The sequence below is a fragment of the Sus scrofa genome, chromosome 9 (genome assembly GCF_000003025.6).
Source record: "Sus scrofa isolate TJ Tabasco breed Duroc chromosome 9, Sscrofa11.1, whole genome shotgun sequence".
Classification (NCBI taxonomy): Eukaryota; Metazoa; Chordata; class Mammalia; order Artiodactyla; family Suidae; genus Sus; species Sus scrofa.
In genome coordinates, this window is record NC_010451.4 from 103964064 (window position 1) to 104077725 (window position 113662).

General features: G+C 38.4%; 1 long non-coding RNA gene across 1 annotated transcript; it reads right to left on the reverse strand.

Moving 5' to 3' along the window:
• LOC102161420 lies at positions 31291-80581 on the reverse strand. The gene is made up of 3 exons (XR_002335902.1): positions 80086-80581; positions 79882-79954; positions 31291-33456 (listed from the first exon to the last, which is right to left on the reverse strand). It is a non-coding gene; the product is annotated as an uncharacterized LOC102161420 (long non-coding RNA).

Consider the following 113662-nt stretch of genomic DNA (forward strand, 5'->3'; position numbering starts at 1 on the left):
CCGCGCGCCGCCTCGCGCGCGCCCGCCCGGCCCCCGCCCACTCGGGCTCGCACGCCTCACCCCGCGCGGCGCAGGGCGCACGCCTCCTGGGGACCGGGCTCAGGTGCCCAGTTCGCGCTCGGAAAGGCTGATGAGGGACGCTAGTCGGGCGCATTGGGGGGCTCGGGGGTGCTGTCGAGGGCCACGGGGTTCGCGAGTCTCCAGTGAGAGACTTAAAAGCCTGAGAGAGAGACCCTCCCTCCCAGATGTCTGGAGGAGCAAAAGGAGAGGACAGTCCTCCCTGGCCCTCACATTTCCCTTTTTCCTGAAAGGAGGTGCGGGGAAAGGAGAGGGGCGGTGGGGGCCTGAGCTTGCGTCGGCTTCTTTGTCTGCACTGGCTGCGCCCCGCGCCCCTCGGGGCTCGCCCGCCGCGGAGCCAGGGCGGCCCGCACTTGTTCTGGGGATCTGCCCGCGGCCCCGAACTGCGAGGGGCCCCTGCGCTCCCTTCCCACCCCAGCCTCGCGTCCCTCCCGCTGTCCCCCGCCTGGCTCCTCGCCGCTGCGACCGAGTCTCGTCTGTAGCCGGATTTAAAATGAGATTAAGCGAAAGTAGAATTGGCAGCCTCGAGTGGTGCCTGGAAATGGTCATTTGTGCTGCTCGGTGTGAGGAATTGTGTGGCAGCGAAGGCTGGCGGAGCTGAGCCCCGACAGGCGCTCTTCCCTGGACTATTCCGTTATTCATTGCTGCTGGGTTCTTCAAGCAGAGATGGTTGTAATTTTTTGAATCGGTGTTTTTGGGGGTTTTTTTCCTTTAAATGTCAGCTACGATCAATGCCCCTGAAATGGGGGGAGGGGAAAACGTTCTGGGGAAATGCTGGCAGCGGTGATTGAAGCGGGTGGTAATGAGCTGCTGCACAGGAGGCTGCGGGGAAAGAGAAATAAAAGCACGTTCTTAACCGAGGACGGCTGGCAGGAGCCCTGCGGCATCCGGAGATGGGGGAGCCAGGTTGCCAGGTTTTAATGCCTCTCCCCACCCACCCTTGGCTTACCACCAAGTACAGATAAACCTGCATGTACAGAAATGAGTAGATTATAAAATCGGAAGAGATGGTGACTTTGCATGCATTTGAGGGGGGCAGGGGTGGGGAGTGTGAAAGACAAGGAAAGTCCTTCCCAGGGGAGACCTCTATCGTCACTTCGTTGCAAAAAGAAGAAATTGGTTTGTTTTGTTGTTTCATTTTCCTCATAGCCAGGCCGAGTTCAGACAGGTAGAACGACCACTTCTAGCCGCCTTCTGGTTTTCCTTCGTTCAAAATCCCCGAGGGCTCAACTGCTGTATATATTTGATGTAATAATCGCGACCACTCAGCTATGTGCCAGTACAGGCTTTAGGCTGTAGGTAAGTTACCTCATTTAATCTTCGCCACCCAGAGAGGCAAAAATTATCCCCATTTCACAAGGGAGGAAGGAGACAGTCAGAAATGTTAATTTGCCCAATGTCAGTAGCAAAGACTGGATGCGAGGCAGCCTGCTGAGAGCCGGCTCTCACCCGGAACTGCCCTGCAGCCATCCACAGCAACCCTAGCTGGGGGGTAAAGCTACCAACACCTCTTGTTCCCCACAGGCAGGCAATGTTGCCTCAAACAGAATTACAAGATACTTGCCAGCAGCTGGCAAGACTGTTCCCACGTCTTCTTGTCCAGTTATGTGAATATAAGTTGAGACAAAATCACTTCTAGAAAGAATTCAAAACTGCGTTTTTAGCCACCACTTTTTAAATGTTTACTGTGTGCCAAACACCGTCCTAAGTACCTCACCTATAACTCCTTTAATCATCATAACCCTACGGCGAAAAAATTTTACATAGGAAGAAATTGAAGCACAGAGAGGTCAAGTAACTTGTCCAGGGTCACACAGCTATAATTGTGAAAGCAGTGATTTGAACAGTCTTATTCCATAGCCCCAGCTCTTAACCACTGCAAACCACTGTAAAGAATGAATGCTTGTTGATGCTATTAGAGAGAGGGGATGAAATTTATTCTTTATCCAATGTCAGATTTACTCATTTAATCCATACATTGGCCTGTGAGGTAGGTATAATTATCCTCATTTTTTAGAACATAAAGTTGAGATTCTTACAAATTAAATGATTTGTCATTGGTCCTAGTAGGAAGAGGAGCCTGTGATCAAATCTGGCCATGCTTGATCCCAAGGTTGCTACTTTTAAAAACTATCTTGGGAGTTCCCGTCATGGCGCAGTGGTTAACGAATCCGACTAGGAACCATGAGGTTGCGGGTTCCGTCCCTGCCCTTGCTCAGTGGGTTAACGATCCGGCGTTGCCGTGAGCTGTGGTTTAGGTGGCAAATGTGGCTCGGATCCCGCGTTGCTGTGGCTCTGGCGTAGGCCAGTGGCTACAGCTCTGATTCGACCCCTAGCCTGGGAACCTCCATATGCCGTGGGAGCGGCCCAAGAAATAGCAAAAAGACCAAAAATAAATAAATAAATAAATAAATAAATAAATAAATAAATAAATAAATAAATAAATAAAAACTATCTTGGAGCTGCCATCATGGCTCAGCAGAAAGGAATCTGACTAGTATCCATGAGGACACAAGTTCAATCCCTGGCTTCACTCACTGGGTTAAGGATCTGGTGTTGCTGTGAGCTGTGGTGTAGGTCACAGATGTGGCTCAGATCTGGTGTTGCTGTGGCTATGGTGTAGGCCAGCAGCTACAGTTCCAATTCAACCCCTAGCCTGGGAACCTCCATATGCCACAGGTGCAGCCCTAAAAAGACAAAAATTTAAATAAATAAATAAACAAACAAGCAAGCAAACAATCTTTAATAAAGCCCTGATACTTGGTCCAGGACACAATTGGCACTTAATTTCCTGAAGGTCCTCAGTTCTCAGGAGGGAACTCTTTTCACTCTCTAAGAATATTCTCTTGTGAATCTATCGTGGCTTTAACATTCAGTTTATGTGATCAAGTTTATTTTCCAATCTTCCCCTTTTTTGTGTGCTTTTGTAACTTTTACAGCATGACTTCAACATGTGCATTTGGATGACTTATACTCTTAACCACGTAGAAATCTGTGTCTACAGCCCCGTGGTTGTTCATTAACAGGCACAGAGACTGTTTAAATAATGCCTGAGTGGTGTTGAGCCGCTTAAGAAGGGGGCAGATGCCTGGACACTCCACTTAGCAGTCCTTTGGACTAGCATGTGTACCTCAGCCCTTGCAGTAATAGAGGCCCAAGTTTACACATCTCTGAGATCTTCTTCAGGGAATCCAGTTCAGCTAGTTGTTACTAATACTTTTTAATAATCTTTTTTCAAAAATCAGGAAAGTAACACGAGGTGGATATAGAATTACCTTGAACATTGGGAATAGCATCTTCCTAGTGAGCAGTTGACTAATTCACACAATAGAGTGGCAAACCAGGTTACAATTCAAAACTCCTAGTTTCCCAGCTTGTGTGCTAACCCTTAGATCCTACTTCTATTTAATGAGCCATAATAAACATCTTTAAGAATATTAATCTGGTCCACAAAACCTACAAACCTTCCAACTAATAGAAAAACAGAGAAGTGCTCTTCAAGAAAAATGGGTTTACATCCAAGAAATCTGCAAAAAATAAAAAGTGATATCAGGGGTGAAAATGAGTATATCTGTGGGAAAGGGAGTTTAAAATGGGGGAAATCCTATAAAATTGGATTGTGATGATCACTGTACAACTATAAATGTAATAAAGTCATTGAGTAATAAATAATAAAATAATAAAATAAAATGGGGATAGATTTCTTTTTAATTAAAATAACTTTGAAGAAGCAGTTAGTCTACTGAAAAATTATATTTAAGCATCCTTGGACCATAAATTCATTTATTGCTTCTAAGTGGAAATTATTGCCTAATATTTGAATAACATTAACACAGTGGAAAGTAAATTATATACATATGAGATCCCCAACTTTAGAATCACTGGAAGATGATGAATTTAAATGAAACACAAAAAAAGACATTAACTTACATTTTATAGTTGCAAGAGTTCATTCACTGTCTGCTCTTCATCAATTTTTTGGGTCAAAGAATCAAATGTTTTGGTATGTACCAGAAAGTGTATCTCTACTCTTATTTACTATGTAAAAGTCCAATAGAAGTTATATAAAAGCAAAAAAGTATATAATGTAAATATGGAGATGGGAAACAAACAAATCTGTCAACTCTATAGGCTCCAGAATGGGTAATAAAAGGTCAAATAGAAGAAAATCCTTCTTTACACAGCAGTTAATAAACTTAAAAAACCTACTACCCATAAAATGTACAGTCTGAAGAAATCAAGACTCAAGGTAAAAAAAAAGGTTAAGTCTTTAGGGAATGAAACTTCACTGGGAAAGGTGGATGTTTGAGGATTGGCTCTGATATTCATGTCCTGCCAGAACATGTTACTTAATGTACTTGCAAATTAAAATACTGAGATAGCTAAATCATGGGTCAATTAAAAAGTCATTCTGTCATAAAATTTCTGAAACAGAACACAACTGCTCAACATGAAAAATACCTTTTTTAAAGCTTCTCCACTTCCAGGGGTTCGCACATGCTGTTTCCCCTCTTCCTGAGAAATGTCCTTCCAATTTCTAGTGCCCTAACCACACACCCTCAGCCTTCCCCTCACCCACCTCACCTCCCACTTGGATGCTAACAAGTCATCCTCACCATTTACATGTTTTTTGCCCTTGAGAGACCTTTCCTGAGGCCCCCTTCTCCCCACCCTAAATTAGTTTCTCTAGAACTAGGTAGGTAGTAGCCCCTAACCACATGTGGCTGTTTAAATTGAAATTAAGTTCAAAATTAAGTTCCTCAGTCACACTAGTATTCAATACTCACATGTGGCTAGTATCTACTCCACTGGACAATATGGATTTATAGACTGTGATGGTTAATTTTCTTTGTCAACTTGACTGGGTTAAGGGATGCCCAGATAGATGATAAAATATTTCTGATTGTGTCTGTGAGGGTGTTTCTGAAAGAGATTAGTATTTCAATTGGTGAACTGAGTAAAGCAGATGGTCTTCCCCATTGATGGTGGGCATCATCCGATCCTTTGAGGGCTCCAAGAGAGCAACAACAACAACAACAACAAAACAGAGAAAGTACAAATTCACTCTCTTTCTGCTTAAGCTGAGACACTTGTCTTCAGACATCTGTGTTCCTGGTTCTCAAGTTTTGGGACTCAAATCAGGACTTATACCCTTAGGGCTCCAGACTCAGACTCAAATGACAACACTGGCTTTCCTGGTTCTCCACCTTGCAGGTGGTAGATCATGGGACACTTTGGCTTCCATAACCATGTGAACCAATTTTTATAAGAACTCTATACACACACACACACACACACACACACACACACACACACACACACACACACACTGATGGTTCTGTTTCTCTGGAGACCCCTGACTAATATATAGACTGTTTCCATCACTGTAGAAAATTCTACTGGATAGCACTGTTTCATATTTAAAGGATAAGTGTGCTAAGCCACTAACATATTCATTCAATCATTCAATCAACGTTTATCAGATGCCTCCTACATGCCAAAGTGCTAAATGCAGTGGAGACAGCAATGAATAAAGCTAATACAATGCCTGTCCTCATGGAGTTTACACTCTAGTATTGGGGATAGAACAGTAAACAAATATGATAACCAAGAAAACTTCTGACACTGGTAAATGCGATGAAGAAATAAAACAGGATGATGTGGGAGATTGTGTTAGGCAGGGAGGTTCCTTTACATTGAGGGGTCAGGGAAAACTCTGGAAGAGTGAGATTGTAGCTAAAATTTCATGAATATGGAAGAGCCCACCGTCTGAATGTGTAGGGAAAGAGCAGTCCCACCAGAGTGCACTACTAGTATGAAGGCCCTAAAGCAGGACCACACTTGGGATGTTCAAGGTTCAGAAAGGGCAGCATGAGAAGGACAGAGTGGTATGGGATAAGACCAGAGAAGCAGGCAAGGGAGAAGTCACATCAATGTGATGGGGAGGTTTGTGTCAGCAAGTGACATGGTCTGAGGCATCAGTTAATGAATGGAATATCTAGGAATGCCCAAAAAATTTTGTGAAAATAAGGTCTAAGTCTTCCCTAAGGTTTAAATAAATATCCAGCATTAATATTTTAATGTAATTGTGTATGGCAGTTTCTATTACAGTATAACAAAAAATACATCCATTCATTCCTTTTACTTGGCAAATAATAACTGAGACAACTGTTACATGTAACACACTGTCTTGGGCAGTGGGAAAACTGGTGAACAAGTCAGATACAGTTCCTGCTCCGTAGAACTTACAATTCAGTGGAGAGACAGACACCAACATCAATTACTATAATCAATGATAGAGTTAATAAAAGTGATACATTCTCTAAAGGGAATAAAGGATGGCAAGAAAAAAAGAATAATAGAGTCTTAACTGAGGAAGGGGTCAAAGCTAAGTTCTCTGAGTAATTAATTTGGTAAAAAAAAAAAAATTGTGGGGAGAAGGAGGGGAAGTATTTCCAGACAAAGCCTATGTGAAAAGGACTGGGCAGATTCAAGGTCTGAAAGAATGACAGTGTGATGGAGTAAAGAACATCCAGGGAGACTGACTTTGACAAGCTCCTAGTATGGCCAGTGGTCAGACTGGGCAGGGCCTTGTTGACCATAGCAAGAATTTTGGTCTTTTCCCTGAAAACAGTGGTGAGGCATGGGAGGGATTTTTGAGCAGGGACATTCCATGATCATATCTGACTGTCAAGTCATCTTGGTTTCAGAGGGGAGGATGGAGGGGAGAGCAGTGAGAGTAGAATCAGGGAGAGAATTAGATATGGTGCCAGGAACAGCCGGTGCTCTGGAGGGAAGACAGAGGGAAGAGGATGGAACTGAGAAGTGTTTAGAATGTAACTCCAGAACTAGGTGATGGACTGGGTTATTGACTGGATAGGGCTGCGGGAAGAGACAAGGGTTGACGATGAGTGATTTCCAGTATTCAGTCTTTTGAAGCTTGGTGATTATTGCTATGGGATCAACTATTCTTTTAATATTTGTATTATATTTATATTTGTTATACATTATTATATTTATAACGTTTATATTTTAAATATTTTATTAAGTAAGCCTTGTAATGAAGAATAACATATGTAGGGAAAAGTGAACAAATCTTACGTGTAGAGTTCAATGAGTTTTCACAAATGGACACAGCAGGTGAGCAGCATCCAGAGAAGAGGAAAAGAAGTGCCTGTGACCCCTCTGAGCCATCACGCTTCCCAAGGCATGGAAGCGATTTTAAGCAAAGACGTAATATGTCTTTAGGATGGTTAATATTGCCTGTTGTTAAACTTTATCTAAATGTAATTATTTATATATATAATCATATATATATGTGTGTGTATATATATATATATATATAATCATATATATATATAATTTTAGTATCTGGCTTCTTTGACTCAGCATCATGTTTATAAGAATCACCCACACTGCCGCATATAGCAGTAGTTTGTTACTTCCTATTATTACACAGTGTGTGGAGGGAGGGTGATCACAGTGTATATATCAATTGTTAATGGAACTTTTGACTCTTTGCCGTTTGGGGCAACTATGAAAAATGCAGTTAAAAATACTCTTGTACATGTCTACTGGTGAATATATGCACACATTTCAGTTAGGAAAGGGAGTGTTGGATCATGCGGGAACTTCTTTTAACACGTTGTCAAACTAGAGAGATACAAAGAGAAATCTTCAGTTCGAAAACGAAGTCAAAGCAGGAATCCAGAGATAAGCCACCGAGTGTCCAACTCACCCAGGACTCTGTAACAATCTCCCATTTCAGCAGACCTGGAACTTCCATTTTCATGGTCAAGTGGGGTGTGGAAACCAAAGATAAAACTCAGGACCTGCCCACGGTGGGAAGAATGATAAGATAATGCTGCTCAAAATGCAGTTTACAGATCGGTCTACAAATTATCTGTTGCCAGTCCATGTTGAGATGTGCACAGAAATTGAGAATAAGTATTTGGAAACTTTTCTAGTGGTTTTATAGTGCAGTAACATCTAAGTAGAATTCCATTTTTCTAGTCACTAATTTTGATTATATTTTATAAAAATATCTGTGATAGATCACAGTTTGTGAAGCATATGATAGGAAATTCATGCCTAAATCCTCAAAAAGCTGGACCCTCAGTGGAAAGGTGATTAGAAAAAATTTTTCCTCATTTGTTTCAATATTAGTGGAGAGTAATGACGACAGGCGATTCTCTCACCAAAATTTGAAACCACTATCTGGCTCTCAAATTTAAACTTCTGTTTTGATTTGAGAAACCTCAAGCCAAAAATTAAAGTGGTCCTGCACTGAAAATTTTCCAGGCAGCAAGAAGAAACAAATTCAAATTGTCTCTAGGGAGGAAAAAAAAAATGCCTTTAATTCAGGCTTCAAAGAATCATAACAGGTAAAGATACACTGATCAAATTGTTCATAATCAACAATCACCAATACTGTGGGAAATCATAATCCAGTGAGTCAATAGGAACAGTAAATAACCAGAATCAGACCCACGAAGACTTCAGATGTTGGAATTATCATCTACAGAATAAAGGATGTATATACTTAATAATATTTAAAAAATGTAACTAAGAATAAGAGACCCTCAAAGAATGACCAGGCATTCTCAAGGTGAAAAACATGATCACCAAAGTTTAGAACTTCCAAGGACAGAGATGCCTGCTTCTGACAGTATCAAATACTAGACATTTTGGGAGGCTTACTTTCTATAAAACAACTAGCATAAAACATAATTTACTTGCATTACTGGGCTTACAGAAAGTAAAGGGAATCACTAAAAGACCAGGAAACTTTAAAAAGGAACCAATAATGAGAAGAAACGAGAACCGTGTATAATGAGCACATATGAGTGTGAGTTCCCAATTATATGGAAACAATATATGGCAGCTGGGAATGTGAATCAAAAGAGGAAAAAAATGGACTTTTCAAAAAATGTGCTGAGATAGTTATCTATGTGGAAAATAATAAAATTGGGCCTCCACTTCCCATCTAGGGGCACAGGCTTAAGTATAGGGCCTTTCACTTGGTCATATGTTTTGGTAAAAAAATTTTTTTCTGCTTTTAAGGGCAGCACCCACGGCATATGGAATTTCCCATGCTAGGGGTCAAACTGGAGCTGTAGCAGCTGGCCTACACCACAGCCACACGGGATCTGAGCTGCATATGTGACCTACACCAGAGCTCACGGCAACGCCAGATCCTTAACCCACGGAGCAGGGCCAGGGATCAAACCCACATCCTCATGGATACCAGTCGGGTTCGTTTCTCCTGAGCCACGATGGTAACTGCCTTTGTAAAATTTGTAAAGTAAGATATTTTGACCACACTGGTTAAGATCACTGTCATTTTCTTTCTTTTTTTTGTTTTTTTTTGTCTTTTTGCTATTTCTTTGGGCCACTCCCGCGGCATATGGAGGTTCCCAGGCCAGGGGTCCAATTGGAGCTGTAGCCACCGGCCTACGCCAGAGCCACAGCAACGCGGGATCCGAGCCGCATCTGCAACCTACACCACAGCTCAAGGCAACGCCGGATCGTTAACCCACTGAGCAAGGGAAGGGACCGAACCCACAACCTCATGGTTCCTAGTCGGATTCGTTAACCACTGCGCCACGACGGGAACTCCAAGATCACTGTCATTTTCTATTCTAACTACCTCTCTGCCACATTTCTATTTGTGTAGACTGTCATTGGAGTGGCTGTGAGCATTTGGAGGGAATATGGCTAAAGGGAATTTGATTTGGAGATTCACTGCATTTGAGTTTATAGTTGGGTATTTTGTTGTTGTTTGCCGACCCCGTGGTATCAACACTGTTGTTAACACCGCCAGCTGCTTCCCCCAGTAAAGAATGACTTCCGGAAATATTTTTACTGTCCACTATACAGATCTCACTGGCATCATGATATGTAGGTGCAGATTTGAGATTATATCATAGACCATGTCCTATCATAGACTGTATCCTGACTCCTGGCACCAGAAATATGTGAATAGTGAAGGAGTAACGAGATGTGAAATGCATGGAGCCAGAAGCGAGTCTGTTGAAAATTCTTTCAATCATAAGATATTTCAAAATGTAAGTTCTCTTCTGTCAGAAATACATGAAGTATTGCAATGTTTATAGCCATAGCTCTATTATGTTTTTTGGTTGGATCCCCTGAAATGTAATTTAACCAGAATTCCTACATTCAGAAAGCATAAACCTATAGTATCACTACAAACAGCAAATATATCTGTAAGTCTGTGTTTCACCATTCCCAGTCTATTGAATCACATATTTCATGTGTCTGATGCTCCTTGCTCTGACAGCCTGCTGGTTCCAGAAAACAGTACACAAAACTGTCACTGGTGCAAGGGAATGGCCTGAAGAGACAAGTGTTCCAGTGATATGCCTAAAAATAATTATCAGTAGGACTAGATATGTAGTATTAATATGACTCATTTGATGTTAATTGCATTTGACAGCTTTTGGTCACCTTACATTTAAATTAATTTTATGTTTTTCATAATTGTTAATTATAGCAGAATTCAAATGTGATGAGGAAAATATTCTAAGGAACATCAAGAAACAAAACTAAATAAAGAAAATGAGGTAAGGTTTCAAAATGTCAAAGATTGTCTTAATACATCAGTAACAATGGAACAATAAACTCTGGTGGTCAATGATATGAAGACAAAGAAAAGAATTAAGATAAGCCAAGAAAATATAGATGATAAAAAATGGGAGTTCCTGGTGTGGTACAGCGGAAATGAATCCGACTAGTATCCATGAGGATGTGGGTTCAATCCCTGGGCTCACTCAGTGAGTCAGGGATCTGTCATTGCCACGAGCTCTGGTATAGGTCGAAGACGTGGCTCGGATCCTGCATTTCTCTGGCTCTGGCCTAGGCTAACAGCTGTAGCTTCGATTCAACCCCTAGCCTAGGAACTTCCATGTGCCATGGGTGTGGCCCTAGAAAGCAAAACAAACAAACAAAAAACAAAAAAACAAAAACAAAACACAATGCAAGAGTTAAGAAAACTGTGAAAATCAGTACCCTCCCAAAGATGAAATAAAGATGAGAAGGAAGGTGAAAATAATAAAGAAAAACATGTATATGATCAGTAGGACATAGATGAAGGTCTGAAGCAGCTTCAATTTGACAAATTTGTTGACTTGGATAAATACCATGATGTTTCATTTGTGTTCTGTTCAGATGGATAATTTCACTCCATACCATTTAATGAGTTTTGTAAAAGTTTATTCAAAATAGGGACCTCATTAATATTTTTTAAATATATATATATATATTCTTTCTTTTAACCATCTTCCATCATGTTCTATCCCAAGAGACTGGATATAGTTCCCTGTGCTGTACAGAATGAGCTCATTGCTCATCCACGCTAAGATCATACAATGAACATAAGACCTTCTCGGATAGATATTTTGAAAAAACAAGTCTTTAAATGGTCAAGCCACTATGAGATCTTGTCTGAGTCATTGCAAGATGAAAGGATTGCTTTTATAGTTTGTTTGTAAACTCTTTTAATAAGACATGTAGAATTTGTTCATACAAGATGAATGTTCTGAATGGATGAATTTATGAAGGTCCCTCAAAATTCATGAAGACTCCTCAAAAAATAAGAAGTCTATGACATATGAAGCAATTTACTAAAGAATATGCAGGAAAAAAATGTAGGAAAGGAAGTATTATAAAAGTGAATCAGGGAGTTCCTGTTGTGGCTTGGCAGGTTAAGAACTGAACTAGTACCCATGAGGATGCGGGTTAGTTCCCTGGCCTCACTCAGTGGCTTAAGGATCCAGCGTTGCCTGAGCTAAGACATAAGTCGCAGATGTGGCTTGGATCTGGCATTGCTGTGGCTATGGCATAGGCCCCGGCAGCTGCAGCTCCAATTTGACCTCTAGACTGGGAACTTCCATATGCTGCAGGTGCAGGCATTAAAAAAAAAAAAAAAAAAAGAAAAAAAAAAAAGTGAGTCAGGCAGTTCATTAATAAAAATACTATGCGATTTTTCTGGATTTTGTGATGTATGTGGTATTTACCAGCTTTTTAAAATTTTGTACTTTGTTTTAATTTTACTCATTCTTTAAAAGCATCCTCTTTTACACATAATTTACTATTTTTCTTAAACAGAACCCCCAAATTATATTTTAGTCTTATGCCCCATAAGGCCTGGACCCACTTGTGATGAGAAATAATATTTAGCCATTGTACATAATTATGGCCTTACCTGATGTGAATAGACAGCATCAGTTCTGACTATGGGGCATTGTTTCCAACTGATTGTGCCCATGTTATATCAGTTTTTACATATTTTGTGTTTTTATAATTTCATTTTTAATTGAGGTATAACTGACAAACTGTTTTAGGGCATAACATGAATGAATATTTGTATTATTGCAAAGTGATCATCTCGATAAGTCTAGTTAATAACCACCAACATACGGAATTACACATTTTTTTCTTGTGATGTTTTAAGATTTACTCTTTTAGCCACTTTCCAATATACAATATTGTACTATTAGCTATAGTAACCACACTGTACCTTACATTCCCATGACTTTTTATAACTGAAAGTTTGAGCATTTTGACTCCCTTCACCCGTTTCACCCATCCCCAACACCTCACCTCTGGCGACCACCAATCTGTTCTCTGTATCTATGAGCTTCTTGTTGTATTTTTTAAGCTTTCACATATAAAAGAAATCATTCAATATTTATCATTCTCTGACTTATTTCACTTAGCATATTGCCCTCGAGGTACATCCATGTTGTTGCGAATGGCAAGATTTCATTATTTTTTATGCCTGAATAATATTCCATTGTATATATACATATATATATGCCATGATTCCTTTATCCATTCATCCTTTGATGGACATGTAGGTTGTTTCCAAATCTTGGCTATTGCAAATAATGCTGCAATAAAGCATGGGGTGTATATATCTTTTTGAATTAGTGTTTTTATTTTCTTTGGATAAATACCCAGAAATGTAATAGCTGATAGTTTTATTTTTAATTTTTTGAGGAACCTCCATACTTTTTTCCATAGTGGCTGTACTACTATATACTACTATTGTTACATTTCCAATGACAGGGCACAAGGGCTCCATTTTCTCCACATTCTCTGCCAACACTTGTTATTTCTTGCCTTTTTTTAATAGCCATTGTACAAGTATGATATGGTATCTTATTGTGGTTTTAATTTGCATTTCCCTGGTGATTAGTGATATTGAGCATCTCTTCCTGTAATGGTTGGCCTTCTGTCTGTCTCTGTAAAAATGTCTGTTGAGATCCTCTGTCCATTTTTCAGTTTGTTTGTTTTTTTCTATTGAGTTTTATGAGTTCTTTATATATTTTGGATATATCAGATATATGATTTGCAAATATTTTCTCCAATTCAGTATGCTTTTTCATTTTGGTAAAGATTTTATATATTTTGAGTATTAAAGTCTACTCATCTTACAGACAAAAAATTAACTGCTGAAATAAAATTTAAATATGAAAAACAAAACTTACAAACTTTTAGATGAAAGTTTAGTGCTTTCCCCTAGATCTACTCTCCGCTCTTCACCACTAGAACTATTCCTGAGATGCTGACCTATGCAGATGGCATGAACAGAGTATCTGTGCTTTCTGTTTTCTGGGTGAGTCTGGCCAATAAGGAAGGAAATGAAGTAAGGGTCTTTATGAGGCTGGAATTAGGGTGAGAAGAGTGAGGTATTACTCTTTGAAATTTGCCTCTATCTGGTCTTGCCTTCTGGAACTCTGTTCAGATGTAAACTACTTTTCCTCACTCCATTTTCCAACATCTTTTAACTTGTTGTAGTTTCTGTCCATTTGTCTTTCTATGCTGCACTTGAAAGAAATTCTTCGTATTTGTCTTCTAGTTCATTAGTTTTCTCTTTCTACTTGTGTGTCTAAGCTTTCAATAAACTGCCCTTTGGGTTTTCATTTTTAATTTTTATTATGTAATATTTGATGTACATTGAAGGAAGGCCTGAGGCACAAGAAACAATACTGTATTGTACACTTACAAATTGCCAAGAGGGTATATCTCATGTGGTGTTCTTATCACACACACACACACCAAAAAAATAATAAATAATGAGGGCAGGAAGAAACTTGTAAAGGTTATGGATATATTTATGGCATAGATTGTATTGATGGTTTTATAGTTGTATACTTATCTCCAAACTCACCAAGTTGTATTTATTAATATATATAGCTTTTTCTATGTCAATCACACCTTTTAAAAATGGAGCAGAATAATGGTAATAATAATAAATAATGATAGTAATGAATAAATATTTCATGTATCAGAAATTTAAAAGTTAAGTTGTAGAATATATACATATATGTGCATATATTATATAATTTAATTTGAGGCTGGTGTAATCAGAATTAGAGTGCTCAGGAGGAATATACTGACTAACTTTAATCTTTTTTAAGTTTTATTGAAGTATAGTTAATTTACAAGGTTGTGATAACTGCTGCTGTATAACAAAGTGACCCAGTCATACATATACACATATGCATTCTCTCTCGGATTCTTTTCCCCCATAGATTATCACAGAATACTGGGTAGCAGGTCCCTATTGGCCAATCATTCCATATACCTCAGTGTGCAAATCCCATTCCCAAACCCCCAGTCCATCCTCAACCCCCGCAACCTGTCCCCTTTGGTAATCATGTTTTTCAAAGTCTGTGAGTCTGTTTCTGTTCTGCAAATAAGTTCATTTAAAGATTCCACATATAGGTGATATCATATGATGTTTGTCTTTCGCTGACTAACTCCACTTAGTATGATAGTTTCTAGGTCCATCCATGTTGCTGCAAATGGCATTATTTCATTCTTTTTTAATCTTTATTAATAAGAATTTAGGAGTTCCCAATGTGGCTTGATTATCAAGGACCTGGTGATTTCTCTGTGAGGATGTAGGTTCAATCCCTGGCCTCACTCCGTAGGTTAAGGATCTGGCATTACTGTAAGCTGCAGCGTAGGTTACAGATGAGGCCCAGATCTGGTGTTGCTGTGACTATGGTGTAGACCTCAGCTGCAGCTCTGATTTTACCCCAGCCCAGGAACTTCCATATGCCACAGGTGTGGCTGTAAAAAACCAGAATTTAGTTAAATGTCATGTTCAATATGTATGGGTGTGTATGGACTACACTGAAGAAGGGTGACCACTGAGGGGGGATGGAAGAATGAAATCAGTCTGTGCATCACTTGCCAAGCCCAGAAAGACAATAAGAGAATGGAAAATTATGGACCAATCTTAATCACTCATTTACCAAGATCCACAAATTCTATACAATCTACCAGTAAATGGCAACCAACAAACTATATAAAACAGAATACAGGATTACAAAGTTGATTCACTCCTTGACTGAAAGAATAATTTAATATTAGAAAAGCTCTTCATTATGTTAACAAAGAAAAAATTAAAGAATCATTTAGACATAAGAAATTCAGCATCCATTTATGAGGAATGCATAGAAAAATGAGAATTTGAGGAAGTACCTTAATCTAATAAAGGATATTTACAAAAAAATTCTACAAGAATTTAATTATTCTTGGTGAAACATTAAAAGTATTCCCTTTTAAGATCAAGGTTGAGACAAAAATGCCCTCCATCACTAATTTTATTTAACATTGGTACTGGAGGTCCTTGTTAGTGAAACAACAGAAAAAAAAGAAAGAAGCAAAATGTTTTAGGATTGGAAAGGACAAACTGAATTCTAAGTTGGCACTTAATTTCTTTCAGCATATTAATATTGTTCCATTGTCTCTCAGCTTTTATTGTTGCTATTGAGAAGTCAACTGTAATCTTAACTGCTGTATATTTGAAAGTAATCTGTATTTTTTTATGGCTCTTTTAAGAATTTTGCTTTATCTGTGGTGTTCTTCAGTTTAGCTATAATACATTTTTTTCTGAATAAAAATCCAACTGACTTTTGTAAAACATATTTATCCTAATAGTTTGTATAAGTCACAAGTGATTTCATTACTACATGGAAAATGGGAGAAATATAAAATGATACTACTCAGGGAAGAATAACATAACAAATACAAAATATGCTCTCTAGAAGTAAGTTAAAACAAAAATTTGAAGTTATATATCAATAAAAGTATAAAATAATTTTGTTACTTCACATCTAGTAGGTAGTAGAACCATAATTCAAACCTAGGCAGATTATCCCTCAGCATGTAACCACTACATATCCTGCTTTGCATCACAGAGAGGGAAACACCAGTGTCCCATATCAGATGAAAATAGAATGCTGCAAAGCAAATATTAAGGCAAGATAACATTTCATACTTACCAAACTGTCAAAAGTTAAAATCTGATAATATCAAGTGCTGGTGAAGCCACGAATTGGCAATAATTCTTATACACTGCTGCTGGGATATAAATTGTTATAACATCTGGAAAGCAATATTTCAATATCTAGTACAGTAAATATAGTAATTTTGCCCCTGGCTGTACACCATACAGATAAGCCCAGTGGGTTCCAGAGACATGTTCAAGAATACTCATAATATATTAGTGCTATTAATAGCAAAATCAAAAATTGGAAACCACCTAAATATCCATTAATAGAATAATTAGTAAATGATCAGGTCATACAGTGGAGCAAAGGTCCTTGCTTTTCTTTAACAGTTTCATTGAAGTTTAATTTAAATACCATACATATCTTCCATTTCAGGTGTACAATAAATGATTTTTTTAGTGAATCTACAGCGTTTTGCAACATCATCATGATCCAATTTTAGAATATTTCCCTTATGTCAAGAAAGACCCCTCATGACTATTTGCAGTTAATCCCATCTTCTCCAACCTCAGCTCCAAACAACCACTACTTTACTTTCTTTATATAGATTTGCATTTTCTGGACACTCTGTATAAATGAAATCATAAAATTTGTAGTCTTTTGCATCTGGCTTCCTTCACTTAGCATATTGTTTTTGAAGTTCATCCATGTTGTAGGATATATTGACAGCTAGTTCTCTTTACTCTATTGTTCTCCCTCCTACACTGTTGGTGGGAATGTAAATTGGTACAACCACTATGGACAAAGGTACAGAGGTTCCTCAGAAAACTAATATAGAACTACCATATGATCCAGCAATCCCACTCCTGGGCATATATCCAGACAAAACTACAATTCAAAAAGATACATGCACCCCTCTGTTCTTTGCAGCACTATTCACAATAGCTAAGACATGGAAACAACCTAAACGTCCTTTGACAGATGAATGGATTAAAAAGATGTGATACAGATACACAATGGAATACTACTCGGCCATAAAAAAGGACAAAATAGGGGTTCCCGTCGTGGCTCAGTGGTTAACAAATCTGACTAGGAACCATGAGGTTGCGGGTTCGATCCCTGGCCTTGCTCAATGGGTTAAGGATCCGGCGTTGCCCTAAGCCCTGGTGTAGGCTGCAGACAATCCAGCATTGCTGTGGCTGTGGTGTAGGCCAGTGGCTACAGCTCCGATTGGATCCCTAGCCTGGGGACCTCCATATGCTGTGAGAGCAGCCCTAGAAAATACAAGAAAAAAAAAAAAGGACAAAATAATGCCACTTGCAGCAACATGGATGCAAGTAGAGATTCTCATACTAAGTAAAGCAAGTCAGAAAGAGAGAAGATAAATACCATATATCACTTATATGTGAAATCTAAAGTGTGGAACAAATGAACCTATATACAGAACAGAAACATATTCAAACACATGAAGAACAGATTTGTGGTTGCCAAGGGGGAGGAGGGAAAAAATGGGATGGACCAGGAGTTTGGGGTCAGTAGATGCAAACTATTACATTTAGAATGGATGGGCTACTGCATAGCACAGAGAACTACATTCAATCTCCTAGGATAGGTCATGATGGAAGATAATATGATAATATTACTTTGGGTCACTTTGCTGTACAGCAGAAATGGACACAACATTATAAATCAACTATACTTTAATAAAAAAATTTAAATGAAAGAAAATAAAGTATTGTTCTCATGTATGAACAGACCATTCACCCTTTGGCTGTTATGAATAATGCTGCTATGAACATTCATGTACAAGTCATTGATTGGACATATATTTTCCTTTCTCTTGGGTAGATACCTAAGGGTAGAGCTGCTTGGGAACAAATGTCCTTAACCTTGTTTGTACCAAGGACCTCTTTGGAAGTCTGATGAAACCTATGGATCTTTTCTCAGAAAAATGTTTTTAAAAATTAATGCCTTTAATTAAAATATATTTATAAAGAACAATCTATATTGAAATATGATTATTATCAACATGCTAAAAAATTTATAGTAATATATGTATTTTATTAGCCCATTAAATAATTAGATATGGTAGTAAGATAAGCAACCAAAAATGTCAAAAATTAATGAGCTTAGTCTATATTTTAAGACCTCTATATTAAGCATAAATGTGATATGGATAATATCTGTAATTTTTAATCAAATGTTACTGTGATTGGTTGCCTGCTTCATAATTGAAGGGAATACTAAATTTCAATTAAAGGTTGATGAAAATTCTATTTCATAGATTTCCTCACCCCTACTGGGTCTTTAACCTGTTAGAGAGTTGAAGTACAATATTATACTGTAGCAAAAATGAATAAAGGAGAGATACTCTTTTCAACATGAATTAATTTCACAAATTTAATGTTTAATTTAAAATGTTGCTGGAGAAAATATACACTATTGTACCGCTTACATAAAGCTTAGTTACCTCTTAAATAACATTATTTGTTGTTTATGCATTCATATATATGTGGTAAAGTGTGAAGAAATGCATGGGAATGACAAAGAATTTAGAATGGTAATCACCTCTTGGAGGGAAAAAGAGGGATTTGCCCAGGGAGGCGATAAGGCAGGGAGGTTCAACTTTACCTGCAATGATATATTCCTTAGGCTGACAGGTACACAGGTGTTGGTTAAATCATTTTATATGTTTATATTTTGTTTTTAATGTAGTTGCATATGTTTGAAATATTTCATAATAAATTTCAAAAAATGAATTAACCCTTTTAAAAACACGTAATTGAAGAAAAATTAAAGCTTATACTCAAATATCAATTATGATATTAAAATATTAATGCCCAAAACATGACTAAAATACTATGCTTTACTCAAAATTGTGAATTTAAAAAATGGAAAGTAAAGGTATAACAGATTCTTTTCTTACATATCATTCCCAGGTGAGAATCTGTCTACTTTTAAAAACTAGCTTCAAAACGCTTTTAGGGATATTTAATATTCCTTCTCTTTATATTTTCTATTATTTGAACTCTTTGGACTTTCCCCAGAAATCTTTTCCAGATAACTTTTAAGTGTCATTACATCATTATTTGTAGATTGGAGTTGTAAGCAATGAAGACCCAACTCAACTTAGTTTAAGCCAAAAAAAAAAAAAAAAAAGCTACATATTGGTTGAGAAAACTGAAACATTCAAAGAAAGTCCTAACTTCAGGCACAGTTTAAATAATGTTGCCAGAAGTCCTCTCTCTCTCTCTGTCTCTCAGGCCTTTTTTTCCTGCAGTGGTATCACCCTAGGGCAGACCCTCTCAACATGGCAGTCTTTGACAAGCCCAGGCATACCTTATCACTACAGGATGGAGTCTCATTGGATTGCCTTAGAAATGTGTACCAATCCCTGAATAGTCACTGTGATGGAAATACTTGACTGATAGATCCAGTCAAGTAGTGTGGGTAGTCAGACCCACTGAAACCACACACACTATGAGAGAAGAAGAGGTGGGTTCCCAAAAGAAAATGTCCTCAAAGAAGGAAAGGTGAACTCTGAGGATAACAAACAACAAACTTCCACAGCATCAACCAAAGACTGAAATGCCTTCCACTGTCTGGCAATGGAAGTGGAGGTTCATTCTGATGTCATGTATTTCTCTAGTAATTGCAGGCTGTCTGACAATACATTTGAATGTATTCATCTGCTTAATGATAAGTTATCAGGTCTGGTTTTCATAAGTAGCATTCATGGTAAGATAAATTTGAACTTGGTCAAGGAAAATCTAGACCAGTATAAAACAGAGGCCAGGATCCCTATGTTCCATAAGACTTAATAATAATACAGAACTACCATATGACTCAGAAATCCCACTCCTGGGCATATATCCAGACGAAACTTTCATTGAAAAAGATACATGCTTCCCTATCTTCACTGCCACACTATTTGCAATAGCCAAGACATGGAAACAACTTAAATATCCATTGACAGATGAATGGATTAAGAAGATGTGGTACATATACACAATGGAATACTACTCGGCCATAAAAAAGAAGAAAATAATGCCATCTGCAGCAACATGGATGGAACTAGATATTCATACTAAGTGGTGAGTCAGAAAGAGAAAGACAAATACCTTATGATACACCTATATCTAGAATATAATATATGGCACAAATGAACCTATCTACATAAAAGAAACAAACTCATGGACACGGAGAACAGAATTCTGGTTGCCAAGGAGGAGGGGGAGGGAGTTGGATGGAGTGGGAGTTTGGGGTTAGTAGATGAAAACTATTGCATTTAGAGTGGATAAGCAATGAAATCCTGCTGTATAGCATAGTCACTTGTATGGAACATGATGGAGGACAATGTGAGAAAAAGAATGTGTATATATATATATGACTGGGTCACTTTGCTGTACACCAGAAATTGACAGAACAATGTAAATCAACCACAATAAGAGCAAAAATTTTTAGAAAGAAACTAATCAAAAAAGAAAAAAATTATAATGCCTGATCACTGTTATTCAATATGACAAAAACCGACAATCTGTACTCAGATCACAAGTATACATTTTAGCAATAAATTTAAATGGTCTGGTTTAGAAAAAAAAGACAATAATTATGATGGTGTTGGCTATTTGGGTCCTCAGTTTGCTGCTTCCATGATGAAGTCCTATATGAATAATATATAATTCTGTAAATCTTTCCAGTAAAGTTACATAAAGAAGATGGATTTGTTTAATACTATTGGATTCAATGCTAGATTCTGACGTAATGAGAAAATTATTCAGGAATATTTCATTCTTTTTTTTTTTCCCACTGTACAGCAAGGGGGTCAGGTTATCCTTACATGTATACATTACAATTATATTTTTTCCCCCACCCTTTCTTCTGTTGCAACATGAGTATCTAGACATAGTTCTCAATGCTATTCAGCAGGATCTCCTTGTAAATCTATTCTAAGTTGTGTCTGATAAGCCCAAGCTCCCCATCCCTCCCACTCCCTCCCCCTCCCATCAGGCAGCCACAAGTCTCTTCTCCAAGTCCATGATTTTCTTTTCTGAGGAGATGTTCATTTGTACTGGATATTAGATTCCAGTTATAAATGATATCATATGGTATTTGTCTTTGTCTTTCTGGCTCATTTCACTCAGGATGAGATTCTCTAGTTCCATCCATGTTGCTGCAAATGACATTATGTCATTCTTTTTTATGGCTGAGTAGTATTCCATTGTGTATATATACCACATCTTCTGAATCCAATCATCTGTCGATGGACATTTGGGTTGTTTCCATGTCCTGGCTATTGCGAATAGTGCTGCAATGAACATGCGGGTGCACGTGCCTCTTTTAAGTAGAGTTTTGTCCGGATAGATGCCCAAGAGTGGGATTGTGGGGTCATATGGAAATTCTATGTATAGATTTCTAAGGTATCTCCAAACTGTTCTCCATAGTGGCTGTACCAGTTTACATTCCCACCAACAGTGCAGGAGGGTTCCCTTTTCTCCACAGCCCCTCCAGCACTTGTTATTTGTGGATTTATTAATGATGGCCATTCTGACTGGTGTGAGGTGATATCTCATGGTAGTTTTGATTTGCATTTCTCTTATAACCAGCAATGTTGAGCATTTTTTCATGTGTTTGTTGGCCATCTGTATATCTTCTTTGGAGAACAGTCTATTCAGGTCTTTTGCCCATTTTTCCATTGATTGATTGGTTTTTTGCTGTTGGGTTGTATAAGTTGTTTATATATTCTAGAGATTAAGCCCGTGTCCGTTGCATCATTTGAAACTATTTTCTCCCATTCTGTAAGTTGTCTTTTTGTTTTCTTTTGGGTTTCCTTTGCTGTGCAAAAGCTTTTCAGTTTGATGAGGTCCCATGGGTTTATTTTTGCTCTAATTTCTATTGCTTTGGGAGACTGACCTGAGAAAATATTCATGATGTTGATGTCAGAGAGTGTTTTGCCTATGTTTTCTTCTAGGAGTTTGATGGTGTCCTGTCGTATATTTAAGTCTTTCAGCCATTTTAAGTTTATTTTTGTGCATGGTGTGAGGGTGTGTTCTAGTTTCATTGCTTTGCATGCAGCTGTCCAGGTTTCCCAGCAGGAATATTTCATTCTTGAGAAAATATTGCCCACATTATCAATACCTTGACATACCTGGGCTTATAAAAAACTATAATCTATATTTTCTGAGCATATGACCTTGTTGGCAAATTTCACCACATAAAAAATTTATCTTGAAATTCAACAGCTATTAGCAGTACTCAAAAAGTAAGTTTTCTCAACAGAGAGGGTACAACTGTAGATGATATCTACCTACTGTCTTTTCCTAGTATTCAAGGAAATTTTCGAAGGCAGTTCTCTACTTCTAAGCTTTCTTCCCAAGGAAACAGGTAATCAGAATTTTGCTTATCAGGGGTTAAATTTATGGAGATTAATAAACGTGGATTCAATAAATATTTTTCACCTATTGTATGCCAAGTACCATGCTAAGTTCTGGGGATATAAGACTCAAGAGAGAGAGTCTAAGTTCTCAAGGAGTTATGTTGTTTAATTCAAGAAACATACAAGCAAGTAATTATAATGTAGTATGATAAATACTTTGATAAAATGAATAATGTGATACCCAATATTCTGTGATTATCTATGTGGAAAAGACTCTAAATGAGGATGGATGTGCGTGTGTGTGTATAAGTGAATCACTTTGTTGTACGCAGAAATTATCACAACCTTGTTAATCAACTATACCTCAATAAAACTTTAAAAAATGAATAATGTGCATCTAGGTATTTAGAACTGAAAGTGAGCAAGAAAAATAATGGAATAGGATGACAGAGATGTTGGGAATGCTTCAGTGGGAAATAAATGTCTTGGGGCGATTTGGACTAAGTCTTAAGAAGCTGGAATTAATCCAGGTTCAAGGGGTAGAAGTAGAAAGGGCAACACAGAGTAAACAGAGAAATGAGTAAACAAGATGTAGGCGTTTCCTAGTAGGCCCTGAGGAGGGTACCAACTAGAGTATATGCCAAATACCCATTGAGATTTTACTCAAGTAATTGCAGTTAATTTTGTCTTAAAAACACTTAATAGGTGGGAGTTCCCTTTATGGCTCAAGGATTAACGAAACCGACTAGGACACATGAGGATGTGGGTTTGACCCCCGGCCTTGCTTAGTAGGTTAAGAATCCAGCATTGCTGTGAGCTGTGGTTTAGCTCGCAAACACAGCTCAGAGCCCGCGTTGCTGTGGCTGTGGTGTAAGCCAGCAGCTGTGGCTTTGATTTGACCCCTAGCCTGGGAACTTTCATATGCAGCAGGTGCAGCCCAAATAAATAAATAAATAAATAAATAAAAATAATAGGTTAATATTCCTAGGGGTGGTTGCGGGAGAGAGATTAGTCGACCACGTCTTAGTGTCAATTAGTCTAATCAGTTCACTGCCCTAACACTTGGTCTTGATCAAGGGTCAGCACACTGTGAAGGGCCAAATGGTAAATATTTTTGGCTTTTCAAGCCATATGATTTATTTTGTAACTACTCAACTGTACAGTTGTATTGTGAGAGCAGCCACAGGCAACACGGGATCAATGGACACAGCTTTATTCCAACAGAACTTAGTTAACCAAGTCAGGACACTTCTCGAAGTCTCTAAGTAATAGAACTGTGAGTTGAACAAGGACTTAGAATTCCCAAAATAGTTCCCTTCCTAGTCATGCTGACCCCAGCAACAAACTTTGAACTTGAATATCTGCCTGAACAGACAGCCCTTCCTCCTCTCTTAGCTTTCTCTCAAATAGCCACCCATCAGAGGTGGTACAAGAGGGTCTATCTCAGTCTGGAGAAAATGTTGTTGAAGAGAGAAGGGAGACCCTGCTCATCCCTCCTTGATTCATCTTTACCTCTACGCCTCATCACTGCCTTGGAGGGGCAGGAGGTAGGGATCCTATACAACAAAGTGGCATCTCTTGTTCCAGGGGTACACCTTCCTTTCAAGTTTATACTATAAAGTGTCAGACATTCCTCCCTTCCTTGCTGCCCTGGCCTGTGCATGGCACACAGGTGTGCACAGAGATCGTTTTGGCTATGTGCAGATCATAGCAAATATTCTATCCTAATTCTGAATTTATCTTCCTCCCCAACACTCTCCCCTAAATGTAGTAAATCATAGGGTTTAAGACTAAACATAAAGGCCTATTTAACACATTACGTAGCTGAAATACAGCACTATTCTACTGCTAAAGTCCTGTTATGTTTAGTGAATATGTGGGTCTTAGACCATTAAACTCAATCTGAAAAGAATAAAAATATTGAAGAACTAGGAATCCAAGCCTTTCAGGAGGGAAAAAAAAGAATAAAACTAGCTACCTTTAATCATTTATTTCTCTAACACTTTATCCTCTTTTGAATTTGAGAAAATCTTCAAGTATTAGACTTGTTTGTGCCAAACAATTTATCTCTATGAATTCCTTTTTTGTGTATTTCACATGTCAGAGACACACACAATAATGCCACCATTACTTGCCAGTTGCCTGAACTTTGATCTCAAATAGGTCATGGGTCAGTTTTAAACAAAGCACTAAATGTGAAATGATAAGCAACTTCCATGCCTATGATATTACGAGATCTTATTTTTCACACAGTGGACACAACAACATATTTCTGTCTTTTTTTTTTTTTTTTTTTCATTTAATGACAATAATGTGGATATTGCTCCAAGCCAGGAAAAGGTCTAAAATTTTGCTGGAGACAAACTTCTCAACATTACACAATCCACTATAACATATCTTATTTCCTAGTAGTTTAACGGACATTTCATTGTTCATCGACATTGGAGGATTTAATAAGAGAAAGACCATTGACAAACTTGTCTTATAATTGAAAATATTAACATTTTAAGAGTTATAAAACTGGTCCCTATTAAAACACTGTTTGACAAAGTTGCTGCTAAAGCTGCAGATACTTATGTGGAAAGTAATAATAATAATTTTAAAAGCCTTAACTTGGCCAAATTCTCTATCATGTATATAATTTTTACATGAAGTATGAAATTTCACACATTTTACAATAAAATGTGAGGCAAGGCTTGTATAGCAAGACCAGCCAGTGCTGTAGCTTCAGTATTAAGACATATAAATGACTGAACTCATAATTAAAAATGCTCAAATCCAGCCAATTTTGTAAAAAACTGAATGGCACAAATGGTGTAACCATAGCATTAGATCTGGAGATCATAACCAACCATCTCAAACAAAACCCCTAGTCCTTTTGCATGCACTACTAGCCCTCTGCAGTTCTGATCATTTCAGAGGGCTTATGGGTTTTTTTTAGGAGAATACACAAACTTAGAAATCTTATAATATGATTTTGACCCAATTTAATAAGTCTAGTGTAAGTCATATACTCATTTGAAAGAAATGGGAGTCATGATTATTTTTAAAACATTATTTTAGTACTTTATGAATCACAAATATATGAATAACTTGGCCAAATTAAAGCCTTTAAAATTTTTACTGTCATTATTATTTCACATCAGTATGGGAAGCATGAACATCAAATGCATGCAACCATGTCTTAATAGTGATGGGTTTGATAACATTTAAAGTTAGATCTCTCAATTATAAGACAGGGTTTTTTTTGTTGTTGTTTTTTGGCCTCACCCACCACATGTAGAAGTTCTCAGGCCATGGATTGAACCAGCATAGCAGTTGCGACCTGTACCACAGCTGGATGCTTCACCCCCTGCACCACAAGGAAACTTCCAAGATAAGTTTTAGCAATGGTTTTTCTCATATTAAATTCTTATTAATAAGACTCACAGAAATTTTAATAAGATATTGTCCCTCCTTTTTGGAAAAACTCCTACTTAGTTTACTAGAGTACTGCCGGCAAGGTGGGTTTACAACTTTTTAAATTCACTTGTAGATGTTTATTCTTTTTGTTTTGTTTTATTTATTTATTTACTTTTTGTCTTTTTGCCTTTTCTAGGGCCACTCCTGTGGCATATGGAGGTTCCCAGGCTAGGGGTCAAATCAGAGCTGTAGCTGCTGGCCTACTCCAGAGCCACAGCAACTTGGGATCCGAGCCAAGTCTGCAACCTGCACCACAGCTCATGGCAATGCTGGATCCTTAACCCACTGAGCAAGGCCAGGGATTGAACCTGCAACCTCATGGTTCCCAGTCGGATTCCTTAACCACTGAGCCACAACGGGAACTCCCGTAGATGTTTATTCTTATCATAGCCTTTACCTGAAGTGTTTTTCAAATACTTATGATAACAAAAATCTCCTTCCATTTTATGTTTAAGGCATCAAATAATGTAAACCACTAGCTGCTTGTTTTTTTTTTGTTTTGTTTTTTTCAGTAAAGGCAGAATTTAAGTCGAAGGTATTCAACAATTTATAACTTTTCTCTGTTTAGTATGATTAATTTTACACCTTTGTGATGTCACAGGCTGAGAAAGCTGGCAAAGAAAACAAAAAAACAAAAAACCTATATTTTATGCTCTTCTAATGCATGGCTCTCAGATATTACACTGAAATACTCCCAGTTAAAATATCCATATGCTTTAGATTGACCATAAATGTATTATATGTAATAAAGAAGATGTTGTCCTAACTCTCCTTTACTTTCATGAAAATATAATCTAGCTACCTTGCTTTATTTTGCAGAAGCTTCTCCAATGAATGAGCCAGGGTTCTCCCAGGAATTATTTAAAGGGTCTGAGAGAGGATTTTTCTTTAAGAATGGGCAATTGAGAGGCTCCATATGAGGGGAGGTCAGAAAAGCTTCCTAGTCAGAAGGCTCAGGGGCCAGACACTCATAGTGAGGACCACATGCCCCTCTGTTTAAGGAATCCATGCTCTCTGACCTGGGAGGACAAGCTGATCCATACACAGGGTGACAGAGGCTGGTGAGTTATTGGGATCAAGCAGCTTTGCCTCCTGATACGAAACCCTACACTTTGCATGTCAACAAGCAGCACTTTCTGGGAACTCAGTAATGGGCTTCCTCCACTGCTTTTCTCTCTGCCTCTGTTAATCATTGAACTCTCTTTTTCTGACTTTGAGAAAGCCATGGCTTTAAATCTAGGGTGGCCTGATAAAGGTCATCAATGGCCGGCCCTGGGATTTCCAGGTCAACAGAAAAGAAAAAAAGAGGGGAAAATGACAACCCCTGCCAACTTAAGAGAGGCCTGTAACCAAAGTTACTATTGAAAAATAATGCTGACCTCAAAATGACCTTCACTACAACTGTGCTCCCTGCTCAGAGATTAGCAGAGCTTACACTGAGATATAACACCTATACGTAGGATAGAGCTTTTTCTAATCCACCACACTTTGACTTTTGCTAATATCTGGTGTACATGGCTAGTCTAGATTGGGACAATTACTGTCCTGATCTCCACAGAAAATAGCAACTGGTTCCCTGAGCAACTGCTTAAAGTGAGCATGTGTGAATGTGACAGAAATCATATGTAAATCCTCAAAGATTTTAGAGGCCCTGGCTTAGGGACTGCACCTCCTAGTACTTACTACTCATTAAATTGGGCATGACTTTCTTGTCTTGGAGGTATTTATTTTCTTACAGTTATAGTCATTTTAGGCATCTGATAATTAGTATTCTTTGGAGAGCTTGAAGCCAAAATGTCATGGTTCTTTTCTTAGTCAAATTAGATACAAAGAAGGAAATCTGAAGTTAGGGAGGCAGAAAATCATATTTCAAAGATTCAATAATCAGAATCATTTTCCTAATTATCACGGCAGATTAAATTTTAAGACCTCAGATGAGAGCAGAATATGTAAATCAACATGTAGCTTTATCATCAAATACACTGTTTGGTTTAATTACTAAATAAAAAATGTGTATACACATGAGGTTCAGGGACTGAGGAGGCCCTCAGGTCACATCATATACTAGGCAAAGCCTATATCCTATCCCAAATTCCGATAAGCAGTCCATTGCTGCTGAAATGTATTTTTTAAGTTGCTTTTTATTGAGTGTTAAACTATTAAACAAAGGTCAGGGAAATAAAAATATAGCAAGTGTTCAGTAGATGGATTAGCATTCCAAAAGCATAATTTTAGTGAAATTAGTACTATAGTATGAACCATACATTTTACCTTTTTGTAATGGTCCATGATTGAGAAAACACTTGCCTGCACAAGCATTCATTTTATTTAATCCTCACACTAAACTTATTGAGGTTGGTGCTACCCTTTCATTCTCTAGATGCAGATGATGAGGCTTGGTGAGTTGAAGAGATTCATTCATTTAAACCATTATTATTGGTTGACTGCCTATAACATGCCAAGCATAGCTAGTAAATGCACTTAGACCCAAATCTAATAACTAAACCTACTGTCAGAAACAGAGTTTCAGTATCCTCCTCAATACAGAAAAGCAGGCAGCCACTTCCAGTCTATTCGAGTTGCCCCATTAGGTGATATCTCTTTGTCATCCCAGGACTGTGCTGAGCTATCACTGACAATCTGATAGCTAGAAAGCAATGGTTCTATCTAACCCCTGAAATGCCAGATATAGACAAAATACTGTGAAATTAAGATGAGAACTAGCTGCCCCCTTCCCACCACAGGACTTTCTCTGCACTTACTCTCCTTTCTACCCCTGTATGCTTGTGTCCTTCCTTTTCCAACTCAATTGACTCTTCTTTGAAAAATCTGAAAAAATTTAGGTTTTCTATAAAAAAAAGAGATACATCCAATTTTTAAAAAAATAAGGCAAAATATACATGGCTTAAAAAGAGAGATTTAAGGAGTTTCCATTGTGGCTCAGTGGTTAACGAACCCAACTAGTATCCATGAAGATGGATACTAGTTTGATCCCTGGCTTCACTGAGTGCGTTAAGGATCCGGATCCAGCATTGCTATGGCTGCGGCGTAGGCCAGCGGCTACAGCTCGAATTCAACCCCTAGCCTGGGAACATCCATATGCCGAGGGTGTGGCCCTGAAAAGACAAAAGCCAAAAAAAAACAAAAAGAGAGAGAGAGAGATTTAACCACAGATATGGAAGAATTATGGGAATTGTGGGGAAAACACACATAACCCTATGGAAATAAAACTGAAAATCTAGGAGTAAGTGGTAATTTTCCAGAAAAATATAAATTACCAAAGTTAGCCTAAACAAAGAAAGAAAATCTAGGAGTTCCCGTCATGGCACAGAGGAAACAAATCTGACTGGGAACGATGTGGTTGCAGGTTCAATCCCTGGCCTTGCTCAGTGAGTTAAGGATCTGGCGTTGCCATGAGCTGTGGTGTAGGTCGCAGGCATGGCTCAGATCCTGTGTTGCTGTGGCTGTTGTGTAGGCTGGCAGCTACAGCTCTGATGTGACCCCTAGCTTGGGAACCTCCATGTGCCACAGGTGCAGCCCTAAAAAGACAAAAGACAAAAAAAATGAAGAAAGAAAATCTGAACAGAGCTATAATCGTATGAGATAACTAGAGATATATCTTCAAGAAAAGCTACTGGCCCAGGTAGTTATATAGATATATTTAGTCTTATAAAACTAATGATTCATGTCACTTAATGTACTCTAGCTCATAGAAAAATGAATTAATATCCATTTTATGTTTGATAATAATCCCTTATTAAGCACAAACAAGAAACTTATAAATCACTTTTGCTTATGAACAAAATTCTTATAGATCCAAAATTATAAGTAAAATATTTTAATCTAATCTAGCATTGAGTATAAAGAGCAACAATTTGAGTTTATTCTAGTATGCAAGGATAGTTCAATAATAACCTTTCAAGATTATCCATTAAACTGACAAATTGAGTATAAAATAAATATCGTTATGAATGTAAAAGTAGTATACTAAAATGAGATTTATCCAAACTCACCATACAATCCTAATTTTAAAAACCTTCAAATAAAAAAGAAGTGGAAGGAAAATATGGTAGATACTGTTTGCTACAAACCAAACACCAGTATCAAACTAAACAGTAAAATGCTAAAGCTATTTCTATTAAAATCAGAGATAATCCATAATGTCCACATTAACATTACTGTTCAACATCATTTTACAGCTAATACACTAGATAAGAAAAAATAGTTCATATAAATATTGACCAATTTTTAAATTATCCTCATTTGAAGTACATGATTATAAACATGGAAACTCCAAGGAAATGGTTTAATAAGTTAATGATATAAAAAAGAATAGATTTAAGATAATATACAAAAATACTTATAAACAGTGGAATAATATAGTATAAAATAATGGATTCATATAGAAATATCATTCATGACAGCAATAATTATGACAAAAGATACATGAAGAAAAATATAAAATTTACTGAAGAACATATATCAAAACCTAAACAAAGTGAATGATATACCCTGATCCTGAGAGGAGTTTGAACATCATAAAATGTTACATTTCCAAAATTAATATGCAAATTTAATTCAATTCACATATACATATTATAGAGCTGAATAAAAATTTAAAGGTCAATTGAAAGACTCTGAATTGCCAGAAAGACTCTGAAAAAGAGAAGTGTGATATGGGACTTGCCTTGTCAGATATTAAATGAAATATAATGCTACTATAATAAAATTGAGAGTAAAAGAAAAATGACCAAATATAGATAAATGATAAATGTCAAAAGTAGCATTCCTTTCTAGGAGAAAGTAGAGCTTATTTAATATGTAGTGTAGGAATTCCCATCGTGGCTCAGTGGTTAAGGAATCCGACTAGGAACTATGAGGTTGTGGGTTCAATCCCTGGCCTTGCTCAGTGAGTTAAGGATCTGGCGTTGCCATGAGCTGTGGTGTAGGTCACAGACACGGCTCAGATCCTGCATTGCTGTGGCTCTGGCGTAGGGTGGCAGCTCCAGCTCTGATTCAACCCGTAGCCTGGGAATCTCCATATGCCATGGGAACAGTCCAAGAAATGGCAAAAAGACCAAAAAAAAAAAAAAAAAAAAAAAAAAGTACTGTAAATATAGTAGGCTAATTATCCAGGAAAAAATTCAATTATGAATTCTTTGTTTCACTCTATATACTAAATAAGTTACATATGGATTTAAGTTTAACTGAAAAAATCAGGCTATTAGTTTGCATAATCATGAAGCAGAGGAAATCTTCACAAGCAAGACAGGAAATTCAGGAACCATTAAGCAAACTAATAAACATAGATCCTATATAACAATTCAAAAGGTTTTTAGAACAAAATATATTAGATAAATATGCTAACAAATAAAAAGTACTCGCTTTCTGTGCACCAGGTGCTTTCTCATGTTCTACATTTATTCTTTCATTTATTCCTCATCCTATCTTATGAACTGAGTAATGTTATCTTCCCCATATTTCAGATGGTGAATTTATAGTCCAAGATAATATAATGGATAAATAATAAACCTAGACTTTGAACTCAAACAGTTTGGCTCCAGAAAATGAACACTATGTCAAATCACCTCTCTCATCACTGACTAGGAAAATATACTTGCAACATGTATTACCACCAATTATACCACCAATATACAACGAATTCTAGAAATTTAATTATAATAATATATAAGCAACTCAATAGAAACATTGACAAAAGATATGAATGGTTAATTCATAAAAGAGTAAACTCAATTGGCTAATACTCATTTTAAAATGTTCAACCTACTGGGCAAATACAAGTAAAAGCAGTAGACAAATTACAAAGAAGATAAAATCCAGTGCTGTCAAGGATGTGAAAGGACGGTAACACTCAGACATTGTTGATGGGAGTTAAAGGATGAATTGCTACACTTTTGAAATCTGACCATATCACTGAAAATGTAATATACACATACCCTTTTAATCACAGATTTCACTTTTGGTAATTCATATTATTGAAATACAACATGAGCATGTAAGACTACTATATACTTATTACAATATAGTAGTTGCAATTAGTTATGGTACATTCATGTTAAGCAGTATTGTGTAGCTGTTAAAAGGAAAAGTTTACATGTTACTCTTTAGGGGTGGGCATGTAATGTTATGTGAGAAGATAGTCACCAAACAATGGGTAGAGTATCCTTTTATTTTTCAAAATCAGACATTATATTTGCTTTTATCTGAGCACTGAGAAACGCTGTTAATATCAGTTTCCTCTAGGAGTGAAATAAAGGAGGCAGGTATAAGGGAAAAGACTATTATCTTTTAAATATATGGATTGTCCCATTTGAAAAAAAAAACTGGCAACTAAGTACTTACATATGCAAAGCAAATTTCTAGAAGATATCAAAGAGTGAAATTTGAATAGGGAAAGAAACTTTTCTCTTTGTAAACCTTTTGTACTATTTGAATTTGTTTTTTGAACAAGGAACATGCATTCATCTTTAAAAAATCTGATAAACTAATTCCAGTGATTGAAAGTAGCTTAATGTAACCCTTCAAGGAATACTTAAATTTTAATGGATGATTGAGAACTTTTTATGCAAGAAGCGTAAGTATTTCAAATAGGTCATCAGGGCCAATAAGAGAAAAGCTCATCAAAACATACCATACGGACCCATTAACTTGGTTTACCTACACACAACCCTTCTCAAATACTCTTGAACTTGAAGCTTTGCTATCAGTATTCCTAGGAAGCTGGGAGGGGCACATTTAGTATTAGACTAATAACCCATGAAATGTGCAGGAAAGAGGTTGGTAATATATACAACTATTAACTATATTCATTTCACCACCATTATATTGTTTTTTAATCAGGCTGATTCACAGATTGGAGAGAAACAGAAATCCCTTTGTACCAAAAGTATTTTTTGTTTCTGTGTCTCAATGAAACCTAAAACTCATAACTGCATTTTATGAGGACACTGTGAAAAGCCATTTGTAGCTATCTAACTTTATGTTACCAATAGTAGGTAGACCGTGATCACATAAAGAACAGATGGCAATACTGAAAGAATAAATACTCTGCTGTTGGGCAAGTCCAACAGGCAGAAATTATAATAATTAATAAAAGAAGTCAATTACTTTTATAAGTCATGCTATAATATCTGAACTGGTTGGGTGTGGGGAAGCACAAAGAAACACTTAAAAGTTATTTATTACCTGGAAGTCCTCAAGTTCAATCTTCCTCTTTACCTTGTCAATAAATCACACATCAAATAAATACCACTAAAAGAAAAAAAATAGTAAAATAAGAATTGAATGTCAAGTTGAGTAGAGAATTTTAATTGGAGAATAATGGTCCTTGTGGATATGGATGACACTTTAAGTAAAGTTATCACTTCCTTTCTCTCTCCCATCTCAGCCCCCAACACAAAGTGATAATTGCTTTAAAAGCAAAATGCTTCTGGATACACTGATAGGTATTTTTTCCCAAGAACTATAAGTAGGAAATTTCAACACCTGATGAATCGTTATTTCACATCTCACTTAACAAATTCTAATAGGTAGCTAAAAAATCTCACACAGGGTGTTCATTTATCTCAGCACAAAATGTTTAAAGTTGAAATCTGGCCCAGAAAATGGAGCAGAAAAATCAGGAAAGGGAAATTATATAACTGTCATCACAAATAGTATTCTGTCCTTCTGGACCCAAATCATAGCATTTTCACCATGAACACCTATATTTCTTTCTCAAGAAAATTAAGAAATCATCAAAAATTTAGAAATCTAAACAATATCTATATAGACATTGTACCTCATAAATGTGATCTTTGCGAAAGAGTTAAAAATGGAAAAAAAAAACTACATAAGCTTTTTTTTTTTTTTTTTTTTTTACAGAAAGGGAATAAACACTTGCAACATTCATACAACAGATAGAAGATAATTGTCAATTATATTACACTCCTATTCCTGAGAAAATATCTCACAGTCCAGGAAATGAGTTCTGAGATCCTTCCTGTATGTGGTAATACGTCCCAGTGAGCCTTTCTGTCTATTAAATGCCCTACTTTCACACAGTCTAAGAGTGGATATGCATTTTTATTGATTTTTATGTACTACACCTTCTGTTCCAGACAGACATAAGATAGCTTTAAAAGACATATAAAGTGCCATAAGACCTCATAAATTAAAAGTCTGAGCAAAGAAGAAAGGAAAATATGAATGGGCGCATAAATAGAACCAAAAAAAATAAGGCCAAAGAAAACATATTAAAATAACCTCCCTATTCACGGGACGCAGATTTGGTACTAAGCTCTCTAGCAGTGACTGAGAAAAGGAAGACATCAAATTCGAGCATGTTCTTGATTTAAAAAAGGAAAAATCCTGATGAAACTTCAGCATTGGCTTAAATTATTTTATTTGTAATAGTATTAAAAAATACAGTAGTAGGAAAGTAGATAGAACTCAGAATGCTTACTAGAATTTCAGACACACATCTCGATTCATTACACATAGTACTTTAACTAATTCTCATAGATTCTAATGAAGCAAATAATACTGTTAACCCCTTATTACAGATCTGAAACTGAGGAGAAAAGGGTTTTTTTTTCTCTTGCCCAAGACTATGTACCTACTAAGGGATAAAGTTAGATGTTACCTAATGTGTACTTAGATAACCAAGCTATGAATGCTATGGACTTATCATTTTTATATATTTATCTATATGAAGACAATTCAATTAGATATAAACAAAGCAACAAAAGCAAGCCACCTAACAACTTTATCTTTATGAGAAACAATATTGTTTGGAACTGAATTCTGTTTGCAACATTAATAAGGGAATGGAGTGCTAAGATGAAAGTTCATTTAAGTTTGGCATGCTACAAGTTGATGACTCAATTCTCTCTCCACTTTTCTCTAATTAGACTACTGAGAAACCTAGTTCACATGGCCTGTTGTGATGTCGTTTGGCCTTCCTTTGGTGAGAAGACATTCTCAATGTAGCAAGCACACCAGCATTTTTTCTCAATCCTGGCAACAATTCAAGAACTACCCCTTGGCATCAACTCTATTGGAAGCACAAACAGGAACTCAGGCGGTGAAACCATGGGGACAGTTTTCAATTACAAGATACAAATGATCCAAAATATGCTTATATTAATTTGTTTTCTAGCATGTCATTTAAATAAAAACAAAATTTTAAATATTCTTGTGAATATCTCTCCAGTCCACTTTTGGGAACCACCGTTTTTTTGGAGAAACATATTTGACTATGTTCCTAATTTTAAAAAGAAACAAATTGCTCAGGTATTACTAATCTTCATACTAGGACATTTATTTTTCATGCAAGGGGGGCAATATGGAATAAAATAATAACAGTTTTGGCACTTCTACCAAAAAAAGACAAAGATCTTCAAATTATAGTGATTTGATAAAAGAGGCAACTTGATAAAAATTAACTAAAATGCTCTGGTTTGATTTGAAGATTTTTTTTTTTTTTTTGGTTTGTTTTTTTAATGGCCACACCTGTGGCACATGGAAGTCCCCAAGCGAGGGGTCAAAACAGAGCTGCAGCTAAGGCCTACGCCACAACCACAACAGCACTGGATCCTTAACACACTGAGTGAGGCCAGAGATCAAACTCGCATCCTCACAGAAACAATGCTGGGTTCTTAACCCACTGAGCCACAATGGGAACTCCGAGGACATGTTTTTAAAAAGAGGGAAGCCAAGCTTTGGGGAAAGTTTATGGCAATGAACTCAAAGATGTCAAAACCTAAATTCAGCTATCCTATGTTGCTGGTTGAATATAGACCCATGGGCTTCAAAATCAAGAATCTCTTGTATATAAAGGTTAAAAAAAAAGTCTAATAATAAATTGAACATGACAAAGCACAGTATATATCTATTCAGAGATGGGCTGAGAAAATATTCCTTAGAAGTGTGCCATCCAAATGAAGATGTGATACATACATGCAGTGGAATACTACTAAGCCATAAGAAAGAATGAAATAATGCCATTTGCAGCAAAATGGTTGGACCTAGAAATGATCATACTAAGTGAAGTAAGTCAAGAAGAGAAAGCTAAATACCATATGATATCACATATGTGGAATCTAAACTATGATACAAATGAACCTATCTATACAACAGAAACAGACTGACGGACATAGAGAACAGATTATGGTTGCCAAGAAGGAGGAGGTTGGGGGAGGGATGGCGTACGAGGTTGGGGTTAGCAGATGTAAGCAATTATACACAGAATGGATAAACAACAAGGTCCTACTGTGTATCACAGGAACTATATTCAATATCCTATGATAAACCATAATAGAAAGGAATATCTTAAATAGGAATGAATAGATACATATAACTTTGCCATACAGCAGAAATTAACACAACATTGTAAATCAACTATACTTCAATTTAAAAAAAAAGAAGCACGCCATCCAAGACTGTATATTTGTCTAATGTCCTTAAGTTTGGAAATCAATGAAACCTTAAAGATTCATTATTATTTCACTTGTTTCCATTTTCAGTACTGTTAACAGTTAAGATGCTTTCAAGTTGACTTAAACAATTATAAAATGTATTACCTCAAGTCCAGCATAAAAAGGGCTTGAGGGTTAACTGATTTAGCAGCTCAAAGAAGTGCAGGCCCTGTATTCTTTCCATCTCATTGCTTTGCCTTCCAGAGTGTGTACCTCTTACAAAGGGTTTCCCAGGGATCAGAACATGGGTGTCAGTAGTACTAAGGGTGCATGACTCCTCATTTATATCCAGCAGAGAGCAAATGAGAGTTTCTCCCCCAATTATGCATTAAAAATTCCTTCCTTTCAGTCCGATCTGGACCAACATAGGGTCCATTACCAAAAGCAAGCCATGGGCTGACTGCTTAAGCCAGGTTATACTTAACCAATCCAGGTCAGAGACATGAGATCACTAAGATTGCTTTAGTCTGGTTAAAGTCCATCTCGTGGGTGGGCTGGGGTCATGTTCCCTTAAGTCACATGGGCTGCATTTTGTAGATGCCTCATAAAATCAGAGTCCCACTGCGCAGGGGGAAGTGGAACCACGATAAACTGGTAGGCAATCAACTGACTGATCTTTTTAGCAGTAAAACCTTTTCCTGAGATTGTCCAGGCAAAACATTTTGTACAGTGCCCTGATATATCTTGGTCAGGCTATAGGGGGCAGTAGTGGCTCAGTTCTCAATGAATTTCTATCATGTACTAAGGGACACCTCCAGAGAAGTGTTTTTCTTTAAGGGTCAAATATCACTTGCTATCAATATATCATAACTGGTATTATCAATTAAAATCACAGCTGCTTGGAGATGAATGCATAGGAATAATGACTTGTTCCTTTTATTAGTATCTCACTACAGGGCCTCTCTACACCGCTGACTTCACCTACAGAAAACTGTTAGTAAGAACCGTTTATGCATTTGATTAACATATTTTTCCTACCAATTATTTGCCAGCTATATATTACAAAATGAGTGAACAGGCAAAAGATACTTCTATGTACTTTTCCTATTCAAAGCAGTTAGAAAAATAAGCTAATAAACACACCAACTTCTGATTTAATCAGGGAGACCTCTTAGATGACTGGGACTCTGGAAGAGGAAGATAGAGAAGGAAGGTTTTCCAGATAAGCACGTTCAGTGGACAAAGAAAAAAGGGTACGGAGGGTGGTTACTGTTTGGGAAGATAGCAGTGGGTGGAAGGATAAAGGACGGGAACCGTGGGACTACCTCACTGATAACTCAGGTCAGTTTCTCAATTACTGGGTAATGAGAAACTTAATGAAAGAAACAAAAATAAAACTAACTTTGTTGATTGTCTAAAAGGTGCCAGACATTCTGTTAGGTGCTTAATATATTACAGCAAAGTTTTATTGTTATCCTCCTCTTTCTATGGGTGAGAATTCAAGATATTAAGTAAATTTAGATCACACGGCTAGTAACTGGCAGAAGAATTTTAAGCCAAACCTGTTTATTCCAAATCCTGCACTTTCCCACTGCCTGATGTTGTCTCTGAATCTTAGCATTCAGAATTACCACAGGCTTTTGGAGGAAGACCTGAGAGAGGCTGCCCCAATAATCTAAAAGAGGACGGCGGTGGCCAGCAGACAGGACTTGCATGAAGTTCTTGATGATGGAGATATAGATGAAATAATGTACAGGTTACTTGCACAATATATGAGGTTTAGGATTCTAAAATAACTCCAGGTTCCATGCTTGTTTTAATTGGTCAAATGATTCTACTTCCAACCAAAATACAGAAAACAAAATGTCAGGAGTTGATTGTCATTTCTGTCAAGGATAGTGATTGGGTCAGGTAACATTTGGAGCATATTTTTACATGTAGCCCTGTGGGTTCTATTCCCTTAGGAACAGAGCTAAACTTCAAATTAGTTAGTGGGTTGGTTAGTACCCAACCCACTTAGAATATGCTATAATTTGGAAAAAAAAATTGAGTTAAAGTTCCCTTTTTCTTTTATAGATTAATGGTATAAGAAAGATGTTTTAAAACCTAAATCATCTTAAAGTTTAGAGTCTAAACAGACTGAGTATTGGTTAAGGTCAATTGACAAAGAAAAAAAAAACTAGAGGGTGAATATTCACAAAACCATGTAGTACTCCACGAATTAGCAAGTTCTCCTTGTCAACTTTAAATGTATATTCAACTCACATTCTAAAGGGCTTTTTTGATTGCATAGGTTACAGCTGAAGTTGGTTTACAGGTTTGTTTTTCTCAATAGGGAATTTCAGGGCAGAGATTCTATTACTCTCCTTTTAAGAAAACTTCCTTAGTGACTTAATTTAAGAGGTGCATGGTAAATGCTTGGTGAAGGACAGCATGCTCGTTAAATGCAAATTTAACATTTTATAGTAGTACTATCAGAAAGGAAAGAGCTCCCAGCTCCTTTGATTTTTTTTGCTGCATGACTTCAAACAAGTACTTTAACATTCTGAGTGTTATCAATGATGCCTACTAACAGCATTGCTATGAAGACAAACAGCAATGAATGAAGAAACACCTTACACATATTATTTATTTTATTAAATAAAGTTACAACTGTGCAAATATTTTAGCATGCGGTCCTACACCTTAGTCATGTCAACCAGGCAAATTTTACTCTGAAGATTTGATGGCAAGTAAAAGACATATTCTATAGTCCAATTGTGCTATAAATTCAGGCTGGTAGCCCCCAGAAGATTCCTTCTTTCCACGGAAATGGAGTTTAATAATAATAAAACATGAAAAAGAGATCCAAAAAATGAATACATGCCTTCTAGAAGATCAGAGTTGTTTTTTCCCCTTTCTCTTATATGTTGACATTCCCTTGAGCAAAGACCATAACTATTTGATTTTTTCAGTACAGCCACTCTGTACAGCTCCAGTCAATGATCATATAACTCTCAAATGACTTAAGTTTTGGACTAAAGAAATGTCAATGTTAAGAGTATAAGGTATAAAAAAAGACTGCTTTGGGGGAAGAACTGGAGGACACAGAGAAAGAGAATGATGGAGGTGGCTGAAAACTATGGTTTCAATCTCAGCTTGGAGGTTTGGAAGGTAGGAGGGAATAGAAAACAATCAGAAAAGCTATAATTCTAGAGCATCCAGCAACAGTTCCTACATGAATTCTAAAAATGTGATCTCCTTGGAATTACCATTGTGGCTAAGCGGGTTAAGGATCTGACCTTGTCTCTGTAAGGATGAGAGTTTGATCCCTGGCCTCACTCAGTGGGTTAAGGATCAAGCATTGCTGCAAACTGCGATATAGGTCGCAGATGGGGCTCGGATCTGGTGTTGCTGGGGCTACGGCATAGGCCTTGGCTGCAGTTCTGATTTGACCCCTAGTCCAGGAACTTCCATACGCTGCAGGTGTGGCCATTAAAAAAAAAAAGAAAGAAAAAGAAAGTGATCTCCTCAGGCAAAAATGCTTCTTCAAACTCTCAGTTCCAATGAAAGAAAGTACTTCTTCAACATTGTCCGCAAGAGGTACTATGGTTCTGGGAAACCAGAAATAAATATAGAATTAACACTAAGGTCCATGATGTTTGCATACAGGTCTAGGCCACACTACAAAATCCCTGCCCATGACCTTGCCCTGAATCCTAACCAATGGAAACAGAACAAAATTTTTAAAGGGAGGACTGGGAATCAGAAATCTTTGGCTGCCGTGGTCCAGAAGTTGGCAGCTTTTCCACATTTACAAATAGGAAGTGGGCAACAAATTAAACTAGGCATTGAAACAATCAAGTTTAATTCAGGTAAAATAAAATGTTTCTCTAGAGATTTATTATTAAGCTTTAAAGGCTTTGCTGAGTGGCTCCCTCCTGTTCTCTGACTCCCTCCCCCCCCCACTCCTCCACCCCGCCCCACCCTGCCCCCATGGTTATTCTGCTCTCATTTCTTTGGGTAAGGAAATAAAATAGGCCAGCTATTCACAGCTCAAGTCCTGGAGTCCTACAATCATAGCACTGAATCTGGTGCATCTCCTTACTAGTTGAGGGGTGTTCAGGAAGTTATTCCACCTCTCCATGCCCCCATTTTCTCATATATAAATAGATATAAAAATAGTTCCTGCCTTCCAGAATTCTTGGGAGTGTTGCTGAGCTCAACATCTGACACGTCAAGATTTAATAAATGTGATCCATCCATATTAAACATATTCCATGTCAACAGAGGAAATCGAGGGGCTACTAGTTGAGGAATATATGCCTTGCCTCGAAATCATGCACCAGACTGTGGGGCACAAAATGAAGGTGTACGGTGCACCTTTCTCAGGAATAACTGGGTGGCTTGGGTCTGATATTGGAAGGGAACAGGAGAAAGAAACGACAGCCCCTGCATTTCCCGAGAACAGCAGAGAGGATGCAGTCTGCTTATTGCTGCACTTCTTTGAACAGATATTTGTCTGAGTAACAGATTAAGTTTAAAGTCTTTGCTTTTAACTTTTAGAGCTCTTGACAGACTGCTTCCAAGTGCTCTTTACAAACTCTGGGCCAGCGCTTGCCCTCAGGGAGGTTGAAGGGATGGAGCTTTGGACTTTGGGGCTTAGCAGAACATTAAAGGGATTGCACGCCTCTTTCCTTATGCAGCCCCCAGGCAGGGAGGATCATCTCTTATTTTTAAAAAGCTCTCATTTTTCAGGGCCCCTTGGTACCCAGATTCATTATATATCTGACTTTTATAGCTGTTATTTATTTATTTTGGTAGTCTACATTTATCTTTTTTATGTTTTCATTTAGCTCTCTCTTTTCAGGTACTGTTTTGTGGGAATGCACTTTGGGTTATAACCCAGCTAATATGCACTGATGACAAGAATGTCCACTGTGAGTTTTTGAAATTGATGGATTATAGATCAGTAGAACACATTTAAGTTTTTTAAAAGACTACTTTAAAAACTATTTTTAAAAGTCAAGGGTATTTCTTTGCAACATACACTTTAGTCATTTATTTGAACACATGTAATTTAAGACATACCAACATGTGCGATGTTTTTATATCCTTTTATCTGAGGCTCTCTGAATAAGTTTCTATTATGGTGAGCCCATGGGTCCAACTTATTATATCAAAAACAGAGTTTCCAAGAGGCTAACAGCATTATCCAGGTAAGGTCATTTAATTAGTTGGAGCCATTCTGAACTTGAAATCCAAAACCATTGTCCAGTGCAGGCTCCTGTATGTGCATCAAAATAACTGAAACTCTTCTCAGATGTGGACATTTTCCCATCCCCATGCTGTAAGAGTCTATTTCAGGAATGTGGGAAAGGGCCAAGAAATGTCCATTTTTATACCTCTTATTTTTAATAATCCTAAGGCTAGTCATTCATGGACCACACTTTAAAAAATTGTATCTTTAAATCCAATTGAGAGCTCTGAGACAATGATTCTCAAACTTTGGTTTCAGAAACCACCTAAATTTTTTTGAAAATATTGAAAATCCCCCAAAACTTTTGGTTTTGTAGGTCAAATCACGTGTTATACTAGAAATTTGAATGGAGACATTTTAATAATATTATATTTAAATTCATTTAAAAATACTAAATCCATTACACGTTAACAACATGTTAGTTATCAAAAATATATTTTTCAAGACAAAATAAAAATTAGTGGGAAGAGTGTAATAGTTTTATATTTTTGCAAGTCTCTATAATGACTGGCTTAATAGAAAGCAGCTAGATTCTTATCTGAGCTTGTGCATTCATTCTGCTATAAATGTTGCTTTGGGTTGAAGTATATGGAGAAATCTGGCCTCATACAGACACTTTGTTGGAAAAGGAAGGACTACTTCGGTAACCTCTTTATATAATTGTGGATATTCTTCTTCAATAGTACAACAAAACTGAACAAGTAGAAGTTTCAATCTCATGAAGGAGACAGGTATTGATATTATATTCAATTACGCTATAATGTGATGCATGTGTTCCTAAACATCACTGCTCTGTGCAAAACCATGCCATAAAACATAGGTTTTATGGGAAAGCATTGGGGTACAATACTCAAAAACTTTTCAGTGGTACATTTTTAAAAAGAGAGGAACCTAATAAATATGGTAGCACAGTTTTATAGATGTGAAATACTTAAGAAATACATAATTACAACCATAAATTCAGCTTTTTACCTTGAAAAAGCCCTGAAATTTGCTTGTGGGGTTGGGCACCTGAACTCCCAGCTAGCCACCCTGTATGTAGATAACTAAAGAAACACAGGAAAGGAGTGAGGGAAAGAATAAAGAGAGAAAAAGAATAGAGAACAGAGAGGAAAAATACAAAACAGGCTGAGAAGAGGAAAAATTAACAAGAGGGGAGGGTGTCCAACGGTGCAGCCAAGAGAGACTGCTTGGGTTACTATGACGTGATGGAAAGGAGGTTATCAGAAATCAGAGAGGATGTTAAAACACCAGATGTTGATGGCGTGGCTTCTTGTCCTCACCAGGTGTGTGCTAGTCTGTATATTCCATGGGGGCTCAGTTCAGCGGGGTTCAGTTTTATGCATTATCTAGTCTTTCTTGCATACACACTAGGGCACTGCACTCAACTGCTTGGTACATTATAAAAGGCATTTCAGCAGAACTGAGTACGTCTCCATCTTCTGTATGAGGAATCAAAGGCGCGGAAAGGTAAAGGAAACTGTTCAAGATTAGTCAACCCCAAAGAGGTAAAACCAGTCCTTGAACTTGGGCTATTAGCACCAAAGGCCACATTCCCACTCACTGTGTGGTGGTGCCCTCTTAAACTCAGGGAAGAAAGGACTGCACTTAGAGCCTATACTATTCAGTCCCCACAAGAGACCTCAAAGAGGGAAAGGAAACAAAGGAAGAAAGTGGCGCTGATAAATGGTTCAGAGAGAGAGAGAGAGAGAGCAAGAGATCATATATAACTTTGGCCACTATTCATCCACTGTACAGTGAGTATATTTATTCCCAATATTCTACTCAGAGACCAGTCCTGGGAAGTTAAGGTTTCCAAGTTTCACATTGCCAAATTTATTGTCAAAGACATTCTTATTCTCCTTTAGCCCACAACGACAACAAAAATTCTGTTGTGCTCCTTAAAACTTTATAAGAAGATAGGAAGGTCAAATATTTTCTCATCAGTATAGAGTATTTTTTAGCGTAGCTGAGGAAGAGGGCAGATATCCATCAATGCACCGGGGCTGTGATGTACTGAGAAGGGATGGGGGAGAGCCCTGATCTGTGGCATCTGCCAATTTTGTGGTGTCAATGCTCCCATCATGGCCAACTGCAAGCTGCTAAGATTTACAACGAACTTGGAAAAATCCTGAATATTTAATATTCGGCTCTTCCAAGCCAATAAGAGCAGGTTCTGGCATGAGCCTGGATATGCCCTGACTCCCAGTGTTAATGGAAATTAGGAGCAAGGCCATACTTCAAAACAATCAATAAGCCAACGGCTAGAGGTATAGCCAAGAGATTCAAAAAAGTAGGAATCTCAACTTCAATTTATAGACTAGTACACTGAAGCCCAGTAAGTTTATTTGATTTCCTACAACCACATAGTGTGAAGATTACATCTCTAGTGTCTGCTCCTATTCCAAGGAGTAGTCTAAAGCAGTAGTTTCTCAAGTGTTCATCTGCATTAGAATCACTTGGCAGACTTCTTAAATCACCGATCACTAATACCTTTGCCTAGAGTTTTTGATTCAATAAATCTGGGGTGGGGTTCCAGAAGATTCCCACTCTCATGCATATTATGTATAATCTCCCTTTGAATGTGGGTGAGACTAAGTATACAAAGGGATTTCAACCCTGTCATTAAGCTATGTTACAAGGCAAAGTGAAGCGATTTTGTAATTGTTGACTTTGAGTTTATGAGAAGGGATTTTATTCTAGGTGGGCCTGATCTTATCAGTGAGCCCATTTCAAGAGAGAGGAATGGAAAGAAGAGAACTGCCTTCCTCCAGGGAGAACTGGGGAAGCTTCTTGGAGGAGAGATTTGGTCTGGACCTCTAAGGTGAGGGAAGTCTCTAACGAGGGGCTCCCAAAGCAGAAAGAATATATTGAATGAAGGCCAGAAAGTATGACCGTGCAGAGGAATTTAGGAAAGAAAAGGCAGGCACAGGGAGTTCCCGTTGTGGCGCAGCGGAAATGAATCCGACTAGTATCCATGAAGATGAGGGTTTGATCCCTCTATCAGTGAGTGGGTCGGGGATCCAGCACTGTGGTGAGCTGGGAGGTAGGTCACTTGGATCTGGTGTGGCTATGGTATAGGCCAACAGCTGCACCTCTGATTTGACCCCTAGCCTGGGAATTCCCATATGACACAGATGCGGTCCTGAAAAAACAAAAAAACAAAACCAGCAGGCATGCACAATAGGTATAGAGGGAGACATATTCTGACACCCTAAATTTGAGGCTTAAGGCAGGGCTTGTTTCTGGAGAATCGTGGCCTAACAGTTAGGAGGAGGTCGGGGATAGTGTTAAGAATGTCAGAGCTAGACATACAGAAACAGTGGTCTCACAGGTGAAACAGTGAGTTGGTGAGATTACCAAATAAAAGAAGAAAAGGACTGAAGAAACTTGAAGAACCACATTAGAAGTCCAAGTCCTCTTTTCTCAGATGTAGATTAAAAACAGTATCAAAACAAGAATCATTGAGGAGTTCCCATCGTGGTTCAGCAGAAACGAATCTGATTAGCATCCGTGAGGACGCGGATTCAATCCCAGGCCTCACTCAGTGGGTTAAGGAAGGATCTGGTGTTGCTCTGAGCTGTGTGTAGGTCACAGACATGGCTCAGATCCTGCATTGCTATGTCTGTGGTGTAGGCCGGCAGCTGTAGTTCTGATTTGATCCCTAGCCTGGGAACCTCCATATACTGTGGGTATGGCCCTAAAAAGCAAAAAAAAAAAAAAAATCACTGAATCACTACAAAATAGTATAAATTCCACACCGATTTGCTCAAAGGAAGGAATTGAGACTACTTCCTACCTATGATGGGCTTTATTCATCATTGAATATCAATGCATTAAAACTTAAACTAAAATGTTCAGAGGATTACATTCTTATATCTGTGTTCCTTGGACAAAGAACATGAGCATCGCCTGAAAAAATCTTAGAAATCGAAATTCCTGGGACCCACTCCAGGCATAAAGTTTGCCAGCAACCTGTTTTAACAAGCCCTCAAAGATATTATGTACCACCCTAAAGTCTGAGGAGCAACACTGAGTTAAGAAAGGGATGATCATAATAGGTAGACAGAGAGACACTCAGTACTGGCTACAAAGAGTAAAAAGATTGCCTGACCCAAGGAATGCTGGCTATCAGATGATCAGAAAATAAATCAATTTAAACATAAGACTAAACATTAATTATGTTGATAAAATGTTCTCAGCACAGAGACAGAATAGTTGCATAAAAACGTGTTGGCTATTTGATAATCTACCATCAAAGCCAATGTTTAAATGAACATTAGAGAGCAATGATAATAATAAAAAAAAAACAAAGAGGGTGATTGAAAACCATTAGTTTACCCTTACTCTGTAGAAATCTGTAACTTGAAAGCCCCATCATTATCATAAGATGGCAAGAGTATACATAAGACACACCTCATAGATTGCAGTTATTTTCCAGCCTCATCCTCCAGCACATCCAGCTGAAATATAAAGCCCAGGAGACTCTGAAAACCAATTTGCCACACATAAACTTAGAATATGGCACCTTTAAATGGGTTATAAGGACTGGATTATCTCTTTTGTGAGTACTTCAATTACATAATTCATTTGTAGAACCTCTTTGAAAGTTCGCTATAGAGAAATGTAAAACCCCATCAGTCTTTCTCATATGTTGCTGCTGATTATTATCGTCATTAACATTTTGTATCAGAGAGTGTTTTGGGCTACAAGGGAGAGCAAACTCCAACCCAGAATAGCTTAAGCAGGAAGAAAACGTAACTAGGAGCACAGAGGTAGGGCAGCTCCAAGCTCAGCACCTTAGGGTTCCAGTCCCTCCTGCCCTCATTTGTACACTGGCTTCAGTCTCAGGCTGGCAGCAAGGTTGCTCCAGGTGTTCCTATTATCACATCCAGGCATGACAGTATCCAAAGGAAGAAGAGGGACCAGCTCTTTCTTGTAGCTTATTTTTAGGAGTTCCCCAGAAACTTCCCAGCAGACTTCCCCTCTTGTCTTACTGTCTATAATTGGATAACATGCCAATTGTGGGTCTTACTGACACAATTCCCATTAGATGGCTTCAGCAAATCTCTGGAGATTTATTCTATTAAGAAGAGAAGCTCTTGCCAGATTCATGGACCTTTAGCTTTCTAAGTTTGTCTGAGGTGTTTATCACATAAAGTTGGTACTTACTTTTTTATAAACTTTACATTTACACTTTGTATAAAACTATTGACTATTATTCCTCTTTCTACCACTAAAGGTATAGTCAGTTACAGTAGGGGTAAGTGTATAACCATGACTAGCTTAGATAACCTTATGAGGTGGAACAGATATTGGTCAAGTCAACCACTATTATCGCTACAAATGACCATCTCCACTAACATTTACTATGTATAATTTCTATTGTGCAAGGGACTATGCTAACTCTTTGCATGCATTATATCATTTAAAAATAAACCCAGAATGTATATACTTTTATTAATTTCATGCTATATATGAGGAAATATGGGCTGAGGTTGGTGAATCACACATTCAGTAGGTGCTGAGCTAAGACACAAACCTAAACACTACTCCAAAGCTCAACTCCAAAGACCACTCTACTATATGGAGAGAACACATCTAAAATTACTTTCAAAATTTAAATGTACTATTCAACATAAACCCTTGCACATTAACCCTTGGCAGGAAGGTAAATTGGTGCAGCCACTGTGGAAAACAGTGTGGAACTTTCTCAAAATACTAAAATAGAACTACCATATGATCCAGCAATTCTACCCTGGGTATATATCCAAAAAAAAAAAAAAAAAACACCCACCAAAACCACTAATTTGAAAAGACATGTACCACAATTTACCCAGCAGCATTATTTACAATTGCCAAGATATGGAAGCTCTTGGTGTATAATCCTTTTTATAAGTTGATGGATTGGTTTGCTAGTATTTTGTTAAGGATTTTTGCATCTATGTTCAAAAGAGATACTGATGTGAAATGTTATTTTCTTAAGATCTCTTTGCCTCCCTTTGAAATCAGATAACTATGGACTAATAAAATGAATTGGGAAATGCTGCCTTCTCTTCTGTTTTCTAAAAGAATTTGTGAAAGATTAAGTGTCCATCAACATATGAATGGATAAAAGATGTGATACACACACACATATACGCACACATGCACACATAATGGAATACTACTCAGCCATAGCAAAGAATGAAACTTTGCCATTTGCAACAACCTTGGTGGGTGTTATGCTAAATGAAATAAGTCAGAGAAGACAGACTGCATGATATCACTTACATGCACATACTTTCTAGTGACTATAACAAGAAAGAAACAGACTCACGGATATCAAGAACAAACTAGTGGTTACCAAATGGGGAGAAGGGAGGAGGAGGGGCACAACAAGGGACAGGATTAAGAGGTAAAAACTACTATGTATAACCTAAGCTATAAGGATATATTGTACAACACTGGGAATATAGTGAATGTTTTATAATAACTACAAATGGAGTATAGTCCTTAAAAACTGTGAATCAGGAGTTCCCGTGGTGGCGCAGTGGTTACCGAATCTGACTGGGAACCATGAGGTTGCAGGTTCGATCCCTGGCCTTGCTCAGTGGGTTAACGATCCAGCGTTGCTGTGAGCTGTGATGTAGGTCGCAGACGCGGCTCGGATCCTGCACTGCTGTGGCTCTGGTGTAGGCCAGCGGCTATAGCTGTGATTCGACCCCTAGCCTGGGAACCTCCATATGCTGCAAGAGCGGCCCAAGAAAAGGCAAAAAGACAAAAAAAAAATTGTGAATCACTATATTATACACCTGTAACATATAATATTCTACATCACCTATACTTCAATTTTTTTTAGAAAAGATTACAATATAATTATCAGGCAAAAGTGCAAAAAAAAAAAGGACTGCCATTAAGGAAAGCATGGCATAAACCTCAGCAAAAAAGGGATGGAAAGATGGGAGAGGAGAGTGGATACCAAGTAAGTGTGCTCTATTGCTTTAAATGCATCCCATCTTTCAAGATCTGAAAATGTTATCCATTTTTGGAAACATAGAAAGAATCTGTGTATATAACTTTTGCAATGTTGTGGAGATGAGAAAAAGGTCTCTGAAAACTGGAGAAAAGCAAATGCCTGAATTTTCAAAGAGTGAAAAAGAGTAGAGTAGATTGTGAGCTGAATGGAAGAGCTAACATTTATTGTGTGTTTCCACTATGCCAAGGGTTGTTCCAACAATTTTGTGATGTAGAATTATTATTCTCTGCATGTTATAGATGAAATACTGAACTCCTGGGGTTTCTAAAAGGATTAAATAAGTGGTTAAATAAGTATTCAGAATAATTTCTGGTACATAGTAAAATCCTCCATAAATGTAGTCTGTTATTGTTATGGAGAAATCGAAGTTTTCCTCTTTATGCCTGCAGTGTGTCATCTTTAATTTATATCTCCTTAATTTATAGCTGTCATTTGCTTTTCTAATAATTTCATTAGCAATATTTTATAGCAATAATGTGTACCAAAGGAGGGTACAAAGGTGGTAGATTCATTTTGCGGGTCAAGAAACAAAGGTAAGCAGATTAAGCGATGGATGTTGAGTCTGTGATTGGGTTAGTAGTTGAAGCTAGGTTAGCTCCAGTAAAGGTATTACACAAGGGTGCTTAAAGCTCCTCTCTATGACTCACCGGGGTCAACTATGCCTGAATCCAGCCTCTTCAGCAGCCTGGAGCCTGGGATCCGAATTCCTCAGCTGAGTGTAAACTGCTGACCTGTTTTTACTGATTTATGCTCTTTTTCTTCCCTGTTTCTGGCCTTTGTCTCAAGTACTCATAAAAGTTTCATATAATGACAGGTAAGGGACCAGGAAAAGATGCAAACATATGAAATCTGACACTCAAAAGATGTATCTGTCCTGCAATATGCTTCAAACAAAGCATTTTTCTGGACATTAAAACAGTAACAATGGAAGAAACCCAGCCTCTGCCAATGTTATATTTTGGCACAAGAGTCATTTTGCCCACCTCATAAAATAGGTGCGAGTTTGGTGATTAGACACATTTGAGCAGACTGAGAATGAAAAATTTTACAAATTCTAAGGTGTGAGGTTTTCTGAGGTTTTATTTATTTATTTATTTGGACAGGAATTTAGATCTCTTTCCCTGTGGGTCTTATTAGCACACAATTCCCACTAGATGGCTATAACAAATCTCTGGAGATTTATTAGGAGGCAAGGACCATACCGGATTCAAGGACTCCTAGATTTTGTAGGTTTTCCTGGGATGTTTTTCAAGTAGAAGTGGTATTTAAGCATTTTTGTAAAATTACTGAATATTTTTCTTTTCCTATTGGTTAAGGTATGAATTCTGAATTCAATTCCTTTCTCTTCCTCTAATTTGAAATCCACTCTCACTGTCCCTCCAAATATATTTGTTTACTTATATAATCAAGAATCATCTGACAAAGAAATCCATACAACTGATTGCCCAATAGGTGGAAATTATATGTGTGTAACCACGATCTCAACAACCTAAAATTAAATTTTCCTCTCTGTTATGAATTTCCATGATTGAAACCAAGAAAGTAGGTCCTTTAGCTGGGAAGAGAGAGTTGAATAATCCCACTCATGGCTCTCTTCACCTCCCAACCCTCAGACTAGAGGAATCAAGAGCTGACTGGTGATGGTAAGAGTGACATACCCACTCCTTCAACCAATCAAATACAGGGACAAAATCCCATTGAATATTATCTATTATTACATCTGAGTTAAGTAATACAGTATCGCAGTCCACTCAAGGGCCTTGGGGTGGTGAAGATTTCCAAATGACTTCCTTCACTTATTTGGGTGTCTCTGATTTCTACTTTGAGATACAGGGCCTTCCATCACTTGGGTAACACAGGTGACTTCAATTATCAGAAAGCGTTCGCCTGGGCCCTCTCCCTGTGTATTCTCTTATCTCCTTTAAAACTACCTCAGGCTCTACCCACCCCAAAGGGCAAACCTCATTTTATATCCTGCTTCTGCCTATGGTTGTAGTTACTCTATGTACCATCCACTTCCTCTATCACCCTAGGGGAGAAAGGGAGCTTCAAATTGACTGAATAGGAAGAAGGAAGAGATATCCAACTGAACTGGCCTGAGAGTGAAAACATCTAGCAAACATTCAGAAACAATTCACATCCCAAAAGGTACTTTGCTTTAGGATATCTTCTGCACACAGTGATGCAGGTGAACTTAAATTTGGCACTTGCCATCAGGCTCTGCATGGAGTAAAACATAAGCCACTGCAGCTACCAACCCGCAGCACCCCCTGAGGGGAGCTCAGGGTAGACACCAGGAGTGAGGCACTCTGTACTCTGGCAAAACTGGAAGAACGGGCCTTCAGATAGTCAGATATTTTTAGATTTTATGTGCCCAATGCTTGCATCTCCACCTATCTAGAAAAACACTAAAATCCTTCAAGGTGATGTCTGCTCCTTGTGACTGGTAGTAACCTTCAGAAGATCAGCAACAAACTTTTGTAAAATGTGTGTGTGCTGCATGCACCTCCCCCTCACATTTATCATATCCTGATATTCCCCCTTTTCATCCTTGGGTGGTCTTTCAGCCAGGTCTGTAGTTAAGGATGAAGAATGTCATGGTCATCTGTAAATGGAGTCATCTCCAAGAGTGAAAGCTGTGAGTCCTGCAGGCTGTGAAAACTCAGGATACTGGCCCTGATAGTGGAGGTGCATATGGAAGGAATGATTTCAGGGAGCCCAGACCTCTTTGGTTCCTGCTATCTGTCCTTTGTTACAAAGACTCCTATATATCTTGGTTCCTCCCTGCTTCGGAGGGGTTTCTCAGGGCTGCCTGAGATGCTGTCTCCAGGGCTTAAGTCCTAATTTCACCCCAAATAAATATTAACTCTCAACTTTCAGGTGGTGTATTTTTTAGTCGACAGTTATGGTGACTACACAAGGGACCCAGAGAAGACTTCTCTCCTTTGCCTGAACTCTATGAGGAAATGGAGCCTTGGTACCAGCAGAGGCCACTTGTGTCCATCCAGTCCTTGGGGAGTCCAGGCAAATTTGGGTGAGTCTCTCCTGGATTTCGGATCTCTCATATTGGTTGATGAACCTGAGTTTTATTTGGCTGTGTGTAACAGGTACATGCCCTGGTGAAAGAGACTGAGAGAGGAAAGAGATTGAGAGAGGAGCTGGTTAAAAGATACTAGGGGGATACCCCCTCAGCAGAGAAGCTGGGGGGAAGCTGGCCGGGCGATCAGTGGGAAATACTGGGGGGAGGGAATACCTCCTCAACGGAAACGCTGGAGGAAGCTGGCCAGGGGATACTCCCTCAATGGGGAATACTGAGAGAGGGAATGCCTCCACAGCAGAGAAGCTGGGGCAGGGGGGAAGCTGGCCAGGGGCTACCCCTTCAGTGGGAAATACTTGGGGGAAGAAATACCCCCTCAGTGGAGACGCTGGGCAGAAGCTCATTTGAGAGATACCAGGGACCATACCCCATCAGTGGAGACACTGGGGGGCTTGGTTGACCTCAGTGGAGTTACTGGTGGCGAGGGGGGTGGGGTTGGCTGAAAAATACTGGGAAATATATACCCTACCAGTAGAGACACTGGGGGCTTGATTGAAAGATACTGTGGTTGGCTCGGCTGAAAGAGACTGCGTGGTCTGGGCTGAATGTTTAGGTAAGAGACTGACCTGATGCTTTTCCTCAATTCAGCTGCATTGATAGAATTTGTCTGGATAACATAGGTGAAAAGTATTACATGAGAGCCTTTGCTCAGAAGAAAAGGGACAAGACTCTCCCTGCCCCCCCCACCCCCACTGGTTACGGTTTTCTCAGATGACTGAGAAATTTAACGGGGGTGGAGGCCCAGTGCAGTGGTCCCATAGGGAAACCCACTCATTAATTAAAACCTGCTTAACTGGGGATGCAAATAAGAACTAGCCATTCAGCAATCTGAGCACCTGTTGTGTCCTTATATGCCACTAGGAGACCCAAGACACATAAGAGGGGGCTAAAACATGTCTTCTATATACCATGTACAACTTCAGGCTCTAGGAATAAGGGGTACACAAAAGAGATACTCCTTGCCCATAGGAAGCATCCATTTTCTCATAAGAGAGGGAGACAAGAAGTAAAAAGAAAGTTATATAATACAAAATGTCAGGCAGACATTTGATTATCAAGTACAGTTTAAGAGATGGCAGCTTACTGACCCATTGGATATTATATTCCAATCATGTTAATAAGTTAATAAATGAACATAACATGTTGTTTGGGTGCCTATTAGGTTAAACAGATTCTCATAATGAATTTCTTTGCATGTATCAAACCCATATAAAGAACAAATTTGCATATTTATTTTATTTTAAAAATTAAAGTGTGTCCACAGAGATATTAATTGGTTAATTAAGTCAATTCATTGAAGAGAGGGACAAATAAAATCAAAACAGCTATTTTTTTAAGGGGCTTTGGACTTGGGGGCACTTAATCCCATCATAGTTTATGTGAAGCATTTTGTCAGTGGTCCCACTCTGATTTAGTCAAAATGATGCCCTACATAGACGTAGTCTTGCTGAATGGAAGGCCATCTATTTGACTGTATGCACTATATACCTGTATCATTATAATCATGATTCAGAACTTACCTCAGGACCTTGGACAGCACCTGGTTAAGTTCATGTTAGCACATGCAAAAATGTTAACTTTAGTTACTAAATTATGCTAAATTCTTTATGAACACAATGTCATTATTCATAATGACACCATAAGATAGATATTATTATTTTCCTCTTTTTACAGATAAAGAAACTGAGGCTCTGAGCACAAAGTCCTACAGCTAGTAGGTAGGACTAGGCTGAGATGGAATTTGAACCCAGGAAGTTTGATTCCAAGCCATATTTTACTACTGTATTATCCTCCCTATAAGTAACAAACTATGTAAAAAGTTCTTGCTTTGTCAGTTACTTGTGGCTACCCTCACCTCCTTCAAGATATACTCATTAATGAAGAACAACGGAGAGAACAAGCCAAAAGATCTATCGTCTATCTGAACCACTTCTTAAACATCCATATATCTTAATCTTGTTCCCATACTCAGAGGCAGCACTTTCACAGATTCCTGAGAAGACACATTATGCTCGAATTTGAGATAAAGTAGGATAACCCTAAAAGCTCAAACACATTAGCCATTCCTAGACCTGTAGATAATCCATGTTCACTTAATGGTACCCTAACCCTCTTCAACTAGTCCAGCATAAAATCATCAGCTTTTTTCCATTAAAACATTTAACAGAAATATTTGAAATACTGTACTTAATTATTTATTGCATACATAAAATGGAATAAAAGTCACTGAAGTTATGTGTTTCTGAGTGTAGACATATAGACAGTGAAGTGGTTCACTGCTAGTGTTTTGGTCCCTTTGAGTTTTTTAGAAAACAAAGATGGTGTGGCTAGAGTATTTCTAGAACAATTCAGCACAGCCTTGCTGCTCATTTATTGTTGTTCTTTATTTTTAACAAAGTCTTTTGTAACAGCAGAGAGGAGATCCTTTCCTAAAAATATGGAAAAACCCTCCGTACACATCCACCTTCAGATGATACTGGTAAGCAAATGAATACAACCTTAAACATGAGACTAAAACAAACTGAACAATCTGATGTCAGGCTGCTTCTTGGGATTTGTATGCTAGGAGGCTCACTTGTATCTTAAAGCAAATCAAACCCTGTGTTTCGGTCAAGTGTCCTGTGCGTCCACTGCCTGTGTAATTCACAATCACCATAATAGGGGCACTCGGTTCTCTGGCTGCATTAGGACAAACCCATCTGATGAGTTTGTGGGAAAATGTTCACAAGCACCATCAGTGATTGTCTGGAGATTTATGACCCGCAAGTAGGATCAACAGTCTGGTGCTCACTGATTATTTTACTGCTGAGCTGCACCATCTGTCTCCATCCAGGAATCTTAAAGATTTCTTAGACAGTGTTGCAGGATCATCTTTTAAGAGGCATTATCAATGGCCCTCCAAACCCTTTTGACTAAGGCAAAACTGATATGAGAGTGCTAGCCAGTGAGTCTCAGAAAGGACTTATTACAAATAAATACTCTATCCATAAAAATAAGGGTTTGCTAACAGGTTTAGCAAAGGGGGGAGGATTATATATATATTTGGAATATATATATTCCATAATATCTGAGGATTAAATTAGATATGCTAATACCTACTCTGTTTATAGACTTAAGGATATAAAATGTAGATACTTAGTGCAGTATGACTGTCTTGCTAAAAATCAACCACCAATTTAAAAGATAGCCTGAGAGTGCACAGTGAAAGAGACATGCTTACCAAATACCCATGTGTTCTCTCTATGCAGTGCCTTTAAAAATTATGCTGGGTATAGCCTTCTTGGGATACTTTTTTCTAAAGATCAGCCTATACTTTCATTATGTATTTAGAGCCCCTTGCAATTAGGTTAGGGACTTATTAAATTGGCCAGTGGGCTCTGTATGTATCCCTTCCAGGCTGAGGCATGTAGGAGCTGATATGCCTTTTCATCATTCTCTCCCCCAGTGGGGCCAACCTTGAAGAACATGCACAGGTGTCACAGAAGATGGAGATATCCCTGGCCAACACTGGGCTGTGATAAGAGTGAAAAATAAACTTTTATTGTGTTAACCCCCTGAGATTTTAAGGCTGTCTGCTGCAATTAATTATTCTGAATCATACAGCTGCAAATATCAGATGGCACTGAGAGTTCTCACCATTAACAACAAATCTTATTTTCATTACCAAATTGGAAGTAAATCAAGAAAGAAGTATTTCTGGAGTTCCCACTGTGGCACAATGGGATCACTGGCTTCTTGGGAGCGCTGGATGCAGGTTCTATCCCTGGCCCAGTACAATGGGTTAAGGTCCGGTGTTGTCACAGCTGTAGCTTAGGTCACAACTATGACCCGGATCTGATCCCTGGCTCAGGAACTCCATATGCCATGGAGTGGCCAAAAAAGAAAAAAAAAAAAAGAAAGAAAGAAAGAAAGAAAGAAAGAAAAGAAAGAAAGAAAGTATTTCACTTATCGATGGAGTCGAAGGGTTCTTGTCCCTCTTCTAGTTCTATGGTATTGCCTTTAAAAAATTTGCTGATCACAAGGTTCTTTGAGTACTTTTTTCTATAAAGATCAGCCTACACTTAATTACACTGAGAGACATGTAGAATAAAGATCCCTGCTCAGTTATTGTTATTCTGGTCTTTACTAGTAGGCTGGAAGACAACATCTAATTCCAGTTCCCTGGGCTATATGTCCCAGTGGCCTCCAAATTATGGTAAGGTATATCCCCTACAAGAGCTTTCATGTCAAATACTTCCTTGATCCATCTTTTTGGGCTGGCCCCATCATATTAACTGCCTGGGCTCAAATGCAGCATGGATGGGGTGCCAGGAGAGAAGGGCAGAAGCACACAAGCTTTTAACAAGCTGACATCTTGAGCTATCTGCCCATGAAGAATGACTTTTATGGAAAAATCTCATTGTCATTCCAGAAAGCATCTGTCACATTATCTCAGCCACAATGAGTGAAGTACAATGAAACAATTGTTTGCAAGAAGTCCTTGGTCATAAGCTACACTTGGTGACCCAGAATTGATTACAGTATTGTTAAGCGTTGTAAAAGACTGTGGTGTAAGTAAGAATATAGCCTGTAATTCATCAAAGGAAAAAATCACATTCTGTGAAATGTAACTAAGAAATCTTGATCAGAAATATATCTCAGCTTCATATAAATAACAACAAAAATCAACAAAGGAGACCTAATCAAACTTACAAGCTTTTGCACAGCAAGGGAAATCATAAATAGCAAAAAGACAATTTACAGAATGGGAGAATATATCTGCAAGTGAAGCGACCAACAAGGCCTTAATTTCCAAAATATACAAATACTTCATACAACTCAACAACAACAAAACCAACAACAAAACAAACAACCCAATGAAAAAGTGGGCAAAAAAGTAAATAGACATTTCTCCAAAGAAAAAATACAAATGGCTAATAAGCACGTGAAAAAATGCTCAACCGTGCTAATTATTAGAGAAATTAAAATCAAAACTACAATGAAGTAGCACCTCACCCTGGTCAGAGTGGCCATCATTAAAAAGTCTACAAATAACAAATGCTGGAGAGGATGTGGAAAAAAAGGAACCCTCCTACACTGTTGGTGGGAATGTAAAGCCACTAAGGAAAAGAGTATGGAGGTTCCTCAGAAAACTAGAATTACCAGATGATTCAGCAATTCCACACTGGACATATATCTAGACAAAACTATAATTCAATAAGATACATGCACCCCCATGTTCATGGCAGTACTATTCACAATAGCCAAGACATGGAAACAATCTAAATGTCCATCAACAAGTGAATGGATTAAGAAGATGTGATACATATATATACAGTGGAATACTACTCAACCATAAAAAAGAATGAAATAATGCCATGGTTGGACCTAGAGAAGATCATACTAAGTGAAGTAAGTCAGATAGAAAAAGACAAATACCATATGGTATCACTTACATATGGAATGCAAAATATGACACAAATGAACCTATCTATAAAACAGAAACAGACTCACAGACATAGAGAACTGACTTACAGTTGCCAAGAGGGAGGAGGTTGAGGGAGGGATGGAGTGGGAGGCTGGGGTTAGCAGATGTAAGCTATTATATACAGAGGGGATAAACAACAAGGTCCTACTGTTTAGCACAGAGAACTATATTCAATGTCCTATGATAAACCATAATGGGAAATTATATATATATATATATATATATATATATAAAACTGAATCACTTTGCTATAACATAAATTAACACTGTAAGTCAACTATACTTCAATTTAAAAATGGTAAATGTATGTTAACTTCCTAAACTTACTCTACATGAAGATATTCCTATTTTAAAAGACGTCCCACAAAACAGGAACAGATCATGGTTATGGAGAGAAGACTTGTGGTTGCCAGGGGGGAAGGGGGAGGAAGGAGGGAATGGGATGAATGGGGAGTGTGGAATTGGTGGATACAAACTGTAATATTTGGAATGGATGGGCAATGGAGTCCTACCATACAGTACGGGGAACTGTGTGTGATTGGGTCACTTTGCTGTACAATAGAAGTTGAAGAAACATTGCAAATCAACTATGCTTTAATAATAATAATAGGAAAAAGATGTCCCCAAATGTTTTCCCATTATTTGCTGAATTTTTGGGCATCTTCTTTGTTCCATAATGGCAACCTCATTGCTGCATTAGGGTAGACAAAAGGGTGATCCCTGACTCTGTGCATGAAGGAAACAATCAGGATGGATGTGACTAAGCATTTCCCCCTCCAGGGGTTTCTGTCCTTGTAGAGAGACATTCATTGCAAAACATGTCTAGACTCTCTGACCTCTACTTCATCCCTAGGAAAGGAGGAATTTCTTAGCTAGTGGGATTTTGGGAGCAGCTTAGTTTGTCCTTCCCTTCTTTTCTCTTTGGGGTTTGTCTGGTTGCAGAGTAAATGTGCCACAAGGTAAACTTAGTGGCAAAGCTCTGCTCCTGAAAGGGGAGGGCACAGTTTTCCTGTACTATCTGTGAAGGATGGCTAAGTTGGTCACATTCTGCGATTCAGCATTAGGAAATTCTTTCTTGTTACCTGTCTAAGTTACATCCTCCAACTCAACATTAATCAGCTATAAACCTAATACTTTTAATTTGCTTGACTCCTTTATCTCACATTTCAGGGCTTGGCGTGGGGGTAGTGGTGTGCCAACCATGACAGAAATCCACCATCTGAACTAGAGTGACTTGTCTAGAAGACAAGGTGCCAAATGGGCCATAAAGTATCCAGATTCTCTGTATTAGTCAACTGAAACCAACTCAAGCTAGAAAAGGGGCTGGAGAGGGAATGGAGTTTCACATGAGGATAGAGTGATATTCCACTGAACTCAGGGCAAAAAAGCTGTTGGATCTTAAAAGGGAACTAGAACCAAGAAATGTGAGTTCAGCCAGATTCTCTCACCTCTTGTCTTGACATCCCCATGTACTTGCTTTATCCTTCTCTTTCTCTGCAGATAGACTTTCTCTGCTTCTCCAGATCACAAGGGGTTGTGTGTGCACGTGTGTGTGTGTGTGTGTGTGTGTGTGTGTGTGTGAGGGATTTGTCCTCATGGATCTAATCAATCAGTTTCGAGGAAAAAATCATATAGAACAATATGTCTTCTGTGTCAATATCGATAATGTAGTTATCAACTAAGAGTTAAAAATGTATGAGGTTTGGGGACAAAGAAGATAGTGCAAAATGGCTGGATGGGAGAGAGGGAATGGAAATTAAGCACAACAGCACTGGTAGCCAGTACTGAGGGCATCTGTGAGATGTGTGGTCCTGTCATCCCAGCTGCAGTTGTTCCCCGTCCTGAACAGCTCCTGATGTGCAGACACAGGCTAGGCAGAGTTGAGTTGAAACTGCTTTTTTGGTCAGATGCATCAATCAGAGGAAAAGATATAATGATATTTTGTCTGATATAGGTAACAGCTTTAATACTGTTCCCTTTTGGCTACCACTAAATACATTCTTGTAGGAGCCCCTTCTAATTTAGGCCAATTGCTTTCCAGGCCTGCTACATAACTCTTCTCCTGGATTTCTTTTTAATGTGCACCCAAGATAATGCCACCATTTTTTGCACTCTACAATCCCACCCCCCATTTTTTTCTTTTTACAGCCGCACCTGTGGACAGCAGAAGTCCCGGCCTAGGCCTATACCACAACCACATCAACACTGGGTCCAAGCTGTATCTGCAACCTACAGTGCAGCTTGCAGACATGCCAGATCCTTAACCCACTGAGTGAGGCCAGGGATCAAACCCACATCCTCATGGATGCTAGTCAGGTTCTTAACTGCAGAGCCACAACAGGAACTCCTGTTATCTTTTAGAAAGAAAAGAGAAAAAGCTAATTTCAATCCAAAGATTCATGTCTTTTTAGCCCTGAGAAATTTTCTTCTCATTTCGTTGATAATATCTTTTTTCCTTGTTTTCTATTCACGAACCTCATACCTGCGAAATTTGCTGACCCTTTGTGTATTTACTCTTTATCCCAACTCTTCTATTATTTTGTCAGAAAGTTGTTTGCTTTCTAAGAGCTCCCTCTTATTCAGATTGCTCCTTTCCTATAGCACTTCGTTCTTAATTTATGGATACACTATTTTATTAATTTATTAATTTAAATAGTAACACATGGTTCTGGCACAAAACTCAAAATGCTAAAACAGTGCAGTGACCCAGTTCCCAGTTCCCAGCCCTTAAGACAACCTTGTTACTAATTTCTTATGAATCCTTCAGAGATATTTTGTAAATTAAAAAAAATATATAGGCCCTTTAAAATACATTTTGAATCTCTTTGAAAACATAATTTCAGTTTTGTTTTTCTTTTTCTATTCTCTTTCCTAAATTACATCATATTTATTAGGGATCTGATATTATCTTTATTTCTGACTTTTGGTTTCATGATTCTGGATTTCTTCATTTGATTTGTTGTCCATTCACATGTAAACATGGACTAGATTATTCTTTCTGGGTAGAAAATATGGATTTTCTCCTGTTGCAAATGTTAGCACATTTTCTTGCTCATTTTCTCTCATCCCTGAGTAGAAAAGCTGCCTAGGAGCGATGTTTGTGTGATAACGGTGGTAGAGATGGAGTAGAAGGCATCAACACAGAGGACTTAATTTAGAGCAAGTGGTTAAGAGGTGGTCCATGTGCTGATCAGGTGAACGAACAGAGAGGCCAGAATATACCAGTAGCCTTCTCTTAGGCACGTTTGCTCCATGGATTTGCAGAATGCCGGTTAATGCCATGTTTTGCAGCTCCCTTCTGACTCTCACATCTATCCCCGCCAACTCCAAGTTCAGAGACCCTCTGAGTTTGCTTGGCAGCTCAGTTCTTTCTATACTATTGTCCTTCTTCACATTTACACAGAACTGTTTAGGACTATAGCTCCCACCAATATGTAGTAGTCAGCAATGCCTTCCACCAGATGAAATCTCTCAACTGCTGGTGGTTCCCTCTAGTACACTGTCCTTGAGAAAAGTTCTGGGCATTAATAAATAATGCAGTTCAAATACTCCAGTGTAGCCTGTAATGACATTTGTCTAGTAATGTAAAAGGAGAGCCGATGGCAGGGACAGGTACTTCTCTCCAGAAGGATTTTTGTGTGTGTCTTTTCGTCTTTTTTTCAGGGCCACACCAGCGGCATATGGAGGTTCCCAGGCTAGGGATTGAATCAGAGCTACAGCTGCCGGCCTACGCCACAGGAACAGCAACACCAGACCAAGCCAGAGCTCACGTCAACACAGGATCCTTAACCCACTGAACAAGGCCAGGGATCGAACCTGCAACCTCACGATTCCTAGTCAGATTAGTTTCTGCTGCACCATGACAGAACTCCCAGAAGGATATTTTTTAATGTGAGGAGATTGTGTTTTCTTGTGAGTGTAGAGACATGGTTTTAGGGGAGACCTAAAACAGAGGAGGGGGGAGAAATGCTATTTTTATTCATTTGTTCCTCTATCTTTCTCCATTCCCCATCTGGAACACTGGTATTTTTCCAAGAGACATCTGGTAGCCTTGTTGGTTCCAGAGTTTCTCCTTAGTTTAAACAACAAGGAAAATGCACTGTAGTTATTTTTTTTTTTCCTTGTAAATACAATGTCTTGCAATGGTTGCTGCCCTGTGGACATTATGATGGTTTCATCTCCTTGGGAATATTTCTCATTTCCTATTTTGAAGTACATTGTGCTCTTCTTCTGAAAAAAGGACCTAACTCATCTAGGCTTCTAGCAACACTATAAAATTAGAAGGAAAAAAAAACTTCAGAAGTTGCAAAACATGATTAACAGCAATGCCGTGGCCTTATTAAGTTAAGGATATCACGCTGTTTACCCATTCACACATGCTTATTGATTTAATGTTTTGTAAATTTAGCTCTCTTCAGTCTCAGCTGATGTGTGGATGCATATACCGACCAGACTGATATTTATGCCATAAGTGAGAAATCACTTGATAATTTATGAGTGGTGAAACCCAAAGTCCAACAGGTTTTCCCTCAGGAAAGGAAAAAACACGTGCAGCCCACTTTAGACAACTTTCTTCTTCGGTTCTTTCAATTTAAGAAAGTCCACACATTTGGGTGGGGTTGTAGGGGGTAGAATTATGCAATTTGACCAGCCCCTGTTTTCTTTTATAAAGAGTCTCAGAGATATGTGCCTGAGTAACAGAATTTTTTTCTTGCTTTTTCTCTCTGTCTGCTCAGAAGCTGGACCTACACTAATGAGGATATCCTAGGAGTTCAGTGGCCACATCTGGAAGATCCAGGGGTCGTCACTAAGTGACTGACCATGGCGATGCCATGCTGAGGGATTAATAAAACAGGACCTGGGCAGTGTCCAATATGAGCATCTTCCTTTGTAGGTGCCCCGTGTTTGACAAAAGAGAAATCTGTTTATTTGTTTGTCTGTTTGTTTGTTTTTTAAACCAGGGAAATGATTTGGTTACCAAGTGGCAAAGGAAGTTTTTCTACAGAGAAAAGGACATATATCAGTTTGGGTAAAAGAGGTTATGGGAGAGTTGCTTGAAGGTCTTCTTGAAAAGACACCCAAAGACACCTGAACACATGCATACACACATGCTTGCACACATTCTCATGCCCACGTATATGTACTTGATGACAAGAAGGATGGGAAGTGCTGAAGGCAAAACAAGGAGGAGCTAGCTGGTCAGTCCCCTCCTATCCAACTTTGCTCTTCTTTTGTTTGGAGAAATCTGTGTCAAAAGCTGCTTTCCCTCACAGAAGCATGGATCCTTCAGAGACCATGGGCTTCCATGCAGGATATAAGCTGCTTTGGCTTCGTTTTGCCCCTGGCCACCATGGAGGAGAGACAGGATTGGAAGCCAGGAAGCTGACTCAAAGACTAAAGCTGGAAAAGGGGGAAAGTAGAAGGAATGGCATGTAGGAGTCACTGGTCCATAGTAATTCTGGAAAACAGGTAGGCCCATGTTAACTTCTTGTGGGAGCCCAGTTCTGCTCCTCAGGGAAGATTCTCTGTTGTTTTTGATTCTTAGTTTAAGCGGACAGCAAGCAATTCTCTTAAACATTCTGTGAGTTCTCTATGAATTGTTTCAGTCCTTTTAAGAAAGCCACAACCTCAAATCCCTTTAAAATAATCTTTCTTCTACCTTGGAGTCCTTATGAAGCTGCTGTGTGACAATCCCTTAAGATTCAAAAAAGTCCTATTGCATAACAGAGTCTGTAAGGCATGCTTTAAGATCTTTAGAAAAACTTTTGCCTGTTTGAGAGTCTCTGAGGTGCTGTCTTACATCATTCTGAGGTTCTAAAAGAGGATCTTAAAGGCCCATCCTAGATTTGATCTTTCCCTGGGAGCTGCTTTTTAATTTGAGAATGGTTTGCCATCTTAACAGATTGAGAAAAGGCATATTCTAAGTTCAAATCTAAAAAGTCCTGGTTTCTTTATATTTCTTCAAATTTTCCTTGAAATTGAACAATTACTGTATGGGTTTTTTATTTCTGTGCAACAAATTATCACAAACTTAGTAGCTTAAAGCAACACAAACTGACTATCTCAGAGCATATTTTTAGCTGGGTCCTTTACTCAGGGTTTCACTTTCAGATGAAATCAGCTCGCTGTTCCCATCTGGAGGCGCAACTGGAGAAAGATCTGCTACCAAGCCCCTTCAGTTGACAGCAGAAGTCATCTCCTTGGACTACATACCTGAGGTCTCCGTTTCCTTCTGCTTTCAGCTCTTACAGGACACTGTCAGGTCCTTATCATGTGGCCCTTCCAGAGCCCTCTCACACTTCAAGTCCCTTCACAGAAAGAGACCATTCCCTTGTAAGTACTCACTTGACTAGGTCAATCCCACTAGGATAATCTTCTTTTCATTAACTCAGAGTTAACATTAATCATATCTGCAAAATGTCTTCTGCCACATTATGTAACCTGATCATGGATGCAACACCAAGACACAGAGACTGTGGGAACTGTCTTAGAATTCTCCTACCACGATTCATTTTTGGTTCATCTCTCCTCTCCCATTTCACAGTCAGTAGTTAAAAACCCAAGCAGAACCAACCAATCTCTTCATGGAAATGTCTCTTGCTCATCATCAAATTTATTATATTTTCCATTTTCCATATTCTGCCACCGTATAATAAGGGAACCCTACTCTCTAGCTTCTAGCTATTTTTACTCTTTTTCTCCTTTAGGCCCTTACAGACAGTTTTCTTGGCTGGGGATAGGGGACAGAGCGGGTTTAGACTTCTGCTAACACTCTTCTCAAGCTCCTTTAGATTTTCACTAACATTCTCCTTGTGTCCCTTTCAGCTACAATGAACCAGGAGATGCCAAATCTGATGACATGTTTTGGGGTTTTCTTATGGCAGCAGAACCAAAATCAGGTACAAGTACCAAAATCTGCATCACTTATCCACAACTGGATAACACCACAGCCACAGCAACATGGGATCCGAGCCACATTTCCGACCTATACCACAGCTCACAGTAATGCTGGATTCCCAACCCATTGAGCGAGGCCAGGGATTGAACTAGCATCCTTATGGATACTAATCAGATTCATTTCCACTGTGCCACAGTGGGAACTTTAAACAATTTTTTTTTTTAATCTCACAAATCTGCCACAAGAATTCCAGACATAGGTCTGTGTTTGCTAAACCAATTAGCAAATAATTTGAGATAAGATTGTTCTATTAGCTTAAAATTCTCTGGGCTAGAAGGTCTACTTTTTAGCCATCAAGAATTAGTTGTTTAGACCAAACTCCCCACTGAGAACTAGAAAATCTCGAAAATACACACACACACACACACACACACACACACATATACTGCAAAGCAGTTAACATCTTAGGGACAGAGAGGAAGCCCAAAAAGGTGAGTATGGCATTTGGTGCCATTATCCTTTCAAGAGAGATGACATTCTTAGAAGCAGCAGATGAGAAGCTGAGAACTTCAAGCAGACACAGTTCTGGGACAAATACTGAAGTTCAAAGCTTTCCATACAGAAGGAACCTATTTCTAGAGGTGAGTTGGGACCTCAAAGGGATATACACTATGAGTACAGGTAAACTGGAAATAGACTAGCCCTGCCAGATACTGACATCCAACTTTTAATCATTCCTGGTTATAAAATGATCTCTAGACCAAGATCAAGGTTAAATTCCAAAAGTAAAAGTAAATTCTCACTAAAGGAAGATAATATTATTCAAAATTTCAACCTCCTCTCTCTCTCTCTCTTTTTTTTTTTTTTTTTTTTTTTTTTTTTTGCTTTTTAGGGCCACACCTGAATCATATGGAAGTTTCCAGGGCAGGGGTCAAATCAGAGCTGCAGCTGCCAGCCTACACCACAGTCGAAACAACCTGGGACCCGGCTGCATCTATGACCTACACCACAGCTCACAGTAACATTGGATCCTTAATCCACTGAGTGGGGCCAGGGACTGAACCCACACCTGCATGGATACTAGTTGGGTTCATTTCCACTGAGCCACAATAGGAACACCCTGTTTTTAAATATTATAAAGCATTAGTAGCTAATATTTATCAAGCACTTATGTGATAGGCACTGAACTAAATTCTTTATATTCATTTTATCCTTTGAATCTCAAAACCACCGTAAAATATAGTTCTTGTCAATATCTCCTTTTATGAAGTTCGTATCTTGCTCAATATTAGGCAATAAAAAAGTATAGAACCACTAGTCGGCTTAAGTGTTTGTGATTCCAAACTGTGCTTGTAAAAACCAATGTAAAATCAGAAAAGTTCCCCCAAATATCTTGAAATAATAAAGTGAAACAGTGAAGGATTTTTGACCAAACTTTCCTTTCTCAGGTTAGTAAGATTTTTTAAAAAGATTTTATTAAAGTATAGTTGCTTTACAATGTTGTGTTAATTTCTGAACAAGATTTTTTAAATAAACCTCTTCCATGGAAAGAGGTACAGTAAAAAGTTGGCAAATGGGAATTTTCTAACAGTAACCCTTTTCCCTTAAGTAAGCAATGACCTTTCAAGTCAATATTTATTGTTATTGATTGAAATCTAAATATACAGTAAGTTCAACTGAAAAACGGAGTTTTGCCATATCAAAGAACTCTGATACAGATAAAGAAGAAAATGATTAATCCTAGGGGAATCAGAACTTTGAACCCATGTTTACCTACAAGTGAATGACAGCAGACACTTTTCGAAAGAAGAGTCATTAAAAGGAATCAGTGATTTCAGGAAACCCTTGAAACAACTTGTAACTCTCCCCATGTTTTAAAAGCCAATTGGGCTCTGTTCAGACATCTCACAATACCGCACGTTCTCTGTTCCATAAAGCCACAAAAGCTGAACTTAAGACAGGTCAGCTATCAGGTAAGGTATTGTCTCATCTCCAAAACAAAGTCTCTTTTATTAACTTTCACTATAGACACTAAGGCAGTCTGTGCATACGTGCATCGGCTATTGCTATAAAAGGAAAGGAAGGGCAAGGGATAATTTTCTATTACTTCTGTTTTTGTTCTTCGTGGTTTTTTTTTAAAGATACACCACCTTCCTCTCCTTTGCCCTTCCCAAAAACATTTGCCTGTTTCATAAAACTCAGTTTAAAGACACGTGGGTTAATGAACTGCACATGAATAGAAAGCATAGCCAGGTTTCTGTAATGAACATTTAGGATTGTTCATCTTCTTCACCTCTTACAGCAATTAGCCTGGAGGTCTAATGAGCACCTGTTTCACTTACTTGTGATGTGACTGGAGCTGCAAAAAAGATGAAATATGATAAACAAGCGCCTCTTCCCATAGCTGTAGTAGCTTATCCATAACGATCACTTCATAAACGGATTCAATCTGATTCTCCTTCTGGTGTCTCAGAGGAAAGAAATACCTGCCTCAGAAACACAGTAGGGAAACACACGCTTTCCTTCAGACTGCTTGGACTTGGATCCCAACACAACCACCTACTAACTGTGTAATCCTTAGCAAGTCACTTACCCAACCTGTGCCTTACCTTCTTCCTGGGAAGGTAGGTACAATAATAATAGCGATCTCGTAGGGTTGTGTGAGGCACTTTTCAAATAAAATTCAGCCATTCTTTTAGTACTCTCATGGTCATGTGGTGTTGAATTCTCTCAAACATTTAGCAATCTTATTTGAAATAAGACAGACACTATCTGATAGTTAAGAAATCTCTAGATCAATCATATTTGCAACATATCCTAGCTAATTTCACCCAGCCTCAAGACTCCTTACAATCCCTCCTACATACAGAATCTTCCACCACAACCCTTGCCCAAAAGAACCTCATGAGTTTTCCTCCAAATTCCAAAATTACTGTAACTGTTGCCCTGTGGTTTACCACATATGGTTTTGTATTCTCACTTATGGTTCTTCCTATTTATGAGTTGTCTTCCTAACAAGACTGGGAGCTACTCAAAGGTGGAAATTTTGCTTAATAGTTCTTTGATTCCTCCCTTACACTGGCAGCAGCAACAGCAGCATCTTCTCATCATCCTATCTCCTCTTACCTCTTCAGCTAAGGCAATCCCCCCAAAAGGGTTGACAGTTGAAAACTATCAGCCAGAAGCACACCCAACAGCTGGAATAATAATCCCTCATTCCTAATGGGGGACTGGGTGGTACATCAGAACATCCACTACAATATTCAGGACAGTGTAGGTATAATAACCATAGAACATGAGGCCCGATCTTTTGCTCTTGGGCAGATTTCCTATTTGTCCCTTTGTGATTGTGCTGAGTGCAGATTTTCCGAGACGATGGATTGGGTGACCTCTGAAGGTTGACCTTGTTTATTATGAGCCTAAGGAATCAACGGCAGTTGAGAGGCTTCCTTGGGCAAATAATTATCACCCTAGTGAATCGGAATGTTGATGCTAACAAAATATAGGTATCTGTTTGAGCAATCATGTTCAATTATAAGTCCAAAGGACTCCACTGACAATTTCCTTCCCCATACCCAAGAGAAGCTGAAGAAGAGCTCAGAGCTGGCTCTAAACTTTTGGAGGAAAAAAAAAAAAAAAAAGGAAACAAATCAAAAACTACAAGAAACTCTCTGAGAAATGGAAGATGTTTGGGTCTAGGGTTGGGTAGATGATGAGGCATGCTCTAAAACCCCAAATGGCTGGCAGCTAAGGCAATCCCCCTAGTGTGTTCTTTTCTCTCCCCAACATTCCCCTGAGCAGATCATTGCCTTCTCCGCCACAAACACAGAGCCATTGAGATAATATCCTAGCAGCTCTGGAAGCTGCAGAGTTAAAGAACAGATAGCAAAAATGCAGATGAGTGGGGAAGCACCTTAGCAACCTCCTCTTCCTCCAAGTACCCCACAATTTTAACAGTTCCTGGGAAAAGAACTGAATTCCCAGGGTGGAAGGGATGATGCAAGGGTAGCTTAATCCTGGATTTCAGCATGACAGTCTCTCCACCATGGGGCACTTCCCCAAAATCACTTGATACCGCACTCCCCATCTTCTAACTCACCTGAAGAAATGCTAGACAGGACCTAATAAGATTCTGCCCTCTCTCCAGGTAGATACCATTAGAATATATTAGCTACGGTTCAAGCAGGAAATGGTAGCATATTCAACTTGATAATTTGAGAAAACTCTAATAATAAGATTATTTATAGTTACATGGGCAGCACATAGTAGTACTTAGGTGCTAGAAAGGATTTAAGAGGTGTTTGGATCACAAGGAGGAAGTTGGGATTCCGGTCTTCAGCTAAGGAGCCAGCCAACACCACAGGGAGTGAAGAGAGAGAATACATTGACTTGACCTCATATTCTCCCTTCTCACCATTCTCCTGCTTGTTCTTCCCAGTGGCTGAACCCAACAGGAAACCAGAGGTCAAGGGAACCTGTTGATACTGTTTGTATAGGTCAGTCTTAGGGATACTGAGCAGGGGGGAAAAGATGGTGAGTTGATCTGGAGAGGCAAAGAAAGACAAGACCTCCAGAACACAAATAATGATATATTTTACAAGCACAAACATTATAAGATGAAATCAAATAATGAAAGATTTGCACGGAAAAAGCAGAATTCATATAACAGGTAAAAATTTTAAAGAGCTATAAGGAGGAATATTAGAAACATGAGGCAAAGGAAAGCAATTAGGAAAAACAGGCAACTGAACATATTGTGATAGAGAATAATACAATAAATGAGTTAAATGGAAGCATGATTTTAATCAAAGAACAAATTAGTGAGCTAGAAGACCAGGTCAAGAGACCCTTTCAAAAGGTATTAGGAAGTGATAAAGAAATGAGAAAAATGAAACAGAAGTTAAAAGAAATGAAAGAAACATTAGCATCTATGCAGATGTATAGCATCTATGCCAGATGCAGATAATAATTAAATGAAAACAAGAACTTTTTTAGGAAATAATGACCAAGAGTCTCCCAGAATTAAAGAAACAGCCAAGACTCAAGAATGAAGGGTTTATAATGCTGAAACAGGGCTCAGAAGTAAACACCCATGCTAAACACATTATAATAATTTTTAAAACATCAAAGAAAAAGAAAAGGAAGCCTGGTTCCTCAACATCAAAATTATATGTAAGATGGATATTTATAATCTCTTCAAATCACTGAAGCAAAAATTTTCAACCTTTCACTTTATAACCAACTAATCTATCATTTAAATGGAATAATGGAATAAAAATACTTTCAGAAAGTTTACCACACCAACACGCTCTTTGAAAGAATTCTCATACTATGTATTCCCGCAAGAAGAGAAATTAGGATAGGAGGAAGCAAAGGATATGAGAAGGAAGGATAAATAAAGAACATAGTAAGACTTATTTTTGTTTAATTAAATCTTGGCCAGGATAAACAAAAAAAGTATATCCATAACAATTGAGAACTAAAATTTTATTTGACACTCATAGCTGGGGAAAGCAGTTGCATGAGTGTGTGTGCATGCACACAGGGTGGTAGGTGTCAAGGAAAAGGAAAGATGGTATGCTAAAGTTTCTATCTTCTTTTCAGGGAAACAAAGTTTCTGGCAATCTTTAGATATCTATGGAGAAAAATAAGTATTAACAACGACTGAATAAATTAGGATCGACTATCATAAGAACAGGAATAGATGTTTAACATTCAAATACCAGAAGAAAAAATTAATCTATCCAATGGAAGATAGGTAGAAAGTAACAAAAAAAGAAGCATTTCTGTAAATCATAAATCAAGGTAAAGAAAATAACTCATTGAATAACCTCCAAACTTTTAGATCGAACACTGGGGTAATATCCAGCACTGAGTTGTTTACAACAGATATGTTTAAATTGACCTCACAGACATAGTTAAATGACAAAAATCATATGATGGTTTTAGTAAATGGAAAAAAAGCACTTGATAAAAATTTTACATCTATTTTCTGGTGCAGAAACAGATAAAACAGAACAGGGTGGGGATTCCAGCAACAGATAGATTCAATAACATATAAGAATTTGATAGCATGACAGGGAGTTCCCGTTGTAGCGCAGTGGTTAACGAATCCGACTAGGAACCATGAGGTTGCGGGTTCGGTCCCTGCCCTTGCTCAGTGGGTTAAGGATCCGGCGTTGCCGTGAGCTGTGGTGTAGGTTGCAGATGTGGCTCGGATCCCGAGTTGCTGTGGCTCTGGCGTAGGCTGGTGGCTACAGCTCCGATTGGACCCCTAGCCTAGGAACCTCCATATGCCGCGGGAGCGGCCCAAGAAATAGCAACAACAACAACAACAACAAACGACAAAAAAAAAAAAAAAAAAAAAAAGAATTTGATAGCATGACAGAGGTACACTACAACTAGTAAGGAAAGGATGAATCATTTGTAGATTAGCTCTCTAATTTTCAGGCTCACTATATGGAGAAAAATAAGGTTGATTCTCTGCTTTGTAGAGATTAGTATTAGTTTTGCTGTATATAAAACCAAAAAAGTGACAGTGGCTTTAACAAGGTAGGAGCTTATTTCTCTCTCCTGCAAGTGAAGTCCAGAGGTGGGATGCAGGGCTGATGTTGCTATTCCACAGTATTGTCAAAGCCTTCTTATCTTTCTGCTCTGCCAGCCTTAGCATATGGCATCCATCCTCAGGTCCCTCCATGGCTCAATACTGTTGCTGATACTTCAGCCATCATTTTAGCAGTTCAGGAGAAATTTGAGTGAGTTATAATGGCAGATAGAATCAAAGGAGGAAAAATAGGGACTTCCTCTTCCACTGTGAAGAGTTTCCCTTGTACTTTTATTTATATATAATTGCTGAGAACTAAGTCATATAGAAGGAAGTCTGGAAAATGTAGTCTTGGTTATGGGTAGCAATATGCTCATCTAAAAACTAAGGCTCTGTGCCTAAGGAATAATAGGAAGATGAGTATTGCAAATCAACTAGCCCATACTGACTACGCACACAAAAAAGCTCCAAATTTGTTAAAGTTATAAATATGAGAGATATAACCATGGAGCCAATAATATAAAGCTAAAATGATAAATAGAGGAGAATATTTTTGTGATATTAAGGGCAGTGTAAGCCATCCAATCTGTGGTATTTTGTTATGGCAGTCCCAGCAAATTAGTTCAGAGCACAAGAACATTCACTGCCTTTGAAAACTCATGCACCAAAGCTATTACATATATATTTTTTTTCTCTGAGGCACACATATCTAAATACATTATGAATAGTTTGGAAAAGCATACATACAAACACCAGTAAGGTGTTTAAAGGAAGGAATGGGAATGAGGAGAAAGAATGAGAGCAGGGGGAATTCCTATTGTGGCTCAGCAGTAACAAACACAATTGGTATCCATGAGGATGAGGGTCTGATCCCTGGCCTCACTCAGTGGGTTGAGGACCCAGTATTATCATGAGCTGTGGTGAGGATCGCAGATGCAGCTCGGATCCAGCGCTGCTGTGGCTGTGGTCATGCAGGCTGGCAGCTGCAGCTCCAATTTGACCCCTAGTCTAGGAATTTCCACATGCTGCAGGTGCGACCCTAAAAAGTGCAAAAAAAGAAAAAAAAAAGAATGAAAGCAGAAAAATGATCAAATAAAAGAAAGCAAATGATGGCCTTGCATGGATTGATGATGCAACAGTGTAATTAAGAGGACAACCAACTCAGTTCTGTACATCTGATTCCACCTCCTTTCACTAAAGGAGGAAGGAAATTCCTTATTGAAAATAGTGAGGAGGAAGAGAAAACTTAGAGTTAGTCATAATAAAGAACAAATGGAGAGTTCCCGTCGTGGCGCAGTGGTTAACGAATCCGACTAGGAACCATGAGGTTTCGGGTTTGATCCCTGGCCTTGCTCAGTGGGTTAACGATCCGGCGTTGCCGTGAGCTGTGGTGTAGGTTGCAGACGCGGCTCGGATCCCGCATTGTTGTGGCTCTGGTGTAGGCTGGCAGCTACAGCTCCGATTAGACCCCTAGCCTGGGAACCTCCATAAGCCGTGGGAGCAGCCCAAAGAAATAGCAAAAAGACAAAATAAAATAAAATAAAATAAAAAAGAACAAATGGCATGTCAAATTGTCAGTCACCTCCATTTATAATACAGGTAGTCAGAGCCACAGCCTTAGCCAGGAAGAGTCCTCTATGGGTGGTCCTTGGTCATAGATAAGGTGTCCCCAGGAGACTCTGGGAGCACTAATTTATTAATTTACACACATGAGAAGACAAGTGGTGAATGTCAGAAAGCCAGGGGTCAGACCCTAAGACTGGAAATAGATGTGCAGAGAACCCAGTCAGATGGAGACTGTATTGTCAGGCTAGGACTCTAGTTGAGAAACTGGGGTTACAAGCAAGAGCAGAGCTGAACCAGAAAAACTCCACCTTGACACCAAGGCTGTAAGCACCTTCCATGTGCTTCCCTTTGACCCCTTACCCAAATACCATTATCACCCATTCTCTCAGCCCTCGGCAACTCTATGACAGTTACGAAAGACCAGAACCATTCCCCCAGATTCTCAGAGGTAGGCTGAGCAACTGTAAGGCAGCACAGCAACCAGAGCTCCAAGATACCCTCAACCTGATAATGAGCTACTGAGCATAATAAGATAAGCTGAAACAAAATTATGAAATTTCAGTAAATTTGAAGTCAGAAACCTGGCTCCAACCACTGAAAAAAAAATTGTTTCAGAACTCAAAGGAATTTTACATATTACCTGATTCATCACTCCATTCCATCATCCATTCACTCAACAATTACTTCCTGAACACCTACAACATTCAGGTGTTAGGCTCTGATCACTGATGAGTCAAAACAGACGTTTTCTTGCCTTCAGCACGTTTCAGTCGGGTGGCAGAGATAGTCAAAATCTTTTCTGCCTTTGATCTTCACAAATACTGTTTCTTCTGCCTGAGAGGGACTTTAAATGAAAGCCTCCTTCTCAAACTTTAGGTTGTGGGTGAAACCTTAGAGGCTTGTTCTAAAATGTCTGTTGAAAGTGGGTATATTTTCCCTAACACACACTGGTATTATTCTCCTACCATAGCACCACATTCCTACTTTTATAGCAATTAACACTACTTGTAATTATATGTTTATTAACTTGTTTTGTTCAGTGCCTAAAGTTTACAGATGGTAAATGCAGGTCCAAGGAAATAACCAGACATACAGCAAGTCACTATCAGAATCAGGATTAAAAACCAAGCTGCCTAAATACATAGAAACCTTAAGAAGCTATGTAACTTCCTGGAATCACATTTTTTCCCATCTGTAAAATGTAGTAAATAGTATATCCTACCATGGAAATCAGGCAATAAAAAGACATAATAGGCAATCAGACTGGGAAAAAAAAATAAGTAAAACTATTTTAGATCACACAGATGATGTGATTTTGTAAAGAGAAAAATCCTAAAGAATTCATACACATAAAAAAACTATGAGAGATAATACATGAGTTCAGCAAGGCTGCAGGATACAAATTCAATATGCAAAAATCAGTTGTATTTCTACGTACCAGAAATCAACAATCTGGAAAAAAATTTAAGAAAACAATCCATTTACAATACATCAGAAAGAATAAAATACTTAGGAATAAATTTACTGAAGGGGGGAAAGACTTGTATACTTTAAACTACAAAATATTTTGATAGAAATTTAAAATGACCTAATAAGCGAAGAGAAAGGCATCCCATGTTTATGGATTGGAACACTTGACTTTTTTTTTTTTTTTTTTTTTGTCTTTTTGATATTTCTTGGGCCGCTCCCACGGCATATGGAGGTTCCCAGGCTAGGGGTCAAATTGGAGCTGCAGCCACTGGCCTACGCCAGAGCCACAGCAGCTCGGGATCCGAACCATGTCTGCGACCTACACCACAGCTCACGGCAACGCCAGGTCGTCAACCCACTGAGCAAGGGCAGGGACCGAACCCGCAACCTCATGGTTCCCGGTCGGATTTGTTAACCACTGCGCCACGACGGGAACTCCACTTGACATTTTTAAAATGACAGTTTTTCTACAGATTCAATGCAATCCTTATGAAAAATCTCATCTGGCTTCCAAAACAAATTTTAAAAAGAAGAGCAAAGTCAAGAGTATGCAGAGTTCCCATTTCAAATCTTCCTACACAACTACAGTAATCAAGACTATGGTACTGAAATAAATATAGACACATAGATCAACAGATTAGAATTAAGAGTTCAGAAATAAACCTGGATATTTATTGTCAATTGACTTGTAAAAAGATGACAAAACAGCTCAATGGGGAGAATAGTTTTTTTTTTCCAACAAACAGTGCTTGGACGACTGGGCATTCATATACACAAGAATAAAGTTTGACCACCCACTTCATACCATATATAAAAACTAACTGAAAATTGATCATAAACCTAAATATAAAAGCTGAAACTATGAAATTCTTAAAAGAAAACATGGGGTAAATCAGACTAGGCAATTGTTCCTTAGATAGACTCTAACAGAAAAAATTGATTCAATGTCATCAAATTTGAAAACTTTCATGCTTCAAAGGACACTATCAAGAAAGTGAAAGACAACACAGAGTGGAAGAAAATATTTACAAATCACATATCTAATAAAAGCCTAGTATCCAGAATATAAAAAGAACTTTTACAACTCAACAATAAAAAGCCCAATTTAAAAAAAAACAAAGGACTTACAAGGAAATTTCTCCAAAGTACATGTACAAATGGCCAATAAGCAATTGAAAAATTGGTCAATATCATTAGTCATTAGGGAAGCACACACAAAACCACAATGAGATACTACTTCACACACGTTAGGATGGCTATAACAAAAAAGACTGCAATTACAAGTGTTGGTGAAGCTGTGGAAAAACTAGAACCCCATATATATGGCTGTTGGGAATGTCAAGTGGTTCAACTACTTTGGAAAACAGTTTGGAAGTTCTTCAAAATGTCACACATTGAGTTACCACATGTCCCCAGTAATTACACTCATAAGTACAGACTCAAGAGCATTGAAGCCACATGTGCACACAAAAATTTGTACATGAGTGTTCAGAGCAACATTATTCATAATAGCCCCAAAATGGAATCAATCCAAATGTTTTAGCAACTAACGAATGGATAAACAAAATATGGTATATCCATTCAATGGAATACTGTTGAATTATAAGGAGGAACAAAGTACCAAACCTTGCTGCAACATGGATGAACCTTGAAAACATTGTGCTAAGAAGCCTGATACATTCCATTTATATGAAAAGTCCAGAATAGGCAAATCCATAGAAATAGAAAAGAGATTAGTAATTTGTAGGGGCTAGGAGACAAGAAAATGAGAAGTAACTGCTAGTGGGTAACAGGTTTCTCTAGGGGAGGTTAGAAGATGTTTTGGAATTAGACAGCAGTGATGGATTCATAACCTTGTGAATTCTAAAAGCCACTGAACTGTATACCTTACAAGGGTGAATTTATAGTATGTGAATTATAACAACAAAATTTTGAAATCTTCCCAGGTATAATGGTATCAACTTTTCACTTTTCCTGACCCTGGTGTTCTTGAACTTGTTTCACTTTCGACCTCCTATCCACCCCCCGGCAACATCATCATGGAATATCTAAAATAATTCTAAAACCCTGCCTCCTGCCCTTCATCTACATCCGTATAAATCTCTGTAAATCAGGATTTTTCTCCAGGCTTTCAAATTTGGGAACATATACAGAAGCAGTCAATTCTTCATCGGTGTTAGATGCTGTTTGGGTTAAACCTAAGTTGAAATCAGAAGCCACTACACACCACAGGAAGAAGGCCAGTCCGCAGTTAAGAGAAAAATTTGGCTGATCTCAGAAGGGCCAGAATGAAAAGTAAAGAACATGTCTTGGGATCATTCAAGTCCTGACTCCAGAGGTGCTAGACACTAGATATACCTGGCACCTTCCCACAGTACTGAGTGTTCAACCCTTCCTTGAGTCCCATGAGTCAAACTCTGCCTAAGCTAGTTCAATCGCTGGCTACCACACCAATACACTTTAACGCTGCAAAGCTTACTGTGACTAACGAAAGCAGGCTATTAAAAAAGAAATACTAAGAGCTAAATGGTATCTGCTCTGTGTCAGATACCATTTTAAGTGCTTTAAGTGTCTTAACACAGGCCTCAACAATCTTAGGAAGAGGTGTTTTTTTTGTTTGTTTTTTTGTTTTTGTTTTTTTTTAACAGATAAAAAAACTGAGACACAGACATGCTAAGAAACTTATCCAAGGTCACACCACTAGTAACTAGCAACATCAGTATTCTTTTTTCTTTCTTTCTTTCTTTTTATGGCCATACCTGTAGCATATGGAAGTTCCTGGGCTAGGAGTTGAATCAGAGCTGCAGCTGCTGGCCTACATCACAGCCACAGTAACCTGGACCTGAGCTGCACCTTTGACCTTTGATGCAGCTTGCGGCAATGCCGGATCCTTAACCCACTGAAGGAGGCCAGGTATTGAAACTGCATCCTCAGGAACACTATGCTGGCTTCTTTTTTTTTTTTTTTTTTTTTGTCTTTTTGCTATTTCTTTGGGCCGCTCCTGCGGCATATGGAGGTTCCCAGACTAGGGGTCTAATCGGAGCTGTAGCCACTGGCCTACGCCAGAGCCACAGCAACTCGGGATCTGAGCCGCGTCTGCAACCTACACCACAGCTCACGACAACGCCAGATCCTTAACCCACTGAGCAAGGGCAGGGACCGAACCCACAACCTCATGGTTCCTAGTCGAATTCGTTAACCACTGCGCCACGACGGGAACTCCCTTATGCTGGCTTCTTAATTTGCTAAGCCACAGTGGAAACTTCCTCAGTATTTTTTTTTTTTTTTTTGTCTTTTTCGTCATTTTAGGGCTGCACCCACACCATATGAAGGTTCCCAGGCTAGGGGTACAATTGGAGCCGTAGCTGCCGGCCTACACCATAGCTCAGAGCAATGCCAGATCCTTAACCCACTGAGCAAGGCCAGGGATGGAACCCGCAACCTCATGGTTCCTAGTCAGATTTGTTTCCGCTGCGCCATGACGGGAACTCCCCTCAGTATTCTTAATAATTGTGATATATTGTCTTATACAGAGTAAAACACTACACTTATGTAGAGCATTATTATCATCTGGAAGAAATTAACCTAAGTGACCTTGTTATTATTACTAAATAACTATTCTGAGATGTGGGTTTTTTTTTTTAATCAGTATCTCACAGAGAAACTTTAAGTATTCATGACATTTCATACTTCTAACCTATGATTTCAGTTCTCTGACTTTAAATACTTACATAAATATGAGTTAACTTTTATAATGGCCTCAGTTTTTTTATCAATGATTAATATCAGTATTTCAGCTCATACAGCTACAGAGCCACATACAATGTTTCTCTGGTGTGCTCCCAAAGAAAGAAATGTTTATATTCTGATGTTTTATTACCAGGAGAGTCAGTAAATGATTTATACAGAGCTCACGCCAGAGCCATAGAGCTTGATAGACTCTGATCACATCAGCTGAAATGCATGCAGAGTCTCACTACTACAACTGTAAATCATAAAGACAACACCTGTGCTGCTTGGTTCTCCTTACAAGAGTACCTCTACATTCATGCTAAACTTATAAACTACTCTCTCGAGATGATTAGCAAACCATCCTGGCAAATCCTAATACTCATCCAATTTATTCCCAGCAGAGGCTAGAAAGTTGCATATTAAGTTTTCTTCTCCTTCCTCTCAGCTCTCCTTGCTGAAGGATGTGTCAAGTTTTTGTTAAAGGAAGCACTCAAGGGAGAGAAGCTTTTTCCTCCAGGCTATTCACTCCCCTGTGTCTGGTTTCCTATGGAGTGCTAATTATTGGTAGAAACCTGTTAGATGGAGTTTGTGCACTGGGCATCCTCATACAAGGTACAGGAAATGAAATTACCACTTCATTTCACAAAAATATCAAGTTGTCACCAGGAAGGCAACAACCAGTGCCAACTTCAGATGTGAACTGGTGAGCCCTAGGGAGCATGCTGGCTTTCATTGTAAGGTAAGAAGGGCGCTGAGATGGGTGAGGCAACTAAGTGGGACAGAAAATACTTGTTTTTCTTGTAGTGTAATATCTGAAATTCCATGGTTGGAGTTTCACTCATAAGACTTTTCCAGGTTATTGAATTGTAATTAATCTAAGAAAAGAGACATTTAAAAACTCTCCAATTCTTTGTTATATTGGGAATGAGTTTCACATCCTATGCTGTAAGTTTTAGAAATGCTAAGAGGAGTTCCCGTCGTGGCGCAGTGGTTAACGAATCCGACTAGGAACCATGAGGTTGCGGGTTTGATCCCTGGCCTTGCTCAGTGGGTTAAGGAGCCGGCATTGCCGTGAGCTGTGGTGTAGTTTGCAGATGTGGCTCGGATCCCGAGTTGCTGTGGCTCTGGCGTAGGCTGGCAGCTACAGCTCCGATTAGACCCCTAGCCTGGGAACCTCCATGTGCTGCGGGAGCAGTCCAAAAAATGGCAAAAAGACAAAAAAAAAAAAAAAAAAGAAATGCTAAGAATAAGACTGCACCTCAGGGAGGAGAGATGAGGGAGAGGAACTTAGAACAAACCCAATGTTGTCCAAGTCTTGCCTTAGAGTGTTGTGTCTGACTGCTCAATGTCTCACTGGGTCACTCAGTTACTGAACCAAAGATGAATCGAAGGGGCCTGGCCACCCCAGAGAAGAAATTCTCCCATAAAGATAAAGTCACAGTAGGTCTCAAGCCAAGTGATAAAGAAAAGTGAGCTCCTGGTGCCACTGAGCTGTGCTTGGTAACAACAAGTTAAGTCATAAGCCAACATGTTTGATCAATCATAATGAAGTAACTGCTTTGGGCAAAGTTCCACCTGCAGGTGATGAAGGAAAAAGGGACTGAAACAGAAATGGAAGGACTGGTTGCCCTCATTCTTTGAAATCCAGTAAGAAAAATCATACAAATGCACAAAACAACAAACAGTAATTCGAAGCAACACATTTGTAGGTTCAATTTGGTAAAACAAAGAGTACATAACTGAAAGTAGGACCTGAGCAAGATTTGTCAGAGAACACTTCTTGCAGAAAATATCTGAGCCTCACCAAAAGGGAAGGGAAGAGGCCATTCCAAGGTGTTGATGTTTTTGTTTCTTAATGACTGTCCAACATATACACATCAATGTAGACACTGGTTACTTGGGCCTCTGGGTTTCAATTACACTATTAAAATAGATGAAGGTCCTCAATAAACAAGGCACCCCTGCTGTCACTAAAAGTACTAATAGAACTCTAGACTGCAACTATGGAAAGTTTTCCTAAGTCTACCCACCTTTGGTAATCTCTTAATACCTCATATATATCTCTTCCATTGTACTTGCAATATTATAAGTAATCTGTATATGGCTGTTTCTCACAAGAGTTTGAAAGTTCCTCAAGTGTGGGGACCATGTCTTATTCATCGTAGTAACCCCAATCCCTGACATAGTGTATGGTACATAGTTGGCACTCAATGCTCATCTGTTCAATCAATATTAACTGAGCACTTACCTTATGTCAGATGGCATAGAGAGTTGAATAAGATCGCTGGGATTCTTGCCCTGATGGTGCTTATCTACAAAGCCTGACAATGAGAGGGTAAATGGAAGGAGTGAATATTTCCATGTTCAAGGGCTGTAGATGTTGCCCTGTAAGGCTCTTCTTACTTCTTGAAAGAGGTAAAAGTCTTTGGTGGAAAACTTGTCTTTGTCTTACCAGTAAGTGTATCCACAGAGGCCCAAGGCTTCCCCCTAGGACAGAAAGCTTTGTGTTTGGAGGGTCAGCAGGAAGCGGTTGGGGTGGATGGCCTGGCAGGGACCTGAGAACAAAGAGGGCTGCTTTGTCAGTCTTAAGTGGAATTTGTCTATACAATATTTTGCCTAAGGTTTCTCTATTCTTGGTAGTGCCAGATTCAGTCCCCTCATCAATCTTATTTACAAAATGTCTACTATTCATTTACATCTCTTCCTCTCAAGAATCCCATGATGTGAATTTCTAGCTAAATCTAATGTTTCTGTTTTCACTCTCTGAAGACTGTCCTGTTACATTTTTATCCCAGAAGCTTAGAAAATAAAGCCTGCCATCAAAATAATTGTTGCTAGCTATTTATCATCTAACCCTAAGTGGCCCTGAAATTTTTCTAAAAAGAATTTGAATAGGAAACTAAAGTTGTCTTAAATTTATAAAATAAAATAATGAAGGCAGAAGATTGACTTACCATTAAATAGGGAATTTTGCATTTGTCACAATTCAGTGATGACAGACATCTCAACCCCTAAAAAAATGCAGTTTTAAAACAGAAATTACTAAAATCTGTAGAGCATTTTATTTTATTTTTAATTTTTTTTATTTTTTTATTTTTTTTTTGCTTTTTAGGGCCGTACCCGTGGCATATGAAGGTTCCCAGGCTAGGGGTCTTTTAATCGGAGCTACAGCTGCCGGCCTATACACGGCCACAGCCAAGCCAGATCTGAGCCGCGTCTGTGACCTACACCACAGCTCAGGGCAACGCCAGATCCTTAACCCACTGAGTGAGGCCAGGGATCAAACCCACAACCTCATGGTTCCTAGTCGGATTTGCTTCCACTGTGCCACAACAGGAACTCCCTGTAGAGCATTTTACAAATTATTCTTGCTTCTCAAAACCAACCCATAAATGAGATTAGAGTAGTATTTACTGTGTGACAAATGATGAAATTTTAGGGGACTTTTTTCTTTTTTTTCCAATTTTATTTTATAAAAAATTTCTTGTAAAGTTGAAAAAGAGTAGAGTGGATACTAGATGCCCACCACTTACACTGAACCATTGTTTTGCTAACTTGGCTTTATTTATACATGTATAAAAATATTTCTCTCTTGTTGAACCATTTGAAAATAAGTTGCAGACATCATAAATTTTATCCTTAAGTATTTCAGAATTTGCCAGTTAAAAACAATGACATTTTTCTTTTATAGCCATTATATCATTTTTACCCTAAGAATATGAGAAATTATTCCCTATTATTGTCTAATATTTAGACCATGTCTAAATTTCAATTGTTTCATAAAAGGTCTTTTGGGTTTTTTTTTTATTAAGATACAATTCACATACCATAAAATTAATCTTTTCAAAGTGTGCATTTTAATGGTATTGGTATAAACCACTATGACTACATAATTCTAGAATATTTCGTTCCCTCGAGGAAATCCTTTACCTATTAGCAGTCACTCCTCATTCTCTCCTCCCTCCAGCCTTGCCAACCATTAATCTAATTTCTGTCTCTATGGATTTGCCTATTCTGGACATTTCACACGAATGGAATCATACAATATGTGGCCTTTATGTCTGTCTTCTTTCACTTAGCACAATGCTTTCAAGGTTTATCCATGTCGTAGAATGTATCAGCACTCCGTTTCTTTTCACAGCTGAATAACTCATAAAAAAAATAAAACTCCCATTGTGTAGATATACATCTTATTTATCCATTCTTCAGTTGACTGGATATTTGGGTTGGTTCTGCTTTTTGGCTTTTATGAATATTGTTGCTATGAACACTAATGTACAATTTTTTTGTCTTTTTTTTATTTTCTAGGGCCGCACCTGCAGCATATGGAGGTTCCCAGGCTAGGGGTCTAATCAGAGCTGTAGCTGCGGGCCTGTGCCAGAGCCACAGCAACACGGGACCTGAGCTGCATCTGCAACCTACACCACAGCTCATGGCAACGCCGGATCCTTAACCCACTGAATGAGGCCAGGGATCAAACCCGCAACCTCATGGTTCCTAGTCAGATTCTTTAACCACTGAGCCATCAGGGGAACTCCTAATGAACAAATGTTTGTGTGGACATGTTTTTCAACTCCCTCGAGTCTATATCCAGGAATGTGATTGCTGGGACATATAGTAACTCTGTTTAATATTCTGAGGGACTTCCAAACTGTTTTCCAAAGTAGCTGAACCATTTCACACACCCACTTGCAATACATGAGGGTTCCGTTTTTCTGCATCTTCACCACTTGTGATTGTCCATCTTTTTGACTGTGGCCATCCTAACATGTGTGAAGTAGTATCTATTGTGGTTTTGATGTGCATTTACCTAATGACAATGACTGAGAAATTTTCAACATAGTTATTGACCATTTATATAGATTCTTGGAACACTGTCTATTCAAATTCTTTGCACATTTTAAAATAGGTTGTCTTTTGTTGTTGAGTTGTAAATATTCCTTATATTCTAGATATCAAACCCTTAGCAGATATATGATTTTCAAATATCTTCTCCCATTTTATGAGTTGTATTTTCACTTTCTTGATGCTATCCTTTGAAGCACAAAGGTTTTCCTCTTTGATAAAGATCAATCACCCTACTTTTTTCTTTTGTTACTTGTTTTTTGGTGTTATTTCTAAGAAATAATTGCCCAATCCAAGGTCACAAAGATTTACCTCTAAGTTTTCTTCTAAGAGTTTCATAGTTTTCACTCTTACTTTTAGATTTACAACTAATTTTGAATTAAAATTTGCATCTGGTGTGAAGTAGGGGGTCTAACTTCATTTTTTTTTAATTTTATTTTATGGCTGTACCTGCAGCATATGGAAGCTCCTGGGCTAGGGACTCAATCTGAGCCATGTCTTCAGCAAAACCAGATCCTTTAACCCACTGCACTGGACCAGGGATCAAACCTGCACCTCTGCAGGGAACTGAGCTGCTGCAGTTAGATTCTTAACCACTGTGCCATGGTAGGAATTCCATAAGATTACATAACTTAGAAACTGCACCTTTTTTTTTTTTTTTCTTTTACAGCCACACCTGAGGTACATGGTAGTTCCCAGGCCAGAGACAGAATCCAAGACACAGCTGTGATCTACAACACAGCCACAGCAACACCAGATGCTTAACCTACTATGCCGTGGTGGGAACTTCATTTTTTTTTTCTTTCCATTTTTGGGCACACCTGTGGCATGCAGAAATTCCCAGGCCAGGATGGAACCCTCACCATGAGCAATGACCAACCACAGCAGTGACAATGCCAGCTCCTTAACCCCCCTGAACCACCAGGGAACGCCTGGCTTCATTTTTTTAATACATGGATATCCAGTTGTCCCAGCATTATTTGTTGAAATGATGATTCTTCCCCAGTGAATTCTAACCATTGTCAAAAATTAAGTAACTGTAAATGTATGGATTTATTTTGGGACTCTCAATTCTATTCCATTGCTCTATATGTCTGCAAGTATGCTAATTTTAAACTAATCTTGATTATAGCTTTGTAGTAAGTTTTGAAATTGTTAAGTGTGTGTCCTCCAACTTTGCTCTCTTTTTTCAAGAGTGTTTTCGCTATTCTGGATTCCCTGTATTTCCATATGAATTTTAATATCAGCTTGCCAATTTCTGCAAAAAAGACAACTAGGATTTTGATAAAGGTTTTGTTTAATATTTTTAAAACTTACAAAGAGTGACTTGAAGTGACAGTCAATAAGCTTTTCTAAGCAAAGAAGTTTTTCAAGGACAATCACTTTTAACTATTTTGTTTCAAAGGACTAAATGTGGGGTATTTATTCTCATTTTTAAATAACTTCATTCATTTTGCAAAAAATTACATTAAATACATGCAAAACTGAATTTCAAAGAGTGTTCATGAATAAAGATGTGTGCTGCCAAGTAATCTACAGCACTCTTACCAAGAACTAGTGCTCTTTAATCAGCAATTTTTTTAAAAAGATAATTTTGCAAGGGATTTTTTTTTCTTTTGAAGAAATCTGATTGCTAGTTCTTAGAGTACTACAGAGCTCCAACAACTAAGTGAGAAACAGACTGAAAGATGAATTTTCAGCGAATGAAAATTCAAAAAGCAACAACCACACTTCAATTGTTGGTATAAGATCCTAAAATGCATCTTTATAGAAGACTGATTGCCTAGGATTTCAGTTAGGAACACTGTCAAGGAAAATGATTTTTAAATGCTTCCCCTTATAGGTTCTGTGACAGACCCTTGCAGTTGAGTTTTTCACTGATCTTTCTCTTCCTCAGTATCTCTTCATCACTCATCCCATCTCCTCTTCACTGTGTGCTTTCTTTTGGGGGGGAATTTCACGTTTAGATTTTTTTAAAAGTATGCTAAAAATAAAGTTAAAATACATTATTACTTAAATAATTTATTTTCTTGCATCCAGCTCACTCTTAACCCATTTTACACCAAGTTCTTGGTTATGTCCTGAAAAAGCAGCAGGGACCTGGCTGGAGAGTATATGACTTAGGTGAGTAGGCATGTAAATAACAAGATAGAGCGCTGGCCACACTCCACTGACTCTACAAGACAGACGTAGGTGTAACATGTCCTAATGATATTAATGTCCTGGAACGTCTAAGACAAATTCATCTTCAATAGGACTTAAAAGTGATTAAACAAGTTAAATGTTTCCTCTATGGCAAATACTACGTAATAGAAGAAATCATACTCAATATATACATCATAAGTGTTGCCAGTCCACAAAATCTCTTATAAAATAGTTACTTTGTGGATTATATGAAGCAAATTTTAATGTCAAAGAGATAATTTTCAATCACTCAGTTTGCATCTGGGTCACCTAGCCTCCTCTTCTGTCAGAAAATCTATGTTCAGAGAAGGAAATGTGTCTTAACAGTTAAATAGTAAATGTACATAGTGCGGTAAATCTAGCAAGAAAACTCAAGTAGTGTTTTCCAAAACAAATACAAGCGATATTTTACTTATCTAATATATTTAACCCTTTGATCCAGTAGCCTCCATGTATTAGCCTACTTTACCAGAAGTTGAACATATGAAGGTTTAATATGTTTGGGCTTCAAAAGGTAATGTGTTAAGAAGTTCCTGTTGCAGCTCAGGTGGTTAAGAACTCAATTAGTAATGATGATGCGGGTTCGACCCCTGGCCTCACTCATTGGGTTAAGGATCTGGCGCTGCCACAAGCTGCAACATAGGTGCTGTAACTATGGCAGAGGCCAGAAGCTGCAGCTCCAATTCAGCCCCTAGCCTGGGAACTTCCATATGCCCCAGTTGTGGCCCTCAAAAAAAAAAAAAAAAAAAGACAGAAATAAAAAAAGGTGCTGTTACGTCAAATGCCAACTCATAAGCTGATACATTCACCCTCACTAGTTTTACTGAAAGCTTTAACTGATATGTGCAGTTTCTGAGAATGTCTTTGTTTAGTGTGGTTTGAAACAACTCAATCTTGGTCTCTCCTTGCTTCAAAATCCTTACAGAAAATTATTATAATAAAGTACAGTTTTCCAAAGAATTGGGCTTATAATGCTTCCATATTTTTAACTTATAATTTGGTATTATTAAAGAATGTACTCTATGATAGTAGCTTTGAAACTTTTTTGACTTCGACATATATAAAAATATATTTTACATTATAATTCAGTATACACACAGAAGTGTGTGTGCACATATGTGTATGTGTGTGAAACAAAAGATACTCCATGAAGCAATACTTACCCTTACTACATGCAATGCATTTTGGCATTTTTCATTCTATTTCTTTAACTTTGTAAAAATGCTGAGAAATCCACACAACTGATTTTAGAATTCAGTGATGGATCTTAACCTGCAGTGTGATGAACCGTTTAGAGAAGGACAGCCTTACCACATCAGAGTAATCCAAGAATCAGACCTCAGTTTGATTACCTGATAATCTCAGCTTTCACTCAGGTGCTACCCCACTCTGAGAAACAGAGAAGGCTTATATTCTTTCCTGTTTTCTTTCTTCTGTAATAGTCTCAGATGCCACATACTGCAGGCAAATAAAAAACATGCCAAAAGATAAGATTGAGAAGCCATGTAGCATCAGTCACAGGCTTAAAAAAACAAAAAACAAAAAAAAACCCCAAAACAACAACAAAAAACTCTCATCTTGAACGTAAAAATCTATAAAATTGGTAATTATGCCATCAGCAATCAAGATAAGGGCAAATATTGAAGGAGAAATAGTCCCACAAAAGCAAAATACATATAACAATCTGCCTCCCTCTAGACTCATTTTTTTTTTATCCTCTGTCCTTCCTAATGTCAAATTTTTGGCTCAGTGGGTGGAATGCGGTTGCCTTCTTTGCCCTAATGTCTGCTTTCCTTCCCAGAAAGTTGCTTTTTTCATAGACACATGGCAGCCTTCCAGGCACTCTCCTCATCCTTCTCTAGCCCTCTCTGAATAATGGAAGCTCTTTTATTCATTCCAGGGCACTAGCTCTCACCTGACTCCTCACCACTAATCACTCACTCATTGCCCAAGGATTCCCAGTAAAATCTGGAGCATTCATCAAACAAAGGTACATGATTACATAGCCAACCGAGATAAGAACAACACAAAAGACGCGTTTAAGATTTTTTTAAAATTTCATTACAGACAACATTGTAGTCTACTGAGTAGATATAAGTTGCTGTCCCTACCCAGCATAAGATAAAGACTTTGTTTCATTTGCACAGGAATTAGGTGGTATAATTGAGCCACAGGGATTCCCTGCCCCAGCCCTGGCAAGAGAAAATTCCTTTTAGTGATCTTGGCTGTTTAACTATACATATCACCTTGCTAGTGAGGCTGTGTCACTTTTAACCTTCCATCTCATCACTTGTGGTTATTGTTAATTATTTTTACTTCTCCCACAATGACTCTTTTCCTGTTACTCACATGACCAAACTAAATACAAATTAAATTTGTAACCTAGAGGTGAGTAGAACCAGTTCATCAGCTTTCTGTCCAAAAACATTGTTTTGGCATCTGCTATGTCATCTTTTTGAAAGTCATGTTTTATTATATCATCCCATCTAAAAAAAAAAAAAGGATGACTAATTAACATTTAATATCAGGTGACAAAGCTCAACAGAGCAATAACCTGCTTAACTCTTTATTGTTTTCCCCTGGTTTTAACTAATAGATATCTATATAAAATTTTTTTCCCAATATAATATAAAGGTATAAAGATAAAAGTGAAAATCAACCATCATTCTACCACCTAGAATAACCACTGAAAACACTTTGGTACATATCCATGGATATATTATACCCATAGATATGTCATACACACATTAATACAAAATTTTAGAAAATCTCAAAAGCAGTTGCCTTTGGGTGGTTGGACTAGGTATAATTATTTTCTACTTCTTTACATCTTTCTCGGCTTTCCACAGTTTAAAATAATGTCCATGCACTGGTTGCAAGTCATAATAAAAGAAAGTAAAAAACTGGAAAGACTAAGCAAGGAGCCACCGCGAGGAGAGAGGAGAGAGGTCATGTGGGCCGGATGGAGGTTGGGGCAGGCAGGGCATGGGCATGGGAAAGGCGTGCAGGTGGGACTGGGGCAGGGTCTGCAGAGGAAGGAAGCACCAGCTAATCACCCCTAGTTCTCAGTTCCTGCTGTTGTTCTCAGAACTTTCACACTTGGGCACCTTTACAGTCACTTTCACATGTTTATATTTCCCAGGACTTTACTAAGAGCGGATAAAAAGAAAATTACCTAAATCTTTTGCCAATGTCAAGAAGTGAGGAATAATTTATATGTTTTTCCTTCACTTCTGCCATTTGGATCACTATGAAAAACCTAGCTCATAGATAGGATGTAGCTGGCAGGAAAGATGTGATGATTATGCATGCTCCCTCCATCATGCATGGAGAGGAGGAAGTGCACACATCTCTGCAGGGCTCAGACTGACTCCCCAAAGGCCACTATTTCAGTGCAACTCTGTTAAATTACAATCCTTCGCCAATCCCTGGAAACTCCCTTCTTTCCCTAATGAAGCATTCATCACCCTTTCCACACTGAATCCACAGCCCGCTCCCCCTCCTGCACCTTCATAATCTCAGCCCCATCCATCTCTTCCCTTTGTTTTACTTTAGGAGGGAGGCTTGTTATATATTGCTTGCATAATGCTTTAATCATGTATATGGGTTGCTTTACAGCTCCCTGAATGCCTTGGCAAGGACTCTATATAAATAAAATTATTATTATTAAAGTCAATTAATCAGAGACACAATTCACTTTTCAGTGCCTGACATCCTAAAAGCTTACTGATGCAGAAAAGACTTTTTGTTCGCCTCCAGTGTAACAGTATTTTGGGGAATCGATAATATAGAACATGGGACTATAGAGGTTCCTTAATTAGACTCCACTTGGTACATACATATGGATGCATTTCTTTTTGTTGACCTGTTAAGGATCAGTGATTGATCAGCAGTAAAATAAGATGTGCTACTGAGTAATTATGTTTAGGAAGTGCTGGTGAGGCTTGTCATATAATTTGCAAGCTATTTTAATTCATACTCAGCAGAAGAAGGGATAAGCAGCTCCTTGAATAATTAGAATCTCTCACCCACCTCTATTTCTTTTGATAGATTCTGTCTGGAGTAGCTAATTATTTGATTTTTCTTTTGTAATTTTAGTAAACTTTTAATTAAAGCATACACAACATCTATACAGAAAAGTGCACAAATCATAAATGACAGCTCAACAAATTTTGTCCATTTTTTGTGCAATGGAAATACAAAAAAGTACTACGCAGCTGACTATGGGAAGTGGCCTCAGCTCCACCAGGAGCTACAATGCCAACCATCAAATACACCACCACCTCATCCTCCAGCCAGAAGAGCTACAAGCACTAAAGCCTTGCCTTCGGCTCAATTCCACAATGTCTCAAGATCCCTCTCAGCTGTACTGCCCTCTCCTCCAGTGGCTTCCTCTTTACTGTGTCCTCCTTTTCTTATTCCTTGAGTTAGAACTGCAGTTGCTGGGAGTTGCTGTGGTGCCGCAGTGGAAATGAATCCGACTAGTATCCATGAGGATGCAGGTTTGATCCCTGGCCTCGTTCAGGAGGTTAAGGATCCAGCATTGCTATGAGCCGTGGTGTAGGTCACAGATGTGGGTTGGATGCCATACTGTTGTGGCTGTGGTGTAGGTCAGCAACTGCAGCTTCAATTTGACCCCTAGCCTGGGAACTTCCATATGCCATGGGCACAGCCCTAAAAAAAAAAACAAAAAAAGAACTGAAGTTGCTGAGTGCTTGCATCGCCTCTCTTCCAATACCAGCTCCACCTGAACTTCCACTGCTCACCATCAGAACCTACTCCAATGAGTCCCACTTCACAACAGGGCAACCCTTGTTGGGTCTCCCCTTGCTGGGTCTCCCCTTGCAGTGATCATGAAAGAACAAATGACTAGTTCTGTAATGCACAGGGTCTGTGTCCCTCTGATGCTTGCTCTGCTCTTTATTTACTTGTAATTGCTAAATAAAACAGATGTATATCTTTTATATAGTTTTTAAAGCACTACCCAGCTCAAGTGACAGAACAGCATTACTCCCTAAAGGCCCCCTCACACCACCTCCCAATATTACCCTCATTCAAAAGTAATCCTGACTCCTTTCCCAGATCAGTTTTGCTGTACTGGGACTTTCTCTACATGTAATCATGCAGGATGTATTCCGTATCTCTCCAGTGATTTGGTTTTATGGTACTTAGGTTTTTTATTTTTTAAGTCCCTGTGAAGAGGCAGAAATCATATTAAGGGCAGGGACTATAAAGGCCTATTAGAGACAGTTTTTGCTCTTGACAACTTTTCAGTTCTGGGCAGTTGAGGGAGACAGACTGAACACAGATGGAGGTGGGTAACCATCAGCGGCTCTGTGAAGGAAGACAGTGGGTCTCCAAGCAGATGGGGTTCAATCTCACCAGAGTGCAGTAGGTAGGTTAAAAAAACTTCCAAGACGTTTGTCTTCCTTTCTACAGCCATACCTGTGGCATATGGAATTTCCCAGGCCAGGGGCTGAATCAGAGCTATAGCCTTAATCCAGGGAGTGAGGCCAGGGATTGAACCTGTATGCTCACAGAGACAATGTTGGTCCTTAACCCACTGAGCCACAATGGGAACTCCCCAGACATCTATCTTCATACCTATTATAAATTTTAAATTTCCCTAGGGACCTGAAGACAGAGTAGGAAGGCACAGTAGTGTTGTTTGGACAAGTTATTCTGGAGGCCCTTCCTGGTGGTTTTTGGGCGGGGTCCTGCCTTTGCGGCTCATTCCATTCCTCCTCTCCTTCCTAGTTTTTCCATCTCTGTCCTCCTTTACTTTCCAGGTCTCTCAACTCTCCTTCTCTCCTCTTTCTCGGTTTCCCTTCCATCAGGATCAGGAGGTTCTCTTCCTACATCTGCTCTAGATCCTTCTCTCTTGACTGACCCTTGTTTCCAGGTGAGGGAAGGCAAAAGATGGAAGCCTCAGTGCTCTTGATGCCCACACGCTGTGCTCCCTCACCTTCCCGCATTTAATTCTTTAGGGTTAGTGGGCTCAAGGCACTGCTGGTCGCTGAGGAATGAGCAGGTGGAAAGTAAAGTAAAGGGAAGGATGGGTGTGGGTGGAGGATGAACAGATCCAGTTCAATCCATTCTTTCTGGTTTCCCACTTTGACTCCTGTGGTCAATTGAATTGAATTTGGCTGGCCTGCTATTTATTGTGCACCTTGTACCATCACCAAGCACTATTCAATTTGGGGTGCTGAGGTGGAACAGTTTTGTTTGAGTTTTGTTTTGGCTCCCGCAAGTCCATCTTTCTCTCTGAAAATCCAAAAGATAGTTTATGGCCATTGCTCGTCTATTGAGGGGATGCTGCTCTTGTGTCTCCTGCCAGAGGGATGCTCCCTGTTCTGTGTCAGTAGGAAACCATTTAAAACAACAGAAAGGGACTTGGACCTCCTGCTTCATCATTATGCCAAGAATCACCAGCCTCTATTTCCTTTTCATCTGATTCCGACAGGGTGGTTTTTGTATTTTGCCCACTGGCTGCCTAAATTGGAAACTTGGCTAAAAATGAATTGGCTGACATTCAATCCAAACAAGAGAAGTGCTCAGGGTTGGTAAACTATAGAAATTGGAAGAGATACCCTGGTCCCTCTTTACATAGGATTTTCCACAAGGAGATGTTGGAGTGTCAGAGGAAGGAAAGTGACTACCCTTTGGCAAGGGTTAGGGTGTGTTAAGAGAGAGAGTAGCGGGTGATGGACATCAAAAGGCTTTGGATCCAACCATCTGAGTGACTGCATCAACTAACTGGGTGACCTTTGGCAAGTTGCTTAAACTCAAAGCCTGTTCTCCAGTCTGCTGCTTGGGATGCCAATGCAAGCCTCAGAGGTGATGGGCTGCAGTCAGGATTATGCATGTGCAGGGCTTCCACAGGGTCTGGCACAATTCCCCTGGTGAGTTGTGTCTTTATCTCTTCTGACTGGGATTCTATTTTTAAAACCAGACAATGCTGATGTCAGAGTCCTAGGCTAAACAGGCAGATTTTTGAAGGAGCTAGATTTCAGGTCCAAAGGATGTTTTATTTCAAAAGGGACATGGCTGAAACTCCAAAAATGTAGCTCTTCAGTTTGCATGCCTGATGAACAGATCTTACATAATGCCAAACGTCTATTAGTTCCATCACCTCCACAACAGATAATGTGTGAGGATCTTCTGTCCTCCTAAAGAACTATCTCCTTGTGCTTCGTCGAGCTGGGAATTTCATTAAAATTTGGAAATAACCGATAGAGCAGCTTAAACTCTCATTGGTAGGTAAAACCCAATGAATAAGAATCATTATCATATAGACACTGATAGAGATATTTAACAGGTGGCAAAGAATGATAGCTTGCTGGGGTTGTTATTGTCTCAAAGAATGTATGGGAGAATTACATGCATGTATCTTGTATGTAAACGAAGTATTCTTTTTATGCCATAAAATATATTTATAGCCTATCTCGTACCTGAAATTATGTCTTATGCTAGAGTCAGAGATGGGAAAAGACACAGACCTATTCCAAAGGAGGCCACAATCCAGTGTTTGAATTCAGGGCTCATCTGTGTAGTTTTTACAAAAAGAGAGAAAAATTTCATTGAGGAAACACATCTCTGAAGTTATAATGGTAAAAAATAAGATTTGAGACCAAAACAATTGATTCCTTTTTTTCTTCTTATATGCTTGTATGCTTGTCCCCCATAGGTCAGGACACCTTGTTAGCTCTACCATAAAAATATAACGAGATGTCATCTACTTCTCATCACCTTTCCTGTTACCACCCTAGACCAAGCCATAATCATATCTCATTGGGAATAGCCTACTAACCGGAACCCCATCACACTCTATTCTAAACAAAGGGGACTGAGTGGCCCTTGTAAAGCATGACACCCCTATATACTCCTTGGCTCTATGCTTTGTGGTTTCCTATTTCACTTAGAGTAAAAGCCAAAGTTGTCCTAAGAGACCCAGCTTCCCATTCCTTCTCCAACCTCATCTCCAATCACCTCCCCTGGAGTACTCTGCTCCAGTCCACTGACCTCCTTGCTGCTCCCTCACCCATCCTCCCAGCTACCCTACCCCAGGGTCTTTGCACTAGCTCTCCCTCAGCCTGGAGCATTCTTCCTGCATTAAGTGAAACGACTATGCCTTAGCATTTTCAAATTTTTACATAAACATCACTTTCTCAATGAGGCTTACACTTACCACAATATTGTATATTCTAAATGTGCTCACATGCCCTCTCTCTCTCACACACACACACACCGCCCCCAACTCTGGCACTCTGTTACTCCTAACTTTCTAGCTTGCATTTCTAACACTGACTTACTGTTCCACATTTGTATAAGCTATTTATTATATTCGTTTATTCTTTACCTCCTTCACCAAGCTGTAAATTCGGTTTATGTTATCTTGTTCACTAGTGTATCCTAAATACTTGGATCATTTAACAATACATGTTTGTTAAATGAATGGATTTATTACATAAGCAGAGTAGGAAGATACCTTTGAAATAAAAAATGAACACTCCCATTTGATGCCTCAGACTTTTCAGGAATTGTGCATCTAATACAGAAACTAAAAACAATCTGTACTTCTATGCTCTAAATGAAGTTCTGCTAAGAATCCACTCCTTGGCAATGGATTTATTTACATAGTTCAATTTGATTTCAACCAGTGTTTCTATATTATCTGCAGTGAGGGACCTTTTTTTTTTTTTAAAGAAAAAAACCCAATCCGCAGAGGACCAATAAACATTACAAAAAAAAGTATTACTTAGACATTAAAAAATAGACATTACAAAAAAAAGTATTACTTAGACATTTAAACATTACAAAAAAAAGTATTACTTAGACATTAAAAAATAGACATATAAGAATAATAAAGTTAATAAAAAATATAATGTATTATTATTAGTTCAATGGAAATAGTTACTCTGTCAAATTGCTATCAAAATCCTGAGCACTTGCTCTTAATTTCTATTCTTTTTTTTTTTTGTCTTTTTTAGGGCCCCCACCCATGGCATACAGAAGTTCCCAGGCAAAAGGTAGAATCAGAGCTGCAGCTGCTGGCCTACACTACAGCCACAACACCACCAGATCCCAGCTGCTTCTGCAACCTACACCACAGCTCACGGCAATGCTGGATCTCCAATCCACTGAGAGAGGCTGGGGTCAAACCCGCATCTTTTTTTTTCTTTTCTTTCTTTTTTTTTTTTTTTTTTTTTTTTTTTGTCTTTTTGCATTTTCTAGGGCCGCTCCTGCAGCATATGGAGGTTTCCAGGCTAGGGGTCTAATCAGAGCTATAGCCGCCGGCCTACGCCAGAGCCACAGCAACTCGGGACCTGAGCCGCGTCTGCGACCTACACCACAACTCACAGCAACGCCGGATCCTTAACCCACTGAGCGAGGTCAGAGACAGAACCCACAACCTCATGGTTCCTAGTTGGATTCACTAACCACTGAGCCACAACGGGAACTCCTCAAATCCGCATCCTCATGCATACTAGTCAGGTTCATTACTGCTGAACCACAACAGGAACTCCTTAATTTCTAATATTACCTTGTGGTGGGCAAGTAAGGACAGTTGGAGAAACATGCTTTGAAAAGCACCAGACTAGACTACTTCAGAGTTCACTCTGCACTCCCATCCTCCCTAGGCTCTCGAACGCCCTTCCCCTTGTACTCCTGGGTGAACAAGGTTGGCCTATGTGTTTTGCTAACTCTGTACACAATTTCTCTCTGGGGAAGGACTCCAGAGGCCTCCTATGAAATCTTTACACGTTCTAGTTTAAAAGAAGCCCAATGCGCTGAACTCTGAAACATAGGGATACAGCTCTATCTTTCCAAAGTCATTTATTCTTCTGTTGGGGAACAGCAAGGCCACTGTTTTTTCAGTTTATTTTATAGTTCATTATGCTGCTATTAAAAAACATATTTCTTAAAATGCAATATGTTTAGCACAGTGTGTACATTTGTATGGTACCTGAGAACTTCTAAAAATAAATCTAAAATTTCATCCATATGTAGGAATGTAGTAAACAATATATTTCACAGCAGTTAATAGTCTATTACCTGGATATGGTAAAAATAAGAATTTTATCTATTAAAAGAAGTGCAATCATTTTAATGCTGCTGAAAATGTTTGGGGGAGATGAAGATGAAATATAATTTGGAAAATAAAAAAGGCAGTAAACTCATATTTCCCTAAACATTTAAAAATCTGATACATGCAGCAAAGTTCACATTTCAGTGTGTAGCAATTTCTCCTTTTAACAATACCCTGATTGAGCTCTTGTAAACTTACCAGGCATTTGTTTTCAGTTTATATACAAGATTGCTCCATGGAGATACGTCCATAACATGAAGGCATCCAATATAGAAAATGACATGCAATGCCTTTATTCTTCCAGTTTAATTAATGCTGTGACAACCACTTGGCAGAGACTGCAGTGGAAAGGAGGCCTCTGCAGGGAACTGCAGGTTATAAGCAGTAAGGAAACTGTCAAACTCTTCCTGGGATCCAACATACCAAAACCTGAATCTTTTTTTGCAGCATCACTGGAGATAAATTCCAAGGAGAACAAGGAACATAAAAAATTGGGTTGTTCAGTCTAACAAAGAAGAAAGTTGATAATGATATAAGTTGTAATTTTTTACACATTTCAAATTTCTAGATAATGGTTTACCACCTTATAAAAAAATTCTGAAACTAATATAATAACATTACAATCAACTACACATCAATTTTAAAAATCCTAGTATCCATTCAAGCTATAAAAGTCCTCAATGCCCTGAACACTTTGCTTGAGAAATTCCAGTTTCTTTACTTCCTTCAAGGGGGATATTGAGTCCCAGCACAGAGCTGGGTACAGAGGTGAACACAACAAAGTCCAGGCTGCCATGAGTGAGCTGGAGGCAGAGAGTGCCTGAACCACCAGATACAGGATAGGTGAAGGAAGTGCGAGTGCCACTGCAGACAAGGGGTCAGGGAAGGCCTCTCTGATGTTTGAACTGAGACTAAAGGCAAAGTGCTGATGCAGGAGCCTGTTTGTTGAGAAACAGCAAGAGGCCATGGAGGTGGGAGAAGAGGAAGCAGGTCGAAAGTGGCTGGAGGTTAAGTGAGAGAATTAGCCAGAGGCCCACTGCTCTTACAGCCCCAAGAGGGTTCTTGAATCTACAAAACAAAAGCCTCTTTCATATAACAAATGTTTTCTAATGGCCCTTTTTACTCTCTTACAATAAAAATCTGTAAATAATATAACCTTCACTAGTAAATTAAAAAAATTAATATAATGCCCAACTCCAGGAAGAAGTAGAAGGCTTACAATAAAATACTTCTCTCTCAGGCATACTAGAAACTGTAATGAATCAGGATCCTGTACCTAGACATCAAATCATTGTGAATGCGACAATAAACTGATACCAGAGTGTTGGGAACTCAATAGCATTATGTTGTTAGATATTTTCTGACATGATGAGTACTGTTTTTTTGTTTGTTTGTCTTTTTAGGGCCGCACCTATGGAAGGGCGGCATATGGAAGTTCCTAGGCGAGGGGTCGAATTAGAGCTGTAGTCGCAGGCCTACGCCACAGCCACAGCAATGCCAGATCTGAGCCTCACCTGCCAGATCTGACCTACACCTCAGCTCAAGGCAATGCTGGATCCTTACCCCACTGAGCAAGGCCAGGGATCGAACCTGCGTCCTCATGGATACTAGTCAGATTCGTTTCCGCTGAGTCATGACAGGAACTCCTGAAAGGGTGAGTACTCTTACAGTGTTCTGAACAAAACAAAGTAAAATACCCCTTGAGGTATGCAACAGCTGCATTCTTGGATAATGAAGTGTGCGGCAAAAGCTTGTAAACGTTAGTTTGTGTTTATGTGTAAAATGGAGTTAGGATCTAGGCTTGGGTCACAATTAGGAGATTTTAGGACTTTCAAAGGTCTTGCTGGATACAGAACAATTTTGGCACTATGTGAAACTATGCTAAGCATTGCACAATGTCTGGCATTCCTGGACCCCGCTCACTAAAGGCCAGTAGCACCTCCACATACTTCCCATAAGACCCCAAATGGACAGTACCATCTCCTTGGAAGCCACTGGGACAGACCATGACAGAGGCTTTGGATCTTATGAGAAGGTGTTGGGGGTTTTGAGTGTGGATATAGACTAGTGCTGTCCTACAGAACTTTACATAATGATGAAGATATCCTGTATCTGCCCCGTCCAATAACATGGCCACTAGCCACAGGTAGCTACTGATGGCACCACAAAGGTGTCCACATCCTATTCACCAACACCTGTGAATATGTTGGGCTTACATGGCAAAAAGGTCTTTGCAGATATGATTGAGTTAAGGATCTCGAGATGCAAAAAGGTCTTTGCAGATATGATTGAGTTAAGGATCTCGAGATGGGGAGATTATCTTGGATTATCTGAGTGGGCCCACTATAATCATAAGGGTTTACGGGGAAAGGGGGAAGCAGGGGTGGCAGAGAAGGAGATGAGATGATAGAAGAGGAGATCAGATTCAGAGGATTTGAAGAAGCTCTGCTGTTGGCTTTAAAGATGAAGGAAGTGCTAAAGCAGTGAATGCTGGGAAATTCCCATTATGGCTTAGCAGAAACGAATCTGACTAGTATCCATGAGGACACAGGTTTGATCACTGGCCTCGTTCAGTGGGTTAGGGATCCAGTGTTGCTGTGAGCTATGGTGTATGTCACAGACACGGTTCAGATCCCACGTTGCTGTGGCTGTGGTGTAGACTGGCAGCTGCAGCTCCAATTCGACCCCTAGCCTGGGAACTGCCATATGCCATAGGTAAAGCCCTAAACAAACAAACAAACAAAAAAACCTCTTTCATCAAACAATGGGTCAGAAATACAGTCACCCCTTCTCTTAATGTGAGAACAGGGAGAGGAAAATTCTGCAGAAATAGAATCAACTGGAATAATTACATGTCCTCCATACAAAGGCCCACACCCCTGCCCCAAGTATAACCTACTTGGATAGCTACTGTTCCCCTGTGTGATGGTAGGGTCAATCATCTGTTCTCCATTACCCAACATATACTCTAGCATTACAGTTTCTGGGGCTTCTTGCATTCAACAAATACATATTCAGTAGACTTGATTACAAAGGTACTGTCTATATATAGGGAACATATCTGAATTCAACTAGGATATGGCTGGATGATCCTTTAAGTAAGTGACTGACAGATGGGGAAACACTCTGTGATGGACATTCCCATCTTTTTTTTTTTTTTTTTTTTAATGTTCATGTTGGTTGTTATTTGTATCAGTGATTTTCCACCTATAATGTTTTCTCCTGTCCATTTAATTTTTTAATTTTGTTGATGCTGACACTGATTTGTAACCAGAATAATTATAAATTGTCATGAATGTACCATTGATCCCATGGAGAACATTTATAAATCTACTTCACATATGAGTCTTAACCTAAGCCCCGGCTTTCAGTGAACACTCCTCAATCTTCAGCATGCTGCTACTGAACTGTACTTGTATGAAATTAGTATTTTAATCAATACAATTCTATATGTATTAATTTATAAAAACAAATTTAAGAAAGGCTTTTTTCAAATGATTTTTTAAAAAATAGAGAGCTAATAATTTTTTTTTTTTTTTTTTTTTTTTTTGTCTTTTTGCTATTTCTTGGGCCGCTCCTGCAGCATATGGAGGTTCCCAGGCTAGGGGTTGAATCGGAGCTGCAGCCTCCGGCCTACACCAGAGCCACAGCAACGCTGGATCCAAGCTGTGTCTACAAACTACACCACAGCTCACGGCAATGCCGGATCATTAACCCACTGAGCAAGGCCAGGGACCGAACCTGCAACCTCATGGTTCCTGGTTGGATTCGTTAACCACTGCGCCACGACGGGAACTCCTTTTTGTTTTTTGTTTTCCTAATAATTCTTATAAGTCTGTGAATCTATAGATAGAAGGCTAGGATGTTCAGGAAATAATTTTCAAACTTTTGCTGGGTTCTTAATAAATCCATTGCATTATCTCAGCAGCACCAGTGTAGTATGCTGTGCTCAATGCATCTTTTCTTTCCTTTCACTGTCAGCATTTAAAACAGATTGATTCCCATGACAACTGAACCCCACAGGGTCCTCACTGGCTGCTCATGACTTACTAGAAGACTGAAAACCCAGTTGAGCTTGACTGCAGGTTCACGGGTTTCAGCAGCAGCCCCTCACCATGACCCAGGAGCATTTACAGTGGGGAAGAAGACGTCTGACTTAAATCTGTCAGCACACCCGCCCCTTTCCCATACATGAACTTTCTGGCCTATACTCTCCTTCTGAGCTAATCAAAAGGAAAGCTTCAAATGAGAAACAGACCAGTTCCTCGCCACAAACATTTGTGAGCCCCTTCAAATACAATGTAATGCAAACATGTTAACTCTGCATTTGTCAAAAATAAACTGAGACCCTGAAATTGATGTTTGTGGTGTCTACATTCCCATTAGCTAGGATTTCAATGTTTATCTCATGGATTTAATCTGTGACATATGCAGTTGCTAGAGAACACAGTACTGAAGATACACTGATCAACCTACTCTCACTAAAACTGTAGTTATGGTACAATGGTACAGTATGGCTTGAGTTTGAAACCTGGCTCTGCATCTTACTTAGCTGTACCGAGGAAATACTTCTTAATCGCTCCAAAGCTTTGGTTTCCTCATGTACCTCCCCGAACACTTACTGAAAATACAGCAGAGTTTTTAAAAGTGGGAAATTTAAACCTAGGGTGTTATTCTATTATTTTAAGCTTACTATTGATAAATCAATTTGAGAATAACTGACATTATAACAGTATGGATTCTTTTAATCCATACATATTTCTTTGTCATTAAAAATATCTGTCAAGTTTTGTAAATATTTTTCAGCTGAGGGTATTGTAAATCTTTTGCTATATTCATTTTTATGCTCTTAAATGGCATTTTCATTTTCCAGATGTTCATTGCTACTAAATGAAAACATATTAGTTCTAGTATTGTATTCTTTTATATTTTCTATATACACAAGCAAATAAAGACAACTTTACTCATTTCTGATCATTATAGCTTCATTTTATTTTCTTGCCTTACTGTGTAAACTTGGTATTATTACTTCTTAAGTGTTTGGTAGCATATGCTAGTGAGGCCACCTAGTTTTAGAATGTGCTTTTTGGAAGAGTAATTTATAAAAATGATTTATTCAACAGGTATTTGAGTAAGTGTATTTTTTCTTATTCTATCAGTTTTGGAAAGTGATTTTGTTCAGTTCATCTAAGTTGCTGAATTTACTGGCATTAAGTTGTTCATGATATATATACTCTTATTATCTTTTTAATGTCCATAGTCTATAGTGATGTTCCCATTTTCATTTCTGGTATCATTAATTTGTGTTTCTTTTCATTTTTCTTGATAAGCCTTGCTGGAAGTTTGTCACATTTTCCCAATCTTTTCAAAGAACTGCATTTTGCTTCTGTTGATTCTTCTCAGTTGGTTTTTTAAAAAATTCTTTTATTAATTTCTACTCTTTTTATTTATTTGGATTGAACTTCTAATCTTCTAGCCACTTCAGTTTAGATCTCTAATTTAGAATCTTTTTATTTTTTAAATGATTTTTATTTTTCCATCATAGCTGGTTTACAGTGTTCTGTCAGTTTTCTACTGTACAACAGTGACCTAGTCACACATACATATATACATTCTTCTCACATTATCATGCTCCATCCTAAGTAACTAGATATGGTTCCCTGTGCTATACAGCAGGATCTCATTGCTTATCCATTCCAAAGGCAATAGTCTGCATCTATTAATTCCAAATTCCCAGTCCATCCCACTCCCTCCCTATCCTCCTCGGGAACCACAAGTCTGTTCTCCAAGTCCATGATTTTCTTTTCTGTGGAAAGGTTCATTTGGGCCATATATTAGATTCCAGATATAAGTGATATATCATATTTGTCTTTCTCTAACTTACTTCATTCAGTAGAAGAGTCTCTAGTTCCATCCATGCTGCTACAAATGGCATTATTTTGTTCCTTTTATGGCTAAGTAGTGTTCCATTGTGTATACAGACCACATCTTCTTAATCCATTCATCTGTCTATGGACATTTTGGTCTTTTCCATGTCTTGGCTATTGTGAATAGTGCTACAATGAACATACGGGTGCATGCATCTTTTTCAAGTAAAGTTTCGTCCAGATATAGGCCCAAGAGTGGGACTGCTGGGTCATATGGCAGTTCTATATTTACTTTTCTAAGGCATCTTTCTTCCTTTAAATTATATGCATTTAAAAGTATAATTTTTTGTCTGGGCACTTTAATGCAGTTTCTTAAATTTTTTGTTATTTTAATTACATCTAAGTTAAGAACATTTGTTTTCATTGTGATTTCCTTTTTGACCCATGGATTACTTAGGGGTTTTTTTGTTTGTTTGTTTTATGACCACACTTTCAGCAGGTATATGGAAGTTCTCGGGCCAGGAGCTGAATAAGAGCTGCAACTGAGGCCTATGCCACAGCCACAGCCACAGCCACACTAGATCTGAGCTGCTTCTGTGACCTATGCTGCAGCTCGTGGCAATCCCAGATACTTAACTCACTGAGCAAGGCCAGGGATCAAACCCACATCCTCATGGACAACATGTCAGGTTCTCAACCTGCTGAACCACAAGAACTCCACATTTAGAAGGTTTTGATTACTATCTAAATAATTGGGGATTCCCAATTACCTATTATTGTTTCCTTATTAAATACTACAGTAAGCGGAGAACATACATTGACTGCAGTGCTTCACAGTTTGTGAGATTGTGATCCATTTTGGTGAAGTCTATGTGAATTTGAAAGGAATGTGTAACCTATAGTTGCTAAATACAGTGTTCTCTAAACTTTAATTTGGTCGAATTGGTTAAGTGTATTGTTTAAATCTTCTATAATTTACTGATTTGTATACGCGTGTGTGCTTGTTTGAAAACTCAAACTGTAGTGTTAGGATTTTCTTTTCTTTTATTATGACTTTTTGGAGTCAATCCAATTGATGTTATCTCACGATAAGAGCTGATCTGGCTCCTATATGATAAGGCTCCTACAGTTCTGCCTTTTCTAAAGAGCCACAGAAATGTAATCATACAGCATGATTCTGCTTTTTTTCACTTAGCATAGTGTACTTGACTTTGTCCATGTTGTTGTATGTGTTGGTAGTTCCTTTTCACTGTATAGCACTATTACATTGTACAAAAGTACCACAATCTGTTTATACATTTAACAATTAATGGAGAGTTTCCAGATTTTTGCTACTGTTAAAACCACTACAGACATCAAATACTGTTGTTTCTCTGTTTTTGTTTTCTTGGTGGACAGAAGTTTGCATTCCTCTTGGATAAAACCTCAGGTTGTGTGGTACGTGTATGTTTCACTTTTTAAGAAACTGGCCAACTGTTTTCCAAAGTGGTTGTTCCATTTGGCATTGTCAGCAACACAAACACCATAAAAGAGTTCTGGTTGTTCTACATCGTTGTCAGCACTTGGTATTTTCAGTTGTGTTTGTTTACCACCTTTAATTAATCTAGCATATGTGGGATAGCATTCACTGTGGTTTTAATTTCCATTTTCCTACTGATTAATTATATTGAATGTCTTTCAAGTGTACCAATTTTGCATCTTTTCAATAAGGTATCTGTCGAAGTATTTTTAATAAGTTGTTCATTTTATAATAGTTGAGTAGTGTGAGTTCTTTATATATCCTGGATACCAGCCCTATGTGTTTTCCCAATACGTTCTCCCAGATTGTGGCTTGTTTTTTCACTTTAACTGTGTCTTTTGAGGAAAAAAAATCTTAATTTTGATGAAGAATAATTTTTCTTTATATGGTTATAGTTTTTAGTTCCTAATAAATCTTTGCCTAACTCAAGATCACAAACATTTTTTCTTCTGTTTCCTTTGAGTTTCATAGTTTGAGGTTTTACCAAGGTTTTTTTGTTTTGTTTTGTTTTGTTTTTTTCTTTTTAGGGCCGCACCTGTGGCATATGGAGGTTCCCAGGCTAGGGGTCGAATCAGAGCTACAGCTACCAGCCTATGCCACAGCCACAGCCACAGCAACGCACAATCTGAGCCATGTCTGCAACCTACAGCACAGCTCACCACAATGCCGGAAGCTTAATCCACTGAGCAAGGCCAAAGGTTGAACCTGCATCCTCATGGATCCTAGTTGGGTTCGTTATTGCTAAGCCACAATGGGAACTTAAGCTATTCTTCACATATGGATGTCCAATTGTTCCAGCACCATTAAATGAAAAGACTATTCTTTCTCAGCTGAATTAACTTGGCACCTTAGTCAAATGCCAAGTGATCATAAATAGGTTTTATATACTTACAGAATATAAATGTATATAATCAATTGATGTTTGACAAAGGTGCCAAGATAATTCATTGGAGTTTATGTTTCATTGATCTATGCATATATACATTTTTGTGGCCATGCCCATGGTATGTGGAATTTCCAGGGCCAGGGATTGAACTTGTGCCACAGCAGCAACCCAAGCCACAGCAGTGACAATGCTGGATCCTTGACCCACTAAGCCACCAGGGAACTCCAATGCATATATACTTCTGAAAGGAACTACCTTAATCACTTAATCACTGAAGCTTTATATTTAGTATTAAAATCTGTTAGTATAAATATTCCAAATCTTCTTTTTGAAAAAATTTGGCTATTCTAGTTCCTTTGCATTTCCATACACATTTTCTAATAAGCTTTGTCAGTTTTTATTAAAAAAAATCATTCTGGAGTTTTGAATGGTACTGCATTGATTTATAGATAAACTAGGGAGAAGTGCTATCTTAGCAAACATGAGTCTTTCAATTCATGAACACAGCATATATTTCCATTTATTTAGGACCACCTTGATTTCTCAAATCATTATTCCATAGCTTTCAATATACAAACATTTTATATATTTTGTTATATCTAAGTATTTCTCCTTTTGGGTGCCACTGCACTATCTTTTAATTTCAATTTCTAATTTTTCATTTCTAGTATAAAGATGGTTTATATTAACCTTATAATCTGCAACCTTGCTAAATTCAGATGAGTTCCAGAAGCTTTTCTGTACACACTGTGGGATTTCTTACACAGTAAATCAGGTTTCCACAAAAGTGACAGTTTTATTTCTTCTTTTCCAATGTGTATACTTTTATTTCCTTTTCCTTGGTTATTCCATGGGTTAGAACCTCCAGGATATTTAACATACTTATCAGATATATGTTTAATATAAGTGGTGAGAGTATATTTTACACACATATTGAGAGTAGACATCTTTGCCTTATTCCTGATTTTATAGGGAAAGCATTAAGTCTTAATATTAGGTGCAACGTTAGCTGTAGGTTTTTCACAGATGTCCTTTATTAGGTCGAGAAAGATTTCTTCAGTTATTTGCATGGAGTTTTTACAGTGAATATATGTTTATATAGTTTTTAAGCTGAAGTATAGTTGATTTACAGTATTAGTTTCAGGTGTAAAGCATAATGATTCAGTATTTTTATAGGTTATACTCCATTAAAAGTTATTACAGGGAGTTCCCTTCATGGCTCAGCAGTTAACGAACCCGGCTAGGATTCAAGAGGATGCAGGTTCAAGCCCTGGCCTCACTGAGCGAGATAAGGATCTGGCAATACTGTGAGCTGCACTGTAGGTCAAAGACGTGGCTCAGACCCTGCATTGCGTGGCTGTGGATGTAGCTAGAGGCTGTAGCTCCAATTCAATCCCCAGCCATGGGAACGTCCTTTTAGGTGTAGCCCTAAAAAGCAAGAAAAGAAGTTATTATGAAATAATGGCTATAATTCTTTATGCTATATAATACATTCTTGTTACTTATCTATTTTATACATCGTAGTTGATACCTCTTAATCTCATACCCCTATCTTGCCCCTCCCTCCTTTCCTTTCCCACTGATAACCAGTAGTTTATTTTCTATATCTAAGTCTGTTTCCGTTTTATTTTTTATATTCCCTACAAGTGACATCATATAATATTTTTCTTTCTCTGACTTATTTCACAAAACATAACATTCTTTATGTCTGCACATGTTGCCGCTAATGGCAGAATTTCATTCATTTTTAAGGCTGAGCAACACTACATTATACACATACATGCATGCAGATACACACATGCATGCACGCACACACAGTGGTGCACATGTATCTTTGCAATATCTTGTTTTTTCTCCAGATATATACACAGGAATATATGGCATAAGGTAGTTCTGTACTATTGTCCATAGTGGCTGAACCAATTTACATTCCTACCAACAGTGTATAAAAGTTCCTTTCCCACACCATTATTTATTTGCAGACTTTTTGACCATTCTGACAGGTGTGAGGTGATAACTCACTGTTGTTTGGATTTGCATATCTCTAGTAATTAGTGATGTTGAGCATCTTTTCATGTACCTCTAGCCATCTGAATGTGTTCAGTGTAAATATGTCTATTCCGGTTTTCTGCCCTTTTTTTTTTTTTTTTTTGGTGTTTTTGTCTTTTCTAGGGCCACACCCAAGGCATATGGAGGGTCCCAGGTTAGGGGTCTAATCAGAGCTGTAGCCACGGGTCTACGCCAGAGCCACAGCCAGATCTGAGCCGCATCTGCAACCTACACCACAGCTCACATAATGCCAGATCCTTAACCCACTGAGCGAGGTCAGAGATGGAACCCACAACCTCATGGTTCCTAGTTGGATTCGTTAACCACTCAGCCACTACAGGAACTCCTGCCCATGTTTTGATTGGGTCATTTGTTTTTGTGATATTGAGTTGTAATGAGCTGTTTATCTATTTTAGATATTAACCCCTTATAGGTTGTATCATTTTCAAATATTTTCTGCCACTCAGTAGATGTCGTTTTATCAATGGTTTCCTTTGCTGTGCAAAAACTTTTAATTAGGTACCATTTGTTTATTTTTGTTTTATTTCTTTGGCCTTAGGAGACAGATCCAAAAAACATTGCTACAATTTATGTCAAAGAGTGTTCTGCTTATGTTCTCTCCTAGGAGTTCTACAGTTTCAGGTCTTATATTTAGGTCTTTAATCCATTTTTAGTTTGTTTTTGTATATGATGTGAGGAAATGTTCTAATTTAATTCTTTTACATGTAGCTGTTCAGGATTCTCAGCACCACATACTGAAAAGATTGTCTATTCACCATTGTATAATCTTGTCTCTATTGTTATAGATTACTGACCATAGGTACAGGGGTTTAGGTCTATACTCTCTGTTTCACTAATCTTTGTGTCTGTTTTTGTGCCAGTACCATGCTGCTTTGACTATTGTAGCTTTGTATTATACCCTGAAGTCAAAGAGAGTTATACTTCCAGTTTTGTTCTTTTTTTCAAGATTGTTTTGGCAATCTTTTGTGGTTCCAGATAAATTTTAGGATTATTAGTTCTAGTTCTGTGAAAAACATCACAGGTATTTTGACAAAAATTGTATTAAATCTACGAAATGCTTTGGTAGTATAGCCACTTGAAAAATACTAATTCTTCCAATCCAAGAGCACACGGTATCTTTCCATTTCTTTGTGTCATCTTCAATTTCCTTCATCAATATTTTATAATTTTCAGAATATAGATCTTTCATCTCCTTGGTTGTTTATTCCTAGGTATTGGAGTTCCCATCGTGGCTCAGTGGAAATGAATCTCTTATCCATAACAACACAGGTTTGATCCCTGGCCTCGCTCACTGGGCTGAGGATCTGGCGTTGCCATGAGCTGTGGTGTAGGCTGCAGATGTGGCTTGGATCTGGTGTTGCTATGGTTGTGGTAAAGGCCAGCAGCTACAGCTCCAATTCGACCCCTAGACTGGGAACCTCCATATAGGTGGGTGCAGCCTAAAAGACAAAAAAAAAAGTTTATTCCTAGGTATTTTATGCTTTTTGATGTTATTTTAAAAGGGATTTTTATTTTACATTCTCTGATAGTTCATTATGAGTACACAGAAAAACAACTGATTTCTGTATATTATAACCTGCATCTTTACTGAATTCATTTATTAGTTTTAATAGTTTTGTTTTTTTCAGCAGAGACTTTAAAGTTTTCTATATAAAGTATACTTCATCTGCAAACAGTGACAGTTTTACTTCTTCCCTTCCAGTTTGGATGCACTTTTATTTCTTTTTCTCATTTGATTGCAGTGGCTAGGACTTCCAATACTACGTTAAATAGAAGTGTGTTAAACAGAAGTGGGGAGAGTGGGCAACCTTGTCTTCTTCCCAAATTTAGAGGAAAGGCTTTCAGCTTTACACCACTGAGTATGACATAAGCTATGGATTTGTAATAAAGTCTTTATTATGTTGATATGTTCCCTCTACCTCAACTTTGATAACAGATCTTGTAATAATTGGATGGTGAATCTTGTCAAATGCTTTTTCTGTGTCTATTGAGACCATCATGTGATTTTTATCCTTCCTTTTGTTAATATGGGGTATCACAATGACTACTTTGCAAATATTGAACTGTCCTTGAGTTCCTGGAATATATCCCACTTGACCATGGTTTATAATCCTTTTTATATATTGTAGTGTTGGGTATGATAATATTTTGTTGATGATTTTTGCACCTATATTCACCAAAGATATTGACCTGTAACTTTTTGTAGTGTCTTAGATTGGTTTTGGTATCAGGGTAATGGTGCCATCATAAAATGAATTTAGAGTGTTCAATCCTTTTCAATTTGTTAGAATAGTTTGAGGAAGATAGGTATTAGCTCCTTGTTATCTTTGGTAGTTTCTTCTGTGAAGCTGGCTTATCTTGGATTTTTGTTTGCTGGGAGTTATTTCTTAATTATTATTAAAAATTTAGACTATTCAAATTGCCTGTTTTTAATTGATTCAGTCCTGGAAGGTGGGTATATTTCTAGAAATTTGTCTATTTCTTCTAGGTTGTCCAATTTGCGAATTCTCTTACAATTTTTTGTATCTCTGTGTATTGGGTGCTATTTATCCACTTTCATTTCTTATTTTGAGTCCTATCTTTTTTTCTTGGTGAGCCTGCCTAAAGGTTTATCATTTTTATCTTTTCAAAAAGCATGATTTTGGTTTATCTTTTTTTTTTTTGGTCTTTACAGTATTTATTTCTTCTCTGATCTTTATTTGCCTCCTTCTGCTAACTTTGGGCTTTATCTGTTCTTTTTCTAATTCTTTTAGGTAGTAGGTTAGGTTGTTTATTTTAGATTTTTGTTTCTTAAATCTTTTTTTTTTCTTTTAGCGCCGCACCCACAGCATATGGAGGTTCCCAGGCTAGGGGTCTAATTGGAGCTGCAGCTGCCAGCCTATACCACAGCCACAGCAACATGGGATCTGAGCCACATCTGTGACCCACAACACAGCTCACAGCAATCCTTAACCCACTGAGAGAAGTCAGGGATGGAACCCACAACCTCATGGTTCCTAGTTGGATTCATTTCCTCTGTGCCATGATGGGAACTCCAGATTTTTCTTGTTTCTTGAGTAAGGACTGTATTGCTATAAATGTCTTAGAACTGCTTTTGTTACATGCAAAGGATTTTGGACAGTTTTTTTCCTTTTTCATTTATCTCAAGGTATATTCTGATTTCCTCTTCAATTTCTTCATTGACCCATTGGTTTTTTAGTATTATGTTCTTTATTAGTCTTCACATGTTTGTCTTCTCCAATTTCTGTAACTGATTTCTAGTTTCATACTGCTGTGACTGAAATAAGTGCTTGATTTAATTTTTATCCTCTTAAATTTGTAGACTTGTTTTGTGGCCTAGCATGTAATCTTAGAGAACATTCCCCATACACTTGAAGAGAATGTGTATTCTTCTGCTGTTTTTGGATGAAATGTCCTATAGATGTCAACCAAGTCTAGCTGGTCTATTATATTTCTTAAGACCACTGTTGTCTTATTGACTGTCTGGAGTACCTGTCCATTGATGTAAGTGGGGTGTTAAAGTTCCTTACTATTTTGTATTATTATCAATTTCTCACTTTATATCTGTTAGTATTTGCTTTACATATTTAGGTGCTCCTGAACTGGGTACATTTATGTTAACTTGTGTAATATGCTTCACCTGTATTAACCCTTTTATCATTACATAACACTCCCCTTTTCCTTTCATTATAGCCTTTGTTTTAAGGTGTATTGTGTCTGATATTAGTATTGGTATCCCTGATTTCCTGTCATTTCTATTTTTATTTATTTTTTGGCATTTCAGGGCCACATGTGCAGCATATGGAAGTTCCCAGGCTAGGGGTCTAATCAGAGCTGCAACTGCTGGGCCTCACCACAGCCACAGCAATGTGAGATCTGAGCCATGTCTGAGACCTACATCACAGCTCACAGTAACTCCAGATCCTTAACCCACTGAGCAGGGCTAAGGCTCAAACCTGCATCCTCACAGACGCTAGCAGGGTTCATTACTGCTGAGCCATGATGAAAACTCCTTCTTGTCATTTCTGTTTGCATGAAATACCTTTTTCCATCCCCTCACTTTTAGTCTGTGTCTATAGCTGATTTTAGTTTCTTATAGGCAACCATTAGATGGATCTTTTTTTGTTTTAGTCCAGTCAACCATTTTTATGCCTTTTGATAAGTACGTACTTTCTGCCATTTTATTAGTTGTTCTCCAGTTGTTTCTGTAATTTTTTCTCTTCATTTCTTTTTGTTCTTCCCTTGTGTTTTGATGATCTTCTTTAGCAGTATGTCTGTGTTCCCTTCTTTTTGGTTTTTGTAATTTGTGGTGACCACGGACTTCATACATGTTGACCTCTATGAACATGCCTTAAGCTGGTTCAAACACATTCTAAAAGAGCTATATTTTTTGCTCCCCTCCCCAACATTTTGTGGTTTTAAGGTCATATTTTACATCTGACATGTATGGTTTCCACAGAGAAATCAGCTTTATGGGGGATTCCCTTACATATGATTCTTTAGTTTTCTCTTGCTACCTTTAGAATTCTCTATTTTTAACTTTTGCCATTTTAATTATGATACATCTTGGTGTGAGTTTGGGTTCATCTTATCTGGGACCCCCTGTGCTTCCCTACCTAGATATGTTTCTTTCTTTAGGTTTGGGAAGCTTAGAGCCAAAATTTCATCAAATGTATTTTCAATCCCTTTTTCTCTCCCCCTTTTGGGACTCCTATAATGCAAATGTTAGTATGTTTGATGTCATCCCAGAGATTCCTTCAATTGTTCTCAATTTCTTATTGTTTGTCTTTTTGCTGTTCTGATTGGGTGACTCCCATCCATCTTCAGATCACTTTTGTATCACATAGTCTGCTGTTAATTCCTTCTAGTGTATTTTTCATTTTAGTTACTGTATTCTTTAGTTCTGACTGGTTCTTTTTTATATTTTCTAGTTCCTTGTTAAAATTCTGTGTTCATCTGGCTTTTTGTCTTTTTAGCGGCACACTTGAGGCATATGGAAATTCCCAGGCTAGGGGTCCAATCGGAGCTGTAGCCACCAGCCTACGCCACAGCCATGGCAGTGCAGGATCCCAGGATCCGAGCCACATCTGCGACCTACACCACAGCTCATGACAAAGCCAGATCCTTAACCCACTGAGCAAGGCCAGGGATCAAACACATGTCCTCATGGGTGCTCGTCAGGTTCGTGAACCACTGAGCCATGATGGGAACTCCCATCTGCTCTTTTCTCTAATTCTGTCACCATTCTTTTTTTTTTTTTTTTTTTTTTTTGGTTCTAGGGCCGCACTCGTGGCATATGGAGGTTCCCAGACTAGGGGTCAAATCAGAGCTACATCTGCCAGCCTATGCCACAGCCACAGCCACACAGGATCTGAGGTACATCCACAACCTACACCACAGGTCATGGCAACAATGGATCCCCAACCCACTGAGCAAGGCTAGAGATCAAACCTGCAACCTCATGGTTACTAGTCAGATCCGTTTCCACTGTGCCACAATGGGAACTCCTCTGTTAACCATTGTTATTATTAATGCTTTAACTCTTTATCTGGTAAATTGTTTATTTGTTTCATAAATTGTTTTTCAAGGGTCTTCTCTTGCTCTTTCAATTGAAACGAATTCCTGTCTTCTCATTTTGCTTAACTTTCTGTCTCTCTAAAATGGTTACCTATTGCAGTCTTAAAGGAGTGTCTTTGAGTAGGTATGACCCTATACAGTCTGCCCCATCAGTGAGAAAGTTCTCTTTAATTCATTGGCATAGTTTTTTAAAGAAATCATAAATGGACCTTGTGAATTTTCTGCATCCATTAAGTTAATCACAAAGTTTTCTTTTTTAACCTATTTACATGATGAATTATATTAATTCATTTTGTGTTAAATCAGTCTTGCATTGCTGGTAAAACTTCACTTAGTCATAATATATTACTTTTATATACTTACTGGCTCTGATTCACTGATAATTTGCTGAAGATTTTTGTGTCTATCTTAATGAGGGATATTGGTCTACCAGTTTTCTTGTTACATATTTGTCTGATTTTGGTATCAGTATCATGACTGTTATCACGCTGGCCTTGTAAAATGAGTTGAAAAGTATTCCTCTTCTTTTTCCTGAGTTTGTGTAGACTAGGTATTATTTCCCCTTTTCGTAATTGTTATATTCTCTTATCTATTTCAATGTCTTTGAGATCAGTGGTTACATACTATAATAAAGTAATTTTTGTGTTCTTTTTTCTTGACTAGCTTGAGCAGAATTTATCAATTTTGCTTACCTTTCCCAGCAGTAGGAAAGTTTTTTTCATTCTTTGGTCATCTTTCTGATGTCTTACTTCTTCCAAAGAGCTAGCAGGACCTCATCTGCTGCTTCACATCTTTCTCATCTTCTGCTCCTAGTTGCTCATCAATATAATTTCTTCCCTAGAAATTCTACTGTATGTTGTTGAGTGAATGCATTATTTCATCCTCACTATATACATATTAGAATGATATTTAGTTTTAATCATCAGATAGGGCTGTCAATCTTCCTCTATTCTGCCTCCTACCACTTTCTTGCTACTGAATGACATTCTTCACAATGGGAGATTAAAAGAGAATCAGTGCAAACCAATCCATCATTTGGAGCCAGAACTCCAAACATGTCCTCTACTGAGTTTAATTCAGTGGTGGACTTAGCATAATTAGGGTAAAAAATTAAATACAAAAGATAGACAGATATTTACACACACACACGCACATACACACATACACAGTTACCAAATATTACAAACTTAGATATACTTAGGAGGAACCTTTATTTTAATGAAGAAATTCAGCATATTATCTCTTAATTTTTACTTCTGAAATGGAGAGAAAGCAAATTCCTTGTAGTAAGACCAGCTCTAAAACTATGGGCTTTTGAAATTAAGTAGTAGATTCAATCTGTGAACTTAGTATTTAGAGACCATTCTGTCTGGGCTAGGCATCATGCTATATCTAAATTTATGACCCACTCACCTCTTTCCTCTCATTTTTCTTTTTAATGTTGTAAGGACCATTTTAAATTTTAGCATTAAAGTTTAGTAATTTAGTATTTGCAATTTTAGTATTTAAAAAAAGAAAATTCCAATTGTATCATCAATCCCATCTTGCCATGGAAACTGAGCAAACGTACCTTACAATTTAGAAGCAACACCCAAGGGAGGGGGGTTTATCTTCTAGAGGAGCTCTGAATGTTCCTAGGCAGGAGCTCAATGAGTAGGAGGTTTCTGACCCAGAAGAGCTGACCATATTTCCTTCACATACACATTTCCCTTCTGTATTCCCAGTTAGACACGGACAAACCCTCAATTTATATCTTCAGCCTGGGCTTCTACCCTGAACTCCAGACTTGTCTAAATGCCTCCTTGATATCTCCAATTAAGTAGTACCTAATAGAAATCTCCAAATTATCACATGCACACCTAATTCCCTGATCTTATCTCCCCTTTGCACTTCCAGATGTTCAGGTCAAAACCCCTGGAATCATCTTTGACTCTTTCTTTCACAAGTGACATCCAATTAGTAAGTCCTGAAGACATTTCTTTCAAATTACATCCTAAATCTGACAACTTCTCACCACCTTTCCTGTTAACACCCTTATCTGAGCCACTGTTATCTCTCACTTAGATTATTTTAGTAGGTTTCTAACTACTTTTCTTGCTTCCACTCCATTCTTCTCTTTTCTTTTTCTATTTTTTTTTCTTTTTTTTTGGTCATTTTAGGGCCATACCTGCAGCATACGGAGGTTCCCAAGCTAGGGGTTGAACTTTGAGCTACAGCTGCGGGTCTATACCACAGCAACAGCAATGCCAGATCTGATTCACATCCATAACCTAAGCCATAGCTTGCAGCAATGCCAGATCCTTAACCCATTGAGTGAGGCCACAGCTCGAATCTGCATCCTCATGGATGCTTAGCTGGCTTCTTACCCCACTGAGCCACAATGGCAATTCCACCCACTCTATTCTTAATATAGTATCCAGTGATTCTTTTTTTTTTTTTTTTTTAAATCTAAGCCAGATCATGTGGCTCCTGTGCTCAAAATTCTCCCCATTACACAGAGTAAGACCAAGGTCCTTCAAGGTCCTGGACAACTACACATGACCTGGCAGCCATTATTTCTCTGATACCATCACCTACCACAGTTGCTTCCTGTTCTCCAACCACACTGGCCCCTTGTGCTTTGAAAGAATGGAGAAGAGACATGTGGTGGGGTATGGGTACAAACAACAGTCTGTCACACAAACTCTTATTTTGAATGGACATAAAATACACTCCATCTGCATTACATATTATTACTTTGAGCCTTAATTTCTTTTTTTTTTTTTTTTTTTTTTTTTTTGTTGTTGTTGTTGTTGTTGTTGTTGCTATTTCTTGGGCCGCTCCCGAGGCATATGGAGGTTCCCAGGCTAGGGGTTGAATCGGAGCTGTAGCCACCGGCCTACGCCAGAGCCACAGCAACGTGGGATCCGAGCCGCGTCTGCAACCTATACCACAGCTCACGGCAATGCCGGATCGTTAACCCACTGAGCAAGGGCAGGGACCGAACCCGCA